Source organism: Nematostella vectensis, chromosome 1 (assembly GCF_932526225.1).
Source record: "Nematostella vectensis chromosome 1, jaNemVect1.1, whole genome shotgun sequence".
In the NCBI taxonomy this organism is placed as follows: Eukaryota; Metazoa; Cnidaria; class Anthozoa; order Actiniaria; family Edwardsiidae; genus Nematostella; species Nematostella vectensis.
In genome coordinates this window covers 19,950,633-20,054,467 of record NC_064034.1, presented here as the reverse complement: position 1 = coordinate 20,054,467, position 103,835 = coordinate 19,950,633, and the positions used below count along the sequence as shown (strand labels likewise).

General features: G+C 40.6%; 10 protein-coding genes across 24 annotated transcripts; 5 read left to right on the top strand and 5 right to left on the bottom strand.

Moving 5' to 3' along the window:
* Positions 1–8,438: 8,438 nt before the first annotated feature.
* LOC116607310 (ankyrin repeat domain-containing protein 16) lies at positions 8,439–16,892 on the bottom strand. 3 transcript variants are annotated; one of them, XM_048730672.1, is made up of 7 exons: positions 16,365–16,892; positions 13,733–13,855; positions 12,999–13,096; positions 12,333–12,484; positions 11,154–11,315; positions 9,573–9,651; positions 8,439–8,958 (listed from the first exon to the last, which is right to left on the bottom strand). In XM_048730672.1, the coding sequence occupies exons 1-7, from the start codon at positions 16,712–16,714 to the stop codon at positions 8,804–8,806; spliced, it is 1,119 nt and encodes a 372-aa protein (XP_048586629.1). In that variant the 5' UTR covers positions 16,715–16,892; the 3' UTR covers positions 8,439–8,803. The 3 variants fall into 3 exon arrangements, 2 of the variants coding, with proteins under 2 accessions (XP_048586629.1, XP_048586632.1); XM_048730675.1 differs by having other exon boundaries at positions 8,439–8,940; XR_007312346.1 differs by lacking the exon at positions 8,439–8,958 and adding an exon at positions 10,278–10,395 and having other exon boundaries at positions 9,584–9,651.
* Positions 16,893–18,340: 1,448 nt separating this feature from the next.
* On the top strand, positions 18,341–32,724 carry LOC5500709 (F-box DNA helicase 1). Of its 7 annotated transcripts, XM_048727063.1 has the most exons (23): positions 18,342–18,716; positions 18,812–18,942; positions 19,555–19,794; positions 20,103–20,347; positions 20,645–20,773; positions 20,993–21,090; positions 21,836–21,914; positions 22,026–22,118; positions 22,684–22,924; positions 23,011–23,089; positions 23,219–23,305; positions 24,210–24,346; positions 24,685–24,784; positions 25,148–25,269; positions 25,342–25,399; positions 26,152–26,258; positions 26,982–27,063; positions 29,954–30,049; positions 30,428–30,534; positions 30,646–30,687; positions 31,284–31,373; positions 31,689–31,776; positions 31,887–32,724. In XM_048727063.1, the coding sequence occupies exons 1-23, from the start codon at positions 18,416–18,418 to the stop codon at positions 31,907–31,909; spliced, it is 2,775 nt and encodes a 924-aa protein (XP_048583020.1). In that variant the 5' UTR covers positions 18,342–18,415; the 3' UTR covers positions 31,910–32,724. The 7 variants fall into 7 exon arrangements, 6 of the variants coding, with proteins under 6 accessions (XP_048583035.1, XP_048583039.1, XP_048583020.1 ...); XM_048727072.1 differs by having other exon boundaries at positions 18,342–18,563; positions 31,689–32,028; XM_048727059.1 differs by having other exon boundaries at positions 18,343–18,716; positions 31,689–32,053.
* A 102-nt stretch (positions 32,725–32,826) lies between these two features.
* Positions 32,827–47,040, bottom strand: LOC5500708 (NCK-interacting protein with SH3 domain). Its single transcript, XM_048727088.1, has 13 exons — positions 46,754–47,040; positions 46,140–46,258; positions 45,090–45,331; positions 44,551–44,617; positions 44,349–44,472; positions 43,938–44,111; positions 43,041–43,127; positions 42,448–42,586; positions 36,698–36,778; positions 36,124–36,252; positions 35,253–35,345; positions 34,560–34,732; positions 32,827–33,689 (listed from the first exon to the last, which is right to left on the bottom strand). The coding sequence occupies exons 1-13, from the start codon at positions 46,928–46,930 to the stop codon at positions 33,501–33,503; spliced, it is 1,794 nt and encodes a 597-aa protein (XP_048583045.1). The 5' UTR covers positions 46,931–47,040; the 3' UTR covers positions 32,827–33,500.
* A 1,945-nt stretch (positions 47,041–48,985) lies between these two features.
* On the bottom strand, positions 48,986–57,860 carry LOC5500707 (lutropin-choriogonadotropic hormone receptor). 5 transcript variants are annotated; one of them, XM_048728317.1, is made up of 7 exons: positions 57,269–57,860; positions 56,966–57,197; positions 56,523–56,567; positions 54,513–54,738; positions 54,121–54,192; positions 53,980–54,051; positions 48,986–50,577 (listed from the first exon to the last, which is right to left on the bottom strand). In XM_048728317.1, exons 4-7 carry the CDS (start codon positions 54,728–54,730, stop codon positions 49,182–49,184), a joined length of 1,758 nt encoding a protein of 585 aa, XP_048584274.1. In that variant the 5' UTR covers positions 54,731–54,738; positions 56,523–56,567; positions 56,966–57,197; positions 57,269–57,860; the 3' UTR covers positions 48,986–49,181. The 5 variants fall into 5 exon arrangements, with proteins under 5 accessions (XP_048584274.1, XP_032224997.2, XP_032224996.2 ...); XM_032369106.2 differs by having other exon boundaries at positions 57,143–57,860; XM_032369105.2 differs by lacking the exon at positions 56,966–57,197.
* Positions 57,861–59,358: 1,498 nt separating this feature from the next.
* LOC5507695 (histamine H2 receptor) lies at positions 59,359–62,331 on the bottom strand. The gene has a single exon (XM_048728320.1). The coding sequence runs from the start codon at positions 62,017–62,019 to the stop codon at positions 61,036–61,038; it is 984 nt and encodes a 327-aa protein (XP_048584277.1). The 5' UTR covers positions 62,020–62,331; the 3' UTR covers positions 59,359–61,035.
* Positions 62,332–63,997: 1,666 nt separating this feature from the next.
* On the bottom strand, positions 63,998–69,869 carry LOC5507686. The gene is made up of 11 exons (XM_001628248.3): positions 69,728–69,869; positions 69,590–69,629; positions 69,330–69,477; positions 68,365–69,068; positions 67,409–67,518; positions 67,258–67,303; positions 67,022–67,172; positions 66,461–66,510; positions 65,885–65,954; positions 65,445–65,521; positions 63,998–65,041 (listed from the first exon to the last, which is right to left on the bottom strand). Exons 1-11 carry the CDS (start codon positions 69,748–69,750, stop codon positions 64,322–64,324), a joined length of 2,139 nt encoding a protein of 712 aa, XP_001628298.2. The 5' UTR covers positions 69,751–69,869; the 3' UTR covers positions 63,998–64,321.
* A 204-nt stretch (positions 69,870–70,073) lies between these two features.
* LOC5507685 (protein DD3-3) lies at positions 70,074–82,080 on the top strand. Its single transcript, XM_001628273.3, has 16 exons — positions 70,074–70,258; positions 70,920–70,973; positions 71,061–71,147; positions 71,626–71,721; positions 71,989–72,045; positions 72,354–72,435; positions 72,638–72,754; positions 73,457–73,615; positions 73,877–74,079; positions 74,643–74,903; positions 75,759–75,929; positions 76,371–76,597; positions 77,981–78,194; positions 79,209–79,371; positions 80,590–80,755; positions 81,703–82,080. Exons 1-16 carry the CDS (start codon positions 70,185–70,187, stop codon positions 81,885–81,887), a joined length of 2,316 nt encoding a protein of 771 aa, XP_001628323.2. The 5' UTR covers positions 70,074–70,184; the 3' UTR covers positions 81,888–82,080.
* A 1,259-nt stretch (positions 82,081–83,339) lies between these two features.
* On the top strand, positions 83,340–86,145 carry LOC5507684. The gene is made up of 3 exons (XM_001628271.3): positions 83,340–83,594; positions 84,878–85,206; positions 85,686–86,145. The coding sequence occupies exons 1-3, from the start codon at positions 83,531–83,533 to the stop codon at positions 85,827–85,829; spliced, it is 537 nt and encodes a 178-aa protein (XP_001628321.1). The 5' UTR covers positions 83,340–83,530; the 3' UTR covers positions 85,830–86,145.
* A 1,396-nt stretch (positions 86,146–87,541) lies between these two features.
* On the top strand, positions 87,542–94,311 carry LOC116614859. Its single transcript, XM_048726153.1, has 7 exons — positions 87,542–87,785; positions 89,645–89,804; positions 90,186–90,376; positions 90,482–90,695; positions 91,717–91,879; positions 92,821–92,986; positions 93,934–94,311. The coding sequence occupies exons 4-7, from the start codon at positions 90,499–90,501 to the stop codon at positions 94,116–94,118; spliced, it is 711 nt and encodes a 236-aa protein (XP_048582110.1). The 5' UTR covers positions 87,542–87,785; positions 89,645–89,804; positions 90,186–90,376; positions 90,482–90,498; the 3' UTR covers positions 94,119–94,311.
* Positions 94,312–95,350: 1,039 nt separating this feature from the next.
* On the top strand, positions 95,351–101,297 carry LOC5507694. 3 transcript variants are annotated; one of them, XR_007307494.1, is made up of 5 exons: positions 95,351–95,596; positions 96,931–97,259; positions 97,542–98,553; positions 99,959–100,287; positions 100,836–101,297. XR_007307494.1 is itself a non-coding variant. In XM_048726170.1 (4 exons), the coding sequence occupies exons 3-4, from the start codon at positions 96,861–96,863 to the stop codon at positions 100,977–100,979; spliced, it is 543 nt and encodes a 180-aa protein (XP_048582127.1). In that variant the 5' UTR covers positions 95,351–95,596; positions 96,040–96,413; positions 96,839–96,860; the 3' UTR covers positions 100,980–101,297. The 3 variants fall into 3 exon arrangements, 2 of the variants coding, with proteins under 2 accessions (XP_048582127.1, XP_048582118.1); XM_048726170.1 differs by lacking the exons at positions 97,542–98,553; positions 99,959–100,287 and adding an exon at positions 96,040–96,413 and having other exon boundaries at positions 96,839–97,259; XM_048726161.1 differs by lacking the exons at positions 95,351–95,596; positions 96,931–97,259 and having other exon boundaries at positions 98,397–98,553.
* The last annotated feature ends 2,538 nt before the right edge of the window (positions 101,298–103,835 follow it).

The following is a 103,835-nucleotide window of genomic DNA, read 5'->3' as shown; positions in this document are numbered from 1 at the left end:
GGCCCGCTAGAGTATCATCGAGAAACGCGATTTTTTTTTTCATAAAGAACTGCTCATTAACATTTGCACGCGATACGTCCAGTCTGAGATTTCACCAAATTTTAAGAACATGCTAAGAACATACCGAGGCTGAAATAGCAGAAAAACAATTCTTTCTTTAGTCCTGATGCGTTCTAAAATCCAAATTGTGTTCATAGTAACAACCTTATTATTGCTATTAACCAAATCTCGGGGCGTGTTGTCGTTTTTGCTTTACGCCCCGTAATTTCTCGGTATTATAATTACTTACTACTAGTAAACCAAATCTCGGGGCGAGTTGTCGTTTTTGCTTTACGCCCGGTTATTTCTCGGTATTATGTTTACTGAGTACTAGTAAACCAAATCTCGGGGCGAGTTGTCGTTTTTGCTTTACGCCCGGTTATTTCTCGGTATTATAATTACTTAGTACTAGTAAACCAAATCTCGGGGCGAGTTGTCGTTTTTGCTTTACGCCCCGTAATTTATAAGTATAATAATTACTTAGTACTAGTAAACCAAATCTCGGGGCGTGTTGTCGTTTTTGCTTTACGCCCCGTAATTTATAAGTATTATGATTACTTAGTACTAGTAAACCAAATCTCGGGGCGAAATGTCGCTTTTGCTTTACGCCCGGTAATTTCTCAGTATTATGTTTACTTAGTACTAGTAAACCAAATCTCGGGGCGAGTTGTCGTTTTTGCTTTACGCCCCGTAATTTATCGGTACTAATAAACCAAATCTCGGGGCGAGTTGTCGTTTTTGCTTTACGTCCCGTAATTTATAAGTATTATAATTACTCATTACTAGTAAACCAAATCTCGGGGCGAGTTGTCGTTTTTGCTTTACGCCCCGTAATTTATCGGTACTAATAAACCAAATCTCGGGGCGAGTTGTCGTTTTTGCTTTACGTCCCGTAATTTATAAGTATTATAATTACTCATTACTAGTAAACCAAATCTCGGGGCGAGTTGTCGTTTTTGCTTTACGCCCCGTAATTTCTCGGTATTATAATTACTTACTACTAGTAAACCAAATCTCGGGGCGAGTTGTCGTTTTTGCTTTACGCCCCGTAATTTATAAGTATAATAATTACTTAGTACTAGTAAACCAAATCTCGGGGCGTGTTGTCGTTTTTGCTTTACGCCCCGTAATTTATAAGTATTATGATTACTTAGTACTAGTAAACCAAATCTCGGGGCGAAATGTCGCTTTTGCTTTACGCCCGGTAATTTCTCAGTATTATGTTTACTTAGTACTAGTAAACCAAATCTCGGGGCGAGTTGTCGTTTTTGCTTTACGCCCCGTAATTTATCGGTACTAATAAACCAAATCTCGGGGCGAGTTGTCGTTTTTGCTTTACGTCCCGTAATTTATAAGTATTATAATTACTCATTACTAGTAAACCAAATCTCGGGGCGAGTTGTCGTTTTTGCTTTACGCCCCGTAATTTATCGGTACTAATAAACCATATCTCGGGGCGAGTTGTCGTTTTTGCTTTACGTCCCGTAATTTATAAGTATTATAATTACTCATTACTAGTAAACCAAATCTCGGGGCGAGTTGTCGTTTTTGCTTTACGCCCCGTAATTTCTCGGTATTATAATTACTTACTACTAGTAAACCAAATCTCGGGGCGAGTTGTCGTTTTTGCTTTACGCCCCGTAATTTATAAGTATAATAATTACTTAGTACTAGTAAACCAAATCTCGGGGCGTGTTGTCGTTTTTGCTTTACGCCCCGTAATTTATAAGTATTATGATTACTTAGTACTAGTAAACCAAATCTCGGGGCGAAATGTCGCTTTTGCTTTACGCCCGGTAATTTCTCAGTATTATGTTTACTTAGTACTAGTAAACCAAATCTCGGGGCGAGTTGTCGTTTTTGCTTTACGCCCGGTAATTTCTCAGTATTATGTTTACTTAGTACTAGTAAACCAAATTTCGGGGCGAGTTGTCGTTTTTGCTTTACGCCCCGTAATTTCATTTAATAGTATAGTTATTGTTACACTAGTAAACCAAATGTCGGGGCGAGTTGTCAGATTGCTTTCTCGCCCCGAAATTTTGTTTACTAGTATGTTTTTATCTGTAAAATTTTAAAATTCTATAAAATTTCAAAATAATACCACTAAACTTTCTCGCCCCCAATTTCATTTACTAGTACTAGTAAGTTAATTTGCTAAGTTAGCTAATATATGAATTCCCATCATAAGTGCAATTCTCTTTCTAATAATTCACTGGTTATTTTTTTTGGCGCACTCTGATGAAAAGTTTTATTTTATCCTTAAATTATATATTGGGTTACATTGAAACGCGTTCGCTCTAGAGCGAAAAAAGGCATTTTCGGCTTAATTGACAGCCTGCGCTAATTAGCCGAACTCCTCGAATTTCTTTTAGATATGACTAAAATGGAAATTTTGTCATGAAGTTGGATAATGTGTCTGTTTATTGTGAAAGTTTCGATCATTTTTATTCAAAAGCGGCCTCATAAATGTAATTTGTATTTTTGGGACATTTTAAAGCTGAATATGTTCTTAACGACGTTCTTAAATTTTATTGTATTTAACAGCTTGAGCTATGCTCTGAGTCTCGGCTTTTAACTTTGCTTATGACCAGATGTACCAAAAATGTAAAATCTAGTGATTTGGAACTTTTTTCGTATGATTCATTCATTCAAAATATCACGAATAATCGGTCGCAAAGACAATGGTGCTCTTTCAAAACAAAAACAATACATTTGCTTGCCAATGGGCCAAGGTCGGTAGCCATTTTAAAAAGATGAACAGCGCTAATATCGTCCAGGGCCCGGTTCCTGAAAAGCCGATTAGCGCTATAACCCAGGGTTAAATTTGCCCTAACCACGATTAAATTTTTACCCCCGGATAAGTTTTCTTCCCGAATCGCAGGTTAGCGCTAACTCTGGGTTAGTTTGGAGTTAAAATCTAACCCTGCTCGCACCTCCCAAACTTTGTAGTAGAACTAAAGTTTCATAGTTGCCTACAAAAAGACGTTACACAAAAACAATGTAGGGATCAAATGCCCTAACATTGTTATGCGACCTTCGTTGCGATGCTGACTCGAAAATTTGTGCTGGGATAGACAGAAAGTTACATGAAATTTATACTTGAAAGGAATCTGTCTCGCTAGTGTCACGCACCAACTCGAATCCTGCAAATGGGGGTAATTACAGGCGATGTAGCGGTGTAATGGGGCTATTTTCTGCGAAAATAAAACTACCAAAGGTAAATTTGAGGTTGCTCTCTGTTGGTCTACTGGGTATCCTGTGTGAATTTTACTCGTCAAACCAGTTTTTTACTAGGGTTAGTAAATCGGGGGATTTCTTGGCTTTCGGGAACGGTGATGCCATAAAAAGTATATTGGACCAAAGTATTCATACAAACACCGGCCAATAAAGCCCAGAAAGCAAGCTCGTTGCTAGTAGATGTGGAAATCCCGGGTTTGATTTTAATCCAATCGTCCTGGGCTGCCCTTGCTGGCGTGTGCGTGTTTCCCGCCCTGTTCTGCAAATCTCTCAAATAAATGGCCTGGGTGAGCTGCATAAGCAATATAACCATACTAAATTCTTTTATAAAAAACTACGCTGCATGGAATTTCAGATCATTGTTTTTCTGGGACACGCGCGGAGTATTGTTCTCCATCAACACCGTTGTCCTTTCCTACAGCATCCAGGCGGTCGTGATCGACATTGAAGAAAGCATGACTCACAGGTCCTGATTTAGTTGGGTATTAACTATGACATACTCCGCTCATTGCCGTAACAGACCTCAAAATATTGGGGGGAGGGGGGTCACAATACAGAAACATTCAGGAAATTCTTGGGGCACGGCCACGCCCCTTTTGGTTATTTCCTTATAATTTTTGAAAATATTGTGGGTGGGGCACGTGCCCCCCATTGCCCCACCCCCTGCTATGATCGTGCCTCTGCTTGCGCGGTAAAAACATGGTTTGCAGTGTTCGGATTTCTCTCGTTCAAGCAGAACACAAATCAAGTTGTGATCCTCAATATCCCTCACGGTATACCGCGCATCATCGTTATAACCGCGTTCGTGATTAGCGTTCTCTCACTTATCCACTACCAGCACATATGCTTATCAACACCTTGCAGAATGGAAAACTTGGGGAATTGGCTAATGCTTCCGACATCACCTCTAGACTTTTCCCATTTTTCGCCCGTTCTGTGCTAGTGATTTCTACTGTGATCGCGGCTATTTGTATTCCACACTACGCGCTTTTGACATCTCTGAGCGGTAGTACTATCAGCTACGCAGTTTGTCTGTTCTTCCCGCCAGTGTTACACCTCGGATTAAAACTCGACCAGAGAGTTTGCGGATATATTTTGCATTATGTGCGCCATCTTAGGGTCTAGTCCGGGCTGCTTCGCGGCAATAAAAACAATTATCAATTAACAATTGTTTTAAAAAACAATCTTTATCTTGGCCATATAGGCGACTTGTTTGTCTACGAACACAGTATTTTTGGTCTACCTTAAAACACGGCCGATATTTCTAGCTTTCACATTTTTTTTTCATTAAGGAAGCATTTATGTGTTAAAATTTCCAAACTTTTCAAACGCCGTGTATTCTTACTATGTTTTCCTGTGACGTTTTATAAACGTGCTTATAGGCAACACTGGTAATGTGGAGATATACGGTTTATTTTATCCACAGCCTATACGCTTATCACAATTTTTAAACAGGCGGAAATCGATCGATTAAATCAGTAAAAATTACATTTACGAGAGTAATCCGTTTCGTGGAATAGAACAAACGTCCACGGTAACACTCAGGGAGGCTCGCTTATCAATTTTGTCTGTCGATCGCAGTCGCTTAGAAATTGAAATACGACCCGGGCTAGTCACCAAGGAAGAGAATAGCGATCTCTTTTTACAGGTATCATTGGTGATTTCCTCGAGTTTATCAAACAAAGATTGCATTTCAGATTGGCCTGCTAATGGAAAGTGTCTACGCTGACTGATTCAGTCATATAAAACCATGAGTATCGTATTTTATAGAAGCATAGTCTAGCCTTCAGAGACAAAATGTTAGACCTTGGAAATCTGGGTCTTCTCTTAGCTTCTATGCTCTTCTTTGCACCAGGATTTGTGTTTCTAAATGTTGGTATTCGTTGTCAAAACCACAAAGTTGATGTCGTTGACACCGCAAAAAGCAAAAACAATGGACTACAAGCCCTCTCCTATTGCAAACAAGTGGATGAAACTTTGTCAAATGCTTGTATCGTTTTTGGTATAGTATTTCTCGCATTCTCGGTGTTGACGTGTCTTTTCTCCGTCATGATCAACGGGTTGGGATACAAGGAGCCTAGTCTTAACGAGCTAAGCATGGTTTTAATCTCGACTGGACCAGAGGATGGCGTTTTTGCACAATAATAGAAGTGATGTAACAGACGGGAGTTAGTAAAAAAACATTGCTTGTATTATGTTGTTACTAAGGAGCGACAAAGTGCGAGATATTGATCAACTTCGTCAAGGAAAAAGAGGAGCATTTGATATGCGAAGACAAATGGTGACAAAAGGACGCAGACTTCAAGTAATATATTATCATGTTTTAGATACAGAAGAACAAATCTACCGAAAAAGAAGAAATTTGAAAAAAAAAACCCCTGACAAACATTAAGACGGTGATTAATTGTATAGCAATGAAAACTGATATTTCCGTTTCTAAATTTATTTTGTTTAAATCCAAATAATTGAAGGCGTTATATTTATTTCCGTTGCATAAACAGACAAGAAGAAGTATAAATTATCATTCATGATATATATTAGCTTGATTAAAAGCGCAATGCGAGGAATATGCTAGCTACCAAACCTCCCTTTCTTATGAGCCCTTGTCACCCACATCTTTTTTTTTTTTTTCAACCAAAATGAGTAGAAAAATTTGGAGAAATCTCGAAATAACCACCTACAAATACAATCTCATGCTTCATTTACCAAATTGAATCGTAATTACCGGGATAGTTTCCCCAAATCAGGCGATGGAAATGGATGCTTTCTCACACTCGGTATTTCGTTAGGGTGAGAAAATGGCGGCTGACAGAAATACTGTAATCCTTATCCATCAAAGGTAAGAGATTTAGAGCTCTTCTTATTGGCTCTGACATGACACGTGATCGTATTCTTGAGTTCTCATTCGCACTTACATGACAATGGAATTAGTTCTGTGCTCTTCTAAGGTCATTCGTGTAATTTTGTATCTATTTTAATGCTTCCTTAGCTACCTACTACATTAGTAACACTAGAAAACTCTATTCAAATGGTGTTAAAATGTTTCCGGAAAATCTCCCAAAAAATGTTATCTAAATATCTCGATTTTCTTACCAAAAAAATGTATTAATCCCGAAAAAAAATGTTCTCTATTGATCATCAAAAACAAAAATATCCACATCTCATGACTGAAACATCTTTATTTTCATCGACGTCATAAAAATTTCAATAGTTCATGGTAGAAACATCCAAACTTAGAAAATAGCATGTAGTTCAAGGAGATGGTCACGTGAGTTGTGACGTCATAGGTAGCGTCGCAAGCAGCCGTCAAGCTTTTAAATTATTGAGCGAAAATAAGCAAAGGTTTGGTATGGAGCTCCGCTTTTTGGCAATGCCTAAATCTATTGAACAATTAGACTACGAGTTCGAGTTTTCTATGAGTCAATATTTGACTCATAGAAAACTCGAACGAATCGAACAAGAACAAGTAGTCTAATTGTTTTAGTATAAATCCACTCACATGCTACCTTTAAATATATGACGATTCTAAGTCTTTCATTGTCATAACGCCCTGAGACGCCTGTAAAATATAGGCCCAACTCCAAAACGTCAAAAATGCAAACTAAACATCACCAGACCCGGATACTCATAGATTCATCCAAGGCATAGACGACCTTCAAAAGCGCATCTAAGCAATGTAATAGAATTGACTCTTTTGTCAAAATATCAACCTTAATTTCTGACCAATTCGTAAACAAATGCTTAAACTTAGAAACATTTCTTACCAAAAAAGACACAAAATTCCGAACTACAAATAGAGACAAGCAAACACAGATCAAGTCACCAATAGATACCTTTATTGCGCTCCGTCAGGTCCCATTTTACAGCAATCAGTCACAATAATCAGTGATAGAACCTCCATTAGAAGCGAGTCACTGCATCATGGGAGTCTTTGAAACACATTGACAGACAGGCGGGCAATCTCCTCCCCCAGAATCATAACAGTTTTTTTTATAAGTCTCTTTGCCCCGAAGCCAAACAAAACATTTCCAGGTCCAAGGAACCCAGAATAAGCCTGAAAACAATTTTTGAATAAGGTTGGGTAGCAAAGATGGCCCATATTGGAGAGTATGAGGCCATTCACCAGAAAATTCCTTTCTCACTTGGTGAAGCCCAGACAAGAAATTATCCCATTGAATCAACCTCTCCAGATGTGAAAAAGCTGTACTTTTTGAGCAAATTACAAGCAAAACTGTTGTAAGCAACAGGCTGTAGCAGTGCTGTCGCTAGAAAGAAAAGGCACCGCAGTGAATTGTTGGAAACTTCAAGGCATACCGCTTGGGTCAGCGGTAGCTTAGCTCAACTGATAGTGTTGGACTTGAAATAGGGGGGGGGGGGAGTTTCTATTTTCAGTCTGTTTTTCTTACAATTTTGCTCAAAAGTACCCAGGAGTGAAAGGGCTAATAATTCTTAGTGATAAATAGCCGTTTTAAACGCGAAAAGGAAAGGCATTTTCGCCACTCACTATCTATTGCTCAATAGATAGATAGATAGATAGATAGATAGATAGATAGATAGATAGATAGTTTGATAGATAGATAGATAGATAGATAGATAGATAGATAGATAGATAGATAGATAGATAGATAGATAGATAGATAGAAAGCCAATCAAATTGCGAGATTCGTGATACTATGTGAGTGGATTTATACTAAATATTATTATACCACTTTTCATGCGTTCGAGTGACGGAAAAAACACGAATGAAAACTATTGCTGTTTGACTCAAGGGAGGATCAGTAACTCCTATTCCGCATATCCCGCAATTTCCACCTCCTGGAGAATTGGCCAAAAAACCAGTATTTCTATGATAAAAAAAGAAAAGAAAAAAAATACAAAACAACAAAAATAAAACGGTTTTCTACCCCCTGGAAATCGGCATTGAAAGAGCCCCCTCCCCAAGTCACAATTCACGTCCACTTTTTGTGACAGGTTGTGTAAAAAAAAAAAATATAAATATAGTCCCACGCTCGATGTTCACAAGTTTTCGCTGCAACGTGAATACAATTATTGCGAAATATAGAGAAGAAAAACATGATGCAAAAGAGTGTCACTTGGAAATATGCGCGTGCGACTTGCAATTATTTTTTGCGAGACAAGTTGCGAGAGAAAAAGCGTACATATGTATGACAGAGCCTTTAGGGTGATCACGCAATAAAGATGATTGAAATCACGCAATCATCGTTATAACAATCACATCCCACAATTACCAGTACATCCCTGTTCCCATTCTCCCCATTCTTCTTCCAGACATCAATTAAAGCATGCACTTGGCTATTTTTCGCTGAATGGCTTGCAAGTTTGTAGTCTATGAAATTATGATTTTTGTCCGATATTCCACGCACTAAACCTTCAGATATGTATACGTTCACGTGTAACTTCCCGTACAAAGGAGTTTCCCGTACATGATGTTGTTTGTCTGGTCTTATGTTCACATGCGACTCTCAAATACTTCCCGTACAGAAACGTTGATTTACAAGTCCTAGAGTCACCTGTGACTCTCAAAGACTTCCCGTACAGAGATGTTGATTGACAATTCCATGGGCGTGTGTCCATTGCAATCCTTGAGAGTAGGGTCTGCACCCAGATGAAGAAGTTTGGACGCACACTCCGCATGCCCAGATGCTGAACAAAGATGGAGTGCTGCATTTATCAAACGTAAGCACTATTTTTAAGCATTTTATTACCAAGGCTTTATTAGGTTCCATCACCATCACCGCCACCGCCACCGCCACCGCCACCGCCACCACCACCACCACCACTATCAACACCACCATCACCACCACCACCACCACCACCACCATCACCATCACCATCACCATCACCATCACCATCACCATCACCATCACCATCACTATCACCACCATCACCATCACCATCACCATCACCATCACCATCACCATCACCATCACCATCACCACCACAATCACCATCACCATCACCACCACTGCCATCAACACCAACACCACCATCACCACCACACCACCACACCACCACCACCACCACCATCACCACCACCATCACCATCACCATCACCATCACCATCACCATCACCATCACCATCACCATCACCATCACCATCACCATCACCATCACCATCACCATCACCACCATCACCACCACCATCACCACCATCACCACCACCATCACCACCATCACCACCACCACCATCATCATCCTGCCATCACCACCACAATCGCCACCGTCACCGCCACCGTCTTCATAATTATAACATTTTTTATCTCTTTAATACTCACCAGTTCTTTTATGTCTGTCTTGTGCGTCTATGCAGACTCCATAGCAACCCAAATACTGTACAATATCATTGTGTCCCTCCTAAAAAGAGAAATTACAGTAATCCCTGACCAAATACAGTACTTTACTGACCAAATATAATTGCATCCCTACTACTAGAAAGAGAAAAAACAGTACAGTACCGCTCACGAACATAGGGACACTGTTCGCGAAACAAAAGAAGGGACTCGCGCTCGCTAATTAGAAACCCACGACGATGAAATAGGACTCGTCTCTTTACTATTATTTGTCATAACAAAATTAGCAGTTTTCACACATTCGAAAATCTTCGAAGGATATCAAGCGATCGGCATTCCTTCTCCCGTGTTTATTACAAGTATTTGTCAAATAGAATTTCAAAATTTTTCGCTAGCAGTTTTCACACATTCGAAAATCTTCGAAGTATATGAAGAGAGCGGCATTCCTTCTCCCGTGTTTATTACAAGTATTTGTCAAATAGAATTTCAAAATTCTTCGCTAGCAGTTTTCACACATTCGAAAATAATCGAAGAATATCAAGCGATCGGCATTCCTTCCCCAAATTAATTATCCCGTGTGTAATACAAGTATTTGTTAAATAAATGGCTTCCCGCTGTTCAAAAGTATTCGCTAGCAGTTGTCACATTCGACAATCTTCGAATCAAGCTTTTGAGAATAAAATAACTAACTTTTTTGCCTGTGTCTGCCCCCGTAAATCCACGATCGAATCCTTCGCATGCTTTGGCTTTCATCCGCCATCTTTATCGTCTTTATTTCTCAAACTTGAAAGTGTCTTGTCTTGATCGTCTACAAATAATTGAACTGAAGGTATATCAGACTATAACAGAATTTGTTGTTTCTGATTTTAACGATAACCATAACTCTCAGCTGACTTTTACACGAACAATTTATTTGAATCGCTTGCAGAACTTCTGTATGTACGAGTTCCCGTTTGTCAAACGGTTTGTCCCGGTCTGTTCGCGAACACAGTGTTCGCGAACATCAGCTGTTCGCGAACGTTGTTCGCGAATTTCGCGAACGGTGTTCGCGAATTTCGCGAACAATTTCGCGAACATATGTCCACATGTTCGAGAGCGGTACTGTAATCCCGGGCCGAATAGTCTCCTGTACAATATGAACTTGATTAGAAAAACCTTCCTGATATACCATCCTTCGGCTTCCATTGGCCATTTACCATAATGAGCTATTTTGTGAAATGTAATGGAAATGTCTGTATTGAAAACCAGCCCCTGTATTCACGGCCCATGTTTTTTATATTTCACATAAATCGCAGAATAAATTGTATTGTATCAGCTGATATAAAGTAATGCTATTAGGCCTATTCTTCCTTGTGCTACTGTAAAGTACTCTCAACTATCTAAGCTAATATAGGTAATGCTATTTGGCATACTCTTGCCTGTTTTGTACTCTCAACTATCTAAGCTGATATGTGTAATGCCATTTGGCCTATTCTTCCTTGCACTACTGCAAAGTAGTCTTGCCTAATGTGCTTTCTCTAATATACTGAATTTTTACTTTATGTCACTATGAAATAGTCCCTTTACCTTTGCTGCTATGTGTAATGCTGTTCGGCCTGTACTCTTGACTGCTATTGTAGGATCAACATCATGCAGTTCCACCAGGAATTCCATGGTGTCCAGGCAGCCAGCCTGTGCAACAAGGTGAATAGGCTGCCGGCCCAGCACATCACATGTCACCAATGATGCCTTGAACACAGGATAAATAATTAACAATGCAGAGGCATTTCAGTGTCAACCATACATACAAACAAGATCATATATTTCACAGTCTTATGGCAATTCAAGCCACCCCTTTGTTATGAAAAAAAATCTGAAGCCTTGTGCCAAATCACACATCAGGATGCTAGGCTTGGCTGGCCACAAGACAAAGGAAACATTAGTAAACTTCACAGCACTTCCAAACATGTATGAAAGAAGAATGCAGCTGATTGCATGAGGCACAAGCTATAGTATAGTCCCAGTCAAGATCTAAATTTCTATCAGAATCGTTATTTGTGTACATCTTGTGAACTATTGATATCCACTAATAAAACTGGGCCTATTTACACTTTTCTTACCTCAAAGGCCTTGAGCTACTGTGGTCACTACACACTTTGTTTTTTTTGTAGTAATTGTATTCCTTGTATATTTTCTACTTTTTGTAACTTTTTTATAATGTATAATATGTGCAAATAAAAATGAATGAATGGATGGATGGATGGATGAATAGACTGCCTGTGGCCAGCCACTTCCCTTGCTATACCCCATGCACAAGGCTTTAATAGGGACCTTAAGCAAGGTCGACAACGACGGCTAGGACAACGCCATGGAAAAAGATGTTTTTGCACGTGGCGATCAATATAATTTAATTGCAATGGAATAAGCAAAACATTATAGTCAGAGAGAGATAAAAATAAACTAAGGACATTATTTCCACAGTAGCAAACGTAGTTAGTGGAGTTAACAGTGCTAAAGTCCACATGAAATTTAAACTTTTCACCTCATGGTTTTATGGGAAGCGGCTGAAATGTTTCAGACAGAGTGCATTTTCATATGCTGTTATTGAATTCTGAATCAAATTCCATTGTTTTCTGCCTCGTCATCCATGTTGCCGTCCTTGTTGCTTAAGGTCACTATCATGGTCGTGGCTACTTATAACTTACATAATACTCCACTTTGTTATAAGAAGCCTTTTTTTACAATTATCCAGATATATGATCCTACCCCGTGCCCATCAATGAGATGTTTGGCAACTCTTATATGACCAGAGCGCAGTGCATCCATTAGGGGCGTTGCACCACAACTATCTTTCTCATCAGCTTCATACTGACACCTGTCAATCATCAGTTTGACAGCTTGCTCATTCCCATGGAATGCTGGGAACATATAAAAAAACAGTTGTAGTGTGGTTAAGGAGTTTGATAGCGGCCCTAGATATTGTGGTTGTAACTAATATCCTATAATAAAGTGGGAAGGAAGGAATGAAGATAACATTGAACAAGATTTGGGATTAACACTGAAAGGAAATTTCTTGCTACTGTATATGTAGCTGGATGTTAATGAAAAGAAATTGAATGCTTTTTCCATTTTCGAATTAACTTCTACCAGTGATACTAATGCAGAAGGTACAACAGAGCTAGACTCAAGATAGTTTATTGCATTCCCTAGTTCTTACATGTCCCTTTGAACCTTAGGTTTCGTGTCCTCCTTTTTGAGAAGACAGAGACACAGGAGTAATACTGTAACTTCAACCGACACAAACTTGAATCAAGGCATGAAATACAAAAAAAGCCCTATGCTAGATCCAGGATTCAAGCTCGGGGCACAGGGGTGAGAGGGTAATGCTTAAACAGGGCCGTACGTGCTAATTTTCCAGTATAAGGAACTTACCTGCAGTGTGTAATGGAGTACGTCCATTTTTGCTTTTTGATCTCCAAATCATTGGGAACTCCTCAAGGAAATACTGCAAAATATCTTGGTGGCCTTCCCTAGAATTTACAGAATAATCTAGTTAGTGACAGCATCTCAAAATATCCTGCATATTGCTGAATTATACTATGCTCTTAGAATGGTAAAGATAAAAAAGTACTAAGTTATTTTCAGTTGTGAGGAGGCTGGGGGGGAGGTTACAATCATAGACTATTAGTGAATGTATAAAATAGTCATCTCTCATGTCTACTCTACATGACTAATGAAAACCAGTTAGTAGCATTAGGAGTGTTGATGAACATGTAAAATCTCCACAGAAATTCAAATTAACAAAGTATGGAGAAAAGAGAATAAAAGAAAAGAGATGTGTCAAATGGACCTTGTCTTACAGTATAAGGGTCTTTCCATGTAACTATAAAACAACACTGGTTTATTTCCAGAATGCAAAAAAGGCTGGCAGGATGTTTTTTGGGGGAGGGAGGGGGTATATTTTTAAGGCTCCCATAAAAAAAAACATATATGGAAGCCACATTTTCCACTTGAAAGCAGCTGCAAAGGATATTCTTAGGTCGCACATATCTTGGATGAGTCAATAACATTTGATGAAATTTTTTTCTAATTAGAAAAACTGATAGCCTAAGGTCCTGACCAGCAGTGTTCTCTTGAAACATTTCCTTGATTTGGCAAAGTCTGACCTTGCTGCTATATGGAAGCTGTTCCAGCCATCCTTGTTACATCGATGTGCACTTGCCCCAGCTGCAATCAGTTCCTTGATGATGAAAAGGTTACTTTTTGTGCACGCCATCATCAGAGGAGTCCTGGATAAAATGGCTACTTTAATCATACGCTTCCACACTTCAATCTTTTTACATTTTTGTTCTTGGTCAAATGAGCCTTTTGAACACAACCACTGTACTACTCCCTAGCCTAAGGTTAGTATCAGGTGCATACATACATATCTGTCAATGGGCGGGAGTCTCAAGTTTTGGACCTCTTCTCCTGCTCTCCCACATGGAGCACCAAATCTCCCCTTTCTTGCAATTTTTATCCCTTCCGGAAAATCCTTATATAGAATATTGACAATTTGCCTCGGTACTTTCTTTTTTTTTATTTAAACAATATTTCTACATTCATTCCAAGAGCCTGTGGCTCATCTAGGGGACTTACTGTATGTTGAATATGTGTTACAATTTTATATGGAGGACAATATAAAGAAAGGTACTTTCTATCAGTAACGAAAAATAATAATTCATTGTATAGCGCTATTTATCGAACTTGCATGCGAGATCTATAATTGTGAGTTTGTTTCTGAACATCTGCTGATTGCCTCAATGCTAGTGGAAAAGCCATTTGGCTGCTTTAGCTTGCGAGCCACACCATGGTGGAATACCCTACCCCTCCTCAAAAAATAAATATACCACACCCTTCCTCCAAAAAATTATCAAGCCTTGAGATTTTTTGTGGTTGACAGGTATGATACAAAGGGGTTATGCAGAGTGTATCTGCCCAAAATTGGGTCTTTTCTTATTGAAGGATCATCAAATACCAATGACTACACACTCCTCCCCTTACCCAATCCTGGGTACGTCTGAGTATGCCCCAATATCAAGAAAAATGAAATAGGAATAAGCTACATGAACCTGGGTCACTTTTTAACACTGTATAGCATAATGTACTGTCTTACCCAAGAGTTTTCAGGTAAGTCTGATTCTCACTAAGAATCGAGTGCAATGCAAATAATTTCCCAATTTGGAATACAGGAACAAGAACATAAGATTCCATGTTCTTGTTTCCTTGGTTTATGTTTAACCAATTCTCACTTGTGTTTTACTGGCAATTACTCTTACTTCCTTGTGAACATCAACCTAATAGCTTGCAAGCTTGATATAAATGCAGTGGCTGATCTACAGTCCAAAGCTAAAATCTAAAGATTTCTCACCACATGCCCCACCCCTAAGGGGATTGGGGGAGAAGGGGGTCCTACTTAGCTCAAGTCGGGATATAGGCATTAATAACAAAAAATATCAAAATTTCCAACCCAAACCTCTCTCTCGTTATAAAAATGGTTGATGACTACTTGACATTTCATGGAAAGGAAAACGATAAAATCAAAATCCTGCTCAGGACAGAAAGGCTTAAAATAATTACCCTGTTTAGAAAACATGTACACCCTAGCTTATCCAGCGGCACGTTATTCATAGGTCCGACATGTCAATCATGCGTGCACAAATAGCCAATCAGGAAAGAGATGATGCAATAACAGCCATATGGTCCCACAAATGTCCCACAAAAAGACGTCAATCCACGGCAAAAAAGATTGGTTTGAGATCTTTTTTGTGAATCTGGACAAGCAAATAAGCATTTTTCGGTCAGCGTAGAAAGTGCTAGTACTGTTTTCTTTGACCGGCCACTTTTAGTGCAGAGTTGGAACTCAAATTGCAGAAAAAGACGTAAAATTTCTGCCAAGAAACGAAAAACAAAAAAGCAAACAAACCATATGCAAGAACAGTGTAAGTCCTACCATTAAACTTGTGTTCGATATTATTCTAGGTTACTTCAATCACATATAAGAATGAGACTGTCGTTTGTTTTATTGCTGTAAATCTTGATGTTTGCCAATAAAACTTGTAGTTAAAAGTCAGATGTAAACAGCGAATACGGCATTCTCTTCTACTTTCCCCCGTACTTAAACCACTGCAAGTTGAGATAAATAGGTTTGAAAGCACATAAACACATAGTACCTACCGAAGAGAGCACAGCTTTATCTTATCGTTTCCAAGTATTTCAAGCTGGATTCGTGCCGTTTCCATTCATCAACCAAACTTGTAGTTATCTATTTCTATGCTCCTCTACAAGATTTTCACCAAGCTTGGAAAACAAATCAAGTATCCATTGTGTTAGGTGACCGTGTTTTATTTCCCAAGTCGCAGGAAAACCCCTATAAACGTCTTTATTTTAGATAAACCCGAGCAGGATTCACAGCCCTCATCCGACATGTTGTACAATTTGTGGGACTTTTGTGGGACATTTGGGTTGCACTTCACTGGCTTCTATTTGCTGTTTTCTGATTGGATATTTGTGCGCGCGTCGGATCTATGAATTGTATATGGCAGGCGCGTACACAGGGGGGTGCGCAGGCCCTCTTGGCGGCCAGAAAGTGGGTCATTTCTTATCAAGAAATCTTAAAACATTATCCTTTTTCCATACGATACCTATGACTGCACACCCCCCTCAGCAAATCCTGGGTCCGCGCCTGATAGGGGAGGACTCATGCTACTGTAGATCAGCAACTGTAGCAACTGACACAGCCCATACTTTTCCACTCACCAGTCAGCTCTTTTCAGGCAGTCAATCTCAACCCCTTTACTAATGAGGAACTGAACACACTCCAAGCTACCTGCAGAAGCAGCTTCATGCAAGGGCCTTTTCCCGTCTTTATTCCGCTTCTCCAAGTCCACTCCTTTCCTATACAGTAATTCCAAGGTCTCTGATCTCCCGTTTCTTGCGGCCACGATAGCGGCAGTGTCGCCCGAAGGAGCATGCTGGCATGATGATATGAAACTAGGGTCGTCTGATTGAGCTAATAGGCTCTTCAACGCTTCCAGGTCCCCATCTTGGATACGCTTTAACACATTTGGGTAATCTTGCTTTTTCATGGCGTAAATCTCTACTAGCATTAGCAAGCGCAGGATGGCATTTCTTCATGATTTCATACGACACAATTCTAACTCAGAATCCCCCTCTTTAGCTCATGCTTAACAACTCCCTTGATGTTCGCCTGGTCCCATATGGTCTATATTTCAACACCAACATCACAATGCTGCCAAAGCGGCGGCCATTGTTATCTTCTTCCGATGCTTGGTATGCCTGTGGAACATATAAATACTGCGAAAAAATAAATAAAACAAAAAGGATGCAGCACAAACCTTGCTACTGTTAATCAAAACGATAAAATTTTTATCGTTTGGTTTTATTCATTATCATTTATATTTTTAATTTTTTCCTAAATTTTACGCTTCTTATTACATTGGACGGGTTGCCTGTGTTCTGTGTTTGGCGCCTTTAAAAAGGGAAGTAATTTTCCCCGGGCGGGTTTTGGGGATGAGCCCGCACCTTTTCAGCGGTTGGTGGTTGAGAAGACTTTCAACTTCCGCTTCCAGTTTACAAAGGGAATAAAATAACTTCCGCTTCCGTTTAGAAGAGAGAGAGAGAGAGAGAGAGAGAGAGAGAGAGAGAGAGAGAGAGAGAGAGAGAGAGAGAGAGAGAGAGAGAGAGAGAGAGAGAGAGAGAGAGAGAGAGAGAGAGAGAGAGAGAGATAGATTACTGTAGATTAGGTGTTACTGTAGATTTAGAAAAAAATTCATCGCGCATATTTCGATAATTTTACTTTAATATAAAAATATTGCTTCCTTTTAACTTGCATGACAAAAAAAAATTGATTTCCAAGAAGAGTGAATCTAGCGGAATCTGATAAAGCATAGATGTATTAATAAAATCTGAAAAATTTACGAAAATCGCGCCGAAAATGAGTCTTCTGTAGGGAACATAGTATATAAGCTGTTTAGCGCAAAACAACCTCGGCGCGCCACCTTAAACAGAAGACTTTGTAGTAGTATCGTCTCCTCGTCTATTGCTTTGTCGTGACACCCAAAGTGAGTTGTCGTGACGCAAATAGTTCAAAGTCGTGACCGAAAGGTGAGATGTTGTTAACAAAAACCTTGAGTGGCCCTCATGGGCTTCCGTAGCTAAACGGCTTTAGCTATCTGCTTTAAAAGGTCAAATAACGCAATGCGTGCAGTCGCTTACACAAATGATTCAAGTTAGTTTTCGGGAATAAGGAAGTGAATCTCAAAATAAGGAGTTGAAGGACTATAAGGAGAGTTGTTATTTTTTCCTCAACATTTCTCAAAAAATGAAATGGAGCTTCATGACACCCGATTTCAAGCGCAATAGTATATTTATTGAGTACAGTGTCACGCTTGTGTAAGGGTCCTGTAAGACAAAAACAATTTGACAGATATAGTGCCTGTTATCAATTAACACCTTGGCTACTTAGATAAGGCTCTGAACTCACAAAGAGTCTCTGTCTTCTCCATTTATTATTTATTCTTAATTTTCTGCTTAATTTCCGTAAAGTTCTCGACAAAAATATTCGTCTATTTTTCAGTAAGAAATCTTAGAATTTCTTGTTGACATACCGCGAGGAGACGAGACTTTTTCAAACAATACATTCCATTTGTAAACTGGAAGCGGAAACTGAGAGGCTTCTTAACCATCAACCGCTAAAAAAGGTGCGGGCTCACCCCCAAAACCCGCCCGGGGAAAATTACTTCCCCTTTCAAAAACCAAAATGGCGGTGTGAGTCCGTTCTTTATTTTATGGCGCCCAAACAGAGCGCCAAGCGAAGAAAAATCCATTCTTCATGCGATGCTTCTCTCTACACAACACATCAAGTACAGATCACATCATTTTTCGGAAATTCTAAGGAAATTTCTCCAGGAAAACAGTCAAACCTTGCAGTAAAAAGCAAGGAAGAGAGAAAGAGGCCAAGAGACGAAACCACTGTATTCCCACAGAAAAAAATGGGTGATATGAACGGCAAAATGCCCACGAGCAAACTGTGCTGGAATCGAGCAACTAATAGCGAAATAGAAACTGGAGAAGCAATCATTTATCAAAGTAATTTTCATCCTGTTTCTTAAATTTTTTAACAACATTCCATTCAAACCGCGGAATTCCCAATTCCTCAATTTATTCAATGATTGCTCTCCTAGGCTCTGCAGGGTTTAATGGCCTCCCGGATGAGCTAATTGAGAATATTCTCTGTCAATTACCGATCTTCGATCTATTGCTGCGCTGCTCCTTGGTTTGCCACAGATGGAATAACATCATTGGCTCTACCAAGGTACATATTAGTTGTTTCACAGAAATTTCGCCAAGGGAATGATACGAACCTGGAGTATCATTGATGGATTGTATTTATTTATTCTATATCTATAAAAAAGATGCAATAGGATTATTGCTCCCCGCCTCCCAAGAGGGGATGGGCACTGCTCCTACCTTCACCCGAGAGGATGCCCATTGCCTCCACCCCTTCTTCAATCTCGATCCCATTTAATAATTTCATAGGCTTTTGTTCTTGAAATTATTTTAAAAGCCATGAACCATATTTTTCCCTCAATAACCTTTTCACATTTGTTTACATAAAAAGGGCGAAATTATTAGAATAGTATGAGCTGTATGTCTTAAGTTATTTGTGGCAACATTCTTGTGTAAACAGAAAACTTCCTAGATCCCAACTGATACCGTACTACCAGATAATTTTCATGAATATCAAAAAAGTGACATTTTCCCAAGTTCATCTCAATGAAGAAAGGGAACAAAATGCTGTATTTTTTAGGTTACCACTGTTGAATATTGCCATGTTTCGTGATGGCACTGCACATCTGCCTACCTACAGTCTACCATAAATTTCCATTACTATTTTGATATTGATAATGCTCACTTTCTTCCCCAGTTTATCCCTATGAAAAAAAGGTATGCACTGCTGTTACATAATGACGAGCAAGCCACCAATCAGATCAATGAGTTCCTGATCAGCTTCAATCTGATTGACAAGCCGCAAGAGATGGCACGCAACCTGCCATTGAATTTTGTGAATTTCCGCTCTCACAATGAGAGCCTGAGGAGAGGCCTGAAAAGTCATTCCAAGTACTACCTTGTCAGGGGGTTCCTCAAGTCAAGTAAAGAGATGAAGGTTTGTAAGCTGGTGTGATTAGAAAAAAATCCATACACAAGCTATAGAATAAGCAGAAGGTCTGCATATGTGTGGTGGAGTCAGGGAAATAAATACAGTATTTCTCTGTGAATGATTACAAAAGCACTAAACATTAATTTACCAATGTACTGTATCCCTGAATGGGCTAACAGAGCCGTCATACATAGCCTATTAATCCTTTTACTCAAGAAGATAGCTTGAGTTGGTCAACTCTTCATTTATGTATACATAGGGTATGTTACCCCTGTTGGGTAATTTTTCTCAGTTGTACTCTATCTATCTTACAGAGAACAGTATCTGGCGATTCCCCCACTCTATTATTTACCTCTTATATACAGAGTATAAGGCATAGTCCATGGTCAGTGGTGGCTCTCCTCACTCTTGTGTCCTCCACCGTGGGCGATATCACTGAGATCATCAATTGTATGCTGGGTCCATTCACCAACTGTCTAATCATTGAGGTTATTGAATGCCTGTACGCCTTGGCGAGTATCTACCTTGAGCTCAAGAAACAGAACAGGGTGGTGTCAGGGTGAGTTGATACATAATACTGTATAACAGGTACTGTTCTATCTGTGAACAGGAGCTGTTAATACTGTAGCTCAGTGGCTTGAACAATTGCTGGCTTATCTATACATAGTCAATGTCCATTGTCAAAGAAAATTCGCCTTCAGTCCACAATGTAGAGGGCATCTTTTTAGTCTAAACCGCAGTCCATTGGCTTTAGAAGCAAAGCCTCTTTTACTGAGCTATTGTGGCTCTTTGATATAGAAGAGATTGTCTTTCCCTAGCAGGGCAAAGTTAAACTCTTGATGTATTATCTCTACAGACTGCACTACCGCGTTTTCTACGCCTTGTACCTGTTTGAGAATGCCTTCTCTGCCACGTGCAGTGCACTGCAAGGCTCATCAAGCTTGTCAGGGTGTTCTAGTGGTCAGCAATCAATTCATAGATACAGGTGTGTGTCATGTAGACTACCATCAGGGTCATCTATCTACCATACAGTAGACTGTAACACACTGTTCATGACAACACCATGAAAACCTACTGTATCATCTAAAAGGAGTGTGTAAAAAGCAAAGCAGAGCTGCCTGCACATGAGTGCCTCTAAGTGAAGTTTGACTGTTATTTGTTGAAGACTTTTATTTGCATCCTTGTTGTTTCACTTCAATCATAGATCGGCAAGTGACTCTGTCCGTCTTACACATGAGCAAGTGCAGGTTGTCAAGCATGACTTTAAACCCATGGAAGTCATCAAAATCATAGCTTTTGCAGGTCAGTTAAAAATATGAGGTGTGTGAAATGAAATGTGTGTTGTTGTGTGATATGAGGCACAGGTATGTCAGGTGAGGTGTGTGTGACATGAAATGTGTGCATGAGGTGTGTGACATTAGTTGTGTGATGTGAGGTGTGTGTGACATAAGGTAAATGAACAGTTTGTGTGACATTAGTTGTGTGATGTGAGGTGTGTGTGACATGAGGTAAATGAACAGTTTGTGTGACATTAGTTGTGTGATGTGAGGTGTGTGTGACATGAGGTAAATGAACAGTTTGTGTGACATTAGTTGTGTGATGTGAGGTGTGTGTGACATGAGGTAAATGAACAGTTTGTGTGACATTAGTTGTGTGATGTGAGGTGTGTGTGACATGAGGTAAATGAACAGTTTGTGTGACATTAGTTGTGTGATGTGAGGTGTGTGTGACATGAGGTAAATGAACAGTTTGTGTGACATGAAGTGTGACGTTAGGTATGTGTGACATGAGGTAAATGCACAGTATGTATGACATAAGGTGTGTGAAGTGAAGTGTGTGACATGTGGTGTGAGGTGTGTGACATGAGGTGTGATGGGAGGTGAGGTGTGTGATGTGATGTGAGGTGTTTGACATCTTTTATTACATGTACAGTAGATAGTGAAGTTTATCAAAGTCATTGGTTTGAATGGTGGCCTTTCTTTTGACAAGCCTCTTATTTAAATAATTTTTAAAATAAAGATATCTCTTTTTTTTCAACTAAATTCAGGAACAGGAAAGACTACTACTCTTGTTTACTTCACCAAACTCCGTCCTGCAATGCGATTTCTTAATGTGGCCTACAACAAGTGAGTAACTTACACTTCTTGTTGAATGAATAAAAAGTCTTTGTTTTTTAAAGGCTGAAATGATGTACTGTATTTCTTGTTATTTTATAAGTATTCATATTAATCTTACAGATCAATCCAGCTTCAGGCGGAGAAGATGTTCCCTCGCGCTAATGTGGAGAACCGAACGATACACTCCCTAGCGTACAGAGCAGTGGGCTACAGGTATCAAGATTGGCATAGAAATGCTGTGCTCTAAATAATCTAATAAACACCCCCTATCTAAAGAACGCCTCCTACATATCTAATGAAAACCCCTAAGCTTACAAGTTTGTATTAAACGCCCCTCTCTAACAAACGCCCCCGCCCTCCCAGCTTATAAACAAACAACATAGGAAAAAGCTTGGCTTCTACTAAAATTAGAAACCCACTTTACTTGGGTTTGTTATATTATTATAGTTTATAATGAACACCCCTTCCTAATAAATCCCACCTATCTATTGAACTCCCCCCTGGAGCCATAGAAATTTAATAAACGTCCCATTTGTTTATTAGGTCATTTATGGTAAGGGTGAATACTGCATCTATACAAATAGTCAATTGAAGCACTTTGAGGGAGAATACAAAGGGAAGATGTGTTAAAAATGTTATCGTTAGGGAACAGAAGACTACTTATGACTTATGCTGTTTTCTTGGAGGGAGGTATTGGGGAATTGGGGGGGGGTATTTGGCTGGATCTCTGGGTCCATGTTGACCTGCTAACTTCTTTATGTATCTCCTAACCACTTAGATATAGACACAAGATGATAAGCTCAATCAAAATCAGTGTGGTCAGTAGTGCGTTGCCAAGAGACCCAAGCAACTATGGCAACACCTTCCTGCATGCTAAACGTGTTGTGGACACCCTAACAAACTACATTGCATCAAACCGACAAACCATCACTAACACTGATGTACCACCGCGGAAAATTAGTGTTCAAGAAATGCTGGACCCGAAGCAGAAATACTTTGACTCTGATGAGTACATACATGTGAGAGATTCTTTATTACTGTATTTTGCTGCATGGAAGCTAGATAGACAGAGTGCATGACAACCAGATTTTGTTTGTGCCACTAGTCTGTGACAAGAGATGCTGCAGCTATCTGGGAGCGCATGTGTGACCCGGATGATTTGGAAATGCGCATGACTCACGACGGTAAAACATTGATATTTTTTTGTTATTATTATTGTTGTTGTTGTTATTGATTGATTCGTCTCACTGATAGGCATCCTTTCTTTACCTGTTTTTATGAATATACATAATGATTATACCTTTGTGTTGTAGGATACCTTAAGCTGTACCAGCTTTCAAACCCTGTTATTGATGGCTACGACTGTCTTCTCATTGATGAGGCTCAAGATTGTACTCCAGGTATGAACTGATGAACCCAATCAGTACACATAATGATCTCTTTATCAGGGTACATTGCAGTGTTGTTGACTAAGGACGGATCTCTTTGCCCACTTTATCAGGGTTACATTGCAGCCTGTTTACATAGGAACATATCATCTCTTTGCCCACTTTATATCAGGGTTACTTAGGGACTTGGGCTCTTTGGAACTTACAGTATCTCTTTGCTCACTTTATCAGGGTTACATTGCAGTGTTGTTGACTTAGGACGGATCTCTTTGCTCACTTTACCAGGGTTACATTGCAGTGTTGTTGACTTTGGACGGATCTCTTTGCCCACATTATATCAGGGTTATATAGGGACTTGGGCTCTTTGGAACGTATCTTTTTGCTTACTTTATGTATTCTAGAAGCAGTGATGTTTCATCTCGGCATGGGGCTCGTTTCTCGAAACACCTGATAATTCTTGGGCCTGAAAATGTTTTATTCCTTAAATTTGAAAAGCTGGCTAATTCCTAAAAAAAATTATGGTATCTAAATGTGTTGAAATATGGTCAAACATCGTATTTTACCACAAAGATTCATGCAAAGGATCATCCTCTTAATTATTAAGAAAGTCTTCAGGACCTTGCAGTCATCCAAGACTTTTCGGGTAACTTTTTGGCTTCAGCAAAACTCTGAAAATAGCCCTATTGAGCGCAATCATTTGGAATACGAACAAAGAGGAATGTTTTAAAACATGAAAGCGGTTCTCCAAAAGGAAAACGTGAAATTTTTAGCAAAAATGCAAAATCAAGTTTTCGGGCCCTAGAATTCTCAGGTGTTTCGAGAAATGGGCGCCTGCCTATCTAGCCTAGTGGGGTTTATTCCCATCTTTAACAACAAGTTGACTCCACCCTGATTTAAAAATGCTGTTGTTTTTCAGCCGCAAGTGACATCCTGCTGCGTCAACCATGTGCCAAGATCCTAGTAGGAGATCCATACCAGCAGATTTACGGCTTCAGGGGCGCCAAGAATGCCATGGAGATGGTCCAGTCTACTCGTACCTTCTACCTCACACAGGTTTGTCATGCTCGAGTATGGTAACTGTCTTTAGTGCCATAGTATTTAAGGTACACTGTATTGTACACCATATTGCCATTCTTGGGAACCCAGAGTGTTGAGGTCAGCGTAAAAAGGTGTGAGAATGACACTGTAGTATTGTGTCGGCAACCTTTCCCAACAGCCCTTGTATGGCTAAAAGTCGTCCCCTATTTTGTCGGCAAGGTTTTCAGCATCCATTTTGTGGCTAAGTGTCACACAATAATGTGTCGGTAAGGTTTTCCAGCAATTAAGTGCAACATTTCACAACTACACTGTACACTAGTGGCTTTGTTTAATGCAAGTGTTTCTGTTTGTAGTCATTTCGGTTTGGCCCTGAGATTGCATATGTTGCTAACTGCATACTGGAGTCGCTAATGGGTGTCCATCGCAAAACGCTAGTGGGAGGAGCCAAACCAGGTGACTTTACACTCAATAATTTACATGGGTGTAACAAAGGCATTTGTTCTAAAACAAGTTTTCTCTTTGTTTTTCGCTGCAACTTGACACAACCCCATTATTTTTAAATATAAGATGGAGGGCAAAGTCACAAGTCACACAAAGCATCCATTTTCACTGGCTTATCCAAGCAAGTAACTAAGACACAACAAAATATTGATTATAAAGCTCCGGCCTTCAATCATGGATGGTTGATGGTTAATGGTATTTTTTTTTTGCAAATTTACCTATTAGTACCTACCTAGTAGTATTCTCAGTTGTAAACAAAGGAGTGACTGGTTGACATCCTTTAAGACACCAGTAACTCTAGGGCTCATGTTACAGGGGGTGTGTTTGGGGACAAAGTCGGACAAGTTGCAGTCATTTGCAGGACAAACTTCACCCTGTTCTCCGAAGCAGCCCGGCTTTGTCGACAAAAAAGCAATGTCAAGGTTGGATTCGCCGGGGTAAGGTAACCCATGGGCTGCGATTGGGTGGGTGTCAATTACAAAATGTTGATGAATTTTATTTTTATCCAGGGTTTGGCATCGTACAACCTCGACCGCATACTGGACATCTACAAGCTGTCTATGGGAGGTGTGTTGATATGTGTACAACCTGTTTATGGAAAGTGTGTTAAAATGTGTAAAACCTGTTTATGGGAGGTGTGTTAATATGTGTACAACCTGTTTATGGAGTGTGTGTTAATATGTGTACAACCTGCTAATGGGAGGTGGGTTAATATGTGTACAAGCTGTTTATGGGTGACTGCGAGGTCCCGTCTTAATATTAAGCCATGTGACTTTCGGGCCCGAGAAGCTCGAGAAAAATCTATAAATCTCAAAATCTATAAAGAGACCTATTCTTTACATGAATCTTTGTTGTAAAATACGATGTTTGAAGGTATTACAACACATTTCGATACCATAAATTTTATTGGAATTAGCAAGCTTTTCAAATTTAAGAAATATAAAGTTTTCGGGCCCGCGAATTCTCGCTCCAGGCACCGCTAACGAACAAAATTTGAACTTATGAGGAACCAACGATCAAAAAAGCAGCAGAGAAAAACTAAAATTTAATTAATATTAATGCGGCCCAAAAAAAGGATGCGGGCGGTTACGATAAACATTTTTTACTTGGCCTTATATGTGTACAAAATTTGCGAAAAATCCCCGAATGACTACCTAAAACCAAAAGTATACACTTCATTGATTTCGATAAAAGATATCCCAACAGCTTTCTCAAGTCAGCCACTAGAAATGGATGAGGATTATAAAATGGCGGCTGTCCTAGTCTCTGTAACCATTTTAAGCCCGTGAGCGCTAAGTCTCATTGCATTCCGTTTTCAGGCACGTCGGGTATAAAGGACCCGTTTATCAAGCGCTTTAAGTCACTGTTGGCTCTCAGGCAGTTCGCGCAGAATGCCCCAGATCCTGAACTCATGGGTAAGATCAAGGTGAGGACGACACAATAATAATAATAATAATAATAATAATAATAATAATAATAATAATAAAAATAATAATAATAATAATAATAATAATAATAATAATAATAATAATAATAATAATAATAATAATAATAATAATAATAATAATAATAATAATAATAATAATAATAATAATGACAACAACAACGACGAAAACAACAACAACAATAAAAATAATACTATTGCAACGTGAAGTGAGAGTGTGATTCTCTGGGAAAAGCTGTTTCTTTTGCTCCGAAATCGAATCCGTTGTATCTCGACGCCGCATTTTCAAACCATCGATTTGCTATTGTCTTTTGGGATTTTCTGTTCCACCAGTCAAATTATTCTAAGCCAATCAGATTCTTGCCATCTCTCGCCTAGCGCAGTTGCCTGGCTTTCTGTCGCGACACGGTCTGGTTTTTGTCCAGAGGATAGCCAGGGAAGTGCACAAAGCGGGACTCTGATTGGCTCGAAATGGTTTTACTGACGGAACAGAAAACCAAAACAAATCGTGTTTTGAAAACGCGGGTCGCGATACAACGGATTCGACAGTAAGGTCGTAAAATTACATGCATTGGTAGGCGTGAACTGGTTGTCGATAGGTAGGTCGTAGAGATAGATACTTACGTATTCCTTGCGTGTGGTTTGTACAATACCAGTCGCCTTTTTGTTATGTCTTGCGTAATCTTAACTGTGTTCTTATCTCAGATCGTGGAGACACACGCGCTTATTGTCCCTGAATGTGTAGCCGCCATCAGAAGCAAAGCATGCTCAGCCATGGAACGAGCCGGTACGTCACACTTGCTTCCCATCTCCTCGCTTTTACTAAAAAAGACTCCATGACATTTCCTCGCTCAGATATCGCAATCCTTTCTTCATTTGCAATTATTTTCCTAGTAAGACCAAAAACCTTACCTTTTTAATCTTATTAAAGTACCTCTGTCAGCCGCCATTTTGTCATTCTAGCAAAGTACAAATTTGAAGAAAGCATCCATTTCCATCTACTGGGGAGATAGCGATTTGTTTATTGAATTTAGTAAATTAGTTTATTTAACTTTGTTTGTAGGTAATTTTGACGATATTTTTCATTTGTCTTCAAATATGGATTAAAAATCAATTACAAAGTTTTGGCTTGCTAGGCGTCTAACACTTCATTCCTTCCCGCTAACAAACTCTATTTATGCCAACACTTTTTTCAGATATCGTACAGTATTTTCTACGGCCTCATTCCCCCCCTAAAAATTCCTTCCTCCCCGCTAACAAGACCGCGGTGATCATGGAAACTTACCCCTCAGATACTAATTAGATACTAGACAGATACTAAAAACGGTCAGGAGAGGGGGAACTTCATAAAAAAACTAAAAAACTACCTATTTACCGAGAAAAATCAGCTAGAATCTTTGATAAGAATGTCTGATAAGAATATTTTGTCTGGTTTCTGGTTTAGGCGCTTGCAAATTTTTATGCAATACACAAGGAAATAACTATAATATACATTTCTAAAACGTTTCTATACCGATTTAGCGCTAAGTTATTGCTAAGTTTTCAAACAGCAAATGTACTTTTTGGCGCCGACAATGAAAAATTTTGTCGACGGTGAAGACCACCCAAGTGGAAGTCATGCTTGGATCACGCGCTTGGGCGTCTCGCTAGCTACATCAACTACATAAAACTGCGCTACATTGCAACAATTACTGAGAGAAATATAAACTGGACTCGAATTTTAAGACCGGAATAAAATCAAATCATCCGAAAGTAGGTGATTTTTTTTTCTTTTGAGATCTGCATCAGTTTTTGGACCAGTTTCAGATCTGTTCAAACACAAAAAAAAGAAAGAAAGAAAGAAAAAAAAATGTTCCTACCTAGCAGCTATTTATACGAACAAATCCCAATTCGTTCCCCCGTATTCTTTATTTAGTTGCATTATACTATGTGTATGTGTGCGATCGCCTTTTGAATATTTCACGCTAGTGATGACTTAAATAGAAACTTAGCCTAAATCCGCTAAATACCGGGAAAATCGTTTTAAAAAAATGTTGACGTATTTCCAGCCGTACTCTCTAATTCTATTCAGAAAATACGTAATTTTGAATATTTTTTGTTATTTTGTTTGTATTGTTATACAATTACCCCCCCCCCCCCCCCCTTGCTATTAGTTTCTTTCTGTTTAGTATCTCTTTAGTTTCTGATTAGTATCTAAGGTATTTTAGTATCTAGGATCACCGCGGTGCTAACAAGACTCTCAATACCAACACGTTTTTCAGACATCGTATTTCTACGGCTTCATTCCTCGCCGCTAACAGACTCTCTCAATACCATAACGTTTTTTCAGACATCGTATTTTCTACGACTTCATTCTCCTCTAACACTTCATTCCTCCCCGCTAACAAAACTCTCTCAATACCAAAATGTTTTTTAGACATCGTATTTTCTACGGCGTCATTCCTCCCGGCTAACAAAACTCTCTCAATACCATAACGTTTTTCAGACATCGTATTTTCTACGACTTCATTTTCCCCTAACACTTCATTCCTCCCGGCTAACAAGACCCTCTCAATACCATAACGTTTTTCAGACATCGTATTTTCTACGACTTCATTCTCCCCTAACACTTCATTCCTCCCCGCTTACAAAACTCTCTCAATACCAAAATGTTTTTTAGACATCGTATTTTCTACGGCTTCATTCCTCCCGGCTAACAAAACTCTCTCAATACCATAACGTTTTTCAGACATCGTATTTTCTACGACTACATTTTCCTCTAACACTTCATTCCTCCCCGCTAACAGACTCTCTCAATACCATAACGTTTTTCAGACATCGTATTTTCTACGACTTCATTCTCCCCTAACACTTCATTCCTCCCGGCTACAAAACTCTCTCAATACCATAACGTTTTTCAGACATCGTATTTTCTACGGCTTCATTCTCCCCTAACACTTCATTCCTCCCGGCTACAAAACTCTCTCAATACCATAACGTTTTTCAGATATCGTATTTTCTACTGCTTCATTCCCCTCTAACACTTCATTCCTCCCGGCTAACAAGACCCTCTCAATACAATAACGTTTTTCAGATATCGTATTTTCTACGACTTCATTCTCCTCTACACTTCATATCTCCCGGCTAACAAGACTCTCTCAATACCATAACGTTTTTCAGATATCGTATTTTCTACGACTACATTCTCCCCTAACACTTCATTCCTCCGGCTAACAAGACTCTCTCAATACCAAAACGTTTTTCAGACATCGTAATTTCTACGACTTCATTCTCCCCTAACACTTCATTCCTCCCGGCTACAAAACTCTCTCAATACCATAACGTTTTTCAGACGTCGTATTTTCTACGGCTTCATTCCCCTCAAACACTTCATTCCTCCCCGCTAACAATACTCTCTCAATACCATAACGTTTTTCAGATATCGTATTTTCTACTGCTTCATTCTCCTCTACACTTCATATCTCCCGGCTAACAAGACTCTCTCAGTACCATAACGTTTTTCAGATATCGTATTTTCTACGGCTTCATTCCCCTCAAACACTTCATTCCTCCCGGCTAACAAGACCCTCTCAATACAATAACGTTTTTCAGATGTCGTATTTTCTAAGACTTCATTCTCCTCTACACTTCATATCTCCCGGCTAACAAGACTCACTCAGTACCATAACGTTTTTCAGATATCGTATTTTCTACGGCACATAAGGCAAAGGGCCTGGAGTTCTCCACTGTCAGAGTGACCGATGATTTCTCGCTAGAGGCGGATTTCCCTGGCGGTAAGAGTTTTATCCACTGCCAGTTTATATGAGAAAGATGGGTGTGTGCGTGTTTGAATCGTGGGGACTGAACTTTATTTTTATTAAATGTTTGTGTTGGTGTAATGATTTCTGTTTCGTCCTCTCTGTGTGGATGACAGTGCTCTGTTCGTCTGTGATCTACTTGAATTAGGTGTTATGAACCTAACACAACATATAGTACGTGTGATAAGTACGTGTGATAAGTACGTGTGATAAGTACGTGTGATAGCGGAACAGGTGTAAAACTTGACGGGCGGTGTTGGTTTCAAGATGGCGCTTTATGGTTTGATGATGCTTAAGTAGAAATGTTTTCAGGGTAGTTAATTGTGTACACTGGTTTGATTTTACTTCTCACAGCGGAAGTTGACCCAGATGAGAAGAATCTTCTATATGTCGCCGTCACAAGAGCCAAAAAACGCCTGCTCATGAATAGAACTTTACTACGGGTGCTAAAGACGAGAGGAGTGAGTGATCCACTTGATCTAATTTCACCTTAAACGCACTGGACATGGGAACTTGCCATTAGATCGTTGGAAGAAATTCTAAACCCAATTAATGTATTTCCCTCTTTTTAGGAAACCTTTTGCAGTCCTTGTAACTCAAGTGCAATATCAGAGGTATATGTACAATTGAATACCTTTGAAAATTAGAATTTGCTTGATAGGAATTTATTATGGTCTTGACTTTTTTTTACTCACATTGCAAGGGCTTCGCTTCTCAAACCCGTAGACCGGGGTTTAATCCCAGCCAGGTTAGATTCTACACAGACCCATTCAGCTAACGGTGTTTACATCTTGGTGCCACCCAATTCAAATCATGTGATGATTGCTTTGGGTGGTTACATGTTCAATTTTTCTCACTCGAACGAGTTCATTTGTGTACGTGTAAACAAAAGTATCCACCCAAAGGAATTATCACATGATCTGAATTGGATGGCAACAAACTGTAAACCATTAGCCAATTGGGTCTATTGGGGACTTTAAATCTTCTTGGAAAATGACGTTAATTATGACATTAGGTCCTGTTTCCCCAAACACACTGCATTAACCAGTATTGGGGGGGGGGGGGGGGGGCTGAAATAACCCCCTGAATCGTGGTACCATCTTCAGTGATACTCTTCCCCATTTTAGGTTAATATGTCCACATATAGATGCTTGCAAATGCTATACAAATGCAACACAGGATGGTGTCTTGTCCCTCTTGTTGTTGGTAGGTTTCAGACGCTCTTACGGAATGCCTCAAGTGCCACGCCCCATTCACTCAATTGCCGGATATAGTCTTGGAGCGGCCTCGGATTATATTGGTAGGTTGTTTACCGACTATTATATTTGCTCTTTAGTGTTGTTTTGCTGGGGTTGTTCCTGAAAATTCAGATAAATTCTAACAAGCGTCCCGGGAATCGAATGTCTCTACGGATAGGTTTTTCTGAGGATACCGATAACTACTATCTGATCTTTCAGGAACCGTCCCCTGAACCCTAATCCTAGCTCGACCTGACGGTAGAATTCTTTGAAACTTCACACCCATTCTTAAACTCACCTTCTTCATCGAAATCATATTTTCTAACTCCTATTATCATTTTACCATTTCTTACATATTCTTATTTCTCAATGTTCAGGGCGAGGAGATAACAGTTTCTGAAGGACTGTACTGCTGGACATGCGCAGTAGAAGTGTCTCCTCACCTTGCCTGCTTGCTCACGCGACCCCCTAGCAACGAGCACTCCTACACACGCGATGAGCGGGTCATGAATAGCGTCAACCCCTAGTAACGAGCACTCCTAGACACGCGATGAGCGGGTCATGAATGGCGTCAACCCCTAGTAACGAGCACTCCTAGACACGCGATGAGCGGGTCATGAATGGCGTCAACCCCTAGTAACAAGGGATCCTGGTCATGCAATAACTGCAATAAGCGGGTCACGCATGGCGTCAACCCCTAGTAACGAGCGCTCCTTGTCACGCAACCGGTCGATCCTTGTCACACAACCGAGCTCCTTGTCACGCAATAAGCAAATGATGCCCCAAGTCACGAAATGGGCCCACCTTCAACGGCCTCCTAGAAAAGAGCGGTCCTACCCTAGTAATGGACTGTTAATTAATGGCATTCCCTGGGCAACTACTGCCCCAGAACGGCTGCGAGGGAGACTGCCGCCCCTGGTACAGTGCTCTAGTCTTTCACGCTTGAATACCTCCACTCAAATGCTACGCGCATGTTAGTCTCCTAGCTACTAGGAGCCCCCAGTCAAGTGATTGGCTGGTCGCATATTAACCTGGTCACGCAAGACTGTCTCCTAATAACGTGCGCAACCTGGGTCACGCAATTGATCAAGTCACGCTTAATGACCTCCCGTCACAGCCTTGCAATTAGAAGCGAATATTTTCTGACATTTTCCACTTGATGATGATTATTTACAGTGCTCCTGTTTATTGTTTTAGAGAAAAAAATATATAATTAGAAGGAAAATCAATCAAACCAGTTAAAGTTCTTGTTTTTTAAATATTAATTAGCGCACCGCCGTGCCACGTTTCGAGAGAAAATGTAAAATAGAGAGTGCAACAAAGATGGGGAATAAAAGGGGAGGGTTTTGGAAAGCACTCTTTTAATGAATTATAATCGCCAATAAAAATTCCATTTTGAATGGCATAACTCTAGAAGGAAATAGGGTTTTCTTGGGCTCATTTCTCTTATCCGCTGTGGTTATGGGTTAAACATCTATAGAGAAAGGGAGGGGCAAGCCAAGACCATTGGTAACCTTTAACGGATAATATTGTTTTGATTGATTCTTAGAGACGCATTGTTACTTTCGGTCGTAGAACTGCCATTTGCCAATCGGCATTTGCCATCTGCACTGATTACCTTAATTGAAATAGGTGTATTCTTGGCTATCACCTTGTACGCCTAAGTACTGGGGGACTTGTCAAGTATATTATTGACTATCGCCTTATACGCCTAAGTACTGGGGGACTTGTCAAGTATATTATTGACTATCGCCTTGTACGCCTAAGTACTGGGGGACTTGTCAAGTATATTATTGACTATCGCCTTGTACGCCTTAGTACTGGGGGAACTTGTCAAGTATATTATTGACTATCGCCTTGTACGCCTAAGTACTGGGGGAACTTGTCAAGTATATTATTGACTATCGCCTTGTACGCCTAAGTACTGGGGGACTTGTCAAGTATATTATTGACTATCGCCTTGTACGCCTAAGTACTGGGGGACTTGTCAAGTATATTATTGACTATCGCCTTGTACGCCTAAGTACTGGGGGACTTGTCAAGTATATTATTGACTATCGCCTTGTATGCTTAAGTACTGGGGGACTTGTCAAGTATATTATTGACTATCGCCTTGTACGCCTAAGTACTGGGGGAACTTGTCCAGTATATTCTTGACTATCGTCCTGGCCCGATGAGTGATGGATATGCTAGCTAAAGTACTGGGGGAACTTGTCCAGTATATTCTTGACTATCGTCTTGTCCTGTTGGCTCTCGGGCGCCTCTTCATCGCGTATTCTCTGCAGGCAAGCCCTGAGGTCTGAACACATATGCTGGTGACTGCCGTAGTCAGAGTTGGTGAGCATTAACTCAAGCAGGGCGAGGTACTCCGTACGGACCTGGGACACAAGGAAGGGGGAACTGGTACGAGGCACGTTATTTTAAGGTCACAGTATTTTTAGACCACGTGGTATTTTTAGGTCACGCTATATTTTCAGGACACGCGGTACAAGCAGTAGCGGATCTAAGGGGGGAGGCGTGGTTGGGGTATAAACCTCCCCCATGGGGTGGAAAGTGAAATGTGTTTATGACAATAACCGACTTTTGAGTCAGAAGAGTGACTTCACTGAAGAATGCAGTTGCGGAAAATAACGATTTCTATCGGTTTTAAGGCCCTGCCTCACCTAGCCTTTTCGGCTGCAACTTATCTCGCAAAAAAATCGTTGCAGGTCGCACGCGCCCTGTCACACGTGAAGTTTTTCCTGCGACTTGAAACAATTTGTTGCAGAAAATAGAAGAGCGTTCTACTTTTCGTGCGACTGAGAAATGCAAAACAAGTTGCAAGGGGGCGTGTGACCTGCCAATTTTTTTTTTTTTTTTTTTTTTTTTTTGCGAGACATGTCGTAAGAGAAAAAACGTACGTGTGACATGGCCTTTAGTGCTTCGAAAATCGCCGGGAAGTATGACCCCGGACCGTCGTACGGACAGTCGTCTTCTTCGCCATCTTTAAACCATCCTCTATTGTAGCTGTATATTCTACTCAGTGTGCATTTAAGGTGGGACTGAAGGCAAGCTTAACAAATAGCGCTCAATTTACCCTTTGCACAAAATCAATGTCCGGCACGCCCAGCGAGCGCGCGCTGTTTTGAAAACCTACAACTTGAAATTTTGATTTTTCGCAAAACATTATTTGCTTTATATGGCTTTCGTTATAATGTGGGTAGCATTGCAATACAAAACTTTTCGAGAATATCTGGGGGCATACTGACCTTCTCTCCAGGCGACAGATCAGTGAGCTGCCTGAGGACAATTTCGATAAGAACTTTCATATCCGCCGTGAAGAAAAGTCCCGAGGTACTGGGTGACGAGAAAAGATCGGTGAAGATCTTGAAGACCGAGTTTGCGCACGATTTGGGATAGTCGAACATAACAACCGGGTCCTCTGGAATTAAAAAAAAAATCGATATAGGCCGGGCCCTCTGGAATAATACACAAAAAATCAATCTTATGTAGACAGTGTCCTCTGGAACAGAACACAACCGAAATCAATCTTATATAGGCTGGGTCCTCTAGAGAACCTTATAAACAACCAATATCAATAAAATAACTGAAGGCAAATAGAGAAGAAGATTAGACATAATCGTCCTTTAAGGACAACGCAAAGCTATGCAGAAACTTGGAGCTTAATGAGCTTAATCTACCAAATATATTTATTTGGATTTTGTTGATGGCAGACGTGATCAAAATTCTTAGCCGATAAAATAATTGTTTACCTTTTAAAAACCGCCACGACACCCTTCAAATATTGTCTTTCGATACAATTTGTACCACAACGACTACAAAATATAATTACCAAATTTCGTAAAATTCAACACGTCGTACTCTCTCGTTGGTTCGAATTCGTCGAATCGATCAAAATCTAGCCATATTGTGTCAGTAGCTACACCCGGATAAATACGCACCTTCTCTGTTGACCAGAAGCATCAGTTGTTCGCTGACAGTCTTGGCAGAGTAGAGCTCAGACAGCACGTTCATCACAATATTGGTTTTAGGATCTGAGATCAAAGCCGCAGGTGTGTCAGCTGGTAGAGCTAGAGGAGATAACGAAAGCCTCTTGGGAGGGGGGCGGGGGGGTGTCAGCTGGTAGAGCTATAGGGGATAACGATAGCCTCCTGAGAGGGGGGGGGGCAGGGGCGTGTCAGCATGTAAAGCTAAAGGGAATAATGAAAGCCTTCTGGAGGCGGGGCGTGTTTCTAATTCTGTGGTTAAGATCATCACAGAACTAATCATAAAGTAAATTGCAAGTATGGCTTTTACAATTACAAAGCCATTTTTTTAATTGGCACCAAAGTAAAAATAAAAGTATCTTAATTCGTTAACGAGCTAGTGTCGGGGAAGAAGTTTAACTGAGGAAAATGCCATTCTGATGAATTCTAAAAAGGACGAAACAGCTTTCCATGATTGCCGAACTGAACGGGAAATAGACTGTGCTAGCGTCCTGTCTTGGCCTGACTGGTGCCAATGTGTGTATGATAGCGTCCCGTCTTGGCCCGACTGGTGCCAATGTGTGTATGCTAGTGTGCTGTTAAAGTTCATAAAAAGAGGGTGTGTGTGAGAGGGGGGGAGGGGAAGGAGGCTGCATTAATTTCTGTTTGTGTCTTGAACGGGACAATTACGTGTGGCAAGCAGCAATAAACAATACGACCATGTGTAACGTGACAGAAAATGTCACGCAAACTATCACCTATCGATCACGCACTCGATAGGGGCGTGACAAGAAGCATAAAAACACAACCGTGACAAATAATAAATACATGTGAGCATAGGACTTACCAGTGAAATGCTGATTGAATGCAAGTAGAAGATGCACAAAAGACTCGATAATCTTGTCCCCGTCTTCGCCTTCAGGGGCTTCTTCCACGCACTGTACCACGTAATTCACGAAGTCCGAGTCCAGCTGATCTGCTCAACACAACAACACGCTCATGTCACGTTATCCATGTCACGCTCATGTCGAGCTAACCATGTCACGCTCATGTCACGCTAACCACGTCACGCTCATGTCACACTAACCATAATAATAAGAGTTTGAGGCAGCGGAAATTTAAGTCATTCGAGTATAGATTATTGTTCAGCTACGGTTCTACGCTGTGGGCAGTACATCCCTACACCTGTACGGCCCGCTCATAAACAACGCAACACTTGCGATGAAACATTTTTCAAAACGTATTATAAATATCTTACTGATCTTTTTTCTTTAGGCCGTTAGGAAAGTTTAAGAAGACTCGCGTTCTTGCATCGCTTTGATGCCCGCCATTTGCGTACCCGGCCAATAAGAGCTATGTAGAGCTCAAAGTCAGTTCGAGCTGGGTGAGCTCAATCAAGGTTCTGCTCTAGCTAAGCTTACCGTAAAGCCAATATGGCACAGGTTCCGCAGTCGAGAAGATCATGGTCAGGATTAGACAGCAGCTCAGCTGAAGTTCCAGATCTGTTGGAATTAAAGTAATTTCCAGCTACAGAAGACCTTTCAACATGGAATTTTAATCAATCCGGAATGTTTCGTAAGCACTCTAATAAAGCTCGCTTGGATATTCCAACCTTAAGGCTCATGTGTAATAATAATAATAACAACAACAACAAGAACAACAACAACAACAATAATAATAATAATAATAATCATAATAATATATGTTTATTATTCCCTATTGCAGGGTGCTTAAAAATTCTGGGTGCTTAGGGCGGCTATTCCCCACGGCTCTGGCCACCTAAATCCTGTGTAACTACCTTCACGTATTGCACCTGTCCTTGACAAAAAGTTACACTAGGGACCGAGTAAGGGACGGTATATTCCCTTTCTGGGTAGGTGGAGCTCGTTAGCCTTGGTTGGCAATCCACCTAGGGGAAGGAAAACCCTGATTCCAAACCTCCGCTGCCTTGCGGCTATACCCGGTCTGGGAAAGGCTTCAGGAGTCAACCTCGAGGAAAAATCTGGGAGTAAACCTTTGTTACTTCTTTGGGCGGATGAGCTTCGAATAGGTCAACGGCCAGCACCGGCGGATCTGATGGTCAACCCGGCTTCAGTTTCCGGCAACAAGTTGCAACGAGTTGTTTCTGCGGCCATCCCAGCTATGCTGGGTTGTCGATAAACAGGACCTCTCGCCAAGGGACACTACCCTCGCGCCAGGTAGTGTCGTCATCAGTGGTGCAGCCTCACAGTTTTTATGGAAAGTCAATCTAGTAGTATTGGAGCTATGGCTACCGCATTCGGGGGAACCGATGCGCCACCCAGTGCGGCAGTGGCGAAAAATGGACGAAGACCGCACTCGGCTATAACTTCCAGAGCAATCGACAATCGTCAGTTTCTATCTTCTAGAAAGCAAGCTCTAACCCTTGGAGCTTGGAATGTCCGTACTACCAATGACGGCGATGGTTCTCTAAGACCAGAGCGAGCCACAGCACTCATTTGTCGTGAGCTGGAGCATGCTAATATCGATATCTGTGCTTTAAGCGAAGTCCGACGTCCCAACACTGGTAACATTGTAGAAAGGAGTCATACTATCTTCTGGAGTGGGGGAAGTGAGAGAACAGCCGGTGTCGGATTTGCTATCTCCAACAGACTTGTATCGCAAGGGATTTGTCCAACACCTATCAACGACAGACTTATGCAAATGCGTGTTCCATTGGAAAGTGGTAACTACCTCACCCTTGTTAGCGTATACGCTCCTACCATGCAAAGAACATCTGAGGAAAAAGAGGTATTTTACGAAAAGCTCCGTTGTTGCCTCCCTTCAGCTCAGAACAACCCTCTTATTGTGTTGGGCGATTTCAATGCTCGTGTGGGTCAAGACTACAAATCCTGGCCTGATGTTATCGGTAAGCACAGTGTTGGAAAGATGAACTCTAATGGCCTCATGCTCCTTGAGTTTTGCACTCGGTTGCAGCTAAGTGTCATGGGTACAATGTTTCAATTAAAGGATAGCTTGAAGAACACGTGGCAACACCTCCGCTCTAAGCACTGGCACCAACTCGATCATGTGCTAGCCAATCAAGCTGCTAAGCCTTTTATTAAAGTAACCAAAGTCAATCAAGCTGCCGACTGTTTCACGGACCACAAGCTTTTAGTGTCTAATTGTGCTTTTCCTTTGAAGCGCAAGAAGAATATCTCAAGACCCCCGAAAAAGCTAGACACTCGTCTCAATGACGATAAGAAAGTGAAGCTCGTTCAGTTTTTAGATGAAAAAATTCCTGCTTGTAATAACGATTTCGAGGATCTGCAAGATGTTCTTCAACAAGCTGCAAACCATGTTTTCGAAAGGAAAAAGAGGATCCAAAATGACTGGTTTGATGACCAAGATGAGGAAATTCGAAACTTACTTCAAGACAAAAGCCTAGACAGGCACTCGTTAAGAACACGTATCAGACAAATCAAGGATGCATGGTTTCAAAAGAAAGCTGAAGAAGCTGAGCATTTTTCTCAAACAAAAAATCCAAGAGAGTTCTATGCCACCTTGAATGCAGTCTATGGCCCAAGATCAAGAACTTCTCATCCTGTTCGCTCTAAAGAAGGCACTCTTTTGGCCGATCCCATAGAAGTCAAAGGTAGATGGGTGGAGCACTTTAGTGATTTGCTAAATCTCCCGAGTGATGTTGACTTAAAAATCGTGGACGAACTTGACCAATTACCAATCATGCAGTCTATGGATGATCCTGTTACAGACCAGGAGCTGGAAAAAGCCATTTCAAACACCAAACTTGGGAAGAGCCCTGGTTTTGATGGTGTCCTTCCAGAACATACATACATACATACATAAACTTTATTTAAGTGTCAAAAGTGTTTAGCTACAAAAGCTAATTGTGGACACTATAAAAAATAAATAATCAGGTAATTAGTAAATAATATGATTTAGAATCTAATCTAGCTATATTTAAAATATTAAAAATATTATAGAAAACTGTACGTATTATACATATTAATATAATATATTATATACACACAAACACTATATAGACGAACTATCACAGGCGTAGATACAAGTAAACAGACATGTGTATACAAATAGACACAAGAACAACCAAACAAACAAACAAGCAACATATAAATAAATAACAAAACAAATTAATATAAAAATATGATACAAGGGTGGTGCACACTCCTCATGTGCCCGACCGCCAGACAGCACACAGGACCACCCCACGTGCCCACCCCACTAGGATGAGCATGCGATGCAGTCACATGCGCCATCCAGCAGGCCAAGCACATCAAGAGTGCGCACTCCCGTCCTAAAAGCCTGTAGGCTGGTCTTATTACGAAGTTCCTGACTTATTTTACCCCAAATATAGGGGCCTAGAAACCTTATGCTGTGTCTACCATATGTGATTGTATTAAATCTTGGAGCAGGAAAATCGCTCCTCAAGTTGTAACTCCTGTCTTGCTGAAAAAATATACTTTGAATATGCTCAGGAGCTAGGGAATTTCTAACTTTGTACATTAATATAAGAATGTCTTGTAATCTTCTATTCTCTAAGCTTGACAATCGCCCTCTCCTTAAAAGTTCAACATAAGTGTCAGTTCTGTTATTAAATATTGCGCGTAGAGCCCTCTCTTGGACTCTCTCTAACTTTCTAGCATCAGCAGCTTTACAAAAGTGCCATACCGTGTGACAATATGTGAGATTGGGTAAAATTGCTTATTTATAAAGTTGTAATTTGGCGTCTACTGGGATTAGATTTCTAAGCCTTACCAACACACCAACTTTTTGGCTTGCTTTCTTACATATTTCACTGATATGAAGACTAAAGTTCAGCTTATCATCAAGAGTCACTCCTAGCAGTTTCATTTCAGTAGACGATTTAATTATTTCTTCATCAATCTTAAGAAGTCATTGTTTATGGTGGTCGCTGCCTGAGAGCTTTTCTTCTCATCCTCTTTACTATCATCTGGGCGTCTGAAATCATTCCTCAAGTGTGGAAAGATGCAATTATCACCATTTTATTTAAGAAGGGCGACAGAAGCGAATGTGGAAACTACAGGGGGATATCACTACTAAGCGTCGTGGGGAAAATATTCGCAGACATCATCTTGCAAAGACTACAGCTGCTTGCGGAATTTATATATCCCCAGTCCCAGTCAGGGTACCGAGCTGGTAGGGGCACTATTGATGGCATATTCACTCTTCGTCAGCTTATGGAAAAGACCAGAGAGCAACGTAACAACATGTATATAGTCTTTGTAGACTTTGTGAAAGCCTTCGACACTGTCAATCGTGAACTTCTCTTTTCGATCCTTGGCAAACTAGGATGCCCTCCAAAGTTCATAAGTATAATAAAGAAGCTATATTCTGATGTTCATGCTAGGCTAATCGTAGACGGAGAGCTAACTCGAGCATTTGAATACAACTGTGGTGTCAAGCAAGGATGTAAGTTAGCACCAACTCTATTCGGCATCTATGCTGCTGTCCTGCTCTGGTTGGCCTTTAATAAAATTGAACACACCTGCAGCATCAAGATAAGATTCCGATTTGATGGTAATCTCTTCGATCTTCGCAGGCTCAAAGCAAAAACAAAAGTCCTTACGGAATTCATCAGGGAGGCACAGTACGCTGACGATATCGCCTTATTTAGCGATACCCCAGAGGGTCTGCAGTCTTTACTTACATCGTACAATGAACTTGCTAAGAGAATGGGGATGCGCATTAACACTAAAAAGACGGAGACTATGTGTATTGGTAATACTGCCGACTTTTATGTTGATGGCATTAAGCTGGTCAATGTTACTCACTTTAAATACCTTGGTAGTATCCTGTCAAGTGACTGCTCAATGAGAGCGGAGCTCACATCTCGTATACAAGCTGTATCATGTGCTTATGGTCGCCTTCGAAAGAGAGTTTTCGACTCACGTGATCTCACTGTACCAACCAAGATCGCTGTTTATAATCAATGTCTAATGCCTCTCTTATTGTACGGTAGTGAGACATGGACTGTATATCAGCATGAAGTTAGAGAACTTCGTACTCTGCAACAACGCCATTTACGCCTAATCCTCAAGATCAAGTGGGATGACTATATAAGCAATGAAGACGTCCTCCGTCGTGCAAACGTAGATGATATTGAAACAAAATTAGCTAGAAATCGTCTCCGCTGGCTTGGTCACCTCTGCCGAATGGACGATGACAGAGTGCCTAAGCAGCTGTTATTTTCGGAGCTAGAACACGGGTCTCGCCCAGTTGGTCGTCCTAAACTAAGATTCAAGGACTTTTTGAAAAAAGACCTCAAAATTGGATGCGTCCTTGAAACGTGGAACTATCATGTACATAATAGAAAGGAATGGAGGGCGATCACAAATAACATCTGCACGTCATACGACAAAAGAAGATATGAAACCTATTTAAAACAAAGGGAAGCTCGCCGTAAAAGGGAGGAGAACAGTTAAATACAAACTGTGTTATACCCGTTCGCGGGTGCAGGCGCTTATATTGCAGTTGAGACTGGATTGCAGGGAGAGCGCAAACAAACTTACAGTACACACAATTAACAATTAACATATTTTACAGTTACAAAATCATTTAGTCTTTTGGTTTTTGTCATGTGTGTGCGCCTCGTAGTACCCGACCTAAGACTGTATTTGGCGGGTACTACACATGTCCTCGAGTCCATCAGCTGTAGGACGGGATGCTCGGGTGGAAGGTTGGCTACATACTGGCGGCATAATTATTGCGGCGCGTCTCAAGAGTCAGGAGACCAGCTGACACTAATGCATTATCGTAAGAAGTGTCTGGAAAAATAATCCGCAATGCACGCTTCTGGGTTTGTTCCAGGGATGATGATAGGTACATTGGCAGATTGGCTCCTGGAATCAAGAGGCCGTACCCCAAGGGAACAGCTCCGGGACTACTCGCGCGGCTGAGATGGTAACCACTGAAAACATTTGACGGTTGACAAAGTCGCCCTACAAAGAATTATTTATTGATTTGGACCCCACCTTGTGTTCTTCTCGGCACATGCCCCTGCCAGGACACATGTTCTCATCCTAATTACCGATTATCTCTAGGGACACAGGGATCCCACTGCACGATCTACCAGGTGCAATGGCAGACCGCAGGGTGAAGGGAGGGTTTGAGCGGGTCATTTCGGCTGAAGCCTAAGGTAGATGATTCTTACCATCCGGGTAGGTCTGCATTGAACTTGCGAGCTCACCAGGCAACACAGAGCACAGCAACTCGGGTATGACGCCCTGGTCAACACGGCACAGGCTACCAAACACCTTCAGCAACAACAGGCGAAGGGATCTCCTGTGCTCCTAAACCACAACGACATGCGTCAGTAATAAATGGATTGCTTGCAGCACAGGGTTACCACACATGAATAAAATATATTTTGTTGTGCTGAGACTACAATTTAAATGACCAACCATTTGAAAATACACCACAAGCGATTGCATATGCTCAACAAACCATTTGAAAATACACCACAAGCGATTGCATATGCTCCACTAACCATTTGAAAATACACCACAAGCAATTGCATATGCTCAACTAACCATTTGAAAATACACCACAAGCGATTGCATATGCTCAACTAACCATTTGAAAATACACCACAAGCGATTGCATATGCTCAACTAACCATTTGAAAATACACCACAAGCGATTGCATATGCTCAACTAACCATTTGAAAATACACCACAAGCGATTGCATATGCTCAACTAACCATTTCAAATAAACCACTAGCGATTGCATATGCTCAACAAACCATTTGAAAATACACCACCAGCGATTCCAGGTGTCCATACTCCTCCTGACGAATGACAGCACGTGATACACTGCGGCGGGCGTCCGACTGAAATACAAAACAGGAACAACAGATGTGAATAATATGTGAAACAGATGTGAATGATATGTGAAACAGATGTGAATAAGATGTGAAAAAAGATACAAAAAAGATGTGATTAAGTTGCAAATAACGTGTGAAACAGATGTGAGAAGCATGTTAATAAGATGTGAAAAGGATGTGAAAAAGATATCAATAAGATGTATTCTCCAACAAAAAAACTTTTGAGGTGAAGGACTGGACAAAATACCAAAAGAAAACATATTTCGCGTTCTTTTCTATTGATCTTCTATTCTAGCAAACTATTGCAGTAAGACTTATTAGAGATTTGAGGAGCAAGGTAACGCCTAAACAATGGCACAAAGTACAGACTCAAAAAAGTTTAAAGATGATGATGGTGATGCTGCTGCTGATTTTTTTATAAGTATGTTTGTAACATATTTACCAGTTAGGTCAACAGATGATGAATACATACATTAAATCATATTTACCAGTTAGGTCAACAGATGATGAATACATACATTAAATCATATTTACCAGTTAGGTCAACAGATGATGAATACATACATTAAATCATATTTACCAGTTAGGTCAACAAATGATGAATACATACATTAAATCATATTTACCAGTTAGGTCAACAGATGATGAATACATACATTAAATCATATTTACCAGTTAGGTCAACAGATGATGAATACATACATTAAATCATATTTAGCAGTTGCATTAACAGATTGTTCAGTTGTTTTGTGATGATGATGATGATGATGCTAATAATGATGAGATGAATGAACATGCACAATGTATCATATTTACCAGTAGCGTTAGCAGATCATTCAGCTGTTTTGTGATGATTGGCTCATCCATGTCGAGAGCCCAGCTTCGTTGCTGTGCATCATCCTTGTGTTCCGTCAGCGCTCTCAAGATGTTTTCAATCCCCTGCCCATCGTGTGTAATTAGTAGACTCTCATCTGAGTGGTCTGAAGTACCCTGAAATAAAACGCGATTATAGTCATCTTTACAAGGCCCATTACAATTTCTGAGACCATTAAAAAGTAAAAAAGAAAGTCAATTGAAGCAGCATGTCCGCTTAGCCACGAAGGATACTCTGAATTTGTTGTTATGGTAATGATGGTGTTGGTTGTGATGATGGTGTTGATTGTGATGATAATGATGGTGCTGATTATGATGGTGATGATACTGTTGGTGGTATGATGATGATAATACCTGTTCTGCCCATAGCTCCTGTAACATTCTCCCCATCAGACCTGCAGTGCTTGGGACCTTTTCCCTGATATGGCTGATCACTGTTTCCGCTGCCGCAAATGACGTGTCATAGCTAATGCCAGTGCTGTCCAATTTAGACATATTTAGGCATATTTAGACATATTTCAAAACACTCTCATTATACCAGCACTTGGTAACTTACTTAATTCTTAATTGCTCTAGTAAATCTGCTGCAAATCGCGCAGGAAGTGGTTCATCAAAATTCTTTTCTGTGAAAAAAAATATAACCTTTTATTAACAAATACAAAGCTTACACTTTTGTGCCACATAAACCAATGCATAAGACTGGATTTAGTTCCACTTTCCCTCTTGAGAAAATGTGGGTTGGACCCTAGAAAATACATAGAAGTGTATTTTTCTAGTATTATTATTTTTACTGTTGCTGTTGCTGTTGCTATTGGCTATCGCTATTGCTATTGTTATCGTTTATGGATCAGCTTGGGATCATTTTTGTGAAAAAACATGGCTCTCTACAATTGGGACTGTGAATCCATAATCTTCTTAAAATTTCAAACTAAAGATTGTAAGCTGTGTGGTGTGGTCCTCATCTTTACTGACAGGTTACATCAGTTGTATGGTAGGTACTACTGAGTATGCTATAGAAATGCAACACATTTACACTTTATTGTATTTCCAGATGCTTATTACAAGCTGTGCTAATACCAAAACCCCATCACAAACCTGGAGAAACACTCTTAGTTTTTGGTACACAAGGTGCTTCTCTCCTGGGAGATCTCTTTCTGTCGTAGCCTGGTAATGGTGATGATTCCTTGGTACTCATACCAGGTAATGATGGAGCTGGACGATGTGGGTGTATCGGTGCATTCCCAGGTTTGGAGGGAGCCTGACGCTTAGAAGATGACGCTCGAATTCCAGGTGATTTTGCCTCAGACAGAATAGCCTTGCGATGATCTAGTAGTTTTCTGAGAAAAACAGTCATTATTCTAAGTTACTTAAAATATGAAATCAAGGGATGTACATAGGGGCTAGCAGGCCCTCAGCCAGGTATTTTAGTGGGGAGGTTTGTTTACACATTCAAAGGACCATTTTCTCTAAGCTATGCACAAAGAGTTTAATCTATATTTTCTTTTGTTAGAGTGGAACTTCCAATCAAGTGGGGAGAGGGGGGGGTTCTTCAGAACCCCCTGACTGCTCTGGTTTAGAGCCTGGCTACAAATTTCTCATACAAAATAAAAATAAGGTCAAGTAAGCTGGACAGCTGCTGGTCAAAACAGTGGTACTGGCTCCGGCCCATTGCGTAACAAACTCTGTTGTATTTTTAACAGAAAATGTAAAAAACATCCCAAAATTGTAAAAGCAGTGTGTCTATTGGAAGTTTCTTTGAGAATGTGACTGATAATTTAGAGCGGATGGCCTGTTAGATTTTTTAGTCTCTTGCCCTTAAGAAGTACAAGTGCTGCTTTAAGACTGCATAGATAAGTGACATTACAGACGCCCAGTCAGTCCGTCAGTCAGCCTTTGTCTGGTTTTCTTTCAATATTTAAAGAAAAATCATGTCAAGACATTTAGAAACAACCATCTAAAAACAAAATTTTATAATCCATTTACTAAATTCAATTTTGCAATCCCCTAATTGGATAATGGAAATAGATGCTTTCTTCGGTCATCGTTTTGCTAGGATGACAAAACGGAGGCTGATATAGACAGTAAACTCTCTTTTCTTTTGATCAAGGCTTTCAGAGCTACTGCTAGAGCTGTGTTGAAACTCACTTGAGATTTGCCTTCTGCTCTGGAGTATATTTGCCTGAATTCATGGCTGCTTGACTATGGATAACATCTATTGCCCTCTCTATCGACTCCATAACAACTCTCCTGGCAGCTGGGTCTTGCTGAGTAAAAACAAAACAATTTTAAATATTTGCATTTAAAAATGAAATTGAAATTCACACAAACATGTTAAAATAAGTGGCTAATTCAAGGACCACCTCAAACGCTTCATCAGTTGTACTTCTTTGCTAAGAAATGAAAGTGACCACATAAGTTTAATTAGTTGTGGGTTTATGGTCTCCTTGATGGATGTGCGCTAAAGTTTGATAGACAAGAACACCCCCCTCCCCTTACCACTTTACTAATAAAAACCAAACCAAAACTGAAAAAAAAGAGAGGTGTGTATAAAACTATAAACGATGTAGCTACCAAAAACTGTCCAAATCGAATTTCTGATAAGTTTGATATTACTCCCATTCATTAATAGAAAATCAACAACAGCTTGAGATGCACACGTTTTTCTGGTCTCTCTCTAGTTCTCGGTTTTCGTTATTTGGCCAAGTCATTTCAATGGACCCTTCATAATGTCCAGATGCACTCCATTAAAACCAACTCACCATTTCTTTCACGTCTGGCTCAAGATAACAGGACGGAACGAGGCCGACAGCTCCACTCTCTGACTGCATTCTCCACCAGTTCGCGTCATGTTGCTCAAGAAACATGAGTAGCTGGCCAACTTTTAGGCTCAAACAGCCCTTTTCAGTAGCTGTGTAGTTATAAATACTGCGATACATCTCTCTCCCTGGATTTGAGTTTCATTCATAAAAATCACAGGAATGCGGTCAAACGGAATGAAATCTTGCCACCATTTTGAATTTCCCAGCCACAGGTAACCCAAACCACAAAACAAATGCAAAACCACCAAGGCAGCCCAAGCTAACCTCACAACTAAGGGAAAAATAATAAATAAAACAAATATGTATATAATATTTATCTAAATATATAAATAAGATGTGCTTGATAGCTTGATGATATTAGAGATAGTCCGGCTTAGTGTGGGTTGCCTGTGGTTTGAATTTGTGTAGTTTTGCTGTCAAAGAATAAGTTGTATGTTTGCATCACTGTCTTGGGACTCCCCAGGGACCAAAGGCGCAAAAATAAACCTCGGTATTTTTCACGATACGTCACGACGAGCAGTGTGTGGCGTAACCGTATGACCGTAACCTGTTGGCTAAGAACCTGGTTATTCAGATTATTGCCTTCATATTAATGCGCGGGTACCTCAGGTGCCTTTGTGTTGTACAGTTCGCTTTAGCTGCCATACGATGATTCAGCGCATGTCTGGATGTATAGTCTTTATTTTTTATTCTTGTCTAGCTGATCAAAGATTCGGCCCTTGGCTATTGAGCTTATATTTTTTAGCTCTTTTTTCTCGATTATTTAATCCCATTGACTCCTGGCTATTTTTGAGCTGAATTTACAAAAAACAGACTGAAAACAGATACCTCCCCCCCCCCCCCTATTCTGAGTTTTATACAGCCCGTCAAAGTCAAACACAGCTGCACCTAGTCAGCGGTATCCAAGCTTTCCAACAGTGCTTTGCGGTCCCCACTTTTAATCCCTCGTCGTTGTGCTGAAGCCAGCACAAGTTGATGGTTGCTTGTATTTTTTACAAAAATAAAGCTATGAGCATATTAGGAGAGTGTCTCAGGACATCATGAAGTCTATTGGGGCATAATTGAGTGCTTTGCTTATGGATATTTGCAAGCAAAGGTGGATTCATGATGATTTTCCTTGTTTGGCTTTGCCTGGATGAGAAAATAATTTTCTAATGAATCACCACAACTCTCCTAGATGCTGTCTTTTCTGAAACCAAATTGATTCCAAAATTGTTGACACTGCTATTCTGGGTCTGTATGACCTGGAATTGATTTGTTTGGCTTCAGGGTAAAAAAACCCTCTGACTTTGGGGAGAGGAGTGTTGACTGGTCCTCCCCTCGTGAATTTTTCCCTGGATCTCCCAGAATGCTTTGCTGTCCGTAAGGGCATCTAACTGGTTTTACAAGCCTTCAAGTAGTGGACATTGTGTTTTGAGGCCATGGCAATGAACCTGGAGGATCAGAAAAAAGGTATCTATTTGTGTCTTGAGCTGTGTTTGCTTATCTCTCTCCCTTGTGTGGTATTTTGAGCGTTTTATCGAGAGGGGTGATTCTGCTTTTCTTTCCTTGTTTGATTTGAAATTTGTCAAAAAACCTGTGCTATTATTTGGCTTGAAGGTAGTTGCCAACACCTTGGTTGGACTCATATCTTCAAGACCATTTATCCTTTAGACTGATGCCTGAGTATCTTCATCTTGTTGTGTTTATTTTGCATTTATGAATTTTTTGGGTTGTGGGTACTTCCCAAAGCCGGTACAGGCCGGTTGAGGGGTCAATGTGTTAAAATGCATTCATTTAATGGCTTCTATGATTCTAGAGTATGTTATGAAAGTAATTGTTTGTGACACAAAGAGGGTGTTGTCAATGTTTTACGCTAACATTGGTGTACCTTTACTCCATAAGCCCTGCCCACCGCATCTCATGATTTGGCATTACGTAGAAATAGAGATATACGACATTGTTCGCGTCATTTTTAGCTTTGTTATAATTGGTATTGTATAGCTTTATGACTGGGAAGTTAAATAAGCATCGAAGCCATAAATGGACAATTGCCGTAATTTGTATGACTCAGAACCGAGGGCATGGTGAGGCCAAACCACGGGCTCTAGGATGGTGGCTCATGATGACCACTAGGCGGGATTAATAACAATAGGGACTACAATAGCTGGCAACGTGCGATATTAAAAAAAGTAGAGTTTAGGCTGCTTTTATTTCTATACCCAACAGAACAATATCATCATCTGTGTACACACTTCGATTCGTTTGTTTGCGCGCTTCCAGCTGTAAGGGTAACACCACCCACTACTATTCGTTTGCTAGCGCGATTTCATTTTTTGTCACATCACGGCACAATTTGTATGTTTGCGCTCTTCTAGTTTCCGTCGCATCACCCACTACAGTTCGTCTGTTTGCGCGCTTCCATTTTCTGTGATGTAGATCCAAACGAGGAGGAATGCTCCCTGAACGTATCTAGGCTGTGTGTACAACCCAAACAGATCTTGAGCGCTCGGATGAAGTGCCCGTGTCTGAATGCGTACAAGAGGGGGTTACACATGGCATTTATACTAGTCAGGATGGTAGGGACAGTCGCCGTGAGCAGGCTCATGTTTATCATGGAGAAATCCTCGAACATCTTTGGGGCTAGCAGTAAAAGCGCCGCGAAAAACACCGGAAGGAAAAAGAACACCATGTTACTCAATACCAAGATGGCGATCTTCTTTGCAAGGGCACCTTCCTTCCTGACACCACGTTGCAACTGGTTTGACCGGACAAACAGGAATATCTTGATGTAAAGTGGAATAGTGATTAGGTATAGAATTATAGCGAAGAGGGTGAGAGATGTGCTAAAATGGAATGTGTATGGGTTCTCTCTAGACGGATCTATAGGTACACAAAACGTGTTCCCCGCGTATGTCCCGATACCCACAAGCGGGAACAGGGCTACTGTCGTGCCCATGCCCCACGCGGCAACAATCAGGCGACGAACTGTCACGACACTCATGCGAAACTGAGGCTTCTGGCAGAACACAATCACAAGAAAACGTTCAATGGTAACAAGCACTGATGAGATGACTGACACGAACTGACTGGTAAGCCAGACGTAGCCCAAAACTGAGCACGCTCCGGTGAAAATCCCTATGAATTCACTATACGCCATCTTTCGTAGGGTGGTAAGTATGATTGCGTAGGAGCTTATAAGGAAGTCACTCGCCGCCATGTTGGCTACCAGTAATAAAGTCGCGTTTCCACGTAGCTGCTTCATCCACAAAGTGATGAAGACCACGGTGAAGTTAAGGACCACGCCCGTTACCGCAATGACGTACTCGATGTTCAGGACCTTGTTATCTGTATCCCAGCACAAGTGTTCTTCTGTCTGGGTGACTTGGGACGCGAAACACGCCTTGCTGTTCATCAAACACAAGGGAAAGTAACCAAAGCTTGAGATAAACGCGGTGTTGTTATGAACATCGTGTCTAGTTTTCCTACAGTGCGATCTCTTGCCGACCAAGTATGATCGTTGTTTCAGGTTCTCAGTCTCAATGTTGGTTATTTCGTTAGAGTACTCAGGATTCTTTATGACGTAGTTTTTTACTAGCGTACATGATTGACAGTTGTCATTCAGTGTCACGCCATGGACGGTTCTTAGTGACGGAAGAGTGAGTATGAATGGGGGTAAGGTATTGCTGAGGGCCTTGTTACCAGAGATGTCCAGCACAACAAGCGACCTCAGCTCAGTGTCTCGGTCGATCTCCCACGTAGAAATCCGATTATCACTCATATTTCTGAAACAACAAAATACAGAAGCAGTTCGTATACACACTAGATTCTACTACTAAAAGGGTGTGTGCTTGAGTGCGTAGGTTAAGGTCTGTAGTCGTTTAAAATAGAAGTATCTCGAGCTCAGTATATATATATATATATATATATATATATATATATATATATATATATATATATATATATATATATATATAATACTCCAAAAACTGGAAATCGACTCTGCCAAATTTTCGTCTTTAATAAGACTTCTTCAGGGCAGACTGAAGAAGGTGAATCGTTACAAGCTTATTTACATCAGAATAGTGGCGCGAGACGCAAAAACATTACAAATGACAAAAACGCGCATTTTCTAGAATAGCGCGCGCTATGGATAAAAATAATTTACACATCTCTACGTGGGTTCCTACTACAAAAAAAGCCATCACTATTAAGACCCCGCGGGTAGATAGACTTAAGCCGATAAGCCCACTGGCCTTCCCTTTCTCTAAGCTGAGCCTCAGAGTTACACTTATCTATAAGTTGTACCATAACATTATTAAAACCTAAATGATTGTCGCAATGAAAATGTTGATAGATAAGTTCATCGTTAACTTTTTCACTAACCGGTAAACTAGGGTGCTTATTTAACCTACTTTTATGATTATTAAAACGCTTCCTAAAACTATTGATAGTAGACCCTACGTATTGCTTGCTACACATAGAGCAAGTAATTAGATAAACAACAAAATCTGAGTTACAGTCCAAGTCAAAATTAATGACATATTTCTTATTAGTAACTGTACTGCGAAACTCCCGCCCTGTCTTAAGAAAGTTACACACCCTACACCTTTTACCGCCACACTTACCACAACCTCTAACCTGAGTACCATCCTCTTTAAGAGAGGAGTGCACCAACATATCCTTTAAACTCCTAGGTTTCCTATAAGCCACCATAGGTACCCTACCAATAGCACCCCTACATCTACTAGAAGATTCTAGAACTGGCTGTAAATTACGAAGAATACCAGGTAAATTAGGTAAAGCTGGATGAAAAGTGACTACAAAAGGTACACGATCATTCTTACCTTTACGCCTGTCTTTCAATGTGTCGTCCCTAGGAATACGTCTAACCCGGTCAACTTCCCTCCCCACAAACCTGCTGTCATAACCCCTATCAACTAAATAACCTTGTAACTCTAATACCCTCTTTTCGAAAGAAGAGTCTTCCGAACATATCCTACGGATACGTAGTGCCTGCCCAAAAGGAATGCCTTTCTTACAAGCAGACGGATGACAGGACGTATGAAAAAGATATTGATGCTTATCAGTAGGCTTACTATACAGATCTGTAGATATTAACCCATCCCTAAGAGTAAGTGAAACATCCAAAAAATTTACCTGACTAGTGGACCACTCAAACGTAAATTTTATAGTTCTATGTATAGAGTTCATGTGAGCCATAAACTCTCTCAGAGTGTCCTCACCTTCAGTCCAGATCATGAAAATGTCATCGATATACCTACGCCATAAATAAGGCTTAACTGGAGAAGAGTCTATGATTTCCTTTTCAACTTTAGCCATAAAAAGATTAGCATATGATGGTGACATTCTAGTACCTATAGCCGTACCTAATACCTGTAAATAATGCTTCTTACTAAATACTAAGTTATTATTCTCCAGGACAATGCGAGCTAAGTCCACAAGGTCCTCAGTAGGAATATAATTTTACCTGTTAACTTACCACGTTTGTACGTTTGTACACGTTTGAGTGGTCCACTAGTCAGGTAGCAAGTGTAGCAAGCAATACGTAGGGTCTACTATCAATAGTTTTAGGAAGCGTTTTAATAATCATAAAATTAGGTTAAACAAGCACCCTAGTTTACCGGTTAGTGAAAAAGTTAAGGATGAACTTATCTATCAACATTTTCATTGCGACAATCATTTAGGTCTTAATAATGTTATGGTACAACTTATAGATAAGTGTAACTCTGAGGCTCAGCTTAGGGAAAGGAAAGGCCAGTGGGCTTATCGGCTTAAGTCTATCTACCCGCGGGGTCTTAATAGTGATGACTTTTTTTGTAGTAGGAACCCACGTAGAGATGTGTAAATTATTTTTATCCATAGCGCGCGCTATTCTAGAAAATGCGCGTTTTTGTCATTTGTAATGTTTTTGCGTCTTGCGCCACTATTCTGATGTAAATAAGCTTGTAACGATTCACCTTCTTCAGTCTGCCCTGAAGAAGTCTTATTAAAGACGAAAATTTGGCAGAGTCGATTTCCAGTTTTTGGAGTATTGTATTCATTGTTCTGGTACGAGATCGCGACAGTTTGGGCTTTTTGATTCTATGTATATATATATATATATATATATATATATATATATATATATATATATATATATATATATATATATATATATATATATATATATATATATATATATATATATATATATATATATATATAATGCGTGAGTGCAGGCGTTCATATAAGAGTGCAACCACGAAACAGGTTTGTAGAGATGAAACGGTAGTTCGCGTGTTTTTTTTCCTACAAACCAAGATATATATATTATATATATTTTTTACTCTATTTACTGTGTTTATCTTTTAAACCATCAATGAGTTGTGTGCACACTAACTGTAACATGCTTATTTGTAACCTGAAGAACGCAGGTATTGGTCAGCCGAAATATCGTTGAAAAAAAAACAACTCTGCGTTGTATATTCTAAAAAAAACGTATCAAGCTTTAATCCTCCCTCCCATGAATGGACCGATTGACACACTCAATGGACCGATTTGACCAAACTAAACGATAAAGTAGAAACCGGGCAAAGAAGTTCATCATGGTCGTTATCACTGGAAGAAAATACAAATTTACAAGGCTTTATTTGGTTTCTTAAATGTTTCTTATATTTACTAGTAAAATTTAGTAAATTCAAGTTAAGTTTAAGCTCCATCCTTAATATAGTAGTATATTGAAGCAAATTTAAGTCAATTTATAAAGGCTGTTAGATGTAGTATTTTACTTAAGGGTCTTTAAGAATTAAAGCCTATATTTAAACGCATGTTAAACATTATGAAATGTTCATGATCTGCTTTTATTTTTTCGTAGTTGTAAGGCAAAGGCCTTTCGTTCACCCATTTACCGTCGGTTTTGGCAATTTTCTCTAGTCGATTTCTTCGTTAGTGCATGTTCTGTAGCTTTCATGATTGTAACGCGCTAATTTTATCCCGCATAATTTACAAGAACGGCGCTGTTTATCGTTTTCATTGATTTCCTGAAATAAATGCTATCTCAGCCAAAGGAATAGTAGACCGATGCCGTAGAGCGCCCATGGTGGTAGGGATAAGAGGAAGGGTTAGTTTGTTCTAGAATTATAAGGGTAGTGTAAACGTGGTAATAGACACATAGTTCAACTTACAGGCATTCAAGTTTGTTCAGTCCAGCGAACCCTCTCGCTCGGATTGTATGGATGTTGTTAAACGTCAAAGACCTGCAACATAGAATAAAGCTATAACTAATTCAAGTTCTCGTGATATCCTTCCCACGCTTGGGAACTTACAGGTTACGCAGTGCAGTGAAGCCGGCGAAGACGCCACCCGTTATTGTAGAGATGTTGCTGAAAGCCACCGTCCTGTGATACAGAAAACGAAGAATCTGACAACTTGTCCCTTGCGCTTTTTTTTTAATGAAAACTTTGATTAAAAGAAAAGTAACAGGGAAAGTTGATCTTTGTTATTCAGTTACTTATTCCGCAGTGACATTTCCTCGAATAGTTGGCGTTTCTTAGAATTTTTAACAATTGTTAATAATTTAACAATTTTTATTACATACAGTTTAGTGAATAGTAAAGTTTTCTTAGTATCTTTGACATATATAGTATAATTATAGCATACAGTTTAGGGATATTTCCTAGAATAATGAATTTTTCATAGGAGCTTTAACACTACATACAGTTCAGTAATATTTTCTGTTGGGCTGATATCCTTCTTGATTTCGTCAAGCGACGCGGATCTGTAGCATGATGCCACTACATTGGTTTCCTGTGCTGAAAATACGCATGTTCCTGAACACGTGATCGAAGCAGATAATATCCCGGATGAGGCCACTAAGGCGAGTCTTAGGAGAAGTGATGTCATGGATGCCGGCAAGTGGTCAGAGATAAACGTCATCGGGCAATCTGGAATTGCAAAATCGACTTTAATAAAAGAGCTCACCAGAGTTAATATCCTTATGCTGTTATGTTTGAGTTACAAATCGACACGTGGCACAGCTCAACACCTAAATAACGTAATATTGGACTTGCTCCCTACTACGCATCAAAGGCAACGAAGTGCAGACTTTGCTATAAATCAACACAGTGTTGAAAAAGTATGTTGTCCGAATTAGTGAAACACAGTAGTTGCTCTGACATTTCGAGCGTTAGCCCTTCGCTGGAGCAAAAAAGTTAAAATCAAGCTGACCTATAAGAAAAATAATAAAAATACATGCTGCCATCCGTTCTGTGGACCTAGCAGAGTGTTTTCATAACATCATAATATTATAAGGGTGGTAACCCTGTGGCGCTTGGACGCTATCGTTACATACTATATAGAGGAAAACATCCGTCCCTGCTGAGACCTTGAGCTAATTGGTCCATCCACGGGCCCTAGGATAGTTAGCGCAGGGGATGCTCGCCAGGCTACATTCGGTGAGATGAGGTAAACATATTTTTAGCACTAACTTTTTACTAATTCCTAATTCGAATTCGGTGAGGTGGGGTAAGAATATGTTTTTAACTTTTACCTTGTTAATTTTGATGTGTAGTGAACCACATTTCGGAATTGCCACTTACCGAATTCGCAAGTTTCGATTTTGCCAGGACCCTTAGAATAGCAGCACTCTAACTATACCAGAGTCCGTCTCTCATATTTCCAATGAAAAATATCGCTTCAGAAGTAAAAAAAAAACTCGTCGCCTCATTTCTAACAATGAAAAACTATACCGTATTAGCACGATAGACTGAAGACCTGTTATCTTGGAAGGAGTATTTGTTACGCCTTAATGAATGAACTCTAATTACCATCAATGCTTTTCTTGGCGGGAATGTTAGTTAGCAGACAATCGTACATAACTAATAACTATAATCGATTTTTTTCACAAACCTCCGCAACCAATGAGGGTGCTAGTGGTTACATTATCCAATTAAACAGCTATAAAGTTATGGCTAACTGGGTCAAACAATGGGCTTGATGTTTGGATAAATGTCGACCACCTTACATAGTTTTGGAAAAGCTTGGCTAGGTTCTTAGCGATGTGGGTGAAGTCATGCCCGCAATACTACACACCCGTCAAAATTTTTATTTTTTCTACTTCCTTACATGGAGCTGGGCACCTAAAAAAACTAGTGATCTTATTGTTGAGTTTATTAAAAATCCAGCGACTGTTTTGTAAATTCTTACACGATTGAATACTATTATTTTTGTATATTTGTTTTTTGTACGTATATATTTGCTTCTGGTACTGGCTGTAATCCAGTGAATGAACTTATTACCTATTATTACTATTATAACTTATTACTATTATTGCATTTTTTTAATCAATACAAATACTATAATCAATTGACACTCTATAGATGATCCGGCTCAAAGGACCACGAAAGCGAGACGAACGAGCGGCAACTACACATGATATTAACACTGAAAGACTACCTACAATTAACCACCTGTTAACAATGAAATTATTCATAGTACATCATTATTTTTAAACGTTAAACCGCTATGTATCTCTTGCGGTGAAATAGCATAATTTGCTTGCATACTTAAACTATAAGCACAACATCTTTGTGAGCGTTCTCCGACAACAAAGAGAGCATATATATTAGACCATAATTAACAACCTTCGCCAAGACAGGAAGTATTAGGATATCAAGTCTTCAACATCGCTAGATTAAATTACTAAGTTGATAATATTTTTCATAGATACCTTTACTAGAAGTTTACAACACTTCAAAAAAGAGAGGCTGTGAGGCTGAAAATTGATAAACAGGAAGTTATAAGGTTTATATAATTAAAGTGACTTGACAGTTAAACTAATGAGTGCGTTCGATAACAATTCTATATCCTATTATTTGGATGAGCTAAAAATATCACAATCTTCGGTGAGCTCCAACTTATAATAAAGATATTAGTCAATGTTCACCAACTAAGTATAACAGAATAACGTACTGAGAAATTCATTTTGTTTTGCTTTTCACTGAACTAAGTATAACAGAACCAACAAAGTATAACAGAATAACGTACTGCGAAATTCATTTTGTTTTGCTTTTCACTGAAAAGCTACCAAAGATTTGAGCGGCTCGTATGTAACAATGCTCAACTATTTATGTCTGTCAATTTAATTCAAGTCAATACACCATACAAACTTACCTTTTACAAGCTCAAGTCCTAATATAATGTGGATAATAGTTTTGTTTATAACATCAACTATCTCATGGATAAAACGTTTCGTTTGATAATGACAAATCCTGAGGGATTAAATGATCAATTCAATTTCGTTTTTGTTTTGTATAGGTGGAAAACAAGTGCAATTAGAAACTGACTAACCTCAAACACTCTTTGGCCACCTTATGTGTTCCAGGACCATACACAGAGAAGCTTTCTAGCGAGTGCAATGTTTGTCATAATCAATTAAAAAGCCTTCCTTTGATCGCCCCCGCGTTCGATTCTTACCTTTCCCAGTTGGAAATAGGAAGACTTCCTTCACACTCCTAATAATCTACTGTTTTGGAGTCCACCCGACGGTGCTCCACATTTTTTTTTTCTAAACACCCTCATTTGCGTCAAACGTGAAAGAATCAGAGCATGTTTAGTATAGCCATAGCAGAGTAAAAGACATCGTCGTTGACCTGCTTTCAGCCTTAGCTGACTGATTGTAATCAATCTATCAAAGAAGATTTGTATAATCTTGACTCACTGGGAATGTGCAAAACCGCAATCTAGAATACCGTTAAAAGCTAGCAGCTCCGTCTGTCATCTAAAAGCCACAAATAGCCCAACCCCTTATCAATAGAACATACGATCCAGAGGTACTTTGAATCCCCGACACTCACAGGGACTAGAAATGAAATAAGGTGTCAGCCGGGTATTAATTACTCGTATATCACTTTCAGTTTCTTTTCCGTCGGTGAGTCTTATACGTTATTAGTGAGATATTTGTTATCTAGTTTGCCGGTGGTCTGACAACGGTCTCCTGTAATATTTTTTGAAATAAACATTTAAAAATTGTTCTGATGATTTTAACTTGTGTTGGGCGGCAGAGACAGTGCTTTGGCATTTGTTCTCCCAGATTCACCAATTCATGCTTTACTAGAAGATTAAATAAAGAGATAAATTTGCGGCAAATTTGATCATTCTAGGATGATTTTCAATCCATTTTCCTTCCCAATTACTTCATTTTTCCTGTAATCAGCTCACAATTTGGTCGCAAATCCGGATGTCGTTGCATATAAACCATAATTAAAAGGACCATTTTTCCGCATTTAAGCTCATTTTGAAAAGGCAAATTTAAGGTTTTACCCGGAAATTTTGTGATGGCTCAGAGTTTTTTTTATTTATTACAAAAACATTAAACTGCTTTTTGAGTTGGGCGCTTTTTAGATAATGTTCTGCAAAAAAAAAAAAAGATGCAATTGTAATGTGACAAATGTCATTCTAAGTGCATATACCATGATATAGAATGACTTAGGCAAGTGTTCGGTGTTTATTTTAGTGACAAGGCCACGACAATATGAAGATGAAGAAAATATAGCGTTACAGGACTATTAGAAGACAAAAGCAGTTTAAGTTTCAGTTGATTGTTTTGTGATATCGGGTACTAAGATAAAGCCTATACCAGTAGACTAGTTCTTATCATGAAGTAGATTTTAAAAGCTCTTGTCTGCCTTATCGCTGTTATCGTCTTCAAAATTTGAAGACAATTCATTGAAAGAAATTTCGAAATAACCATCTTAAAACAGCGTTTAATATGTCATGTACCAACTTTGATTTAATCACAATAGCTTCCTCTAATTAGTCGATGGAAATGGATTCTTTCTTTCGCGGCTGACTGAGACCCTTTAAAGCTGTCGCTGCCAGGATGTCTAGTACAGGCATGATGTCAACAGTATCACGTCGTGTGATGTGTGTCCTAGGGGTTGTTAGGATGTGTCGAGCAACAGGTTTTAACACGACGTTCACACTTAAAATGAGTGTAAACGTCTACCTGTGGCTGCAAGTCTTAAAGGTAAACATAGACGTCCTACCACGTACCCAGGCAAGTAGTTAATATGTTCGCAAGGTATGATTGAAAAGGCTCTCTCACTTTCAAAAGGCTCGCTCACTTTTCCCATTGTTCTTTGCGAAAACCTTGACCCTCCATGATGCATAGCGCAAGGATTTGTTCTAAATGTTACGAAGCAGGTTGAAAGACTGCGAAGCGAGTTCCCAAGAGTAGCACGAAAAGGAGGGTGGGATCACGTGACCAGGACTGAGAACATTGAAGGGCTGTACAGGACCCGAAACGATCCCAAGGAGTCCCCGAAATGAACCGCAGTAATTGCAGTAATGGATAAACAAAAGGAATGTGGGATTATTGGCTTTCAGTCTTAAAAAACATAAGAAACATTTTTGCGTTATTTATGTTACTATCAGGAAATTTACATTAACTAGAACCATAGTATCAAGATTTTAATTTACGACTGCGCTGGAAATATAGTGGTTGAGACAGAAATTGGGGGTCAAATAACAATACCCAATACCCGTGACATTAATTTGGAGAACCAGGCGTGAATAAATCATTTATACATTACAAGCCATAACAGTAAGTCTTCACAGATAAGACATGTTGCCTCCGTAAGGAGCGAAATGTGTTAAGGTTATTCGAGGACGAGTGTATTGTTAACCCCGATTCGGTTACACACACCTTGTCAGAGTCACACCTTGTTAGAGTCGACAATAAGCTCCTTCGCCACTTCGTAATACTCGGACCACATAGTTTAGCTCTCCATCATCACACAGTCGTGCTGACTTTGACTTGGATGACCTATCTTACACCCGTTGCAGTTCTTTAAAGCCGCATTGTCACCAGTTTTCTCCCGGTCGATTACGTATCAATCTACGATGTTTTCTGACGGAAAATGCGAAAAATATTATAAAATAGTGAAAGCAGTGTCTCTATTGAAAGTTTCTTTGAGGATGTGATTGATAATATAGAGCGGATGGCCTGTTAAACAGCGCGGATTTAAATAGATTCTATTGTCTTTAACCGTTGAAGTTTCCGTCGGACCTCCGGAAGTAAACTGGTGATAATGCGGCTTTAAGCATAAATGCCCGCAATGACTACCGCAAAAGTTTGCGGAGACGAGTTGAAACGTCTGACTAATAATATCCCGAGCCTTAGATCTCTGAACCTTTTCAAATTCATCAACAAGTTTCACTCTTTTAGCTCCAAGCATCGTGAGAGGGAAAAGCGACAACTAGAACTACAACCAAAAACTGTGGATTATTACACGGATAAACTCGCACTTCCACCGCCACTCTACAGCCAAAACGACCACCAAAAATCCGAGCATATACTACTTAGAGTGTGATGGAAGGTCAAAAGTTTGCTTGTTCAATGTAGACTCAAAGACAGTTACTCGCTGTACTGTCCATGGTGTGCGCAGCCTGGTGTAGACTTAAAGACAGCTCCTCGCTGTACTGTCCATGGTGTGCGCAGGGCTAATGTAGACTTAAAGACAGTTACTCGCTGTACTGTCCATGGTGTGCGCAGCCTGGTGTAGACTTAAAGACAGCTCCTCGCTGTACTGTCCATGGTGTGCGCAGGGCTAATGTAGACTTAAAGACAGTTACTCGCTGTACTGTCCATGGTGTGCGCAGCCTGGTGTAGACTTAAAGACAGCTCCTCGCTGTACTGTCCATGGTGTGCGCAGGGCCAATGTAGACTTAAAGACAGTTACTCGCTGTACTGTCCATGGTGTGCGCAGGGCCAATGTAGACTTAAAGACAGTTACTCGCTGTACTGTCCATGGTGTGCGCAGGGCCAATGTAGACTCAAAGACAGCTCCTCGCTGTACTGTCCATGGTGTGCGCAGGGCTAATGTAGACTCAAAGACAGCTACTCGCTGTACTGTCCATGGTGTGCGCAGGGCTAATGTAGACTCAAAGACAGCTCCTCGCTGTACTGTACATGGTGTGCGCAGGGCTAATGTAGACTCAAAGACAGTTACTCGCCGTACTGTACATGGTGTGCGCAGGGTGGGTTTCGACCCAAAAACAGGTCCCCGCTGTACTGTCTTCTTGTCCGCAGGGCTGATGTCGACTCAAAGACAGGCCCTCGCTGTACTGTCCATGTGGTGCGCAGGGCTGGTGTCGACTCAAAGACAAGTCCCTGCTGCACTGTTATGTTTTGTGCAGGGCTGATGTCACCTCGGAGGCATCTCCGCGAGCCTGATATCGACTTAAAGACAGCTACCTGCTGTACTGTTATTTTGTGCACAGCCTGAGGACTGGATCCGGTCACCCTGGTCGAATCTGAGAAAAGGCAAGTTCATGGCTCGTTTAAAATCTTTCTTGATGTAAGTGTAAAGAAGAGGATTAACCAGCGCTGAAGTAAACCGCAAAAACAGTAACACTATCTCGGCCCACAAAGGTTTCTGGGGGAAATCTATTTGCAAGTCGTTTCTGATCCCGTCGAGAAAGTACACGAACCAGCAGATCATGAAAGCGAGCAGCATTGTAGCGAATATGACGACTGCTTTCCACTGAATTCGCTTTTCCCTAGTGCGGCAGGATCTCTCCACGGATCGCTTCTGCTTCCTTATTTTTAGGATCTGACGGCGGAGCACTACGAAAATACGGCAAAGTGCAAAAGCCATGAGCGCTAGTGACAGAACGACGATGACAACAAAGCAGACAAGTCCGTAAATGAGATCCTTAGTGAGGGTGCTGGGGGACGGGTTATTGGGGCTAAGGATGTTGATCCATGAGAGTTGAATGAGGGTGATAGAAGCGGAAAACACCCAGATAAATGCCAGGGCTAGGCGAGCTCTCTTCTTTGTGACCCAACATCTGTACTTCATGGCATGTACTATCATCACATAGCGGTCTAAGGTGCCTATAAGAAGGTGCAGCACCGTGGAATAAGCGATGAACCTGGAGGTCAAGTCCATAGCGAGGCAGACACTGTACTTGAAATTACATGCTATAATGAGCGGTATCGCAAGAGCGCCAGCGAGTACATCAGAAGCTGCAAGAGATGCCAAGATGATATTCGTCGGCGTTTTTAGATACTGTTTTTTGATGACAAAATAGATGACCGAGCCATTTGTGAAGATTATTAGAACCGCGAGTACCACCAGAAAAACAAATGCACTTATTATGGACGCCTCAAGAAAGTAGGAATCCCCCGAAGATTCTTCGGAGGAATTATTAAATGGCGACATGAATAGATAGTCTTTGTCTCTGATGAGTTCTATGAATGAGTTTCGCTTGATGTTCTTGCTTTATTTCCGCCCCTTGCACAAACTCTACAATCAAGAGAGATGACAGTTAGTTTGCTCATGAGACCGTAATTGCATTATGTTTACTTAAACACGGTGTGTTTAATGATTACGGAATGGAGTGAACAAAATGCAAAACATCGAAATCCATTGTTTGGAAAATAATCGCTTCCCACTGAGCTCTCTGTTTCAAGGTGTTTAACGCGCCGCCACGTAAAAGGGACAGTATTATGGTAAGAGCTTTGCAATAGCACTCCGGCCCGGACACAATAAATTTCACTCAAATTTTAATGTTGACTTAAGAGCCTTCGGTACATGTGGGAGACTTAAATTCAAAGGAAATGACGACAAACTGTCAATAAACATAATTTTCAATAAAATATTGCATATTATTTTTAACAAGGCATTGACAGCTTAAAGTTCAACTGTTTGTAGAAAATCAAAAGCCTACAATGAACACTGACTCCAGACATGCGCAGTACCATGACGCTGCCCGTTAATGGCGATATTTTAATACCGCTATTAAGAGCAAGATTAAAAAGAACTCACAAGTATATAATAAATGATTTTTATACATTTTATACTTTTTATTTATTATACTACCACTATGAAATTTGAACGTTTGGTTCGCTTTGTTTAGTGCTTAAGATTTTTTTGTTTATTTTAGTGAATCCGCTCAATCCTGAAAGAGGAAAATGTGGGGTTTTTTTTATATTTCACCGCCATCCCGCGTCAACGAACTGGTAGTTAAACAATAAAATGCAATTTTATGGACGTTTTGCGTGTTCACTCTATCACTGTTTTCTCGATTTTATAATTCGCTGCTGTTTTACTACTATAGAGGTAAAGGCATGAAAAGGACAGCCTTTGCCATAAATAAGCAATTTGGCTGTATATCTTGTAGCCTTAGTATCAGGCGATTATATTTGTGTGAAACTGGAGATCAGAAAGGCGGCCTACAGATACCGCCGTTTAGGTACGGTATTCTGGTATTTTTGGGGAAATAGGTGGGATTAAACAGCGGAAGATGTTGGCAGGTGCCGTGTGTTTCGAAAGGACGGAACAGTGCAATTTTTTTTCTTACTCTGAACATGCGTCGAAAAAGGATTTACCTTGCAGAGGATAAATGCGCTATTATCAAAAATTCAGTTTTAGATATACTGTGTTTAACAATGAAGTGATATTTTGGTGTGCTTTTTTTCTTTTTTTTCTGATACAGCTAGATCGCAAAAAATATATACTCATTTCTGTTAGGTAAACTTTGCATACTTAGCAAATAGAGCAACTTAAACAAGAGATTTACTACTTCCATTGTTAAGAGACTGTCTCGAAAAAGTTGAAATTAACAAGTTACATTAGTGTATTTCGCACGTACCTTCACTAGTAAGCGGGTGTTGTGATTCTTATATAGCACATTAAATCGTTTCGCAGTTCAGCACCTTTTTTTTCTACATATCTTGCATATGGCATCAAATCGCTAGCAGGGCATACAGGAAGACTTTTGGCTCCACTCAGGGGATATAGGTTGCACCTCTCGGCCGCGCTAAGAGCCATACAGGCCGTCTCCTCCGGGGAGCTGCTTCATATAAAAGGCCACATGCAGAGTCTATGAGGGATACATAGATTCTTCCCGTAAGACACGTGATAATATTAACCAATAAGATAAAAGAAGAAAGTTTCCAATTAAAGCCGTATGGAGTATAAAGCTGTGGGTGTATGATAGGTCTGTTGTTCCTTCTGGGCATTTCATTGATAATGTCGCGTCTCTTTATCTTTTGTCCAATCTAAAAATAATTAGCTCTAGAAGTTTTGAGAAACATATCAAAGTGAAAACTTTTAAATTGTATGTGTTTTTTAATAATAAACTTCGATGTTAAAGGTTATAAGATAACAATAAAAACATTAAATACACCAGAGCACATCCAAACAGACAAACACATCACTTTATTTCATGGCCAGATGATCGCTCACATCCTGCGTGTAAAAACCAATCTGCATATTATCCTGAAAACACCAGACTCTGTAAATAGTCACTGGCTGACAGCTGCTAGTCTGTTACTCTGTTAATTTACCAAAAGAAAACGGGAGATAGAAATACCTCTCAAAGGAACAAGCAACACAATACAATACTTCTTAAAGACATAATGGCACGTAATGGAGCTATTTTTTTTATCATGAAGAATACTGGCTTTTGTCTTTTTGTCAATTTTTCTCTGATTAATATTTTTTCTTGTTTATTTTATTGCTATGGTGATGGGGTGAATAGCTTCCTCAGAAGTGTCTCGTACCAGTTGAGGTCGCTTTGGCCTGACCGTTTCGCATCCGTATGATTATCATTGTCAATGGTCTTCTTGGCATCAAGAGCGCCTTCTTCCAGTCTTTCCTCTATAGTCTGACAAGCCTTCTCGATGTTTTCCTCTCGGGTTTCGACATCGGTCTGAGTTGCAGTTGTAGTAAAGATACCACCGCGTGTTTGGGTGGTTTTCTCATTCATCGACTCCTTTACAGGGTCCCATTGTGTCCAATTGTCTTTTTTCTGTTTTGCTTTCACAGATGGCGTGAAAGATGGATGAAGGGGGGACATATCGCATAAATTAGCCACATTCACAGGGAAGTTACATGTTTTGGTGTCTGGCTGTGATAAAAGGTCTTCAATCTTCTCATCGCAAACGAGTATCTCTTCACCTTCTTTTAAACCATGCAAATTTGCATTAGATAGTGGTATGCCACTCGCCCTACCAGCAGCTGTATTTTCTCCTTGTGAATCCTCTTCCATTCCATTTTTCTTAAAGAGTACGCAGTCATTTGCTAAGCTCTCGCGTCTGCCGGAGTGGTCATCTTTCACTGTTGAGTTGGAGGTTTTGATGTGATATTTTCTTAGCTGTGGGAGCTCAATATTCTGTCTTGTTTTACGAATGGCTAAAGATGCTCCTTGTGATACGTTCACAATTATTTCTTCATTGATCTGAGAATGAGTTTAAATGATAGAAATAATCACCATCAGAAGAAAAAAAAACAGATATAAAGATACATAGACAATTCGACGCGTGTAAAGGAGACTATAGACAAGGAGTTCAAAGAAGCTGCCTGGGTAGAGGCACTCAGTCAACACATACAAAGCTCTTGAATAAGGTTAGACATGAGAGCATTGCCATTTGTATTGTACTGGACATTTGTTGAGTTTTTCTTAGACAAGTTGAAGGCTTGAGGGTTGTTTTTTATTCTCTTTCAAAAAGAATTTCTTTACAAAAATTTGATAAAAGTGTATGGTTAAAATGCATTTTAGGACGCATTATATAATATCCTTGTCGGCGGACTATCCTTTTAGAACTTTAATGGCAGGGTAACTCGCCTATGGCTTTACTCACATTACTTGTTTTCGATACTTCTGCTTTGCTTTGAGTGCTTTGCTCCAGCTCGTTAACCGTCTCCTGGGTGTTCCTTTCTGTGTGCAAACAAACAAATAATTGTCTGTTTAACTGGTGTTTTCATCCTCTAGAGGTTAACCTGACAAGGATAATCATGAGGAGTGGCCGTGTTTCCACTGTTTTAACTAGTGCTTCTGTCGTCTAGGGTTTACCAGAAAAGGATGACCACGAGGAGTGGTCGTGTTTCCACTGTTTTAACTAGTGTACCCGTCCTCTGGGGTTTACCTGACAAGGATGACCACGAGGAGTGGTCGTGTTTCCACTGTGTCACTGTGCCAAACTAGTGTACCCGTCCTCTGGGGTTTACCTGACAAGGATGACCACGAGGAGTGGTCGTGTTTCCACTGTTTTAACTGGTGCTTCTGTTCTCTAGGGTTTACCTGAAAAGGATGACCATGAGGAGGATACTTCGCTATAAGCCTCTGCGTCATCTGCCTCCATGTCCATAACCTGAAAAGAAGCGAGAATAGTCATACCCCGAATTGTATAGACCATTTTTTAAAGATAAAGAAAAAAAGACAAGCAAAGATCTATATCTTAAGGCTGGTTTTCACTAGGGCGCAAGAGGAAGTACAACCAAGTATGAGAATCGGTCAATCACATCGAAACAAAATCAAGAAGATGCTTTGCGTTCTCTTGAGTATTGTTTCCAGTGAGAGTCGAAAAATTACGTGGGTTGCGCTTGCGCCCTAGTGAAAACCAACCGTAACACTTTAACTTTTCAATTTCTCTTTAATCTTCAGGGCTATAGAGGTTTAAAGAAGTATTGGTGTGAGTGGGCTTAAAAAAATCCTTATGGAAATAAAGATAGGAAAGGAAGATTATCTTTCATTCCATGTTGTCCATTAAAAAGAGATGCCCATGTCAAGTCTTGCATCCTGTTTTCCTGTCTACTTACTATCTTAATTTACTTCCATAAAAACTAAAAACAGGACACTTAATGATATAATGGGTACCTCCTGTAGGGCCTCATCAGTCGGGTCTGTTTTGACGTTGTCCTGCTCAGCTGGCGTTAGATTTAGAGAAAGGGTTTAATGCAGTTTTCTCACGTCAGAGATACAGCTAATTAAAATACTGTTTAGATAAGCAATTACTTAAGGTGGCACGCATTCCCTTAGGATATATGACGGATATTAGAGGGAAAAGATGAGGAATTATCATCTTTATACTATGAACAACAGCTAATACAAAACAATATCAAAAGCCGGTAAGTGTTATCTTCGTGATTGGTGGACGGCCTTTTTTATTCATCGTGAATCGTGAATAAAATGGACATAGATAATAATTTGTGACCCATGATTGCATCCATCCATCATGCTTATAAATTTAGTTAATACTGATAAATTGCTTGATTTTACTATCATATAACAACATCTTCGTTTTTAAATCAACATGCTACTTTTGTAACCCAATCATTTCTCCTCAAAAATATGTAAAAGATGTTAGTATTGCCTTATTCTTCAAGGTAAATTGCTAAATTGTAATGTTACCAAAACTTCTGTGCACGCCCATCTTACGGTTATGGTCTTTAACTCCTTCAATCATGTCTGACTTGCATTCACATCCCATCCCACACTCTATGGCAAATCCTGACATTTTGTCTCTCCTGTCTCCAACATTGCTTTGATCTAAAAAGGTTGGACTGCATAACTTGTTCCAGTCCAGTTGCTGAAAAAGAGCCAATGATAAATAATATAAATATGAGGGGAGGGGGAGTCTGACTAATGATCAGCACAATATTTTTATAGCTTACCTTTCTCAAAGAATATATTTTCCCACTTCTAGTATCAGTTTCTTCACTGTGAAAAAATTAAGGCATTAAGCCTAAAAACGTGGAAAAGGCAGGCGATTCCCTCACCCCTCAGCAAATCATTGGTATATGTCTGTAGAACTAGTTTCAGTACCTTTTATGTTGAGCTGCATGCTTCTTTGAGGGAGCTTTAACAATGTTACTTGCATTTGTGTCAGAATGGAAGAGAGGGCCTGGTTCTGAGTAAGGGTTTAAGTCTGGTGACTAAAAAGGCATTTCAACTTGTATTGTATGGTAAGGCAATATCATTTACAGGGTTTTAGTAGGATGATCTGACCTCCCCCTTAAGAATGAAGACCATGCCAAACAATGTAGGGTTTCACAGGGTGTGGTCTCCTGTTAATCTATATTACATGGTTTTGAACAAATAAGGAACAAAGTCAATACTGGGTTGAAGTGTTATGTTGTGCGCCTAGGCTAAAATAGAGTAGCTGTTTTGACGTATCTAGCATTGGAGCTTTGTTGATGCCTTCATTGGCTTCGAGGAAAGGCTAATGGCAGGCCAAAGTTACATAGAGTACAACATACCACTTCAAACCTGTGTTGATTTATTTTTTGTTTCCGCCAAGAACAAGAAGACCAACACGAATTTAGGAGGTAGATTTATTAGATTAAGACGGGAACATAAAGGCCTACTATTCCAGGCCCGTACCCAGGGGGTACACAATGGCAAAAAATCCAATCCCAGTACGCAATAGACGTGCTATTACGACAAAACTATAACGTATAAGCTAATTAGCTAAAAAGGGCATTCTGACCACTCTGGAATGTCATAAATCTAAGTCAAACTTTATTTGTAGCAAAATCCGATAATAAATGCCCATGGAGATACTGCAATGGCATAAAAAAATCCCTTTTGTTCTTTCGGGAGTGGTTTAGATTAAGTTTTAGGTTTAGATTAGTTTAGATTAGTTTTTATTAGATTAAGCATCTTTCCTGCCCCCCCCCTCCCCCATCCCCAGAAAAATTTGGTCTACTTTTTCAGATTTCATACCTCACCAAGAAAAATTCTGGATATGGGCCTGTATTTATTTATCAAGTGGTTGTTACCTTATAACTCCTACTCTGGCTGGAGTTTGTTTTGCTTTCAAAGCAGGGTACACCCTGTGTTGAATCATTCATTTTCATTGGCGTGATACTTGGAGGGTCATTGTGCACAGTCTCAAAATACTTCTGGATTGAGAAATTCTGTCCCATCGTGCAAACTTCAGGAACTTGCTGGCACTTCCTTCCAGATTCTTCTTTGCAAAAAATGCTCTCTTTAGAAAATACATTATTTTCAAAGTAGGCCTCTTTATTTGTCTTCTTGTTTTCTAAAGACTTTTTGCCTTCTCTTGACATCCCATGGTGACTAGATTTCCATGATAAATCAAAGTCCAGCTGTCCATAGAGCCCTAGTCTTCCATTTAAAGGGAGTGGCAACTTAGACAATGGTATTTCTGTGCTTGGTGCTAGTGATGTGATGCATGTTTTAGGTGCATTATTCAAGGATTTTCTTTGTACTGAACCAGCAGTTATGTGGTAACCATTTTCCTGCTCTTGTTTCATGAAAGACTCTGATTTTTTTTGATGAAGTATCTTCTCACTTTGTATAAAAGAATCAATTTTCTTGTCTTCCTTGGCACTTGTTAATTCAATCTTTGAAAGCCTTTTATGCCCTGGAGACTCAGGTAATTCAATAACTGAAGGTCGACGCCCAAACATTTTTAATGGGGTGTGGTCCATGTCAATTTTTTGTGGTAGTCTTGGTTTACCTAGTTATTGGAAATGAAAACATATCATTTGGATGCCTGGCTTAATTATATGACAATTATTACATAGTTGGGGACCCTTGGTTGGCTTGGGGAGTGCAAATTGCTGTTTTTGTTTGTGTTTTTTATGAGTATTGAGTGCTACACCCCCCCCAACTCCCCACATCCCCCCCCCCCAGCCCCCCACTACCTCTACTACGACAACCACCATATCCGCAACCAAAATGATTGTCACGGTTCTGCTTGGTGTGAGGTCATACTCACCTATTGTATTAACTGGTTTATCATGTGCACTAATCACGGTATTCAAAGCTAGTAGGTCTTGACTAATTCCACGTTTCCCTCTACCATCGGGGGATCGGCATTTTATGCGGAACACTTTTTTGGCGTGGCGCTTTCGCTCAAAGAACTCCTAGATAACAAGCAAAAAATGTGAAGGTAAGGTTTTTTCTCGGCTGTCTTCGTTTTCCCCTTGGTTATCCCGTTGTTCTACGTTATCAAGATATAATAAGAATGGTTTCTACCTTTTGAATTTTTCTCTCATGTTTCAGCTTGACTCTGTTCCTAGAAAAAAAACATAAGAAACAAGAGAACTAAATTAAGTACTTAGTAAACAAATAATGAATTGTTTCTCTTGGGGAAACTCAAAGTCATTAGTTTACCTTGCTCCTCCAACCCAGTTCATGAGGCAAAAAAATAATTCAGCGAGTTGAATTTTTAATTCAAATCCTCACAAATAATTTTCTTTTCAGGTAAGTTAAATCAGAGGTAAATTTTGAATGCGCGCTGCTCTCTCTTCATCCCGCGCGCGCTTTTTTGGCGGGAAAGGGAAGGCGGGAAAAATTAAAAAAAAAGAGTAACGTGCAATGAATTAAATGAAGCGCCACAGAGAAGAAATAAGTAGGAGTAGCCACCTACTTTGTTAAATTTACCTTTTTTGACGCTACGGATAAAAGACAATTGAAACCGTTTAAGTTTACCATATATGGCAATATCTAGTCAACCTGGGCTGCCTGTGTACTTCTTCCGTTGCTAGTTTCAGGTTATTCGCCGACATCTCCGTTCATCCCCACTTCTCAGGGGCCATTCATCTACTTTTGTCTTCCATATATCTGTAAAATGCTACCGAGTTTGTTAGCAGCATGCTTGCTTGTGGTATTTGTCAGTGGGGACATTTACATGCACAATCCTAGGTAAGCTTTCGCTTCTCTCGAACTCCGATTCGATAATCGAAAGTTGAGAAACAAACATGTTTCAATATTTACTTACAATTGTCACGACTCCTTTTCTATCGTGCTTTTAATTCTAGGAGCTTATGAAATATTTGTATGCTTCTCTAGAGAAGGGTTTATTTCCTATAAAGTGCACACATTTTGCAAATGTCGTGAGCTCAAAATATTTGAATCGAACAGCCGCATACCGGAAGCGATGCAAGAAGTCATAGAAAGTTTGGTTATCTTTTGTTTTACTTAATTTTAGTTGATAAATAAAGTAAATAAAGTCTATGTAATTATTACTAGGTAAGTCTTTACTGCTTAGTCATATTTAGTCTTCTTTTCCCCATACGGATAAAAAGGTAAAATAGAGAATACGAATGATGTCATACGTTGGGTGTGTGATAATCTCTGCATTATCATTATTAACAAGTGGACATTGTTTCCTGTCATCCATATATAGTATCAACATTTAATTATAGATTAACCATAACAGAACAGTCTATGATTCTATATCTATTTCAACCAGGTTTAGTTATCAGTCGTAACCATTAAAAAATATGTAAGTATGTAATATTTATTAACTAGGATTTATTGTATATTTCTTATTATCACATTTAAATGTGTTTTTTCATTCCAGAGGCAGTAACAACAGGTTAGATGAGAGTGGAAGAGCAAGAAATAATGCCAACAGGTATTGCACCTGGACGATTCGAGTTGTTTTGTTAAAAAAAAGTGTTTTCTCAAAGTGTCTTCTTACTTTTCATTATTTTTTTTTCAGAATGTTTGACTCTCAGAATAACAACAGAGGTGGCTACAATGTAGGGAGCCTGTACTATTACGAGGGTTCGGCTCTATCTATTGAATGGTAGGTACTTGCCATTTTACCACACTAAGGCAGAAACGGTTTATAGCTTGGATTAAGTGTGGATGTATTGCATTATATGCCAAAAACAGAGACAATAGGTGTACAGACAGGATTCGCTGTAGGTGTATTATAGGGGTATTATTGGTCCAACACAGAGAAGGGCAGAAGGCGAGTATAGGCATGATTTGCTGTGGGAGGTATAAAAGAGGTGTTTTAGGGTGGAGCATAGATGTTTTAAGTCTGAATATTTGCCTTTCTCCCTTTCACACATGGATGATATAATAAAATTAGAATTACAGATATGTACAAGACATGTCAAATTACAGGTGTGATTTCCCAGCAAATAGGTAAGACATCCAAGCAACCTACCCTCAAAAATTCACCCCCCCCCCCCCCCCCCGTCTTTTTCCCCAGCATCCATGCAATTTTCTTACCTGAAAGCGTATAGTCTTGTCATGCGTTTGTTTGCTTTTCACAGGACCAACCAGCACTCATGCGGTGATCCTAACAACCATTGTGAGATGGTCATGCAGTACATGTGTGGGGAGAATGTTAGAGATGGTGTCACAACGCAGTATGTATTCCCATAAACTATACATGTTACAGTTACATTGTACCCATTACTGGTGATACTTTGTTAGATATATGACACAACAAGGAGTCCATTATACTAAAATTACATTGTACCCTCATTTCTTGAAGTTCTTCTGTCAAGTGGTCATTATTAACTCTTAAAACGAACTGGTTATGAACGTTTCAATTTGAAAGTCTTTTATATTTCATAATTTTGTTAATAATGAATAATTGACAACTATGATGCTACTCATGATTTTAATTTTAGAACAGTACCAGAAAATCCTATTCTTTGCCAAAACTTTGACTGCAACACTGATAAAAGGTAATTCTTGTTTTCTTTATTAATGCTTCAATCAGTAGTTTAGAATACTTGATAGAAATGAATCAACATTGAAATGGTATGTTTTATGTCTCTGTGAAAACAGAGGGTTTCACTGATGTTTCAAGTGTTAGGCTTTCATCAGAACAAAAAAAAAATGGCCAACAGTTAAACAATAAAGGAAAAATACTCTGTTTTACCGAGGCATAAAATAACATTTCAACTTTGAATTATTTCTTAGTGTAGTTTTGCAGTCTTTTGAGCTATTTGTATAGCATGATCATGACTCTGATCTGTTGTCATCAATGCAGGTTTGGGATGCATGAGAACTATGAGTACTACACTAACTGCAAGTACAGGAATAGGAACAAGGGCTTGTTCACTGCTGATCAGGTATGATATCTTTTTTAAATAGCATTAAAATGGTATACATCACAAAGACCACAGATAAGCTTTAGAATAACTTGCTGATCTGCACAGGAGTGGTCTCATCAGTTTTTTGGGTTGTTAGAAGTTTACCACATTGTTTTAACGTTGGCCATTTTCTTGTTGATTTAAGGGATAGTTTCCCATCACCTTGTATCTTTTGTTACAGAAATTGAGAGGTAATTCTGCCAAGTACACTCGCCAGAACCCAGGAGGGACTAGGCGTGGCTATGAGTGCCCCGAGGAGCGAGACCATTACCCTTACTGGCACCCTACTCCTTGGAAGGTGATTATATACATCTCTTAAATTCAGGGGTGTTTCTCAGTTATTCACTAGCCTCAAAAAAGTAAAAAAAAAATCTTATGCCACAAGCAATTCTTGAACCTCATCATTTCGATTACACCCCTAAACGAGGCAGTGTCATGGTAAGAGCTTTGCAATAGCTTTCCAGGCCGGACACAATGAATTTCAGTCAAATAATTCTAATATTGACTTATAAGCCTTTGGTACATGGGGGAGAAGCTTATAATTGAAGTTTAGCATATTCATTGAAGTTTATTCAAATTCAAAGAAAATGACCACAAACTGTCAATAACATAGTTTTTAATAAAATATTGCATATCATTTTGACAAGGCATTGACAGCTTAAAGTTCAACTGTTTGTAGACAATTAAAAGCCTACAATAAACACTGACTCCAGACATGCACAGTACCATGACGCTGCCCCTTTAACCTACTGGTAAAGGCGATAACAGAATCAAATTTTATTAATCAATTTAATCACAATATTTCTCGTCTTGGGGCATGAGCAGGGAGGAACCCTACTCTCCCTCCTCCACCGAAGGCACATGCCTGATATTTCAGAATTCAATATAGAATACAGGTAAACCTCATACTACTCATAGTTTCCCCAATGTTTAACATTTTCCAGGCATTTGCATGCTTAGCATCATTTTGTTCCAGCTAATGATCTTTTCTGTTTTCCAGGACATTGCTGTTTTAACCAATAACCCAGAGCGCTGCAAGCTCTATCAAAGTGAAAGTGAGAATATTAAGGGGCGTTATGCATGTGAGGTGCCTGAAGAGTATATAAGCTCCAGCCGCTGGCGAAACTACATCATACCCAGTACTGAGGATGAATGTAAGGTAAATTGGCAAATTGATGAGATTCGCAAGGGCATGAGGAAGATAATTTGTAAGTTTAAATTCTGAAAATTAAACAACAAAATCCCTTTTAAATTAGCTTGTTTTTCAATGCGCTCTCTGTGTTTACTTATAAAAACTGGTCAATTTATGTTGCCTAATCTTAGTAGCTACCCCATTGGGCATGAAGAGACTCTGATGCACTAGCCAAACTAAGGAAAGGTTATTAGGTTATTAAGAAGACCCCTGTCATGCTTCTTTCAGGCATTCCGCTATCCCCAAAATTCACCAAATGGTACCCGTGCAACTTGGAAACAGTTCCCCTCCCATGACCTACCTCCACCAGACTGCCGAGAGACTGACTGGTCACGTGACAATCACCTTGGTAATGGTATTGGAGGCTACGCCAATACCTACAATTGGACTCTGCCTGACCTAAACCATGAACAGTGCGTCTTGAGAATCAGGTGAGGTGAAAGGTCATCATCTAAAGACTTTGTGGGTTTTCTAAGGGCATTATTTAGATGACAGCCATAACACTAGTTGTTTCAAGGCTTTTTCTAAATTTCTAACGGTTTCTTCCGTATTTCATCAACAGCATACAAAAACTCTTGCCATTCCATGCTAAGAGGTCTTTAAATTTTAATAGATCTGTGCCACATTTCCTGTCAGCATACTAGGCTCATGTGTTTAGAAATGTTTTATCAATGTGTACCAGAAATAAAAGAATACATCCACAAAGTAAATTGAGAATTCAGGAGGGTATGGATTCTAAGAGAAAAGTTCCTATGTTTGGAAATGGAAATTTTCTAGAACTTTATAGTGATTTTAAAGGCATGTCTGAAACCTAGCCTGTGTTTTTATTTGGAGGCAAATTTAAACTAAGCCTAGGATGCATGTCTTAACCTACCTCATGTTTTTATTTGGAGGCATGTCTAAACCTATGTATTTGAGGTATGTCTAGATTAAGCATAAGCTTTTATTTAAGGTACATGTCTAGACAAAGACTAAATTTTGCCCAATGTTTCAGGTACAACATCTCTACGGGTGAGTTCAATGGCTGGGATGCAAAAGTGAATTCCTCTCTGAATCAGCCCCTAAAGCCCAAAACGCCTGGATCCCTCCTTGACGTTGGAGAGAAGTTTGGTCTTGATTCACAGGCTGCTGCAGAGCGTGGATACATCTACAAACAGAACCCTGTGGTTAGTATGTTCCCTGGTGAAGCCGGCAAGATATTCAACCTTCAACTCGCTATCAACACCAACCAGCTTGGCAGAGTGTTTCAAGACAGGTATGCCGACCAATCATGCCGCCATTTTCCACTCCCACACATTGCTGAGTCACACAAAGCATCCATTTCCATCCGATAATTCAAGCAAATTACCTATTTATTTCAACCACATTTCATCAAAAACGTATCAGACTTCATTTATGTTTTGTTACAGTATTTTGAAGTTGTTTTTTTTTTGCAAATAAACCGTTGTATTTTCAATTACAAAAACAAAAGGGTGGTTGATCGATGTGCCGTACTTTCGGTTGCACTAACAGTAATTTTTGCATGAATCTTGAATATTAACTTGACCACACAGGTCCTTTTTTACTGGCTGATTTGGGGAAGGTTTGCGATATTTTCGACCGAAATTGGTAAAATAACGTATAAGTAATAGTTTGTCTTTTAATTTTGAATGGAATCACTAACAAAGGTGTGGCTGACAAGATCTCTCTAAATGCACTTACTCATGTCGAATTATTATATTCACAGATCTCACACGTTTGCTGTTCTGTTATTCACAGATCTCACACATTTGCTGTTCTGTTATTCACAGATCTCACACGTTTGCTGTCCTGTTATACACAGATCTCACTTATTTGCTGTTCTGTTATTCACAGATCTTACACATTTGCTGTTCTGTTATTCACAGATCTCACACATTTGCTGTTCTGTTATTCACAGATCTCACACATTTGCTGTTCTGTTATTCACAGATCTCACACATTTGCTGTTCTGTTATTCACAGATCTCACACATTTTCTGTTCTGTTTTTCACAGATCTCACACATTTGCTGTTCTGTTATTTACAGATCTCACACGTTTGCTGTTCTGTTATTCACAGATCTCATACGTTTGCTGTTCTGTTATTCACAGATCTCACACATTTGCTGTCCGGCGTCGTCCTGGAAACCTGAAGGGGAAGAACATCCATAATGTGAATGTGCGGGGCAAACGTGGGAATATCGTGCAGGTCTACCCTGCTGTCGAGTACGACTTCACTCCTAACACTGTTCTGATGAGAAACGGCGACTACGTCCACTTTCAGTTAGTATAAGATTGCTAGTTAAATATTTATACTTGTTAATAGATAAAAAATAAAAAATAAAAAAATAAATAGATACAAACATATGTAAAGCGCCTTTTACATAGTTTAGAAGCGCTTCCCATTTAAGATCCTCATAAAGAATTTCCATGTTGGGACTCAGGAACACAAGTTTCTAGTAAGCTCACATACCTTTAACAAGTCAAACTTAGAGCCAAGAAATATACTATCCATGTCTCGACCGACAATAGGACCCGTTTTAACAGAGGTGATAGAGGCCACATATACTGACTCACTAACACACTGGGCCACCTGTGGCGAGAGGCCCCATACGCTGAAGCCCTAACGTACTGGGCCACCTGTGGTGAGAGGCCCCATACGCTGACGCACTAGCACCCTGGTCCACCTGTGATTCTTGACAATACATCTCTGATTGCCTTTAGGTGGACTGGCTCGAACACCAACCCCAACAACAACGATGGCCAGGGCAGTGCTGGCACAGATCGCTCAAATGTACTGGTCCTTGAGAAGCAGCGATACCCAGAGGGTCGAGAGAAACCAGAGACCGTGCATGGCCAGTGGGGTGGGAACTACCCCGAACACTTCAAGAAGGCAACCTTCCTTGGGCTGGAACGAGACGATTTGACGAGCCTCGCAACGCTTAATACTGGTATACAGGAGTTGTCGGTTATTTGTGTTTGTATCGATATTAAAGCTTCTTGTTGCAAACTGGTGAGACGCTGGCCCAGAAATTCGGGCGCTGTTTGCACACCATGATGTTAGGTACTGAGACGTAGCTCGCCAACATTCACTTTGTGTTGTAGACAGCGAGCGAGCGGCGCCAGCAATTCTTGCCAATGTAACGTTTAGACAGCTGCAAGTGCTTATGCCAATGTTGGCGCTATTAGCACGTGGCTTTAGTAATGTTCACGAAAGGGCTGCAAGTGCTTGCCAGTGCTGGCTTTGTTTGCACGGGTCTTAAGAAGTGTTTAGAGAGCAAGTGCTTGCCAATGTTAGCGCTGTTTGCACGGGTCTTAAGAAGTGTTTGGAGAGCAAGTGCTTGCCAATGTTAGCGCTGTTTGCACGGGTCTTAAGAAGTGTTTGGAGAGCAAGTGCTTGCCAATGTTAGCGCTGTTAGCACGGGTCTTAAGAAGTGTTTAGAGAGCAAGTGCTTGCCAATGTTAGCGCTGTTTGCACGGATCTTAAGAAGTGTTTAGAGAGCAAGTGCTTGCCAATGTTAGCGCTGTTTGCACGGGTCTTAAGAAGTGTTTGGAGAGCAAGTGCTTGCCAATGTTAGCGCTGTTTGCACGGGTCTTAAGAAGTGTTTAGAGAGCAAGTGCTGCCAATGTTAGCGCTGTTTGCACGGGTCTTAAGAAGTGTTTAGAGAGCAAGTGCTTGCCAATGTTAGCGCTGTTTGCACGGGTCTTAAGAAGTGTTTGGAGAGCAAGTGCTTGCCAATGTTAGCGCTGTTTGCACGGGTCTTAAGAAGTTTTTAGAGAGCAAGTGCTTGCCAATGTTAGCGCTGTTAGCACGGGTCTTAAGAAGTTTTTAGAGAGCAAGTGCTTGCCAATGTTAGCGCTGTTTGCACGTGGGTTAAATAAGGGAGCAACTTCACAATAAACTACAACAATTGTTTTACAAAAGAACTTTACACCTAAATTTCTAAAGAACGAAACGAAATTATGTGGCAGGGTATTCCAAAGATTAGCTTAGAGGGCTACGTGTTGCTCCGCGGCTTTTCTCTAACGGGACCAGAAGTTACGATCCCAATTCTGCAGTCTATCTATCTCGTACTTCGGGGGTGTGGCTCTGATAAAAAACCTCACTATGTTGAACACGGTCCGCATGTAATTGGACAACAACAATAACTGGTTAACCATCGTGTGCATTCGTGACATCGCTTTCCAAAATTATTTTATTCCTGATGCGAATAACTTATATTACGAAGGCAAGTGCGAAGGCAAATTGAATGTATTGTCAATTATTCTGGATCTCTTATCTTTCCATTAAGTTTCAGTTAGTATTTCTTAAACTTTTTTTGTGTTTTCTTCAGCTCAGTTCCGAGGCGAGATGTCGGAGCTGGATGATGCAGGGACGTATTTTGACCTGGGCCCGCGCAAGGTTACGGGAACAGGGACCTATCACTACATGTGCTCACGCAATAACAACTTCTCCAACCGCAGCCAGAAGGGACGCATTGTCATCGGTGATAGTGCCGTCTACGGCAAAAAGATAGGCGTGATGGGTGGTGCGATAGAGTTTGGAGAGTAAGTCCTTCACGACGTCTCATCCATGTATACTATAAAATACAAATACCTTTATCAATGTGTCAATATATTTAGCTTGTGATAGTTGTGAAAACAGGGCCTCATGCTTAACACCCTTATTGGAGAAGACGAGAGCCAGGGGCCGGTTCCTAGAAAGCAGGCTAGCGCTAACCCAGGGATAAATACGGCTATCTTGACATTTGATTGGATAAAAAGAGCGTTCATCCCTGGGTCAGCGTTAACACGCTTTCTAGGAACCCGGCCCAGGTTTTTATAACTAACCAAGTTGACCTGACCTTGGTTTAAACCCTGGTCCCCTTACTTAGGGTACAAAGCCTGAACTACCATGCACCATCCATGTATACTATAGCATTGTCGCGTAAACGTAGCACCAGTCATAAGAAAACACCAGTACTAAGTAGACAAACAATGCCGTGGACGTGTAATCAGCCCTACAATATCTACTAACAACGAGCAGCATTATGCAACACGATTATGAAAACCCGCGGCAAGGTTAGGCATCATGTGCGGTAAGGGGAAATGAATCAACACAATGGTCGAAGTATGATTTACGCCTGTCTAAAAACAGGGTAGTTTCGTTGACGTTTCGAGCATCATAGCCCTTCGTTCGACTGATTCCAATGATTCCAACCCGTCTACGCAGACCACCTAGTTACCTACAGCGTCTGTAGCTTTCTTGTTATACTATTTCTAATTATATTATACCACAGTACGACAGAGTTTGAGGTGTAAGTCGTCCACTAGGTCACTCACGCGTTCTGGCCTGGTAACACAACTTTCGTCAGTCGCGAAACCACAATATTTTCACAGAGGCGCATAAAACACAATTTCAACCTTGTGTAATTTATTTATTCCCTGATACCTCAATTACTATGCAGGTCACCTAGCTTTGATACAGGTTGTCTGTAGTTTTTCTAACCATATTTTCTTCCACGCGTTTGGTTAAAGTCATGAATCTCTTGGTGTTACACCCTTGCTTGTGCTTTTTTATAGGGGTGAGGGCGTTTGGTTTGAGAAAAACACCCTCGGTCAGCTGGTGAATATCCAACTGGAAAAGATGCCGTCCGACAAAGGCGACGCCATGGTGAAGGACAAGGGCGGTAAAATGGGCGTGGGAGACGAGTACGCTAGTGAGTTCCTACTGATTAATCCTCAGGTAAGAACAAACAATACGCTCTTTTACCTCATACAACAAGCTATACAAGGTCAAGCCATCGGGTAAGACAAGAAAACATAAACAAAAAAACCGCTGTTATACCTTCTAAGACAAGAGGTATGATTAACCCTCAGGTAAGACAAACAACACACACTTATACCTTTTACAACAAGCAACTAGGTGATTAGCCCTCAGATAAGACAAGAACCATGTGAACAAACAATACGCACTTAATCCAAGAAAACATAAACAAACTACACAAACTTATACCTTAAAGACAAGCTTATACCAGGGTCAGGCGCGTACACAAGGGGGTGCGCAGGCCCTCTTGGCGGCAAAAGGGGGCCATTTCTTATTAAGAAATCTTCAGATACTATGCTTTTTCCATATGATACCTATGACTGCGCACCCCCCCTCCTCTTGGCGGCAAAAGGGGGCCATTTCTTATTAAGAAATCTTCAGATACTATGCTTTTTCCATATGATACCTATGACTGCGCACCCCCCCTCCTCTTGGCGGCAAAAGTGGGCCATTTCTTATTAAGAAATCTTCAGATACTATGCTTTTTCCATATGATACCTATGACTGCGCACCCCCCCTCCTCTTGGCGGCAAAAGGGGGCCATTTCTTATTAAGAAATCTTCAGATACTATGCTTTTTCCATATGATACCTATGACTGCGCACCCCCCCCCCCCCCTCCTCTTGGCGGCAAAAGTGGGTCATTTCTTATTAAGAAATCTTCAGATACTATGCTTTTTCCATATGATACCTATGACTGCGCACCCCCCCCCCCCCCCTCTTGGTGGCAAAAGTGGGTCATTTCTTATTAAGAAATCTTCAAATACTATGCTTTTTCCATATGATACCTATGACTACGTACCCCATCCCCCTCGGCCTGAGGTTATCGATAGTTAGGGACTTTCACAAACAATACACCAGTACCGTACTTCATGTCAAAGGATTGTCGATCAGCCACTATTGCTCTTGTCAATAACAATACATTTGAAACAAAAGAAATACAACATTCACTCGAAGGAAACTTCAAAATAACCATTCATGATTGAAGTCATATTTTTTCAATAATTTGTGTATGAAAGTATCTGTATCTCACTCGCCTGAATTAACCGATGGAAATTGACATTTTGTCTTCAACCTGTAGTCACAGGTTAAGACGTACTAAGAAAAAAGTATATAAAACTCTCTTGTTCTGTCTTAAGGCTCTACGAACGCGCGAGAAATTCTCAGTGAAGCTTGGCATCGTGCGTGGTGTCACGGATGACATCGAGATGTACCGCTCCGCTGACAGCGAAAACTTACGCACGTGGTACAAAGTACCGGGAGCAAGTGTCAACGAGGGCGTGGTCTCCTTTCAGACAGACAAAGGTGACGTGGCATGATGTGTTGTAGTGTGACATGACACCACTATTAGCATAGTCTGATTATGATTGACACCTGTCTATTTCACATTGTGATTGACACCTGGTATTGGTATTTCATAGAGTACCTGCAGTCAATCAAGTTGATTGACACCTGTATATTTAAAGTTTGAATGACACATGTCTGTTTTGGTATTCCATGGAGTATCAGCAGTCAATCAAGTTAATTGGGACCTGTTTGAGTTTTAGTTGGATTGTCGCATGTTTGTAGAAGTATTCCATTAAGTATGAGCAGTTGATTGACCCCTGTCTATTTCACAGTCTGATTGACAATTGTCTGTATCATTATTCCATTGACACATCAACTCTGCTTCTTAAAGAATGTCAATCAACCACTCCTTTGTTTTTGTTTATAATAAAAAAACAACGGTTTATTCGCAAGAAAAGTAACAATCTACGAATGAAGTCTGATACGTAGTTGACGGTATTTGAATGAAAATATCTTGGTTATTCGCTTGAATTAGCCGATGGTAATAGATGCTTTGAGTCATTCGGCATTGAGCGGGAGCATAAAATGGTAGCGTGATTGGCCTTCTTTAACGACTGGACAACTTCACTTCTTAACAATACAAAATTTTTCATAGAAGACATCTTGTAGATGTGATATAACTGATGCTTGTTCACCGTTGGGTGATTTTTCACCGTTGGATTGGTTTCCGATTGACTCATTTTCCAGTTTGAGTGTAGCCTGCTAGCCGGCTCTCATTGTGGGGTATTCGGAAATGTTTTATTTTCGAATACTGGGAACCCTGTGCGCGCGAAGGCTGAGGTGCGCTGGGCCGAGGGTAATAAAACATTTCCGAATAACACACAAACAATGAGAGTCGGCTAGCAGGCTAGTTTGAGTGCCACGTACAGGTATGATCTTACGAACACATTCTTTTTCACTTGTAGGCGGTGTGTATGTGGCACGAACTGTCACAAACAAGGCTGCTATCGCTGGGATCGTCATTGCTTGCGTAATCATACTAGTGATCATCGGTGGGACAGTCTTCTATTTCCGAAAGCACCCAGACAAACTAACTCAGATCAACACGTCCATTTCCAACGTATGTCGCTCATGTAAAAGTGAGGTCTGACCATCTTCCAGACACACACCTTGTTCGGAGGAGAGACGGAGATTCACCGCCTACTTTTATAAAAACAATCAAAAATTGAAAAATATGTGTAAAGGAGAGTATGATTATTTATCATCGCTTGCCGTCTTTCAGCCATCAATTGTATAAACAAGAAAGTTGTAATAAATAATTAATAAACTGAATTATTAATGAAGAGCAGTTTGAGATGGACTAGCATCGTTCTAAGATTCCTCCCGTGCGCTCGACATAGCGGCGACTGCTTGAAGTCAACCCGCGGACAGCAAGAGTTCGTCTTAGCGCCCAGCTTCTAATTATTCAAATTATCCACCTCTCACCTACCAAACCACAAGATATTAAACAAAATAGTAAATAGGCGCCCCCTTTGCAATAAGACATAAATACAAAGTGTTTACTGAGGCGGCGCAGTGGTCTTTAAAATGTTGGGGGCGGAGGTGGGGGTATTTAGGTTTCGAGTGTTTGACAGAGTTCCGCTAAAATATATACAAAACAGTATAAAAATATACAGTTTCTTCTTTTATTAAACTATCGATTTATAAACTTAGTGCTTGATACATATTTAGGTACATAAATAAGGTAAGAGGGAGGGCAAGTGACCTGCCTTCGATGCTTAGCTACTACTCAATTGTTGCGAGAAGAAAGAGACCGTCTCAATTGTTGCCAGTCGGGGAAAAAATGAAGAAAATGTTTGAAAGAGACCGTCTCAATTGTTGCCAGTCGGGGAAAAACATGAAGAAAATGTTTGAAAGAGACCGTCTCAATTGTTGCCAGTCGGGGAAAAAATGAAGAAAATGTTTGAAAGAGACCGTCTCAATTGTTGCCAGTCGGGGAAAAACATGAAGAAAATGTTTGAAAGAGACCGTCTCAATTGTTGCCAGTCGGGGAAAAAATGAAGAAAATGTTTGAAAGAGACCGTCTCAATTGTTGCCAGTCGGGGAAAAACATGAAGAAAATGTTTAAAAGAGACCGTCTCAATTGTTGCCAGTCGGGGAAAAAATGAAGAAAATGTTTGAAAGAGACCGTCTCAATTGTTGCCAGTCGGGGAAAAACATGAAGAAAATGTTTGAAAGAGACCGTCTCAATTGTTGCCAGTCGGGGAAAAAATGAAGAAAATGTTTGAAAGAGACCGTCTCAATTGTTGCCAGTCGGGGAAAAACATGAAGAAAATGTTTAAAAGAGACCGTCTCAATTGTTGCCAGTCGGGGAAAAACCTGAAGAAAATGTTTGAAAGAGACCGTCTCAATTGTTGCCAGTCGGGGAAAAACCTGAAGAAAATGTTTGAAAGAGACCGTATCTTTCAAACATTTTCTTCTTTTTTTCCCTCGACTGGCGACGGCAAGGCTTCAAGGCTTGCAAAGCGTAAATTGTTTTATACCAGGCCTCCCTTGCTGTGTTAAACGAGGAACGCCTGGCAGAAAATAAAGCTGTCTAAGCGGATATTTATCCATCCTATCTTCCGGTGAATCCCCCTCCTCGATTCTCGGGATTCAGACTAATGATGCGGCCTTTCAGTTGTAAGGGAATTTTCCTTGAAGGGTCTATATCATGAGGTCAGAGTTTCTTTTAGTGGTAGTTTGCGAAAGGAGCCTGAACACAAATCACTTTTGCAGTGCTTCAAAACTACCATGAACTGTATAATCCAGCTGCTTGAGTTGTTTTGTGTCATAGGACATATCTCCCACACACGAGGTAGGTTTGTTATTATAAGTTATAGCATGGCACGGGGGAATTCGGTGATTAAAAGTCCCCGCAACCGAGGGATGATTAGTTGAAGTCTAAACGCCGAGGAAATAAACTCGCAACTACGAGAAATATTAGGTTTGATGAGCGAACACGGTTCATACGCATTGCTCTTTTTATCCCTCTAGAGACCAAAGTTGATTTACATAGTTGCTCTACATATCGACATTAGCACGCATGCGTACAGCAATCAAAATCATTCCCACATGGATCTAGTTGGCCTGCGTAGCAAGCTTTTCTGTGGAGTTTCAGCAGGATTAGAGAGCGAGCCAGGGCTATGGCCGCGCGAGAAATGGGCCGAGTGCAAAAAAAGAGAAGGGGGAAGGGGAAGAAAACGCTTGCCAGCACTCGTTGTCTTTTTGTCTTTCAGCGGAGAGTCTGCGATTATTTTCTGATAGCAGAATTTGAGGCTTCTGATTGGCGCGGTGCAGCTAAGGCTGAGTGACATTTTGCAGATTCAGACTCACAATTTCTCCAAATAGCATTGCACAAGGATCCACTGAAAGAGGTTTTAACTGAGACAGGGGTGCGTTATACAAACAGCTATTGGGTGGAGGAAATTCGTTAGCCGTTTTGACGATTGTTCCTGGCAAGGATATATTCCAACTTGAGGCGAATTGAGGAAGACAACATGCTCGCTTGTTATTTGATCACGCCGTCAAGGTGGAATTGTGACATTTGAGTTGGATTGGAACTTTTTTGCAGCTTGCAGTTTGGCTCTTTCCTTGTCTATGTAAATCTACGGTAGGTTTTCGAGCTGCGTGCATATAGAATGATGTTAATTAACATCGCTTAGTAAACTCTGTGAGTTCGCTTCGAAATTGGCTTCTATAAACAAAACATGACCACCCAAATCGTGCCCAATGTGATGCTGAAAGTCGCATTTGCAAACTTTGTAATTCTTAGTTTAATTTTCAATCTGCAAACCCTGGAATGAGCCCAAAATGAGATCGGAGGGAAGTTTTGGGGGGGACTAAGTTTGACAGCTGTTTTGAATTATACACGCTTGTCAAGGTTTGTCACTTGGAGGCGTACCTGAAAAATACTAGGAGTGCTTGCAAGCGTTTCCTTCTCTCTCTCCCCATTCTTCGCTCGGCCACATTCTTCGCTCGAAACTCCACAGAAATGCTTGCTACGCAGGCTAGGATCAAAATCATCCCACATGGATCTCGTCTTATCCTTGCATTTGAAGCTTTCTGTGTATGAAGTAAATTTCACTATTGCTACCACAGGGTTTCCATTATTCTCTACACTGTGGGACAATTATCCGCTCGTGTCCAAGTATTCTGGGCGCACGGCCATGATTGACGCAGCGGGGCTTGGGACTTACCTTTACGGCCCCAACACGTACGCAATTCGTCTCAGCTACGCGCTCATTCACTCTGGTCATAAAATCAGTATTCAAAGAGGGCAGTTCAACTGGTCTGGGGAGAGGGCGAAACGTGCTACTGGCCGCTACAAGGATGCCAAGTATATCATACGAGTGGCGACCATGCGACAATACCTGGAGAGAGTCCTAGGGCCGGCACAGATTGTATCGAAAAAAGAGTCGGATTTCAAGGTACCACTTTTTCCTACCTCTATCTGCATCCTATGGAGAAACCAATGATGGCTCTTAGTGCCGGTCATGCACGCTTTCAACCTCGTCCCAGGGTCTACTGGGTATTTTTAATATGGCTTCTGCTACATGAATCTTGTATTGAAAAAACCGTCGTATTTCTAGCTCGCTCGGTCAATTCCTTATTAGGACATTACATACCATCACTTTTTTTTCACTTTTTTGTCGCCCTAGAACTGTGCACATTGAGTGTTTTCGACGTAGACTTCCAGGGACTTGTGTTAACTACGATTTTGCAGGCCGCCATTTTGAAATAAGTCCAGACAAGAACGTAAAAAAAATATTGAGGGGGAGGCCACTGCCACGCCCCTACTGGTCATTTCCTTATATTTTTGGAAAATATTGGGGCCGGGGGGGTGCCTATCCCCTGCTAAGGTCCCGTTTATCTCTATTCGTAATCATATCTGTGTATTCCTTTCTAGGGGACCAAGGGTATAATTGTGTTCCAGGACTGCCCAAAGTTCACCTCTGCCACGGGTCACGTGGATCTTTATGACGGCAGTCGCTGCGTCAATAAGGGCTTCTTTGATCAGTGCAACACCATTCGTCTGTTTATCTTACCTTGAATAGACTGCTAAAACGCTTGCCGCTATAATGCCGTAGATTTTCCAATCCACCTTTTTTTTTGTGCTTGGTTATGATTTTAGAGGCATTGTTCCTTGGTTCGTGGTGGTACTGCTCTCATTTCTTTCTCTTTTTTATATCTTTCTTTATTTTGGTACTATAACATTGAATAAATAAAGAAAGCACTGATTACTATTAAAAGGAAACAATCAACGTAGCCAAAGTGTATTCCAATGAAGCCGCATTTCCAATAAGTCGCGAATGATATCTCAAGTCGTATCCCCGAATAAACCGCTCCAGCCTACGGGCAACGCGAAAGACGTTTTTCACTTTTTTACGAGGGTTTTTTTCGATTCCCTTTCCTTTTTAACAATTTGACTATGAGTTTTCTATGAGTCAACGAGGTGCGTAAACTATTTGACTTATAGAAAACGAGAACTGAAGTCTTATTGTTTTAGTAAAAATAATAACTTATACTAATATTAACTAGATGAAGAGGGTTGTGGGAGGTATATATACCGGCAAGAGAGGGTTGTGAGAGGGTTATATACCGACAAGAGAGGGTTGTGAAAGGGGTATATACCGGCAAAAGAGGGTTGTGAGAGGGGTATATACTGGCAAGAAAAGGTTGTGAGGGGTATATACTGGCAAGAGAAGGTTGTGAGAGGGTTATCTACCGGCAAGAGAGGGTTGTGAGAGGGGTATATACCGGCAAGAGAGGGTTGTGAGAGGGTTATATACCGACAAGAGAGGGTTGTGAGAGGGGTATATACCGGCAAGAGAGGGTTGTGAGAGGGGTATATACTGGCAAGAAAAGGTTGTGAGGGGTATATACTGGCAAGAGAAGGTTGTGAGAGGGTTATCTACCGGCAAGAGAGGGTTGTGAGAGGGGTATATACCGGCAAGAGAGGGTTGTGAGAGGGATATATACCGGCAAGAGAGGGTTGTGAGAGGGATATCTACTGGCAAGAGAAGGTTGTGAGAGGGTTATATACCGGCAAGAGAGGGTTGTGAGGGGTATATACTGGCAAGAGCGGTTGTGAAATAGGTGTATATCGGCAAGAGAGGGTTGTGAAATAGGCGTATATCGGCAAGAGAGGGATGTGAGAGGGGTATATCGGCAAGAGAGGGTTGTGAAATAGGTGTATATCGGCAAGAGAGGGTGGTGAAATAGGTGTAAATCGGCAAGAGAGGGTTGTGAGAGGGGTATATCGGCAAGAGAGGGTTGTGAAATAGGCGTATATCGGCAATAGAGGGTTGTGAAATAGGTGTATATCGGCAAGAGAGGGTGGTGAAATAGGTGTATATCGGCAAGAGAGGGTGGTGAAATAGGTGTATATCGGCAAGAGGGGTTTGTGTGGGAATGCACCGCTAGGATGCAGCACCTACCTTTTTAACCCGAAAGGCGGGTTGTTTTTTCGGATTGTTTTTCTGAAGCTCGGGTAGAACTCTAGCCCCTCTCCAACCTCTTCGAATACACGATAGCGAGGGGGGAGGGGACGGGGGTTACTTAGTTGCCGGAAGTAGATAATTGTATTCTCTATGACGGCATTTCCTGACCCTGCGTGTTCGTTTATTCGTAACAGTCACTCGAGTGCGCTTCTGTCTGTAACTGCTGTGATTCTTTTAAGAATCAATCATTAAAATGATTGAGTCACGGTCAAATGGCTTTGAGAAGACAGACCTGATTGCAGACGTCTCTTGTTTGTTATCTCATTCAAAGGCGGGATTAGCTATGCTAGCTTGACCTTTGCGGTAAACCGATACAACAAGAGTTGTTGTGAGACGGCAGTGTCAGTCATATAAATTGCTGTGAAGGCTGCATGCGTAAGCTGTTTCTTACTTCGCTCTATTCCTATCGCATTATCAAGTCAATGTCTTAAACTCTGGTGCGGGACTGCTCGGGAATCGTCACCTTCAACTTTTATAATTTGTCTACTTGCGCCAAACCACTGTTTGTAAGTATGCCGTGTATACTGCATGTAAAGGATTCCACGGACAACACAGCTTAAACTTATTTATTTTCTCACTATATGAAGTACATCTGCACAATCTGTGACGCGTCGACTCTATAATTTTCGCAGGTGTTATAGGAAATATCTGTTTTCATGAATTCTGTAGCTGTAATAGACAGCAAGAATGCTTTCCTGATTAAATCATAGTGTCCCGCTCGCAAATTAAGTGGAAAATTTTAATAACAGACATCACTGCACATAATGATTCATCGAACGATTTTGAAATACATTATAGCTAGGGCTTGATTTTGTTTTAAACGTTCAAAGTCACACTGTTTTAAAAATGGGTAAATAATTAGCCATAAATTGTTTGAATAGTACGGTCGTCAAATCTTGCCAAATACAGTAATAAATAAACTAGGAGTAAGACAATAAATTGCTCGGTATTTCATGCCAAGAATTGTTTGTAGATTATAGTAGTTCCTATGGGGTCATTGATTTAGAAGATGAATGTGTTGTAAGTTATGTATTTAAGATGTTGTATCACTAATTTACAGATTAACCTTGGTGCGCAAACATAACTGTCTTTTCTATTTGTCTTGTCTCTCTATATAATCGTAACTTATCCCTCGAGTCATAAACTCGCATAAAATGTCCTTAGCAGTTTCTGACAGCATCGAGTCATAGAAACAGACAACTAGAAACGAGCTTTTGTGGAAAAATCTAGTTGTATGGAAATGACTGATAGTGAAATGATTAATACCTTGCACGTTTGAAGCTTGTGTGATGATAGGGTCGTGATAAACCATTCCATCTTTTTAACCCCTCATTTTAACCCAGAGAACATAATTGCGCGACGGTTTTCGTACTAAAAAAAGCATTTTAAAGATACACTATTTTTATTTGATAAGCCTCCGTTCTTATTTTTGGAGCATTCTAAGACTGAAAAGTGGGGTGCTATTGAATTTCAGTGTATTTAAAAATATAAACTAATTAAAACTTTAAGAATTATACACAAGTGATCAATAGGTTCCTATGCATCACAGGGACACGAACACAGTGGGGGGAGGGGCGCGCGAAAACCAGGGTACGCGCCACACTAACAAAACAACATTTTGCCGCTAGTATCTGAGCCTCAACATGTTCTTAGAATGACTATAGAACTTGGTGAAATCTCATGCTGGACTTCTACCCATGAGCTACGTATTAATTTATCTATATATTTTTTCTCTTTTTTTTCATGATTTTTGTTGTTGCTTTATTTGTTTGGGGGCCGGGAAGCCTGTGACAATCTGGTAAATTGATTGGTGGATAATCTGAGTCGTGGTGGTCTAGTTGATCTCGTTTATCACCTTGATGCGTCTTGAAATTCAACGAGGAGGGAGGATGAACGTACCAGGGAGGATGAACGTACCTTCTAACCAGAAGTGCCTTCTCACCGGAGTCCTAGATATAAGTGTGCGCCAAGTTCGTGTCCTTTTATAAAATAACATGGGAAAGTGGCTTTAAGTGCAGTTTTGCCTGCATACACATTGTTATGTTCTGTGGATTTAGAAGATTTTGAGAATTAACGACGACCACTTTTTACTGTTTATGGCTGAGATTGCGGGTATTTTGTTAACAAGTCCAAAGAATTGTTCCCATACTTTGAATGCCCAGGGACATTTGTGTCTCTAACGAGTCCAAAGAATTGCTTTCTATGTCAGGGTATTTTCTGCCACAAACGAGTTCAAAGTTTTGTTTGTGTATCTTTCTCGGAGTTTTTTCAGCCATGAACGAGTCCAAAGTTTTGTTGGAGTTTCTTTGTCAGGGTTGTTTCTGTCTTGATCGAGTCCAAAGAATTTTTTCTGTATCTTTTTCAGGGTTGTTTCAGCCATGAACGAGTCCAAAGTTTTGTTTCTGTACACACGACAAGATCAGAGTCGCAGCTAAGAGCTTAAAGACTTCCTTCGAATGAAGCTCGGTTCACATGTGATACTCAACAGCATCCAGGACACACTTGAAAGCAACTCAACGTTAGAGGTAAGCAACTCTACGCTAGAGGTAAGCTACTCCACGCTAGAGGTAAGCAACACCACGCAAGGTGTATGCAACTCCATGCTAGAGGTAAGCAACTCCGCGCTGGAGGTAAGCAGCTCCACGTTAGAGGTAAGCAACTCCACGCTAGAGGTATGCAACCCCACGCTAGAGGTAAGCAACTCCACGCTAGAGGTATGCAACCCCACGCTAGAGGTAAGCAACTCCACGCTAGAGGTAAGCAGCTCCACGCTAGAGGTAAGCAACTCCACGCTAGAGGTAAGCAACTCCACGCTAGAGGTAAGCAACCCCACGCAACTCCACTGTCTTTTTTCTTGAATATTCGCCAAATGTTTACCTGTTTACTTAGTGTCCTTTAATTTTCAGGATGAACTATTCCAAAGTCGCTGTGTCGTTCTTGTGTACTCTGATATCTGCGAAGACTACCTCCAACACGACATCCACGAGTTCCAGAAATCTTATGTGACATTCGATGGGAGTATAATAAAGGCGTATTTACTCGAGGATTCAATCCTAAAATTATTTTATTCCTGATGCGAATAACTTATATTACGAAGGCAAGTGCGAAGGCAAATTGAATGTATTGTCAATTATTCTGGATCTCTTATCTTTCCATTAAGTTTCAGTTAGTATTTCTTAAACTTTTTTTGTGTTTTCTTCAGCTCAGTTCCGAGGCGAGATGTCGGAGCTGGATGATGCAGGGACGTATTTTGACCTGGGCCCGCGCAAGGTTACGGGAACAGGGACCTATCACTACATGTGCTCACGCAATAACAACTTCTCCAACCGCAGCCAGAAGGGACGCATTGTCATCGGTGATAGTGCCGTCTACGGCAAGAAGATAGGCGTAATGGGTGGTGCGATAGAGTTTGGAGAGTAAGTCCTTCACGACGTCTCATCCATGTATACTATAAAATACAAATACCTTTATCAATGTGTCAATATATTTAGCTTGTGATAGTTGTGAAAACAGGGCCTCATGCTTAACACCCTTATTGGAGAAGACGAGAGCCAGGGGCCGGTTCCTAGAAAGCAGGCTAGCGCTAACCCAGGGATAAATACGGCTATCTTGACATTTGATTGGATAAAAAGAGCGTTCATCCCTGGGTCAGCGTTAACACGCTTTCTAGGAACCCGGCCCAGGTTTTTATAACTAACCAAGTTGACCTGACCTTGGTTTAAACCCTGGTCCCCTTACTTAGGGTACAAAGCCTGAACTACCATCCACCATCCATGTATACTATAGCCGCGTCACGTAAACGTAGCACCAGTCATAAGAAAACACCAGTACTAAGTAGACAAACAATGCCGTGGACGTGTAATCAGGCCTACAATATCTACTAACAATGAGCAGCATGATGCAAAACGATTACAACATGAAAACCCGCGGCAAAGTTAGGCATCATGTGCGGTAAGGGGAAATGAATCAACACAATGGTCGAAGTATGATTTACGCCTGTCTAAAAACAGGGTAGTTTCGTTGACGTTTCGAGCATCATAGCCCTTCGTTCGACTGATTCCAATGATTCCAACCCGTCTACGCAGACCACCTAGTTACCTACAGCGTGTCTGTAGCTTTCTTGTTATACTATTTCTAATTATATTATACCACAGTACGACAGAGTTTGAGGTGTAAGTCGTCCACTAGGTCACTCACGCGTTCTGGCCTGGTAACACAACTTTCGTCAGTCGCGAAACCACAATATTATCACAGAGGCGCATAAAACACAATTTCAACCTTGTGTAATTTATTTATTCCCTGATACCTCAATTACTATGCAGGTCACCTAGCTTTGATACAGGTTGTCTGTAGTTTTTCTAACCATATTTTCTTCCACGCGTTTGGTTAAAGTCATAAATCTCTTGGTGTTACACCCTTGCTTGTGCTTTTTTATAGGGGTGAGGGCGTTTGGTTTGAGAAAAACACCCTCGGTCAGCTGGTGAATATCCAACTGGAAAAGATGCCGTCCGACAAAGGCGACGCCATGGTGAAGGACAAGGGCGGTAAAATGGGCGTGGGAGACGAGTACGCTAGTGAGTTCCTACTGATTAATCCTCAGGTAAGAACCTGTACAATACGCTCTTTTACCTCATAAAACAAGCTATACAAGGTCAAGCCATCGGGTAAGACAAGAAAACATAAACAAAAAAACCGCTGTTATACCTTCTAAGACAAGAGGTATGATTAACCTTCAGGTAAGACAAACAACACACACTTATACCTTTTACAACAAGCAACTAGGTGATTAGCCCTCAGATAAGACAAGAACCATGTGAACAAACAATACGCACTTAATCCAAGAAAACATAAACAAACTACACACACTTATACCTTAAAGACAAGCTTATACCAGGGTCAGGCGCGTAAACAGGGGGGTGCGCAGGCCCTCTTGGCGGCAAAAGCGGGCCATTTCTTATTAAGAAATCTTCAGATACTATGCTTTTTCCATATGATACCTATGACTGCGCACCCCCCCCCCCCCCCTCCTCTTGGTGGCAAAAGTGGGTCATTTCTTATTAAGAAATCTTCAAATACTATGCTTTTTTCATATGATACCTATGACTGCGCATCCCCCCCCCTCTTGGTGGCAAAAGTGGGTCATTTCTTATTAAGAAATCTTCAAATACTATGCTTTTTCCATATGATACCTATGACTACGTACCCCCTCCCCCCTCGGCCTGAGGTTATCGATCGTTAGGGACTTTCACAAACAATACACCTGAACCGTACTTCATGTCAAAGGATTGTCGATCAGCCACTATTGCTCTTGTCAATAACAATACATTTGAAACAAAAGAAATACAACATTCACTCGAAGGAAACTTCAAAATAACCATTCATGATTGAAGTCATAATTTCTGAATAATTTGTGTATGAAAGTATCTGTATCTCACTCGCCTGAATTAACCGATGGAAATTGACATTTTGTCTTCAACCTGTAGTCACAGGTTAAGACGTACTAATAAAAAAGTATATAAAACTCTCTTTTTCTGTCTTAAGGCACTACGAACGCGCGAGAAATTCTCAGTGAAGCTTGGCATCGTGCGTGGTGTCACGGATGACATCGAGATGTACCGCTCCGCTGACAGCGAAAACTTACGCACGTGGTACAAAGTACCTGGGGCAAGTGTCAACGAGGGCGTGGTCTCCTTTCAGACAGACAAAGGTGACGTGGCATGATGTGTTGTAGTGTGACATGACACCACTATTAGCATAGTCTGATTATGATTGACACCTGTCTATTTCACATTGTGATTGACACCTGGTATTGGTATTTCATAGAGTACCTGCAGTCAACCAAGTTGATTGACACCTGTATATTTAGAGTTTGATTGACACATGTCTGTTTTGGTATTCCATGGAGTATCAGCAGTCAATCAATTTAATTGGGACCTGTTTGAGTTTTAGTTGGATTGTCGCCTGTTTGAATAAGTATTCCATTGAGTATTAGTAGTTGATTGACCCCTGTCTATTTCACAGTCTGATTTACAATTGTCTGTATCATTATTCCATTGACACATCAACTCTGCTTCTTAAAGAATGTCAATCAACCACTCCTTTGTTTTTGTTTATAATAAAAAAACAACGGTTTATTCGCAAGAAAAGTAACAATCTACGAATGAAGTCTGATACGTAGTTGACGGTATTTGAATGAAAATATCTTGGTTATTCGCTTGAATTAGCCGATGGAAATGGATGCTTTGAGTCATTCGGCATTGAGCGGGAGCATAAAATGGTAGCGTGATTGGCCTTCTTTAACGACTGGACAACTTCACTTCTTAACAATACAAAATTTTTCATAGAAGACATCTTGTAGATGTGATATAACTGATGCTTGTTCACCGTTGGGTGATTTTTCACCGTTGGATTGGTTTCCGATTGACTCATTTTCTAGTTTGAGTGTAGCCTGCTAGCCGGCTCTCATTGTGGGGTATTCGGAAATGTTTTATTTTCGAATACTGGGAACCCTGTGCGCGCGAAGGCTGAGGTGCGCTGGGCCGAGGGTAATAAAACATTTCCGAATAACACACAAACAATGAGAGTCGGCTAGCAGGCTAGTTTGAGTGCCACGTACAGGTATGATCTTACGAACACATTCTTTTTCACTTGTAGGCGGTGTGTATGTGGCACGAACTGTCACAAACAAGGCTGCTATCGCTGGGATCGTCATTGCTTGCGTAATCATACTAGTGATCATCGGTGGGACAGTCTTCTATTTCCGAAAGCACCCAGACAAACTAACTCAGATCAACACGTCCATTTCCAACGTATGTCGCTCATGTAAAAGTGAGGTCTGACCATCTTCCAGACACACACCTTGTTCGGAGGAGAGACGGAGATTCACCGCCTATTTTTATAAAAACAATCAAAAATTGAAAAATATGTGTAACGGAGAGTATGATTATTTATCATCGCTTGCCGTCTTTCAGCCATCAATTGTATAAACAAGAAAGTTGTAATGAATAATTAATAAACTGAATTATTAATGAAGAGCAGTTTGAGATGGACTAGCATCGTTCTAAGATTCCTCCCGTGCGCTCGACATAGCGGCGACTGCTTGAAGTCAACCCGCGGACAGCAAGAGTTCGTCTTAGCGCCCAGCTTCTAATTATTTAAATTATCCTCCTCTCACCTAACAAACCACAAGATATTAAACAAAATAGTAAATAGGCGCCCCCTTTGCAATAAGACATAAATACAAAGTGTTTACTGAGGCGGCGCAGTGGTCTTTAAAATGTTGGGGGCGGAGGTGGGGGTATTTAGGTTTCGAGTGTTTGACAGAGTTCCGCTAAAATATATACAAAACAGTTTAAAAATATACAGTTTCTTCTTTTATTAAACTATCGATTTATACACTTAGTGCTTGATACATATTTAGGTACATAAATAAGGTAAGAGGGAGGGCAAGTGACCTGCCTTCGATGCTTAGGTACTACTCAATTGTTGCGAGAAGAAAGAGACCGTCTCAATTGTTGCCAGTCGGGGAAAAAATGAAGAAAATGTTTGAAAGAGACCGTCTCAATTGTTGCCAGTCGGGGAAAAAATGAAGAAAATGTTTGAAAGAGACCGTCTCAATTGTTGCCAGTCGGGGAAAACATGGAGAAAATATTTAAGAGACCGTCTCAATTGTTGCCAGTCGGGGAAAACATGGAGAAAATATTTAAAAGAGACCGTCTCAATTGTTGCCAGTCGGGGAAAAAAATTAAGAAAATGTTTGAAAGAGACCGTCTCAATTGTTGCCAGTCGGGGAAAACATGGAGAAAATATTTAAAAGAGACCGTCTCAATTGTTGCCAGTCGGGGAAAAAAATTAAGAAAATGTTTGAAAGAGACCGTCTCAATTGTTGCCAGTCGGGGAAAAACCTGAAGAAAATGTTTGAAACAGACCGTATCTTTCAAACATTTTCTTTTTTTTCCCTCGATTGGCGGCGGCAAAGGCTTGCAAAGCGTAAATTGTTTTATACCAGGCCTCACTTGCTGTGTTAAACGAGGAACGCCTGGCAGAAAATAAAGCTGTCTAAGCGGATATTTCCATCCTATCTTCCGGTGAATCCCCCTCCTCGATTCTCGGGATTCAGACTAATGATGCGGCCTTTCAGTTGTAAGGGAATTTTCCTTGAAGGGTCTATATCATGAGGTCAGAGTTTCTTTTAGTGGTAGTTTGCGAAAGGAGCCTGAACACAAATCACTTTTGCAGTGCTTCAAAACTACCATGAACGGTATAATCAAGCTGCTTGGGTTGCTTTGTGTCATTGGACATATCTCCCACACACGAGGTAGGTTTGTTATTATAAGTTATAGCATGGCACAAGGGGAATTAGGTGATTAAATGTCCCCGCAACCGAGGGATGATTAGTTGAAGTCTCAACGCCGAGGAAATAAACTTGCAACTACGAGAAATATTAGGTTTGATGAGCGAACACGGTTCAATCGATCAGGGCATTGTATACGCATTGCTCTTTTTATCCCTCTAGAGACTAAAGTTGATTTACATAGTTGCTCTACATATCGACATTAGCACGCATGCCTACAGCAATCAAAATCATTCCCACATGGATCTAGTTAGCCTGCGTAGCAAGCGTTTCTGTGGAGTTTCAGCAGAATTAGAGAGCGAGCCAGGACTATGGCCGCGCGAGAAATGGGCCGAGTGCAAAAAAAGAGAAGGGGGAAGGGGAAGAAGGAAACGCTTGCCAGCACTCGTTGTCTTTTTGTCTTTCAGCGAAGACTCTGCGATTATTTTCTGATAGCAGAATTTGAGGCTTCTGATTGGCGCGGTGCAGCTAAGGCGGAGTGACATTTTGCAGATTCACACTCACAATTTCTCCAAATAGCATTGCACAAGGATCCACTGAAAGAGGTTTTAACTGAGACAGGGGTGCGTTATACAAACAGCTATTGGGTGGAGGAAATTCGTTAGCCGTTTTGACGATTGTTCCTGGCAAGGATATATTCCAACTTGAGGCGAATTGAGGAAGACAACATGCTCGCTTGTTATTTGATCACGCCGTCAAGGTGGAATTGTGACATTTGAGTTGGATTGGAACTTTTTTGCAGCTTGCAGTTTGGCTCTTTCCTTGTCTATGTAAATCTACGGTAGGTTTTCGAGCTGCGTGCATATAGAATGATGTTAATTAACATCGCTTAGTAAACTCTGTGTGTTCGCTTCGAAATTGGCTTCTATAAACAAAACATGACAACCCAAATCATGCCCAATGTGATGCTGAAAGTCGCATTTGCAAACTTTGTAATTCTTAGTTTGATTAAAAGAAAAACAATTTACATTTTGCCCATCTGCAATCTGCAAACCCTGCAATAATCCCAAAATGAGATCGGAGGAAAGTTTTGGGGGGGACTAAGTTTGACAGCTGTTTTGAATTATACACGCTTGTCAAGGTTTGTCACTTGGAGGCGTATCTGAAAAATACTAGGAGTGCTTGCAAGCGTTTCCTTCTCTCTCTCCCCATTCTTGGCTCGGCCACATTCTTCGCTCGAAACTCACAGAAATGCTTGCTACGCAGGCTAAGATCGAAATCATCCCACATGGATCTCGTCTTATCCTTGCATTTGGAGCTTTCTGTGTATGAAGTAAATTTCGCTATTGCTACCACAGGGTTCCCATTATTCTCTACACTGTGGGACAATTATCCGCTCGTGTCCAAGTATTCTGGGCGCACGGCCATGATTGACGCAGCGGGGCTTGGGACCCACCTTTACGGCGCCAACACGTGCGCAATTCGTCTCAGCTACGCGCTCATTCACTCTGGTCATGAAATCAGTATTGAAAAAGGGCAATTCAACTGGTCTGAGGAGAGGGCGACACGTGCTACCGGTCGCTACAAGGATGCCAAGTATATCATACGAGTGGCAACCATGCGAAAATACCTGGAGAAAGTCCTAGGGCCGGCAAAGATGTTATCAAAAAACAAGTCTACTTACAAGGTATTATAATTTTCGTTTTAAGGTTATAGTGAGAATCTTTTGAGAGCTTAATAGATTATGTAGAGTGACAAAATGAAAATTTTAAAATAAAAAAAGGGGTACACAGATCGGATTTTGCACAAAATTTAGAAACTGAGTTGCTTTATAAGCAAAGCATGTAATTACTTGTGATTACTAAATGACACAATTTTGGAACAAAAATATTGTGCGCTCGTGCGCAGAATAAATGTTATTGATTTAGATCATTTATTAATTTTATTGCATTTTGCGGTTCCTTTCTAGGGTTCCAAGGGTATAATTGTGTTCCAGGACTGCCCAAAGTTTACCACTGCCACGGGTCACGTGGATCTTTATGACGGCAGTCGCTGCGTCAATAAGTGCTTCTTTGATCAGTGCAACAACATTCATTTGTTTCCTGATGTACACAGGGAGCTATAATTCAAACAGTCAAATAGATATTGTTTTTTTCGCTGTTATTCATCATGTTCCAATTTGTGTAGTCCATTTGTAATTTTCGAAATTGGAAAATTAACTGACAAATAAAAATGCTTACTACTGCGAGCATCATTTTTCAACAATTATTCCTTAATGGTTATTAGTTCCTTTTTTTGCCCCCATGACAAAAAATAGCAGCTACTCATAGACATAGAGTTTTATAGTTTATGCGCAATGTGAAAAATATAGGGGCATACTTCTAAGAATTTTGAATTGTATTTCCTGCTAGAAGAGGCTTCTTTTCTCAGTATGTTGCTGGTAAAGGCAGATCAATTAGAGGGTTTGAAAAAAAAACTCATGCAAAGAGGGTACACACTTCCTATAGTGGAATATCTAGGGAAAATTGTAGTGAAAAAAATATAATCCATATTCTTCTCAGGGTAAGAAAATTCAGAACTGGCCGAATCTCCCCTACGTCAATCGCTCACAAAATTCATATCCAAGAATGGATAATGCCGTTACAAACCCTTAAAAAGGAAGCGATTTCGACTGCCACATTGAGGAGGTAATTACTTTCATTTTATATAAGGGGTCTTTACCTGATCAACATGCACGTTCTAATTACCGGAAAATAAATATTTCATAATGCGATACAATAAAGCTTTCCAATTGAGGGTATCTTTTAGCCTGACATCACATCTCACCAATCAACGCTCAAATTTTCCTTTCAAAAGGGGAATCCCCTCGTTCGATATGCCCTTCAACGGCGTATTGAAGACTGGAAACGGCAGTCAAACTCCAGAGGGGGAAGAAAGCAGAGAAGAAAATCGCGGGTGGAATAGAGAAAAGAACATGGCAGGTATGGAAATTGTCGTATTTATTTACTGTACTTTTTGATTTTATGTTGATGTTTTTATATTTCATGTTTTTGTACCCTTGTCAGCACGGCTTGTCGCAAAATTGAAGTTGATTTTGATTCTTTCAATATTTTCAATCGGTCAAATCCGCATTCAACTAGAAATTAACAAAAGCCGTCACAGCTACCGCTTAAAAATGAGATTCTTGAATGTTAGATATGACAAGCATTACAAATGAACGAAAAACGGAGTCACATAGGATGTTTATATTTGATTTTCTCTCGGTGTTTTATTTCTCCGAAAGATATAAATAGAATCACGTGGACAACTGAAAATGTCACGAGATATCTGAGAAATGAAAACAGGAAAGTACAGAGCTACAGAAATGTACAGAAAGAGCAAAGTATAGCCACAGGGTGAGCCCAAGCTCAAAGTTAGTGGTTTTTAAGTCTAGGTGCTTTAGGCATCCTAGACTCTATGTCAGCGTCCGCGTTCTGCCTGCGTGAACATAGATTTTACCCACAAATCTTTATGGGCCTAAAGCGTGTGCGAGAGTACGATTTTGTCTATCGCTATCTTTTAATAGAGCGCGACTGCGTTTGTAAGAACTAGTGCTTGTTTTTGAAGAGCGTGTGACTGAGTTTAAAGCAGTTTGTGTACTCTACGGTTTAATTAAGTTGTTAGTTTGTCAACAAAAAATTACAATGCTAGGAGAGCTTTTTTAGTCATTTACTTGCCGATTCGCATCTCGACGTTCGATTGTTTATAGTTTGTATTTGAGCTGAGAAGGTCCAAACACATTGCCCCCACTAATTGATCGAATTACGATTTTGCACTTTTCTAGATTATTTACATTCACAACACACATTTTATAACAGTGCAATTAATTGTGCTGGGTATTTAAGTTTTTAGTACGAAAAGAAAAGGTGAAATTTGACATGTTGTTCAAAGATTCGAACGATAATACGACACAAATAGTATGACTCTAACTATAGTCCCTACAATTTTAAGGAAAGGGTGGTCACCTAGACTCGTGTACCCTTTGGGTACCTATTTTTGGGTTTTGTGGGAAATTCTTGAAAAAAAAACACGGAACTCACCGAGCGGTTAGAAGTGATCATTTTAATTATCAAAAATTACGCAACTTCACAAAGGTAATTAAAATGATCATCTAACCGCTCGGTGAGTTTCGTGGTTATTTATCAAGATTTCCCACAAAACCCAAAAACCACTAACTGTGAGCTCGGGCTCCCTGTGGTATAGCAGACGACACCCAGATATTTCTATTATGAGCTTTTTTTGTTTAGGTTTGACGACCAGCCGCCCCCCCCCCCCCCCCCCCCCCCCCCTCACGGAATAGTTGTGACGGGACATAAATATGCAATCTAACTCTTACTTTCACCACAGGCTTCCCTTCATTCTCTACACTGTGGGACAATTATCCGCTCGTGTCCAAGTATTCTGGGCGCACGGCCATGATTAACGCAGCGGGGCTTGGGACCCACCTTTACGGCGCCAACACGTGCGCAATTCGTCTCAGCTACGCGCTCATTCACTCTGGTCATGAAATCAGTATTGAAAAAGGGCAATTCAACTGGTCTGAGGAGAGGGCGACACGTGCTACCGGTCGCTACAAGGATGCCAAGTATATCATACGAGTGGCGACCATGCGACAATACCTGGAGAGAGTCCTAGGGCCGGCACAGATTGTATCGAAAAAAGAGTCGGATTTCAAGGTACCACTTTTTCCTATCTCTATCTGCATCCTATGGAGAAACCAATGACGGCTCTTAGTGCCGGTCATGCACGCTTTCAACCTCGTCCCAGGGTCTACTGGGTATTTTTAATATGGCGTCTTCTACATGAATCTTGTATTGAAAAAACCGTCGTATTTCTAGCTCGCTCGGTCAATTCCTTATTAGGACATTACATACCATCACTTTTTTTTCACTTTTTTGTCGCCCTAGAACTGTGCACATTGAGTGTTTTCGACGTAGACTTCCAGGGACTTGTGTTAACTACGATTTTGCAGGCCGCCATTTTGAAATAAGTCCAGACAAGAACGTATTGAGGGGGAGGCCACTGCCACGCCCCTACTGGTCATTTCCTTATATTTTTGGAAAATATTGGGGCCGGGGGGAGGTGCCCATCCCCTGCTAAGGTCCCGTTTATCTCTATTCGTAATCATATCTGTGTATTCCTTTCTAGGGGACCAAGGGTATAATTGCCCTGCTAAGGTCCCGTTTATCTCTATTCGTAATCATATCTGTGTATTCCTTTCTAGGGTTCCAAGGGTATAATTGTGTTCCAGGACTGCCCAAAGTTCACCTCTGCCACGGGTCACGTGGATCTTTATGACGGCAGTCGCTGCGTCAATAAGGGCTTCTTTGATCAGTGCAACACCATTCGTCTGTTTATCTTACCTTGAATTGACTGCTAAAACGCTTGCCGCCATAATGCCGTAGATTTTCCAATCCACCTTTTTTTTTTGCTTGGTTATGATTTTAGAGGCATTGTTCCTTGGTTCGTCGTGGTACTGCTCTCATTTCTTTCTCTCTTTTTTTATATCTTTCTTTATTTTGGTACTATAACATTGAATAAATAAAGAAAGCACTGATTACTATTAAAAGGAAACAATCAACGTAGCCAAAGTGTATTCCAATGAAGCCGCATTTCCAATAAGTCGCGAATGATATCTCAAGTCGTATCCCCGAATAAACCGCTCCAGCCTACGGGCAACGCGAAAGACGTTTTTCACTTTTTTACGAGGGTTTTTTCGATTCCCTTTCCTTTTTAACAATTTGACTATGAGTTTTCTATGAGTCAACGAGGTGCGTAAACTATTTGACTTATAGAAAACGAGAACTGAAGTCTTATTGTTTAAGTAAAAAGTAATAACTTATACTAATATTAACTAGATAAAAAGGGGTGGGGGAGGTATATATACCGGCAAGAAAGGTTTGTGAGAGGGTTATCTACCGGCAGGAGAGGGTTGTGAAAGGGATATATACCGGCAAGAGCGGGTTGTGAGTGGGTTATCTACCGGCAGGAGAGGGTTGTGAGAGGGGTATATACCGGCAAGAGAGGGTTGTGAGAGGGGTATATACCGGCAGGAGAGGGTTGTGAGAGGGATATATACCGGCAGGAGAGGGTTGTGAGAGGGGTTTATACCGACAAGAGAGGGTTGTGAGAGGGGTATATACCGACAAGAGAGGGTTGTGAGAGGGGTATATACCGACAAGAGAGGGTTGTGAGGGGTATATACCGACAAGAGAGGGTTGTGAGGGGTATATACCGGCAGGAGAGGGTTGTGAGAGGGGTTTATACCGACAAGAGAGGGTTGTGAGAGGGGTATATACCGACAAGAGAGGGTTGTGAGAGGGGTATATACCGACAAGAGAGGGTTGTGAGGGGTATATACTGGCAGGAGAGGGTTGTGAGAGGGGTATATACCGGCAAGAGAGGGTTGTGAGAGGGGTATATACCGGCAGGAGAGGGTTGTGAGAGGGGTATATACCGGCAAGAGTGGGTTGTGAAAGGGGTTTATACCGACAAGAGAGGGTTGTGAGAGGGGTATATACCGACAAGAGAGGGTTGTGAGAGGGGTATATACCGGCAGGAGAGGGTTGTGAGAGGGGTATATACCGGCAAGAGTGGGTTGTGAAAGGGGTTTATACCGACAAGAGAGGGTTGTGAGAGGGGTATATACCGACAAGAGAGGGTTGTAAGAGGGGTATATACCGGCAAGAGAGGGTTGTAAGAGGGGTATATACCGGCAAGAGAGGGTTGTGAGAGGGGTATATACCGGCAAGAGTGGGTTGTGAGAGGGGTATATACCGACAAAAGAGGGTTGTGAGAGGGGTATATACCGGCAAGAGAGGGTTGTGGGAGGGGTATATACCGGCAAGAGAGGGTTGTGAGAGGGGCATATACCGGCAAGAGAGGGTTGTGGGAGGGGTATATACCGGCAAGAGAGGGTTGTGAGAGGGGCATATACCGGCAAGAGATGGTTGTGGGAGGGGTATATACCGGCAATAGAGGGTTGTGAGAGGTGTGTATACCGACAAGAGAGTGTTGTGAGAGGGGTATATACCGGCAAGAGAGGGTTGTAAGAGGGGTATATACCGACAAGAGAGGGTTGTGAGAGGGGTATATACCGGCAAGAGAGGGTTGTGAGAGGGGTATATACCGGCAAGAGAGGGTTGTGAGGGGTATATACTGGCAAGAGATTGTTGTGAGAGGGGTATATACCGGCAAGAGAGGGTTGTGAGAGGGGTATATACCGATAAGAGAGGGTTGTGAGAGGGGTATATACCGGCAGGAGAGGGTTGTGAGAGGGGTATATACCGGCAAGAGAGGGTTGTGAGAGGGTTATATACCGGCAAGAGAGGGTTGTGAGAGGGGTATATACCGGCAAGAGAGGGTTGTGAGAGGGTATATACCGGCAAGAGAGGGTTGTGAGAGGGGTATATACCGGCAAGAGAGGGTTGTGGGAGGGGTATATACCGACAAGAGAGGGTTGTGAAAGGGGTATATACCGGCAGGAGAGGGTTGTAAGAGGGGTATATACCGACAAGAGTGGGTTGTGAGAGGGGTATATACCGGCAAGAGAGGGTTGTGAAAGGGGTATATACCGGCAAGAGAGGGTTGTGAAAGGGGTATATACCGGCAAGAGAGGGTTGTGAGAGGGGTATATACCGGCAGGAAAGGGTTGTGAAAGGGGTATATACCGGCAATAGAGGGTTGTGAGAGGGGTATATACCGGCAAGAAAAGGTTGTGAGAGGGTTATCTACCGGCAAGAGAGGGTTGTGAAAGGGGTATATACCGGCAAGAGAGGGTTGTGAAAGGGGTATATACCGGCAAGAGAAGGTTGTGAGAGGGTTATATACCGGCAAGAGAGGGTTGTGAGGGGTATATACTGGCAAGAGATTGTTGTGAGAGGGGTATATACCTGCAAGAGGGGGTTGTGAAATAGGCGTATATCGGCAAGAGAGGATTCTGAAATAGGTGTATATTGGCAAGAGAAGGTTGTGAACTAGGTGTATATCGGCAAAAGAGGGTTGTGAAATAGGCGTATATCGGCAAGAGAGGGTTGTGAATTAGGTGTATATCGGCAAGAGAGGGTTGTGAAATAGGTGTATATCGGCAAGAGAGGGTTGTGAAATAGGTGTATATCGGCAAAAGGGGGTTGTGAAATAGGTGTATATCGGCAAGAGCGGGTTGTGAAATAGGTGTATATCGGCAAGAGGGGGTTGTGAAATAGGTGTATATCGGCAAGAGGGG

Excerpts from the sequence above, each read along its gene's own strand:
- LOC116607310 (XM_048730672.1), bottom strand. The coding sequence starts at position 16,714 with ATGCTAGTAGAGATTTACGCCATGAAAAAGCAAGATTACCCAAATGTG. Across the intron at positions 13,856-16,364 it reads TGCCTGAAAAGAGCTGACTG|GACTCCTCTGATGATGGCGT; the intron begins GTGAGTGGAAAA and ends CATTTTATCCAG. Across the intron at positions 11,316-12,332 it reads ATCTCATTGATGGGCACGGG|GCATCATTGGTGACATGTGA; the intron begins GTAGGATCATAT and ends CCTGTGTTCAAG.
- LOC5500709 (XM_048727059.1), top strand. The coding sequence starts at position 18,416 with ATGGCGCCCAAACAGAGCGCCAAGCGAAGAAAAATCCATTCTTCATGC. Across the intron at positions 23,306-24,209 it reads GGCTCAAGATTGTACTCCAG|CCGCAAGTGACATCCTGCTG; the intron begins GTATGAACTGAT and ends GTTGTTTTTCAG. Across the intron at positions 31,374-31,688 it reads AGCGGCCTCGGATTATATTG|GGCGAGGAGATAACAGTTTC; the intron begins GTAGGTTGTTTA and ends CTCAATGTTCAG.
- LOC5500708 (XM_048727088.1), bottom strand. The coding sequence starts at position 46,930 with ATGTATCGCAGTATTTATAACTACACAGCTACTGAAAAGGGCTGTTTG. Across the intron at positions 45,332-46,139 it reads GAGCAGAAGGCAAATCTCAA|AAAACTACTAGATCATCGCA; the intron begins GTGAGTTTCAAC and ends TGTTTTTCTCAG. Across the intron at positions 44,112-44,348 it reads AGGAGCTATGGGCAGAACAG|GGTACTTCAGACCACTCAGA; the intron begins GTATTATCATCA and ends GTTTTATTTCAG.
- LOC5500707 (XM_032369106.2), bottom strand. The coding sequence starts at position 54,730 with ATGACGTTTATCTCTGACCACTTGCCGGCATCCATGACATCACTTCTC. Across the intron at positions 54,193-54,512 it reads ACAGAAAATATTACTGAACT|GACGGTGGCTTTCAGCAACA; the intron begins GTATGTAGTGTT and ends TCTGTATCACAG. Across the intron at positions 54,052-54,120 it reads TTCACTGCACTGCGTAACCT|GTCTTTGACGTTTAACAACA; the intron begins GTAAGTTCCCAA and ends TCTATGTTGCAG.
- LOC5507695 (XM_048728320.1), bottom strand. The coding sequence starts at position 62,019 with ATGTCGCCATTTAATAATTCCTCCGAAGAATCTTCGGGGGATTCCTAC.
- LOC5507686 (XM_001628248.3), bottom strand. The coding sequence starts at position 69,750 with ATGAACTGGGTTGGAGGAGCAAG. Across the intron at positions 66,511-67,021 it reads AGGAGTTAAAGACCATAACC|CTGAGCAGGACAACGTCAAA; the intron begins GTAAGATGGGCG and ends ATCTAACGCCAG. Across the intron at positions 65,955-66,460 it reads CTGATGAGGCCCTACAGGAG|GTTATGGACATGGAGGCAGA; the intron begins GTACCCATTATA and ends GCTTCTTTTCAG.
- LOC5507685 (XM_001628273.3), top strand. The coding sequence starts at position 70,185 with ATGCTACCGAGTTTGTTAGCAGCATGCTTGCTTGTGGTATTTGTCAGT. Across the intron at positions 70,974-71,060 it reads GCAAGAAATAATGCCAACAG|AATGTTTGACTCTCAGAATA; the intron begins GTATTGCACCTG and ends TTTTTTTTTCAG. Across the intron at positions 74,080-74,642 it reads CAGTGCGTCTTGAGAATCAG|GTACAACATCTCTACGGGTG; the intron begins GTGAGGTGAAAG and ends CCAATGTTTCAG.
- LOC5507684 (XM_001628271.3), top strand. The coding sequence starts at position 83,531 with ATGAACTGTATAATCCAGCTGCTTGAGTTGTTTTGTGTCATAGGACAT. Across the intron at positions 83,595-84,877 it reads ACATATCTCCCACACACGAG|GGTTTCCATTATTCTCTACA; the intron begins GTAGGTTTGTTA and ends TTGCTACCACAG. Across the intron at positions 85,207-85,685 it reads AAAAAGAGTCGGATTTCAAG|GGGACCAAGGGTATAATTGT; the intron begins GTACCACTTTTT and ends ATTCCTTTCTAG.
- LOC116614859 (XM_048726153.1), top strand. The coding sequence starts at position 90,499 with ATGTCGGAGCTGGATGATGCAGGGACGTATTTTGACCTGGGCCCGCGC. Across the intron at positions 90,696-91,716 it reads GGTGCGATAGAGTTTGGAGA|GGGTGAGGGCGTTTGGTTTG; the intron begins GTAAGTCCTTCA and ends GCTTTTTTATAG. Across the intron at positions 92,987-93,933 it reads CTCCTTTCAGACAGACAAAG|GCGGTGTGTATGTGGCACGA; the intron begins GTGACGTGGCAT and ends TTTCACTTGTAG.
- LOC5507694 (XM_048726161.1), top strand. The coding sequence starts at position 98,448 with ATGCCCTTCAACGGCGTATTGAAGACTGGAAACGGCAGTCAAACTCCA. Across the intron at positions 98,554-99,958 it reads TAGAGAAAAGAACATGGCAG|GCTTCCCTTCATTCTCTACA; the intron begins GTATGGAAATTG and ends CTTTCACCACAG. Across the intron at positions 100,288-100,835 it reads AAAAAGAGTCGGATTTCAAG|GGTTCCAAGGGTATAATTGT; the intron begins GTACCACTTTTT and ends ATTCCTTTCTAG.